The sequence below is a fragment of the Chelonia mydas genome, chromosome 6 (assembly GCF_015237465.2).
Source record: "Chelonia mydas isolate rCheMyd1 chromosome 6, rCheMyd1.pri.v2, whole genome shotgun sequence".
In the NCBI taxonomy this organism is placed as follows: domain Eukaryota; kingdom Metazoa; phylum Chordata; order Testudines; family Cheloniidae; genus Chelonia; species Chelonia mydas.
Window position 1 is genome coordinate 91095859 of NC_051246.2, and position 121896 is coordinate 91217754.

Consider the following 121896-nt stretch of genomic DNA (forward strand, 5'->3'; position numbering starts at 1 on the left):
CAAAATGTTCAGACTTGGAGCCTGAGGTTAGACACCTACATCAGGTTTAGGCACCTCAAATAAGATTTGACCTAATTTTTAGATGTATCGAGCGTTTCCATCTCCCATTGCAAGCAATGAGAGTTGTGTTCAGCACCTCTGAAAACTGAGCCAAAGCTCACCGAGGTGCCTCAATATGGGTGTAGGTGCCTACCATGGGACTGTAAGTGTGACCATTGGCCTCAGCTCTGTTTGAAGGGGTTCAGCCTCCACATACAGCATTTTCTGATTCTGTTTTTCTGCCACTTTCAAAGAAACATGTAATTTGTGTTCCCACAAAGTTGCAAGGATCTGGGGGGTGGAGGTGGGGTGTCACCACCAGCTCTGTGGGGCATCCCTCCAAGACACAACTACTGCAAGAATCACCTCTGCAACACAACTGCTCTACAGGTCACCCCGCTGAAGCACACCTGCTCTGAGGCTCATCTGCTCAAGGGATCACCCCTTGAGGCACACCGTCTGAGCTTCACCTGCTCCAAGGCTCACCAGGTGTCTCCGAAGCAGGCTTGCTGGAGTTCAGAGCAGTGGGTGATTAGCTGGGAAATGCCAGCTTGTGTGTGAATATGCAGGCTTCTTTTCCAAAAGGCAGGGGCTTGGTTTGGAACATTCTCTATGAGCATCTAACAACCGTGCTCCCAGCCCCCTCCCCTCACTCTCTTCTCCACCCCTGCCCCTCAGCTCACACACTATCCCTAGTGACAGATTCTGTTTGAAAGCTCTGGCAGCCTGTGCAGCTGATGGCAGAGCCCTGAGCCTGTCTCCCTCTGTCTCCCTGGAGTCCCTGTGTAGACGTAGGTGAACGTCACTGCCTGCTCTAATTTTATCCATGTTTGATGGAGGAGACTAACTGAGCAGCAGGGAGGCAGCTATTTTGGTTTTCTCTGTGGCTTTGGGTTATATAAAGCATTCTGCCATGACCTGCATTGCTTTGGAGCTCTCTCCCTCAGACACAGCATGTCATCAGCTCAGATTTTTACACCCTTAGCTCCTGGAGGCTAAGGTGTGTGTGCATTCATGGAGCCTGTGTCACGCAGGTGCGTTGTAACTATGTATGTGTATATGGGGCTTGGATGTCATCAGTGCGTTATGTAGAAAGCACGTGAGCATTTGCAGAGGGACTCTGAGTCCTGTCCGTTTCTTGCATGTGCATTTTGTTTGTGTGTGTAGCATGTGTTTGTGGAGCTTTCGATCTCTTAACACCACCATATGGGAGTGTGTGGCCATGTGCCAGGCATAAATGAGTGCATGTATAACAGCATCACCCACAGATTGTCAGCAGGGATTGAATCCAGGACCTGAAGCACCAAAGAACAGACCTCTACACTAACACTTAAGCTAAAGAAGTAACTCCATTAACTGGCAGCAGTAGCAAGCCATTATCCTCTATGTGGACTAGCTGCTATATGGAAATGAGACATATACTTTACAAGTGCATCTGTACGCATATGCTCACGAAGTTTGGATCCCGTTCATCAACTATATATGAACATGGGTGCTGCTCAGGTTCCACCCCTGGTACAGTCCAATCCTGTCCTAGCAAGGGTTCCAGTAAGTTCCCTGGAAGAACCATCTGTTCCTTCACAAGATATTTAAAGGTGCATGAGGCAACACAATATGGCCTGACTATTCTTAAAGGGACAGCACCCACAGCATCACCTTCCCCTCTCTCCTATAACTCAAAGGGAAATTCTGAAGAGAGAAGACACTTAGATTATCACCCCTTTATGAGAGACGAGGAAAGAGAAATATTGGAGACCGAAATTATATAAGAAAAAATGGCAGGTGGAGAGAGAAGAGATAAAATGAGGGGAGCAGGAAGGAGAGATGAAGGAAAAAGTGATGGCAGCAGACCAGGGAATGGGGAAAGGAAGATGGGGATCAGAGTAAAGAGAAGGGAGGAAGAGCAGAGACATGGGAGCAGGGCAGGGTGCTCTCAGGCTGGGTTGGAAGCCCCTAATACATCCCATTAGCACAGGTGTAGTTAAGGTTACCAATTTGAGTTGGATGTATTCCTGGAGATTTCATCACATGACATAATCTTTAATTAGATTAATCTTTAATTCCTGGAGACTCCAGGCCAATCCTGGAGGGTTGGCAACCCTAGATGTAGTTTGACCTATATTTGGAGGGGCAGAGGCAATGCATGTGGGGTAGGTGGGGGTCACATGCCCCCCAGAGGTGATGTAGGGGGGTTTGGGGGGTTGTGTGCCCCGAGGAGCAGCGGCAACACAGGGCAGGTCATTCAGGGTCACATTTCCTCCCAGATTTCTGCCTTCCATTTAGCACAGAGGTTTTCAAACTGTGCAGCATGCCGGGACATGCCATGTTGTTTGAAAACCATCGCCTCTTGCCAAGAGCCAGTGAATTGGATGGAACTGATGGGAGCCACCTGGCCTGCTCAGGCCCCTGGCTCTCCCCACTGTGGGAGCCGGGGTGCTGGCTGGCTGCCCAGCAGCCCTCCCTGCCCTGCTCCCTGAGCCGGACTGCGTCTGCACAGCCAGCTGCTCCCCAGCCAAGAGCTCCAGGGCAGTCGTGAGTGAGCGCCTCGGGGAGCACCTCATGGCAGCCGGGCTGTACGGTCAGGGGCCAGCTCCAGGGTATGGGGCTCCTTTGGGGAAGAGGCAAGACCGTGTTAGGGGCACAGCGCTGTGCCCCCCAGCCTGCCTGGAGAGTGCTCAGCCATGCAGAGGCAGTTCAGCTCAGGGAACAGGGCAAGGAGGGCTGCTGGGCAGCCAGCCAGTGCCCTGGCTCTAGGGTGACCAGACAGCAAATGTGAATAATCAGGATGAGCGTGGGGGGTAATAGGAGCCTATATAAGAAAAAGATCCAAAAATCGGGACTGTCCCCATAAAATCAGGACATCTGGTCACCCTACCTGGCTCCCATGACGCGGAGAGCCATGGGCCTGAGTGGGCCAGGTGGCTCCCACCAGCTTCTGATCTGCTGGCTCCTGGCAGGAGGCAACGGTTTTCAAACAGTGGGGCACAACCGACTAGGGAAGAACACCTCAACAGCCCAACACTGTGGCATTTAATTTCAGAAAGGGGAACTATGCAAAAATGAGGAGGTTAGTTAAACAGAAGTTAAAAGGTACAGTGATTAGAGTGAAATCCCTGCAAGCTGCATGGACACTTTTCAAAGACACCATAATAGAGGCCCAACTTAAATGTATACCGCAAATTAAAAAACACAGTAAAAGAACTAAAAAAGAGCCACCGTGGCTTAACAATCATGTGAAAGAAGCAGTGAGAGATAAAAAGGAATCTTTTAAAAAGTGTAAGTCAAATCCTAGTGAGGTAAATAGAAAGGAGCGTAAACACTGCCAAATAAAATGTAAAAATGTAATAAGAAAAGCCAAAAAGGAATCTGAAGAATAGCTAGCCAAAAACTCAAAAGGTAATAACAAAATGTTTTTTAAGTACATCAGAAGCAGGAAGCCTGCTAAACAACCAGTGGGGCCCCTGGACAATCGAGTACAAAAGGAACACTTAAAGACGATAAAGTAATCGCAGAGAAACTAAATGAATTCTTTGCTTCAGTCTTCACGGCTGAGGATGTTAGGGAGATTCCCAAACCTGAGCTGTCTTTTGTAGGTGACAAATCTGAGGAATTGTCACAGATTGAAATGTCACTAGAGGAGGTTTTGGAATGAATTGAGAAACTTAACAGTAACAAGTCACCGGGACCAGATGGCATTCACCCAAGAGTTCTGAAAGAACTCAAATGTGAAATTGCGGAACTATTAACTATGGTTTGTAACCTGTCCTTTAAATCAGCTACTGTACCCAATGACTGGAAGATAGCTAATGTAACGCCAATATTTAAGAAGGGCTCTAGAGGTGATCCTGGCAATTACAGACCGGTAAGTCTAACATCAGTACTGGGCAAATTAGTTGAAACAATAGTAAAGAATAAAATTGTCAGACACATAGAAGAACATAAATGGTTGCGCAAAAGTCAACATGGCTTCTGTAAAGGGAGATCATGTCTTACTAATCTATTAGAGTTCTTTGAGGGGGTCAACAAACATGCGGACAAAGGGCATCCAGTAGACACTGTACTTAGATTTCCAGAAAGCCTTTGACAAGGTCCCTCACCAAAGGCTCTTATGTAAATTAAGTTGTCATGGGATAAGAGGGAAGATCCTTTCATGGATTGAGAACTGGTTAAAAGACAGAGAACAAAGGGTAGGAATAAATGGTAAATTTTCAGAATGGAGAGGGGTAACTAGTGGTGTTCCCCAAGGGTCAGTCCTAGGACAAATCCTATTCAACTTATTCATAAATGATCTGTAGAAAGGGGTAAACAGTGAGGTGGCAAAGTTTGCAGATGATACTAAACTGCCCAAGATAGTTAAGACCAAAGCAGACTGTGAAGAGCTTCAAAAAGATCTCACAAAACTAAGTGATTGGGCAACAAAATGGCAAATGAAATTTAATGTGGATAAATGTAAAGTAATGCACATTAGAAAAAATAACCCCAACTATACATACAATATGATGGGGGCTAATTTAGCTACAACTAATCAGGAGAAAGATCTTGGAGTCATCATGGATAGTTCTCTGAAGACGTCCACGCAGTGTGCAGCGGCAGTCAAAAAAGCAAAAGGGATGTTAGGAATCATTAAAAAAGGGATAGAGAATAAGACAGAGAATATCTTGTTGCCCTTATATAAATCCACAGTACGCTCACATCTTGAATACTGAGTACAGATGTGGTCCCTTCATCTCAAAAAAGATATACTGGCATTAGAAAAGGTTCAGAAAAGGGCAATTAAAATGTTTAGGGGTTTGGAACTGGTCCCATATGAGGAGAGATTAAAGAGGCTAGGACTTTTCAGTTTGGAAAAGAGGAGACTAAGGGGGGATATGATAGAAGTATATAAAATCATGAGTGGTGTGGAGAAAGTGAATAAGGAAAAGTTATTTACTTGTTCCCATAATATAAGAACTAGGGGCCACCAAATGAAATTAATGAGTAGCAGGTTTAAAACAGAAGGAAGTTCTTCTTCACTCAGCGCGCAGTCAACCTGTGGAAATCCTTGCCTGAGGAGCTTGTGAAGGCTAGGACTATAACAGGGTTTAAAAGAGAACTGGATAAATTCATGGAGGTTAAGTCCATTAATGGCTATTAGCCAGGATGGGTAAGGAATGGTATCCCTAGCATCTGTTTGTCAGAGGGTGAAGATGGATGGCAGGAGAGAGATCACTAGATCATTACCTGTTAGGTTCACTCCCTCTGGGGCACCTGGCATTGGCCACTGTTCGTAGACAGGATACTGGACTGGATGGACCTTTGGTCTGACCCAGTATGGCCATTCTTATGTTCTTATGTACTCTCCCCTTTCCCTTCCCCACATTAAATCCAGCCCTGCACCCTACCCTGATGCCATCTCTCATCTCAAATGCTCCAGCACTTGCCTTCATCCCCAGGATGGGTAGCCGCCTCCTTGGCAGGAGCAAAGCTCTGAGTCGTGTGTCTCTCTTCTCTCATTTCTGAGCTCCCTTTCTCCTCGCCAAGTCTTCCTTGAGCCCTACGCCCTGAATCTGCTGCTTCACCACTGTAGCTTCCTACTGCGTAGCTCCCTAGGATGCTCACATCCCAATCCCAGTCTGCTCAGATCATCTTCTCCCCCCACCACACACAAACACAATCACATTTCCTCTCTCATACACCCATACACCCCAATTCCTGACAGGGCTCCCGCCTCCTGACCTTCAACAGCCACATATAGCACTTGGGTTCCTCGGTGTAGAAGAAGACACACCCCTTCTGAAAGAGCTGGCACACAGTCTGTGGTTCAGCTCCAAGAAAGGCACATGCATTCTCAGAGCCTCCCTCCCACTTCCTGCTTCTCCTCATGGTCTGAATGCCCAGTGTACCCTCTGTTCTCTAAACTCCATAACAATAATTCTTCCATCTGGAAACCGCACCTTGCCCCCACTGTCTCTTCTTACACCCCCGACTCACTCCTTCTGCTTGGCCAACTCCGACTGACCTCAGTTCACCCCTTCCTCCTCTGTCAGAAGCTGCCCCTTTGCACATAAAAAAACAATTACTTCTTGGGACTTTTCAAAGGTCCACAACCCTTGTGTGGGTTTGGACAAGCAACTTCATTTAGAAAAAAACTCATTAGCATCTTGAGGCTAAGCAGACATCACTCCTGAACCAACCAGTAGCATCTTGTGAGGACTGAGCCCCAGTCAGCTCATTGTGATCCACATTCCAATCTCAGCTAGACTTAGGGAAAAGTCTAGGGACAGACTGCCCAGGTGGGTTGCAAAGGAGGCACATAGCTGCATAGTGACGCCACTGCAGCCCTAATGATCTGTCAGCACTATGTCCAACAGCCTAATATACACATCAATTAGAAAGGGCAACACGACAGAGCCCTGTGGTATACTGAATAAGAAAACACTTGGGGCAGATAAGCAATTACTCAACATCACTCTCAGGGATCCCTGAGGGAGAAAAGTGTGGAGCCACACAAACTCAGCTCCATCCACCCTTGTCTGTGTCTGTCAACAGGAATATCACCTCACGGCCAGCAGTAGCAAACCTGAGGATTCAGACTATTGCCAGGATGGCCTTAACCTTCTCCACAGACTGCCTTGAAAAAAAGGAGGGGAGCCTGGGAATAAATGGCAAGATTCCCACCACCAAGATGGTTTGTTACTTCAGTGAGAAATGCTGAAAGGAGAGAACGGTCCCACCAGTGGACTCAGCTCCCTCATTAGGATATATGAGATGAGAGGGACAAGGTCCATCTCACAGGTTGTAACTCAATGCTCCCCCATTACTTGAGGGGTCAAAAATTGCCAAAATCTCCTCGGGCAGGGCCCATGCCAGAGAGACATAAGCCTCAGCTAGAGAAGACTGTGTTTATCTCCCCAACTCCAACATGGATCTGACACTCTGGAGGCAGCCAATCCCCAGCCCTCAAGAGAATCCCCCTTACACATGAGGTGAAATGTTCCCCCTTCTACTAAACATAAGAATGGCCATTACTGGGTCAGAACAAAGGTCCATCTAGCCCAGTATGCTGTCTTCCGACAGTGCCCAATGCCAGGTGCCCCAGAGGGTATGCACAGAACAGGTAATCATCAAGTGATCCATTCCCTGTTGCCCATTCCCAGCTTCTGGCAAACAGAGGCTAGGGACATCATCCCTGCCCATCCTGGCTAATAGCCATTGATGGACTTATCCTCCATGAACTTATATAACACTTCCTTATTTACTTTCTCCACACCAGTCATTATTTTATAGACCTCCTTAGCCATCTCTTTTCCAAGCTGAAAAGTCCCAGTCTTATTAATCTCTCCTCATATTGCAAACATTCCATACCCCTAATCATTTTTGTTGCCCTTTTCTGAACCTTTTCCAATTCCAATATATCTTTTTTGAGATGGGGCGACCACATCTGCACACAGTATTCAAGATGTAAGCGTACCATGGATTTGTATAGAGGCAATATGATATTTTCTGTTTTATTATCTATCCCTTTCTTAATGATTCCCACCATTCTGTTAGCTTTTTTGACTGCCGCTGCACATTGAATGAATGTTTTCAGAGAACTATCCACAATGATCCATGCTCTCTCTCTCGAGTGGTAACAGCTAATTTAGACCCCATCATATTATATGTATAGTTGGGATTATGTTTTCCAATGTGCATAAGGGGAAATATACTCCACAACCCATTCCTCATCCTCTTCTGACATAGATTTGATGCTGGAGATGCAGCCAAATGATTTTGAATCTGAGTGCAGACTTATCAGCAAAGTAACTGGAAAAGCCAGGACATTGGGGGCACTGTGGGGAGAAGAGGAAAATATCTTTGCCTTCATCACACTCCTGGCAGAGGACTTCAAACGTTCTCTGTAGTTCAACTGGTCAGAGTCAAGAGTGTGATTCCTGCTTCTGGCACTCTAGCCTCCTCTCAGCACCTTCCTCACTTGAAGGTAGTCATATGCCATGGTGACAGCAACACGTGGGAAGGTGTGCAATCCCTGAGACACACAGGGAGCTGCAGAATGCTTTCTGGTATACATTCATTTATTACCTATGACATGCAGACAGCTTGTGGCTTGTCCATGAAAAGTAAATGGTAATTCCCATCCCGCCCTTTGCCTGCCCAGGGCTCTGGGGTGAGGGTATCCCCAGACGTAAGTTCTGTTCATGGGTGTGGTGCAGAACCAGCCCTTAAAAACCAATGTGAACTGAACCTGCTGCCCTTTGCCTGCCAAGTCAAACAGTGCTGACGTAAAACAACTAATGATAATAACAGCCTGTCTGTTGGAGGGGGTGGGAAAGAAGCTGACTTCTAGTTTGCTGGCCTCAGCAGGATGAGGTGCTGGGTATTCTCACCCTGCAGGTGTCTGATGTAACGTATGTGCCTCTGGACAGAGTTTCCTAGGTTTTGTCCTTTCTCATCTATCAGCTGTACTTGCACAGCTTGTCATGCCGATACGCTATTTTCATTTTTAGGAAACCTCCTGGCCTGTGTGACCCACCCACCTGATGGCATCATATGGGGAACTACCTGTAGGTGGGTCTCCCCAGCCTTATCAGATGGGAAAATCTCCCTGCCCTGTATGTCACACACAAGGGATTTATCTATTGCATATTGCACAGCAGGAAGCTGATGTGAGAAGAAAAAATAAACACCCCCAGCACACAGAACCCTGCAAACAGGAAGCATGTTGTGGGTAGGGGTGGCTGATGGACAAAAGCTGTGCAGGAATAGGCTCAGGTACTTGAGGATCCAGCTAGCCAGCTCTGGCCCAACTTCAGTGCTGTCTCCCCAGTTGGGGGATAGGGGGCTATCAGGGGTTATCACAGGGGACAGGCCCTGCCCCAGACATTCTTCAAGGGTCAGGACCTTCTCAAGGGACTTAAAAGCCAGGAGAGAGATGGGCCTTTTGGCTTCTTCTCGGTGAAGAAAAAGCCCAGAAAGGTCTGGAATTTTCCAGTTACTTTTTCCAGTACTTGAGTCTTTTTAGACACCTCAGGATCAGGCATCCCCTGCTTTGGCATTGGCCTGGAGTGGGTCTCCCACGGTTTTGCGGGCACGCAGCCAGGAGCTCTCCCACCCCTGGGGAAGGGAGGTGGGGGGGGGGGCGGGGAGAGCAGATTTGACACTGTAGCAAGGGCCCGATTAGGGTGACCAGGTGTCCTGATTTTATAGGGACAGTCCTGATTTTGGGGTCTCTTTCTTATATAGGCGCCTATTACCCCCCCATCCCAATTTTTCACACTTGATGTCTGGTCACCCTACAGCCCACACCAGACAGAGTCCAGAGCTGTGGAACCGACACACCCGCGTCTCCCCGCCCATCTAATCACAGCTACAAACAAACAAACAACAGCCACTCCCGCTGCCATAGTGACTAGGCCCTACCCTCCTCACGCTGCTATGGAAACTAAGCTCCACCCACTCCTGTTCCCCCAGGGACTGGGCTTTATCTCCTCCCCTCGCCGCCACAGTTGACGCCGTGTCTGCGTCGCCCGCGAGCGCTGAAGGAGGAGGTAAAGGGCGATGACGTCGCCTGGCCAGTTGCCATGAGAACCACGCACCTACGTCAACATCTTTGTATGTTTTCAACGTTTCGTCGTCTCCAGGGCAACGTCAGGCGGCCGGCTGGCCCCAGCAACAGCGCGAGGATTGGCCGGGAGGGGCCGGGCCTGCGCGGGGTCCTCCCGCTGGAAGGTCGGGGTCCTAGCAGACCGGCCGGGTGCGGTGGGGTTTGCTCCGAGAACCCCAAGTGTCCGGGCCGTGTGTGCAGAGGGTGGCGGACTCCGGGGATGCCTTACCCGGACCTGACTGGGGTCCCGGAGGGAGAGGGCGCTGGGCCCCGCCCCGCATCGGTCTTTCCTCTTCTAGGAGCAAAGAACGAGACAGTCCCCCCCTTACTCCCCAGCCCTGGCGTCTGTCAGCTGTGGGCCTCAAGGGGTCCCCGGAGACTCCGCCGTCTCCTGTTCATACGCGCCTGTGTCCCAAACCCCTGGGGGTGGGCATGTATACAGGTGTGTGTGCCTGTGCACTGAGCGTTGCTGGCCATGCACCTGTCTGTGTGTGGATGTGGGCTCATGTGCTTTGATTGTGGTTGGCCATGCACCTGTGTGTGTGTGGGGGGGTGCTCATGCATGCCTGCCTCTCTGTGTGTGTGTGTGTTGAGTAGGGTTGGCCATGTACCTGTGTGTGTGCTTGTGCATTGAGTGTGGTTGGCCGTGCACCTGTGTGCTAAGTGGTTGTCAATGTACCTGTATGTGTGTGTGCATGAGTGTGCATCCATGCATGTGAATGTTCATGCTCCTGTACATGTGCCTTGTGTGTGTGCGTGACCAATGGGTTAATGTGTGGCCGTGCACATGCTCATTCCCTAGTGAGGAAGCAATAGCATTTTTCTCATGAATTGTAGGCACTGGAGCTGTCTAGTACAGCAAAGGCTTTTCTCTTTCTCCTAGTTGCCTACTCCTAACCTGGTTGCCATTCACTGCTCCTTTTTTTTTTCTGACTCAGTCCATACTTCCTCTCAGCAGCAGCCTTTCATTATTTCCTTTGCCCCTTGTGTAATAACAATAATCAGTATTGACTTCAGTGGGAGACATGTGCAGATAATACCCCAGTCTAGAGGGACTAATACCATTTATTGGGGCAGGTCAGGTTTTGGGGGGGGGGGGGGTTGTGTTTCCTGTGCCCTGCCCCGGTGTCTCCCACTCTGTAGAAAGGGGGAGTCTAATATTTGCAGCCAAGCCCAGGGATGGGCACTGACCTGTGTTTGATTCAGCTTGGAAGGCAGCCAGCAAAAGTGGGAAGGAGTAGGCTGGCATCTGCTCCACTGGGTGAGCTCTCAACTAGAGGGTGGAGTGGCAGAGCAGGTTTAATTTGGCATACCATGCATAAGACTTGGCCTTGATTTTTATATGCAAATGTCCTTCACCTGAAATTAAATCACTAGGAACACCCAGCACATGGGAGAGCTAGAGAACAACATGTGTGTGAATCCTAGTAGCTCCCACCTCAGAGTGCAGTCAGCCGGCAGGGGATGTATATTTAGACAATGAACACACACAGGAAGTTGGTTTTGCCACCCCGTTGGGTGAGGACCCCCTTCTTCCCTCTTGGCTTATTTTCCAGTTAGCTCCAGTCTCTTGATTCCAATCCCCAGTTCATATCCCTCTGCCTCCACTCTCAACCTGCATAGGACAGTCCACAGCACTGGCTGTAGGATATCTGGTAGAAGCAGGATTTTTCTACTGAAAAGAATTGCAGAATCTTTATTTACAAAAAATCACCACAGCAAACAGTTTAAGAGGGTAGGTGTGACACTTCTGGGGGTTACCTGAGGTGTCTGGGGTGAATCACTACCTTGCTGCAGGGGGGAGCCCTGTCTGAGCTCAGAAGGGGAAACGCTCACTGCTACTGGCAACCCAGGCTCTGTTCTGGGCTCTGTAAGCCCCGCTCATTCTTCCATCAGGCTAGCATTTTCGCCCTACTTTGTTAGACTTGAGTGCCCAGTCCCTTATCTTCTGGATACCTGCAATATACACCATTCTGCTATCTCCATGGAAGTAGTGTGCGCCAGTTCACTTCTTTCACTTCAGTTTAACACTCTCCTGAGCACAAGGCAGTTAGATGTCTATGGTAAAACCAAAGTGAAGTTTATTTAACAGAGTTTGAGACCAAGATTCAAACAAAAGCAAGTAACAGGATATGGAAACATAAGGTTACAGGTAAAAGAAAAACATAAAACATGATCTATAGTTTGTATTTATTAACCAATTACTTTCCCATCTAATAAGGTATTTCTCACAAAATGGCCAATTCTTACTACTTGTCCAGTTCAGAAGGCTGGGATCCACCTTTCATGAGATACCCTTGTTGTCAGAGTCTTGCCGAATAATGGATAACAACTCGTGCCATTTCTTCTGCTTTTATAGGTTCAGACTGTTGTCTCAGCCCAGTGGGCCCCACTCTTTGGAGAGCTCTCCTGGGGTTCATTTATCTTTGCAAATGCTCAAGCCTCCACCTGGCCAGACATAATAAAGTGCCATCTCCACAAATGTCCATTGTTTTCAGCGCTTATTGAGTTAGGCCTATGACCTCATCTCACTTCTGGTGACAAGTCTCACTTTAACAGTTTTGCAACATAATACTGTGTTCTACATTTTACAGCCCTCTTAAACTAGTTTCTATTCAAACATCTTGCAATAACCATGATGATCTTAGTTTTCAGTAGAAACTACATACAACACCCTTCGGTGAAATAGTAAGAAGATGCTCAAACACAAGGGTAACAAAAATGCCAGGGTATGTCTGCGTAACAGTAGGTAGCTGTGGGGAGCCCTCCAGTTTTCCTAGCTGCTCCTTGCCAGTGCCTGTTTAGTCACAAAATGCAGAAAGTTTAGGCTTTTGTCTCCCCACAGAAGTTAGCAGGATGATGGTGTACTTCATGCCGGTGTATTAGGTACCAGATTCACAACCCTGGAATCTGATGGGCTGTTTATCCCCAAACCAGGCAGCAGTATTGCCAACCTCAGGAGACCAAACATTTTGACTCGGATCCCAGAAATCCTGATTTTTTTTTTTTTTTTTAAAGATTATATTGTGGTTTTGGTCTATCTTTTGGTTTTTGAACTCCCCCTCCCCATCCCCAATGTAGGTTGAAAATTAGTGTCACCTATTCTCCAAATCATATTGGGTAAGGTGATTTTGGCACCTGCTGAAGGAGCTGTCACCCCTCACACCTCTCCCCCCATCTAGTAATTTATTCTGCCCCCCAACCTTCAAATAAATCCTGCCCTCCATGCCCCACATCAGTTCTGCCCCCTCAGCCCCTCCAGCCTGTCATGAGTTCTGACCCCACATTTGTTCTGCCCATCCCTGTTCTCACACTTGCCCAGTCTGCCATCAGTACAGCCCCCCAAACTCTCAGCTGTTCAGTCCCACCACAGTTCTGCTCCCCAGTCTCACCTCTGCTCCTCCTGGGGCTCTTCAGTCCCCTCTTCCAGGCCTAGGGGAAGGCTGCAGTGGGGGTCCCCTCACACCCTTCCAGGCTGAAGAGGAGGCAGCTTCAGGGGCTCTTCAGCTGCCCTCTGCCCCTTCCTAGGCCAGGTGCTGCAGGGAGGGGGAGGAGCAGAGGAATTGTCCTGTCCCCATTGCTCACAGAGGAGGAGCAAGCAGAGTCCCCCTGAGCTACTGGGCTCTTCAACTCTCTCCTCCCCTCCCATGAGAATGGCTTGGGGTTGCTGAGGAGAAGACAAAGAACTCTCCCTGCAGCAGTTCAGATTAGTTGTTCAGCCCTCAGGATGCGGGCAGACAACTCAAATTCACTTGGGCTCCCATTCACTAGGGAGTTGGATCTTCTGTCATTGCAAGAGTAGGGCCCTGCCCAGCCAAAAACCTGTTACTCGCAAAAGAATCTGGAGCGCTGGCAGCCCTGCAGCAGTGAAAAAGCAAGCTTTCCTACACATTGCCCTACCACTGTGCCTCACCTTGGCTGTGGAGGGGCCACCTCAAAAGTGAGAGAGGAGTTCAGTCTCTAGGGTCCATGCCCATTCAGTCCTTGGCCCTCTACTGAGACTTTCCAAAAAGGGGCCAGTTAGTGTCAGTAATGTGGGGTAAGTTTGTAGGTGAGATGAACAGCTGTCAGGTAGAAACAGGAGTCAGACCCCCAATCATTTCACATTCAGATGAGCTACAAAGTAGCCATGAAGCAGTAAAGAATTTAAATCGCTACCAACTAGTCCAGCCATTCTGTATACCCAACAGAAATTGGAAATGATGAAGTAGACGAGAAAGGCTCTGTTGTCCCTGTCCTGGTGTCTGGTGCCATCCAAGACTCTTATGATAGGATTTTCTTTCTTTTTTCATACATTTTTATTCTTTGCTATACTAACTGCAAAGGTGAATGGGTTCATAGAGACATTGCAGGCATGGGGCTGAACACAGACAGGACTGGATGCAGCTTGGGTATCAGGAACACAGAAGAAATTGGTCCTTTGTGTCAGAAAAGTCCTTAGAGTTGCATCTGTCCTTAGCTCTACAATGGTGGTGGGGTCTAGATCTGATGCAGTCTTGTAGAGGCTTGTACTTTGAGTGATTCCTTGCAGTGGAGAAGGCACACAGATCTGCTTGTTTTTATCATTGTATTGGTAGTTTGGTAGTTTGCAGATTTGAGGCCATATTTTACACCCCTGTTAATTCCCTCTCCTCCCCATCACGAAGGCTGTGGGATCACTGAAGACAGATTTTTGTATGGCCCATGATGTCAAATAAGTGTAATCCTTGGTTTACTGTCAGGAGATTAGCCTCTGTGTCTGGGTTGGGGGGCAGGTTGTGCAATATCTTGAGTTTCTAGGTCTGTGCTCTTTGGTTCTTTTATTGTGTGGATGGTCTTCTCTTTTAAGTTAACTGAGTAGGAAAAGACTATTCATCCTTGGGTGATCCTATGGGCCTCCTATCTAATTTGTGAGGCATGTGTTTCCTGCTTTGTTGTCATTGAAGAAGCTAAGGACCAATGGAGATAAGTAGCCTTTAGGGCAGTTTGAGACTCTGTTCTATATCTTGTTTACAGTGGGGAAGATGAGATGAACACCTGTCAGGGATGATCTAATACTTAGTCCTGCCTTGAATGGAGGGGACTGGATTATTAGACCTTTCAAAGTCCCTTCCCTTCTTACGATTCTATGAAGTAGTGTACCCAAGCCTGGCTGCTTTGAGCTTCCCCTGGTTTGGGGTTTGCAATCAGAGATGCTGTATTGGTATTCTGGGGTATTTCCTGTGTGAGCACATGCTTTGCACTGCAGAGTGATGGCAGACCTGGACTGGGAGCAGCTGGTTGGCCATTTGACTATCAAATTCTACATGTTTCATTGGGAGGATAAAAGCCTCAACTCCTCTGGAAAATTTAAGATTGGGGAGGATCAGTAGCCACAGTCTAGGGTTAGGTCAGTTGGGTTCCAGTTGCCACTTCGTATTAGTAAATGGCTTTTCTAGATTTTGATATAGCTGAAGAGCTAATTTTGGATGAGGCAAAACAAAAGATGCCCCCACCCCCAAACAAAACAAAAGTGCCAGGGTCAGCACCCTGCATTGTCCAGTGAATACCAAAGCCAAGGGGCTGAGATGGCTGCATCACACAGTCTCTTGCATAAGTATATTTCTTCACAATATAGTTAGCCATAAACTATTTAAAAAGTTTCATCCATATTTATTTCAGTTCATAAATACTTTTTAACAAATTTCAGTTTTCTCATGGTGATTTTCCACTGTTCATTCCTAGAGGAGGGATATTCACTCTAGCTGCAGCTCTGTCTCATCCTTTATTCTCTTGTTGCTTTGCTGAGGCTATTATTACTGCAGTGGCAGCATCTTTCCACACAGCTGATGACTGCCTTTGGGTCTGTAATATTCAGTCTTGCTGTCCAGTGTGATCTGCAGTTCATCTGGAACAAACAGCAAACACCAAATCTCCCCATTTCTTTTTAGCTCCAACAAATTTGTGTAATCCCCACTGAAGGTCCATACTGTAACCTGGAATGAATGAGACTGAATCTCTCCAAGTCCTTATGGCTTGGTCACTACCATGTGAGCTGAGTGATGGCAGAATTCAAAAAAGAGGTTTTTGTCTGGATTAAACACTAAATTCTTCCTCCTGTGCAGCCAGTTCAGTAACTTGGTATCTAAATAGAAAGGAGGTGCGAAAAGGGGTTGTGCCTTGTTCAAGTGTAGTAGGGTTGTTTCCCTAGTCAGGGCCAAAACCTTGGAATTTTTTTCCCCCCAGGAGATCTTCAGCTTTGTGGCCCTTTGTGCCTCCTGAAAGGACTGTGATTCTTCTCTGGAGCAGTTCTCCAGGGCACTTTGTAGTCTCAGCATTCAGGATTTCTTTTTTCATGTTTTATTGGAAGGATAAGAGCCTCAACCCTGCTGGGCAATTTAAGGCTGGGGAGGATCAGTAGCCATAGTCTAGGGTTAGGTCGATTGAGTTCCAGTTTCCCCTTTGTATCAGTAAATTGCTTTTCTAGATTTTGGTATTGCTGAAGAGCTAGTTTTGGATGAGGCAAAACAAAAGTCCTCCCCCCCCCCAAAAAAAACAAACAAACAAAAAAACAAAAAACACAACCCAACAAAATTGCCAAACAAGTGTCAAAAATCTTTTACATCCTGTCCCTTTCTTTGGCTTCTGCCACTTTGTTCCCCTCTTGCAGGAAGATCCCCTCAACCAAGCTGAGCTGCCTCAGTCTCTTCTTGACTTCCAGATTTCTTACCTTTATAGCTTAAGAACATTTTGCCATATTGTTGCTAGAGAGCCACACCTAATTGGCAACAAATAAAGCAGGGTGTTGCTTCTCTCACATCTAATATAAATGGATGGCTTTCTGAGAGTACAGAGTTCAGCATACAATGTAGCATTATTCTAGTAGCCTGGCCCTGCTGCACAAGTACCCTACTGCTGCCTAAAGATCACGGAAGCTATGGGACTTCATTATAGAAGTGCATAGGCTGTGCTTTGGCTGGTCTTGTAAGATCTCTTGATTGGGGGTTTAAATAAAAGCTCATGGTGTTGAAGATCTTCTGGCAAGCACATGCAGTGGGAACGTCCAGTCCCATCACCTCACAGCCAGTGCCATAAAGTGCTTTGAGACCCTTGAATGAAATAACGGCTAAGTCTTGCTATTTGAGTCCACAAGATTTTGTTGTATGTTTCTCATGTGGTTCCAGAGAAGAGGGTGCAGCTGTAGTTTCCCACCTTTGGATCACTACCTTGTTTGTTTAGCCAAAAAGAAAGTTATCTATGTATTTTAGGGTTTTATACTGCTGCCTGTCACTGGGCTACATGAGCACCTTCTTTCTCTCTCTGTCTAATCTCTCTGGTTCTGATTCTATAAGTTTTGGGAGCATTTTATTTTGGATATTTTAGACCTGTCTTACTGCTGGGTTGATTCTAATTCCTTAGGGCGTGATTATTATCTGCAGCACCATGAGAGTGCGTGTCACACTAGAGACAAATAAAAGATATGAGGCCAGATTGTCCATTCTGCTCCAGCTGCCTTGCATCACCACTGGTGGCATAAAAGGGCCAAAGATCTAGCAGAAAGAATGGAAGTCCGCTGCATAAGGAGCTAACCAGATGGCATAGAGCCATCAGAATGTCTCTACACTACCTCCCCATGCAGCTGCCATGGCAGGCGATGTGTCAGGGGAAGAAGGAGGTATGACTAAAGCACACTGTGTTCCAGCCACCATTGGCTGTAGAACAGCACCCAGGGGTCATGGTAGCTAAGTGTAGGTTAGAGGTCTAAGGCTAGCCCACAGCAGGATAGAGAATACAGGAAACTCTAGGGTAGGTTAAACAGCCCACCCACTTCCCAGCACCCAATAGGACTTGCTTCCTGACATTCCTCTGCCAAGCACAGCTTTACAAGAATGGAGAATTGGGTCCATGATGCTTGCCTCAGGAGCTTAAATTCTAAGTTAGTGAAGATACAGTATGGCACAGAGGAGGATGACAACAGCCAAAGGGGAGGGTGGGAATGGGAGGTAGGTTTACACAGTGTAATTGTGGGTAATTGACCAGTACCATTTAGATGTTTAATCAAAAGATGCCAGGCTGTGTCCACGTGCAGCATTTTACTCCCTAAAGAATCAATCATATGCAGCTGCTATTATTATTAATTATTATTTAGACAGTGCCATAGGTGTGCCCTGTATTTGAAAGAAAAATAAAAGACATGGAAGGTAGGTTACCACTGTTACAATCTGTAGCACCATAGGATCTTCCAATCAGATAGGGAGGGAGCTTGGTAATTCAGTAACTGGTTTCTCAGTCTGCACGTTTTAGTCCTGCAGAGTATTTTAAATCTGGCAGTCTTTTTTAGTTCCAGCAAGCAAAGTGTCCCCTTGTCACACAGTGACAGCCTGGAACACCCCCAAAATCAACAGCTCATGTTTAGCTACAGGCACATTAGTGTCACCATACTGATGTGGAAAGTGAAACATGGTTCCATTCTGTGTGGTTAGTTTTAGTTGACAGAGGAATAGCACCAGGGCTGTTCCTGTCAGGTGCCAGGAGAAACACTACATACTGGGGTGAACTTTCCCCCAGTGCGCAGCAAAAACTAGGCTTAACTGTCTCCAGCCCCAGAGGCTGACTTACACTGTGCATTACATTGTACTACATTCTTCATGTGCTTTTGTGCTGTGGCCTTTAAGGCCTTAACAAAGTCACATATGAATTAAAAATAAGAAAAGGACTGAAAACAGACCACACAATAAAAGTTCCAGTGCTAAATGCTGCACTTCGTAGTCTGAGGAGATGGGATTCAGCTGCAGCAGTTTAAATTAGGATCTGGTCTTATCCTCCCCTGCAGGCCCTTTGAACCACTACTCTCCTCACTCCTTCCGCCCTTCACTTTGGGTGTGCATGGTACAGGCTCCCATTGGGGGCTGCTTCCACCTTTTATAGCCCCTAGGTCTTTATCTTGTATAAATGTAGATGTAAATGATGGCCAAGCTAAAGATGGCTGGCCACATGGACAGACTGGTGCTGTGTTGTCCCATCCGCAGAGATGGCAAAAAAGTGTTTGTTGTTCCAGCTGTGTAAAGAGGCAGTTTGGTTCAGAGGACAGGGCACTGGACTGGCCCTCAGAATAGGTGTGTTGTACTCCTGGTTGGTTCTACCATCAATCGTCTGTGTGGCCATGTAAGCTCTTTAGGGCAGGGACTGTCTCCTGCTATATGTATGTACAGCACCTAGCACAGTTGTGGCCCCATCTCATTTGGGGAGCCTCTAGACACTGCTATGCTAATGCAGATTGTGCGGTGGTCAGCTGAGGCTGTCATAGCAGAAACAACAATCTTGGCCATGCAGGCAGGGAGCTCAGCCCCAGCCGTGTGGTTTTATGCTATGACTGTATTTTGTCTCCATGGTGGTGCTTGTTGACAGGAGTTGCCTTTCTCCTTTGTCTCTCACATGCTGCGGTATAAATGTACGTGCACCACACTAGGAGGAAACAACAAACCCACGTCATGTGTTTTCGGTTTCCCTGTTTCCTTGTCTTCACAGGCACATGCTAGATATGTGCGGCTTCTGAGTACTTTCCATTTGATACAAACAGAGTACACACGGTAGCTGTTAGAGATGGGAAGAACCAGCTTCCATCTGCAGGTACCAAACACGTCTTGTCAACAAATATTTTGTGATCTCAGCTAAGTGAGCCCTCCTCCCCTTCCAGGCCCTTCCTCGATGGTTTGTTTTGTCTAGTGAGCATCTCTTGATACTTTACAGCAAAGATACGTCTCAGAAAGTAGTAGGGCTGATAGAAAGACTCCTCTAAATACACAGAAGCTGAACTTGGATTTCAAAGTATCTACATTAGAGGCATTCAGATACCATGGGGATTGGTCTGATATAAACATCAGAATAGAATAGACTTCTCTTTGGCAATAGATGGGGAGTCAGGCTGGAAGCCCAATAGAGGAAGGACCCAGCAGCAAATATTTACATTGGCTGCTCAGTTTTGTGGTAATGAGACCAAGGTTTGGGTTTGATGATCTTTCACTGGCCTCAGAGTAACAGCCGTGTTAGTCTGTATTCGCAAAAAGAAAAGGAGTACTTGTGGCACCTTAGAGACTAACCAATTTATTTGAGCATGAGGTTTCGTGAGCTATAGCTCACTTCATCGGATGCATCTGATGAAGTGAGCTGTAGCTCACGAAAGCTCATGCTCAAATAAATTGGTTAGTCTCTAAGGTGCCACAAGTACTCCTTTTCTTTTCACTGGCTTGTTGGTGCTACAGCTGTTTTAGGGACAAGAATGAAGATCAAGCTCCTTGCACAGCAGAGACCAGTCTGCAACGATGTTCAGCCCACTTTGCTGGGCCCAGTTCTGCCCAGAGCCCCTGTCATACACTAGATGGGAGTGGGACTAAAACTAAAAGGCTTTTCCAGCTCTTCCCTCTGCCTGAAAGAAGCCAGGTCAGCTGCGAACACTGCCGGGGTAGTAATCCAGAGTTGCTGCAGGTCTCTGGCTACCCTATCGCTGGGGCACGATTGGAGGAGCCCAGCCCCCAGGGACAGAGCAAGATTATCCGGGGCAGGGGTTGCAGAAGAGGTCAGAGCAGCTCCCCTCCACCCTCGGGAAGAATCGATGTAATGGGGCCGCCAGTACTGCTGCTCTGACATCGCCGCTGGCCCGGTTCCCCCGCCTCCGTGGCCCAGATCTCTAAGAATGGAGGTGACCGCGCCGCCGCATCAGGCGCTGCTTTTAGCCCATGAGCTCAGGCAGCAGGAACTGCTGCCAGCAGGATCATCCCAGCCTGGCTCTGTGACGTTCCCTGCTTGGAGACTGCGCCCGAGGCTCTGTTTGTTGCTGTAAACAGACTCAGAGCTTCCCTGTTACTATGTATAGCCGCGATCTGTTGGCTCTTGTGCTCGGCGAGTCTGCGGTCTGGCTCCTGGCTTGGCCTGACCTGAGCCAGGGCTGCCTGATATCCCCGCCGTGGGTGGGTGTCTCTGAACTTCACTGCCACAAAGATTATATCAGACCCAAACTCTGGGAAAGGAGAAACCTCCCCTGCCTAACACCGCCGCTGTTTGGCAGTGCCCCAGGCCAGCAGCCCCCTGTCTGCACACCATGGCACATCTCAGCAACTCCCTCGCACTTCTGTTTGTATGCAGCTTTTCTGGGAAGTTCAATGTACAATAAATAACAATAACCTCCCGGATACCACTTTACTCCTTCACAGCACTGGACAGACTTTAACTAACTACTCCTCCCGGTGTCTATTATTAACCTAATACTCCGTTTTCATTCTGCATATTTAATAACAACATGAATAATAATTGCAGGAGTGTAACATTTTCCTCACTGCAGGAAGTGGAGGAGGTTATATTTTCCACATGTACATTCTGTAATATTCCAATCCCAAAGTATAGACAGAAATAATTCTGTGCCAAGGATCGGGATTTATTTACAATGAAATGTGGGTGTTCTTTCAGTGAGTAACTGCTCCATAACACCAATTGGGATACACATCATAGCTTTGATTTACTTTTTAGTTAAGTTTGTTGGGTTTTGTTGTATAATAAATACTGTTTTTAAGAAAGAATTCGATAGGGATATGATCTAAGTTATTCTATGTTCACATAGCAGGTATAACTTGCACCACTGTCTGCTTGGATACAAACTGATGTATAATTGCTATTCAAATCTTTGCAAGAGATATGATATTTTTGTGGATGGATTGGAAACCTGGACCATGCTATGAGTTGTATCCAAAGCCCATTAAAGTCAGTGGGAGTCTTACAGTTGACTTCAATGGGTTTTGGATAAGGCCCACTGCACAGATAATCACTAGATAACACAACTCTTTTTACAGTGCTCATAAAACTAAATGCAGAAAATGAGTGTGATATTTATTAAACATAATTCCTCCAGTTCCAAGTTTTGTTATATAAAAGCATTAAAGATTAACAAAAAATGTGGTAACTTTTTTCCAAATACTTTAAAATGTCATAAAAGTGAAAGGCACAGTATCAGGCTCCCTGCAATGGCAGTACCACACAACAAAGAAAACTGTTATACAGATGTGAAGAAATCTACTTAGTTTATGACACTTTGTATACCATTAACAGACTTATTATATGGAACGCACATATTAATTTAGAAAGTCAAACATGGACTCCAAAATGGAAATGTTAGATAAACTGTAACTAAAACAACATCAGATCCTTAAATATGCTGGATAAAAATACAACACAAAATATGGGCTTGTCACCTCAAAAACAAAACAACTCTCCCAACTCAACTATTCTTTTCTTTATGATCAACAACTCTTTAACCTCTAAACTATAATTTAAAAGGTCCCCTAACAAACAACAAAACACAACAAACCTTTTCCCCCAAATAATAGTAAAGACAATTGTTGTTTTCCATCCACCTTCAAAAAGCATCAGGAAAGCTACCTAGCTTACCTTTGAGAATAACAGCCGTGTTAGTCTGTATTCCCAAAAAGAAAAGGAGTACTTGTGGCACCTTAGAGACTAACCAATTTATTTGAGCATAAGCTTTCGTGAGCTACAGCTCACTTCATCGGGTGCAACTAGCTTACCTTGTGATATTAAAATAAAGACAATGGGACTAACAAGACTGGCCTTATATCCCTGCTCACTCACATTGCTTTCCTGCCGCATTTCCCCTTTCCCAGCCTTCCTTTGTATTTTGTCTATTAAGACAGCTGAGTCCCCCGGGGCAGGGGGATTTAATACCATGTGATCATAGCCACAGCCGAACTTGTTTAGAACTATTTGCATGGGGGTGGGAGGAAGCAGGTGCATATGGCAGGAGCTGAGCTGAAAAAGTCACCTCTGGAAAGGTGAATGAACTTTGCGGAGACTTCTGTAACTAACCTAACACGATTCTCCTTGTACTATCTGCCCTCTCTCTCTCTCTCTCTCTCTCTCACACACACACACAGAGGCGCGCGCGCGCCGCGCGCACACACACACACACACACACACACACAGAGGCGCGAGCGCGCCGCACTTGGCTGCAGCCTGGAGCGGTTCCCGTCAGTCACACCCCCTTGCACAGGATGTATCCCATATAAGGATATCTGCGTCAGTGGGTTCCCGAGCTGGGACTGTACCATTGTGGAAGGGGGGACAGCAGCAGCCTTCCCCGCCCCTCAACGACCCAGCCCCCCCAGAGACCCTCAGTGTAACCACCTTGACATGGTGTTGGGCCAGTGGAGTACGTAAAAGGCGGGGAAGGGAGGCGGAAGTTATGGGAAAAGCTTAGAGGCGGCGTATCACCGCCGCCCCCCCCCTCACAGGCTTTGGGTCTGCCAGTGACGACAAAGGATCCATTCAGGCAAGGAGCGGTTAAAAGGCTGGGGCGCCGCACTCTACTCCAGCAGCAGAGCTAGCATCTGAGTGACTGAGCTGGGAAAGAGACGAGCGATACGGCTGGGGACAGAGACAACCCGTCTGCACGGATAGACACACAGACAATCAACCGGGACAGCCTCACCGCCCAGACGGGGTTTGGACAACCCTAGCCTAGCCGATATGATGTACCAGGGCTTCACCACCGACTATGACGCGTCTTCCTCCCGCTGCAGCAGTGCGTCTCCGGCCGGGGACAGCCTCACCTACTACACTTCCCCGGCGGACTCCTTTTCCAGCATGGGCTCGCCTGTCAACCAGCAGGTGAGGGCCCGGGACACTGGCTGGTGATTGCTTACGGGCCCCTGAGGGGTGGGGGAGTCGCAGAGGGAAGTTGTCTGCGCTTCCAACCATCGCACAGGGGTAGACGGGGCAGCTCAGGTGCAGAGATAATCTTCCCCCACACCCACGTCAGGAAGGGTCTGTCCTGCACGGGGTGCACCTTTTCTCCCAGCTGTCTGTGCATGGGGCTGGGGGAGGAGACAGCAATCTAGGCCCCTGCCCTGGGGAGTTGGGGGGGGGGGGGAGAGGGAGCTACCCCTTGATGTGGGGGAGGCCGCAGTGGGGCGCCGGGCCCTGTCCAGGGAAGGGGATTGTGGCCCAGGCTCAGCTCTGCAGCGGGTGTGTAAAGCAGTTTCATTGATAAAACGAGAGTTCATTGAGGAGACTCCGGAGCGGCGCCTGCGTCAGTGCAGACGTCAGGGATATTTATAACAAACCCCCTTTTCATGTGGAGTCTGATGATGGTAGCGCAGCGCCTGAGCCAGCCTGGCTCCGGGGGCTGCAGGCCTGGCTTAAAATAACACAGAACTAAGCCTCTGGGGCACTATGTCGGATACAACCTGCTGAGGGGGTTCAGGGCAGGGGGTTCCCTCTCATCTAGTTCTATACTTCTCTCCCTAATATCAGTTCCCTTGTGTTTTCAGGATTTCTGCACGGACCTAGCTGTCTCTAGTGCCAACTTCGTACCGACAGTGACTGCCATCTCCACAAGTCCAGATCTGCAATGGCTGGTGCAGCCCACCTTAAGCTCTTCAGTGGCACCGTCCCAGAACCGGGCCCATCCCTATGGGGTCCCTACTCCTCCAGCCAGCGCCTATTCGAGGGCTGGAATTGTCAAAAATGCAGGAGGCAGAGGGCAAAGCATTGGCAGAAGGGGCAAAATCGAACAGGTGAATACACCGTCCTCTGCGATCACCCCAAAGGCGGGGGGGAGGGGGGGGAAGGGGAGGGGCGGGGCTAGTTCTGCATAGTGGCTCTCGGAGAGCTGTAAGGAGACACTGCCCCGGCAGTTGCATTGAATTGAGGGAGGAGAGTGACAGCCAGGGATAACCCGACTCAGCTCCAATAGGACTGTCCAAGGGACCGGAGTTCGCTTTGTTCTCCTGCCCAGGACCTAACTTGACATGCAAGTCACACGCAGTCTGTGAGCAAGTTCAATATGGCTCCGGCGGCGGAGACCGGAGAGGGAGCTCGGTCTGGGGCTGCCAGGGCTCACCGGCAAGGGGTGGCAGTAGATATTAACGGTGCTCGTTCTCTCTCCTCAGCTGTCCCCGGAGGAAGAGGAAAAAAGACGGATCAGAAGGGAAAGGAACAAGATGGCAGCAGCTAAGTGCCGCAACCGGAGGCGAGAACTGACAGACACGCTGCAAGCGGTAAGTTTTCCTCCACCTCTCTTACCCCGCCCCCCTCAGACCCCGACCCCATCCCTGTCTCAAGCCGGGCACGAAGTACCTGTCCGCCCCTGACACGGCTGATGCTCCGTGTCTCACTCCCCTCTCGCTGTGCCCGCAGGAAACAGATCAGCTGGAGGAAGAGAAGTCCACGCTGCAGACCGAGATCGCTAACCTGCTTAAGGAGAAGGAGAAGCTCGAGTTCATCCTGGCTGCGCACCGGCCAGCCTGCAAGATCCCCGAGGAGCTGCAGTTCTCCGAGGAGCTCGCTGTCTCCTCGCTGGACCTCAGCGGCCTGGGCGAGGCACCTGTGCCCAGCCCCCCGGAGTCCGAGGAGGCCGCCTTCGCCCTGCCCATGCTGCAGGAGGCAGCTCAGCCCGAGCCCCTCCCGGAGCCTTCCAAAGCGAGCAGCAGCCTGGAGCTGAAGCCCGAGCCCTTGGATGAATTCCTCTTCCCGCACTCGACCCGGGAGACTGCCCGCTCCGTGCCCGACATGGACCTGGCCGGCTCCTCATCCTTCTACGCGGCGGACTGGGAGCCCCTGGCGGCCGGGGCTTGCGGGGAGCTCGAGCCGCTCTGCACCCCGGTGGTGACCTGCACCCCCTGCCCCAGCACTTACACCTCTACTTTCGTCTTCACCTACCCTGAGGCCGACTCCTTCCCCAGCTGTGCAGCCGCGCACAGGAAGGGCAGTAGCAGCAACGAGCCCTCCTCCGACTCGCTCAGCTCCCCGACCCTGCTGGCCTTGTGAGGGGCCGCAGCCCCAGGGCACTGACTGCAGGGCGAGGGCGAACACGGCGGATCCTGAGCCTCCCATCTGCTGCTATGTGTGGGGGGCCTTTCACCGCAAAAGATCCACCTTCTTCCTGGGGGGGTTCCCGGAGCCCGACACCCCAGACCTGGGGAGGGCAAAGAGTCCTTCTCCCCCTGGGCGTGCGTAGGCCGGTCCGGCGCTAAAGGACCCTGCGGAGCGATCCGCAGCCAGGCCTGAGACCTCTTCCAGAGATGTAGCAAATCGCATGGAGTTTGTCTTGTCCCCCAGTGACCCATCCATGAGAGCTGGTAGTCTGTAGCATGTCCAACATGGCTGGGTTGGTGACGCCCCTTCCCTATTTAGTATTCACTAGCATTAATTAATCTCTTGGTTTAATGATTGGAATTTAACCTGGTGCTGGGTATCTCCAACTCGTATCTAGTGCAGCTGACTTAACAATAACTACTGTGTTCCTGGCAATATCGTGTTCTGATGACTTTAGCAATGACCCATCTTAATTGGGGAAAAGAGACTATATCTTATTTTCTAGTAGATAGAGATAAATAGCTATATCCATGTACTGTAGTTCTCCTACATCAATGTTCATTGTAACTGTACTGATCATGCGTCGTCGAGGTGGTCTGAATGTTCTGACATAAGTTTTCCATGAAAACGTTTTTATTGTGTCTTTTATTTATTAAGATGGATTCTCAGATATTTATATTTTTATTTTATTTTTTTCTACCTTGAGGTCTTTTTGACATGTGGAAAGTGAATTTGGATGACACTTAAGCATTGTTTGCTTATTATTGTTCAGAGACATTGTCAATAAAAGCATTTAAGTTGAATGCTATACCTGCTTTAGGATCTTTAATGGAACTTCTATAACAGCCAAGTGCTGTGAAATGTTACACTGGCTACTTAATAGGGAAGATACAAATTACCCTTGGCTCAAATGTGCTATTTCCTAACTTCCATATACAAACACTCTAATCTCCCTTTCATATGCTGCCTGTCCCCTCATTTTGCAGACAGGCATAAATTCTGCTGGCCTTCAACTGTGTACTAGGCATCTTAAATTTTCACTGACCTAGACGACACCTACCAATTTCAGACAGAAGCAAAGTCAAGGCTAGAGTGATTTAGGGGGTAACTGAACTTAAATTATACAAGGACTTTTTTTTGCACTGATTCTCATCTTGTCTGTCTGGAAGGACACTGTTCTTCCCTCTGCAGCATGTTTTATTCTCTACAGTAACTTCTTCTCCTTCCTGGTTTTCCTCATCTTTCTCCCTAAGTATAGCCTTTTCCCATTCCCTCATCAAAAATGATCAGCAATACCAGTATGTATTTAACAGTGGCCTCATCACTGCATCAGAGTAAATATTCCAAACAGATTGAGGAGGGAAGCTGACACTTGAGTCAGTATTATGAAACAACATGCTGTCAGAAACAACACACCCTGGCTTGTGTTCAGTAAACACTTGCCATATTTCCTTTAACCAGGAGTGCTGGAAACTCACTCTTACAAGGCAGTCTAGTTTCTGCAGAACCTAAATACTACAGGAAACCATTAACTCCTGTCTGATGCCCCTCTTCTGTAACAAATACTGGTGTAGCAAAATCTGAGCATCTCCCTATCATATGTTTTTAGAATGCATAAACATAAGTGCCTAAAGTGTCTCCTATACCACAGTTCTAATGGCAGTAAATGTTTGTATATTAAAGCAATTTCAACACTTCCCTTTTACTTTTTTCCCTCCCTCACTTTCCATTAGCCTTATTTATATACCTGCTAAGATGGATATGGTTATATATTTTCTATGAGGTGGAAGAGCCCAACTGCTGTGTGGATTCATTTCCCTCCCCTTGGGCCTGTTTTTAAAATAGACTTTCCCCTCTACTTAAGGTGTCTTTCTCTCTCTTCCCCCACCCCCCTCTATGCTTGGGCATAGAAACTCAGCTCTTCTGAGGGGGAATATCCAACCTATTAAAAGTAATTTGGAATTAAGCAGATTTCAGCACTGAGAGGGCTTAGATGTAGGAGGGCTGTTCTACTGTCTCCCTAAAATCCAGTGATGAGATAGTTAAAAACCTGATGGCAGTGGTGAATGAGCAAGGGCAACAAAGAAGGCTCAGAAGCCATGTCAATGTCTTAAGAGGCCCAGATTTAGCTAGAAGGGTCACCTGTTAAAGGTTTTTTCAAGGAATTAATTCCTCAGGCCAGCAGTTACTTTCACATAAGAAACGATTGCTATTTCTAACTGAGTGTAAAGCCCAATCGGGCCACCCATGTCCCTTAGGTAACTCTAGAAATTCTGCAGAGAAAGAAGCCTGACATGCTTCCCAGCTGCTGCATTTGTCCTGGGCAGTGATGCGTGAAACCAACTAAATCATCTGTAGCTTCCAACCCAAGGTGACTGGTGATTCTTCTAGAGAGCACCAGGAAAGCTCCTGAGGCAGGAATGTCTTGCTGGCCCCAGTAGCATTTGGTTACCTGTACTGAAAATGCTGGACTTCTTTCAGTATGCACTGAATGCAGCACCTGCAGGAATGCTTTAAACGTTGGAAGCTACTACAGCCATTCTGGGTTTAGTTAATTTAACTCTCATTTTTCTGGCTTCCACAGTATGCTCTGCCTCTTCCCCCAAACTGATATACAAGGGCAGGCATATACAGAGTGCACCATACTTTGTATCCATATTGCAGCTTCACAGCCTCTCAACAGGAAGGCCCCACACTGTGTGAAGATATTTATGTAACTTCCCGCTTTACAACATTAAACAGGAATCTACCATTATCAGAATATGACACAGATCTCAAGCATTGATCCTAGGTCCTACTCTCAGACATTAAACACTTAGAAACTGGTAGTTTCATATTGCCAAGCCATTTTACATGAAAAGTGCCCCCAACACTATGGTAATGGGCAGCAGTACCAAACCATGAGGTGACACATAGATATAGCTCTAATACTGTGCAAGGTGTTTGACATGCAAGTATCAAGGTGAGGTCCATGGATCCGAGTTTACAATCTAAACTCTTCTCAAAGGTGAGGTGCTGGATTTTGGTGAAGTACCTAACAAAGCATAGATCAAAGGTTCTCAAACTCTGCGGCAGGCCTCCCAAGGAAGGCAGGAGCTGTGTGGGTTGTTTTTTAAAAGAGCTCCGGCTGCTAGCTCTGGGTGGCTGGGGCTCGGGCAGCAGGGCCATGCACACCTAGCAGGAATAAAGGGGACAGCCAGACCCCTACCTGGGTTTGGGCTCTCCATCCCCCAATCCTTCACTGGAAGGAAGCCCAGGCTCAGGTTCCCCCCCACCCCTCACCTGGAGGCGGCGGGGCAATAGTGTCACATCCTGGGTCTGATTTATTTGCCATGTACTACCTGCAAAATGGGGAGAGGAGTTTGTCATTGACTTCAGTAGAGCCAGGATGAGTAGCTAATTCAGGTAAGCCAGACAGCAATCCCTAACAATCTGTTTGTCCAGATTCTCTGGTCTATAGTATAGACGTAGGTGCCTGTCTTGCAACTGGATCCTCAAGCAGATGCTTGAACTACAGTGGGGGTCTATGTGGGAACAAGATTACGCCCACAAAGATCCAACAGCAGGATCACAGCCATAGTCTGATCTTATTTACTGTTCCATTCCATGGGACTACATGGGCATATGTGATTAACTGCATGAGGAAGAACTATTTCTGTTTGAATATTTCCATGGGAGGGTGTTATGTAGCATGCAAATCTACACTTGGAATACATACATATTCCTCAATTATCAATCATATTTTGGTACTCACATTACACAGATATTGGTAAAAATAAAACAGAATATTATTGAAAAACTGAGTATTATTGGCCTATTGTGAATCTTTCTTTGCTCTTGAATTATTGATGCGATAGACTGCAATACTTCTAGTTAATTCTTAGGGGGAAACTGCATAGCAGTATAAGAAAAAGTCTAATCACTATATCTAATTACAAACAGTAAATCACAAAAAAACAGTTCAAAGAGTTTTAAATATATTTAAATCAGAATTAACAGTCAAATATGAATTAGTTATCCTAACAATCTGGCATCTAGATTAGGACTGCACAGATGCAGATTCTATTTGAATGTAGGAGAAATTACAATTTTGAGACTTGCATTTAAATGAGATCCATTCCTTAGCCCTATCCTACATCATCAGACTAGACCTACAGCTAGAGTATGGGTACAATGGCAGAGTCTGATGGTAGAGACATCAGCATCATTCACCATCAAAGAGGAGTGATAGATATTTCTAAATACAGTTTTGAAAATTCATTATCCATAAGTCTATTTTTATTTTGTGTAATCACTGAGCAGCTTGAGGTAATCACAGAGGTTTCCAGTATTAGTCAATTCCAAACTTTGGGAAAAGGTAGCAATCGTCTATTCATCAATAAATTCACGTGACTTTTGTGCTTGTGAAAAACAGAAGGATTTGACAGATTTAATCTTCCTCTGCGCCCGGCTTTACCTTACAGAAGAAACCAACAGGAGAAGGCACTTTTCAGTGTCAGCAGCTTTACGGCCATGACAAGAAGTTAGTACTGCCCAAAGGTAAACTCCCAAATAACAGCCTGAGACTGGGAGCTTTCCCAGTGGCAACCGGGTCATTGATCACACTAGATGGTTCATGGACACACAATAACTCTGCCGGAGGAGGGAAGGTTCGAGCCCGCCCCACTCCTTCTCCCAAGGAACCGCTCTTCACAGGGTAACCAGGCAGCGCCGCTGTCCCCGCCGGGAGAAGCACCCCTCTCTTTTCCAAGCAAACGCAGGGGGCGTGCGCGGCTGCAGCCCCCGGGGAGCTGCTCTGCCCACTCCGGCCTCTGGCTGCTGCGGCCTGCCCTTTATTCCGTGCGTGGCGGCCGGGCACAGGCAGCAGGGGATTAGCGGGGGCCCGCGGGTACAGACCCCAGGCACAGGGCGCTAGGCCCGGAGGGATCGCTCCCTGGCACTGGCCTCGGGTCACAGCGCGGAGGGGCGGCCCGCAAAGGGGTTTAAACCTGGGCGCTGCTCCCTGGGACGGAGGGTTGTTCGCAGAGGCCAGGCCTGCCCCGCGCTGCTGGGGACGCTGCTGACCGCAGCTCACCCAGCCCTGCCCCGCCTCACGTGCCGCGCCGGGCAGCTGGCTCCTGAACCCCTCCCAACTGGCACCCGACTCCTCACCAGAGGGCTTCGCAGCCCTCCCTCGGCGACAAGCTCCCCGTGCGCCTGCGTACTGAGCCCCCCCTCCCCCGCGAGCTGTTTACTGTTTGGTTTCCAGGGCGCTGTGCAGGGCACAACGCTGTCACGTTCCACTCGCGGCCCGCAGACACGCTACGACGCGACGCCATGACGTAAATGCTTCCGACGCAGCCCATATATGGGAGGTTCTGGCACCTTTCTTGTTCTTCCTCCCCTTCTTTAGCCGGGGGAAGGTTCCAGAACGGAGTGGCGCACGTACTGGGCGCGTGACGCGGCGCCACCACCAGGCCGCACCCCTGAGAATGGAACACCCGTTGTCCTACCCAGCAAGCCGCTCTGCCCCTCCCTGGCCGGAGGATGCCCTCCGCAACGGGGCTTGCCTGTTCCACTGGGAGAACCCCTGCTCCCCCTCCCGGCGGGGCGCCGGCGGGCTCGCCCCCTGCAGCTCGCGGCCCCGGCGGCCGGCCCCTGCGTGTCGGCAGGCGGCAGAGCTCCGAGCGGCGTGTGCTTGGGCTCGGGACGCCCGCGGCGCTGCGCTCCCCTGCGGCGCGAGCTCGGCGCGCGGAGACGTCCCCGAGCCTTTTTCCGCGGTCCTCGGCGTTGCTGCCCCACAGCCCGGCGTGCGCGTTGCGGAGCAGTGGCGGGCTTTGTGGGGGCGCCGCAGGGGGAGTGGGTGCAGTGAACACCCCCCCCCCCCCCACCGCGGGTGTGTCTGTGCGGCAGTTAAGCGCCTGCGGCTGGCCTGTGCCAGCAGGCTGGGGGTAAGGGGCTCTTTAATTGTGGTGTAGATGCTTAGGCTGGAGCCAGAGCTCCAGGGTCTACGCCCAAAATTAGACAGCGTCTTAGTCTGGGGCCCACTAGCCCATGTTAGCTGGCACAGGAATTTGTCTCATTAAATCAGACCTGTGATTTAATCACGCTGGTGTCTTGTTCCTTTTGAAACTTCCGGAGGCTTGGTTTTCTGTTTGTTTTAGTCATTATTGTGTGAAGGTGAATTGTGTACAGCAGAACCTCCGGGTCACAAACTGTCTGGTCAACCACACACCTTATTTGGAACCTGAAGTATGCAGACAGGCAGCAGCAGAGCCCCACCACCAAAAAGGGGGGGCAAATACAATACAGTGCTAAACATACTAAAAATATAAAGGGAAAGTTTAAAAATTTGACAAGGTAAGGGAATTGTTTCAGTGCTTGTTTCACATAAATTAAGATAGTTAAAAGCAGCATTTTCTTCTGCATAGTAGGACTGTCAATCGATTAAGAAAAGAATCACGATTAATTGCACTGTTAAACAATGATATACCATCTAGTTAAATATTTGTTGATGTTTTCTAATTTTTCAAATATATTGATTTCAGTTACAACACAGAATACAAAGTGTACAGTTCTCACTTTATATTTTTAATTAGAAGTATTTGCACTGTAAAAACAAAGTAAATAGTATTTTTCAATTCACCTAATACAAGTACTGTAGTGCAGTCTCTTTTTCATGAAAGTTGAACTTACAAATGTAGAATTATGTACAAAAACCCCTGCATTCAAAAATAAAACAATCTAAAGTTTTAGAGCCCGCAAGTCCACTGAGTCCTCCTACTTGTTCAGCTAATCGCTCAAACAAGTTTGTTTACATTTGCAGAAGATAATGCTACCTGCTTCTTGTTCACAGTATCACCTGAAAGTGAGAACAGGCTTTCTCATGGCACTGTTGTAGCTGGCATTGCAAGATATTTACATGCCAGATGCGCTAAAGATTCTTATGTCCCTTCATGCTTCAGCCACCATTTTAGGGGACATGCGTTCATGCTGATGACTGGTTCTGCTTGATAACAATCCAAAGCAATGTGAACCGACGCATGTTCATTTTCATTATCTGAGTCAGATGCTATCAGCAGATTTTCTTTTTTGGTGGTTTGGGTTCTGTAGTTTCTGCATCAGTGTTGCTCTTTTAAGACTTCTGAAGGCATGATCCACACCTCGTCCCTCTCAGATTTTGGAATGCACTTCAGATTCTTAAACCTTGGGTTGAGTGCTGTAGCTATCTTTAGAAATCTCATATTGGTACCTTCTTTGCATTTTGTGAAATCTGCAGTGAAAGTGTTCTTAAAACGAACAACATGCGCTGGGTCATTATCTGAGACTGCTATAATATGATATATATGGCAGAATGCAGGTAAAACAGCAGGGGACATACAATTTTCCCCCAAGGAGTTCAGTCACAAATTTAATTCATTATTTTTTTTTAACAAACATCCTCAGCATGGAAGCATGTCCTCTGGAATGGTGGCCGAAGCATGAAGGAGCAAACGAATGTTTAGCATATCTGGCATGTAAATACCTTGCAGTGCCATCTACAAAAGTGCTATGCAAATGCCTGTTACTTTCTGGTGACCTTGTAAATAACAAGAGGGCAGCATTATCTCCTGTAAATGTAGACAAACTTGTTTGTCTTAGCAATTGGCTGAACAAGAAGTAGGACTGAGTGGACTTGCAGGCTCTGAAGTTTTTTATATTGTTTTTGAGTGCAGTTATGTTACAAGAAACAAAACAACAAAAAACCCTATCACATTAGTAAGTTGCACTTTCACCACAGATTGTAGGACAGTACTTGTATGAGATGAATTGAAAAATACTATTTTTTTGTTTCATTTTTACAGTGAAAGTATTTGATTTCAGTTACAACACAGAATACAATATATATGAAAATGTAGAAGAACATCCAAAATATTTAATAAACTTCAGTTGGTATTCTGTTGTTTAACAGTGTGATTTAAAACTACAATTAAACGCGATTCATTTTTGCGTTAATTGCATGAGTTAACTGCAGTTAATCGACAGCCCTACTGGATAGTAAAGTTTCAAAGCTGTATTAAGTCAATGTTCAGTTGCAAACTTTCGAAAGAACAACCATAATGTTTTGTTCAGAGTTACGAACAACCTCTATTTCCAAGGTGTTCATAACTCTGAGATTCTACTGTATTTTATAAGAAAGTAGTTCCTTGTAGCTGAGAATCTCTGGCCAGGTTCTAACTCTCAGGGCACTAGAACCATATATGTTAAACTTTGCAGCAACTATTAAGTGCAGCCTGGGTATTCTGCAGCTGCAGAGTTTATGCCGCATCTATCCATAGAGGGTGTGATATGAACCTAGATTAATAAAGATGAATCCATTCCCCAGTCCAAAAATACTCAATTGTCTTGGGTGTAAAAACCCCAAACCATTTTCTGCTCCTTTGTGGCAGCCTAAAACCCCAAATGTCCTGCCCCAAACCTCCAGGTTCCCCCTAGAAACTTGTACAATGCAATTATTCATTTGAAGAACAAAATTTTGTGGCACAGTGAAAATTTGCACCAAAAATAAGGTGAATTTAATTAATTAAAAGAAAATCAGGGTACTGATTATATTAATTGTCATCTAAGAGAATGAAAACCATCAATTTTCTAATTTATCTCTGCAGCATCAGAGTGTATTAGAAAGCAGGGGTCCTTTTTTGCAGATTTTATTTCTAGCTTGCCACAAGAAACATGATTGTGAATCTAAACCTCTCTTACTCTGTTGCATGGTTCCACTCATTCCATCTGTGGCTGCCTCATTGGTAACCTGACATCTTTCCCTTTTTCTGCCACAATGAAGCTTTTGGCTAAAGTGTCTACCCTGTGCTTACTCTGCAGTTCTCTTTTTGGCTCTGACAAAGTATATATACTGATTTAAGATGTGATCTGCTGTTTCTACACTCATCTTCCCTTCAGGCCTCTCTTGCTTATAAGGCAGAACAATACAACTTCATGGTATTATCTGCTTTATATTGATTCTCAGAGAAGTGGAGTCGATAGGAAATGCCAAAGAATTATTGCCTTTGCCATATGGTGGTGTTCAGATTCTTCAGTTGCCCTGTGTGCCCGGTTGGATCTCTGTCAAATAGCATACCAGTCTGATTGACCAGTGAGTTGTGCAGGGGACATATCGATGCTTATGATGAGCTCCTGTCCTTAAACATGATGTGGTCTAGGGGAGGGTCTCATTCTTAAGAAGCTCCATTGACTTTTCATCTGCTGCCCCCATTTATTACTTGTGGTGTGTCTCAGCTTCCTCCTATGCTCTAAGTTTCTTCTCTCTTCTCTTTCTAGAGTGCCTGCCTTCTTTGGAATCTTTTTGTCTTGGTTAGCATGCATCAACTCCATCATACTCACTGCATATGGAGTTTGGGCCAACTTCATTAGTAGGCCACCAATAGCACTGTATTTGTTCTCCATCACTGCTATGATTGGCACCTTAAGATGGACTGCTAGCTCCTCATCCTTTTGGGCTTTCCCTCAGGTGGTCATCTTGTTCGTGAGCAATTGTTAAGGGGCAAATTTTCTAGAATTACCAGTTTTCTTCACCACCACTAGTGCTTCCAACCCAAGAGAACGATGAATGAGTGGCAAGTGTTGCCCAAAGGGATCTGGATATTATATTAACAGAATGTCATAGTAAAACAAAAGGATTAAACTAACTAATGTATATGGGACCTTTACTGTTTCCAATTCTGGAGATTTCAAGCTGTTTTTTCCTTTTTCATCCCTGGCCCTCAGAGACGTGGACATTTGGTCCTCTTTTTGCTAAGAGCTCCCTGCTTTCTCGTTGCCTGACCAGCTGAGAACTCTGCTTTTATACAAACCTTTTTGAGTGCAGCCTCTGGTAGCTGCCATTTACACTGGGCAGAGAGAAGCAACTGCAGCGCTAAGAGTCATTTTAATTCTCACTACAACTTATTTTCCAGTTATTAAGGACCGTTTTCCCTTTCCCTTATTTCAGGGGAAGTGTTACATTCTCACAACATAGTATTTACTTACAAAATATATACTTTATTTGCACTGATTATTTGTTTTAAATTAGCAACATACTCAGCACTTTACAGGACAAGTGCCTGTGCTGAATAGTATAATCTAAAATATACTGGGCTACAATGTGGGGAATTTTTAAATAAAAAGTTTGATCATAATCATTTTCATCGTGCCGCAAAATGTAGTGGGTACTTTGCTATACAAGCAGCCCTAGTCTTTGCTCCTAAGAATAGTGATACAGTCACTGGATGTATCAAATAGTAGGAAGACCTTGGGGTAAGGAAGGAGAAGCAAAAAGATCATGTAATTACACAGGTGAGGCATGTGCCTTGGTGGGTCAGTTAAGAAATGTAACCTGATGATCTTGTGCTCACGTGTATCACTGCAAAAGAATCTAATGAAGATGAGCTGATGTCACTCACCACTGACTCACAATGTAAGAATTGTGCACAAAACCTGAGAAACAGATTTGGAATGGAAGGGAATAGGGATACAACAGCCAATCCTGCATTGCTAGAGACAACACTTTCAGCCTTAGACTCTCACAAGGTTGCAGCCCAGCACAACCACTCAGTCAGTCAAAACCCAAGAAAACTGTTTGATCTGCCTTCCTCCCGTGTCACCAGATTCCATGTTCTGCTGTCATCCAGTCTACATTCTCACTTGTTGCTATAACGCCAGACATTCCCTGTTGCTAGAGGCCTGAACTGTAACATGCATGTGCAAACAATTAACAGCTAATTTTAGTCCCCTGTGGCGCACGTGGTTGCACAAGGAGAACCTTTGTAGCCTTCAGTCTTGTCATAAATATGGCATAATTACTGGTTAGTTTGATTACAAATGGTGCCCTTTAAGCAATCTTACATATCCTCAGGAATATGGTAATGATCAGCTCTGACTATTAACAGGTTTGTATTTGCTTTTTAAAACCATATCATAGATTGAAATCACATGAATTTAAAATAAATACTTTGCCCTCGTCTCATGCTTTCTGTTTGACGCTGAGTACTTCACAGACATTAATGAATTAAGCTTCTGTTCTATACAGGTTCTTACACTGTGTTCATCACCATTGCGTCTGAACACCCTGTAACAAGACATCTTGAGGGCATCTGTGCTCCAAGCTCTGGCATCTCATTGACTACACTGTCATTAGGAGAAGAGACATACAGGATGTTTGAATGACAAAGGCCATGAGAAGTGTAGAATGCTGGACTGATCCCAGGCATGTAGTTTCCGAGCATAATATCCAGCTACATCCTAGTAGGCAGCCACAAGGTAAAAAGGCATCCAAAAAGCTTAGTCTCCTCCACACTGAATCGGGTAATGTGAAACGGTTTTTTTGAACTGTGCAACTAACTTGTAACAATTGATGCAAACTCTAATAACATCAAGGAAAATTGGGCATCCTTTATATACTCTGTGTACTTGGCTGCATCCGATATCCACGGTTCCATCACATGTAAACTTCAAAATTGGTTTGATGAAAATGATACTGATGTAGAGAGACTGTTGAATGAGAAACATTTGGCTCCATAAGGCCTGTTTAGGAGACGGTACTTCAGCATCTAAGAAAGTAGCCTTCAACAACATCAAGAGGACTGTCCAACGTAAACTTAGAGAGATGCAAAACTAACGGCTGAGCAACAAGGTAGATGAGATTCAATCCTGCACAGACAGGAATGATATGAAGTGCTTGTATGATGTCTGAGGACAATCTACGGGCCACTGTCATCAGGAACATCTCCAATACTGAGTGTTGATGGCACCACACTGGCCACTGATGAAAGATACTGCAAAGGTGGGCAGAACACTTTAACCACATTCTCAATCAAGAATCCTCTATTAGTGAGGAGGCAATTGATCGACTGCCCCAGATCAAGATCAACATATCTCTTGCTGATCTCCCAGTGGTGACTGAAACTATGAAAGCAATTGACCTGATGTCAAATGGTAAAGCACCTGGAGCAGGTGCTGTATCAGCAGAGGTCTAAAAGGCCAGAGGCTCACACATGGCTCTGAAACCGACTGAAATTTTCCAATCAGTGTGGACTAAAGGAACTATATCCCAGGAGTACAAGGATGCAGCCATCATCCACTTGTATAAGCGGAGAGGCCACAGACAATCCTACAAAAACTATTGGGGCATCTCCCTGTTGTCAGTAGGCAGCAAAATTCTCATCAGAATTCTGCTGAATACATTGAACAAGTGCTCCTGCCTAAGAGTCAGCGTGGCTTCAGGAAAGGATGCAGGACTATAGATATGGTATTTGCAGCTCATCAACTTCAGGAGAAATGCCAGGAACAGAACTCCAATTTGTACTTTCAGTGACCTGACAAAAGCATTTGATACAGTCAGTGAGGAGGGCCTTTGGAAGATCATGGCAAAATTTGGTTGCCCAGAGAAATTCATCGCAATGGTTCAGCAATTCCATGACGGTATTCTCACTCGCATTGTGGACAACGGTGAGTCATCTGAACCATTCCCACTCACCAATGCAGTCAAGTAGGGCTGTGTGTTGGCCTCAGCTGTTCTCAGTTTGATGTTTTCTGCCATGCTTACAGATGCCTTTCATGAATGTGACACCGGGATTGGCATCAGATACCGGACTGATGGCAAGCAATTCAATTTGAGGAGTCTACAGGCAAAGACGAATGTACAGGAAGTGACTGTTTTGTGATCTTCTGTTGGCTGATGACTGTTCCCTGAATATCAGATCTGAGTCTGACCTGCAGTGGTGTATGACAACTTTGGTTTCACAATTATCAGGAAGCCAGAAGTGATGTATTAGCCTGCACCAGGAAAGCCTTACGTAGAGCCTGCTATCACGGTGAATGGCCAAACCCTCCAGGCAGTGGACAAGTTCATCTACCTCAGCAGTACGCTCACGTGCAGTTCACAATAATGATGAAACCAATGCCAGAATTGCCAAAACAAGTATGGCCTTTGGCAGACTATGTGCAATTGTGTGGGAGCATAGAGGCAACAGTCAACAAAGAAATCTGAAAGTCTACAGACATTGCGTTGCCAATTCTGATGTAAAACTTGGATGGTGTACAGACACCAGTCTGTGAAGCTGAATCACTTTCACATGGTCTGTTCGAAGAAACTGAGGATAAGATGGCAAGACAAGGCTCTAAATACTGAGGTTCTTATGCGGGCAGGCATTTCAAGCATCCATAGTCTGATGAAATCAACGATGAGATGGGCAGGTCATGTCACCAGAATGTCAGATGAGCGACTGCTAAAGAAGATCTTTTACAGCAAGCTAAAGGAGGGAAACCGCTTTCAGGGAGGCAAGAAGAAACATTTCAGGGACTCCTGCAAGTTATCCTTGGGGCATTTCAACATTGATCCAGAGCTCTGGGAAGATCTTGCTCATGATTGTTCTACCTGGCAAAGCCTCATCTATACTGGAGCTAGTATGTGAGTGGAGGAGACCTCCTGAGGCAGAGCAGAAGCGCAAGCAGTGTGAATCTCGCAACAGCAGCATGTCACTATTAATCAGGTGACCCTTAGAGGCATCTTTTGTTAAGTGTCCCACAGACCATTCAGAGCTCAAATTGGCCTGATCAGTCACTCACGTGTTCACAGAAACCAAACCAACCAGTGATGTTATAGTCATATTCAGATTGTTTGTCCTTAGAGTTTGAGCATCTTTCAGTAGTGCATTAATCAGTAGTTTTACTAAGGTGGTCTACCAACTGCATTTTGTCTTGCAACCCACCTCAGGTCCAAATTCATGGAATTCCTGAGAAGGGTAGCTGGGTCAAATTTGAGTGATTTGGCATTGTACCCTGGTATATGGGGCTGCAGGGCCACTCAAGTTTGGCCTAGCTGCCCTCTGATACTGCCAACAAGTGTGCCAGGTCACAACACCCAGTGGCGTATTAGCCAATGGGCCAACGGGGTCCATGCCCACGGGCCCCAGAAAAATGGGCACCCCAGCAGACCTCCGTCGTGGGCAGCGGAAGCCCAAAGCCCTGGCAGAAAAGCTGGGTGGCAGGGGAAAGTCCCAGCATCCAGACCCTAGCTGCAGCCCTGGGACTGGAGGAGTACTCGTTCCCTGCTGTGGCCTCAGGGCTGGGGGAGCTCTCAGTCCCAGCTGCGGCCCTGGTGAGGGGGACAGAGCTTCTCTGGTCTTGGGGCTGCAGGGGTGGGGAGAAAGGAGCAAACAGGTTGCGGGACTGTGGATGGAACGGGGTGGGGCCTTTGGTGGAAGGGGTGGAATGTGGGCAGGATCGCAGGCAGAAGGGGTGGAGCGGACCCCCGCACTTGCTCTGGCCCAGGCCCCCCGAAACCTTAATCCATCTCTGGCAATACTTGAAGCAGGGAACTGGCCTATCCCCATATGGCAGGAGTCACTGCTGCACCATGAGTGCAGGGAGGGCTTGCTCTCCCACCAGCCCCCTCCCTGCACTAGGTCCAGAGCCCACCATTTAGGAAACACTGCGTTAAGCAATCTGACTGACATCAATTATGTGGTTTGTTCTTTCATCCTCTGCCCCGGATGTGCAGTGGAGTGTTTTGTTTTCAGTAGGGTTGTTTTTGTTTTTTAGATAAATGTTGCAACGTGTTTGTTAGAGAAGGTAGGTCAAAGACGTGCTTTGCATGTGAAGTAGAAGGTGATGAGGTCTGTGATGGTCCTTACTTTCTGTGGGAGTTCATTCCACAATCTTGGCCTGGCCCCTGGGAAAGCTCTATCTCCTGCACAGACAAGCTTCACCCTTATTGCGGAGAGCTCCACTGTGTCAGAGGAGTGGAGTTGTTGGCCATGGTTTTATCTCAGAAATTTAGGGGCATCTTTTAGATATGCTGGTCCTAGGCCAGTAAGCACCTTAAAGATAAGCATCAACACCTTGTACTTGAGTTGATAGGCCTCCCTACAGCCCCGTGAAGTAGGTGAAGATTCTGATCACCTTTCAACAGAGGGGACACTAAGGTACAGAGAGGAGAAATGAGTTTTCTAAGGTCCTATTATAAGCATGTGGCAGAGCTGGGAATACACCTTAGAAAGTCTGACTCCAGTTTTGCATTCTAATGTTTAGGCAAGGCCATCCCTAGATATTTATGGTGCCCTGCAGAGCCCCCCTGCTGGGGTGGGGGAGAGCTGCACCCAAGATCTGTGGGGGGCAGGAGCAGGCTTGGGGGGCGGGGGGGAAGGGGAGAAACTGACCCCCAGCACAAGCCTGCGGAGCGGGTTGGGGCTGGGTCCCTCCACTTCCTGCCACCCGGTGATTGCAGCGCGGGCCCAACCTTGCACTTACGGGGAAGCGGGAAGTGGAGTGACCCGGCCCCAATCTGCTCCGCTCCCCTGGCTCCCAGACTTGGGGGCAGGGGACAACCGCCCCCCAGCACTCACCAGCGGCATGGCTGGGAGCCGCAGAGCGGGCTGGGGCCAGGTCGCTCCACTTCCTGCTGCCCACTGAGTGCAGGGCGTGCCCGACCCCTGCTGTGGTCCCTCAGGATGTAGCTCGGGAAGGGGTGGGGCTTGGGTAGGGGTGGGGCAAGAGCTATGGGGAAGGGGTGGTGTGGGAGCAGGGGCAGCTTTCCTGGCCAGCTCAGCTGGCCGAAGGATCTAGCTGGCTGTTGGAGCAGCACGCAGCTGTGTAGGACACCAGGAAATTTGGAGCAATTTGGCCTATGCAGCTGCATAGTTTGCATATGGGTAAGGACGGCCCTGTGTTTAGGACATGCTCCCTGAGATCAATGTGTGGTCATGTGGGTAAAAGTTGCAGAATAACGTGGGGAGGGGGGAGATAAACAAGACATTAGTAAAATATGTAGGTTGTGATAACTAAGGCCTTTCAGATATTTGTGCACTGTGGTGTATCCTGACTTTGAAAACAAGTGCTGTGGATGGTCCAAACACTAGGCCCTCTAGGCTGAAGTCCTAGTTGCGTTTCCAACATACACACATCTACTAATTGAGGAATCTTTCTCTTTTAAAGCAGGCACTTATCTCCGTGATGTATAAGTTCTGTATCTTTAGCTACTTCCTAATAATCTTTACTAGAACGGGCAGGGAGGAAAGTGTGGAAATACCCTAGGTACAAGTCTTAGTGGTTAGTTACAAAATAAAAGTACAGAATAAGCCCAAGCCCCTAGGAGAGCAGTCCAGCAAGAGGGCACAAGGGTATCTTGCTTCCCAGAGTTCATCAGATATAGTACCCAGTATGCCCCTTAAGTCTAAATCTCTTGGGCAAGGAGGCAGTCTTAGTCTCTCAGACTCACAGGGCTGGGCTTAGCAACCTCTAGGTGGCACCAACTCTTACGATTTTTATCACAAGTCTTATGATATTTGGTATTTTTCTTAAAACTCCAGTTTCTGGAATCATGTGACTACATGAGAATCTCAATTTTATTTTTTTGTAGAGTAAGTTTTTAGCCCTCATGATTATGGGGAAAAGCAGGGAAATATGACCAGAAGGTAAATAACACTACTTATTGCGTATTTTAATTTTGTGATTTTCTTTTTAAACTGGTCATGATTTGGGGGAGGGGTTGTCATGATTTTTTAATACATGGTGTTGGTAATACTGCCTCTGGTGTTGTGGGTGTCACTTGTTGGTCAGTGTAGGAGCCTTTGTGTGTTGTCTCCCTGCCTCCACAGCTGTGTGGGAGACAGGGCCAGCCCACAACATTTTAGCACCTGAGGCGGGGAGCTCAAATGACGCCCCCATGTCCTCTCGCTTGGGCCAAAAGTTTGAAAGGTCTCAATTCTTCCTTCCTTCCTGTTCTACTCCTGTCATGGTACTGCTCTGCTACTTACCCCAATAAAGGAGAGCTTTTAAGGAACACTTAACTTTCAAATGCCTGAACAGCAAATGTAACTTTTCTTGTCTGCATAGTAAACACTGGCATTTTTATCTGTTTGAATAATCAAAGTGGTGCTTTCTGTGCCTTCTTGGTTGCAAAGATTTGAACTGCTTCCTGCTGAAGGTCCACAGTCTGGGCCAGCTCATGCACTATTGAGATGGTTGCAAGGCTGACCAGCCTCTCCTGTGTCATTGTGGAGTATAGATGTGTTTTTATTAACTTCATCTTGGAGAAGCTGCATTCTGCACTGGCAGCTCTTACAGGAAGTGTTAGAAGTATGTGCAGAGCAACAAAAGCATTTGGAAAGAAGGTGGTCCTCTTATTTGTGCACATATATTCCAGAACAGCCTTTGGAGTTGATCCTGCTGAAATGTATCTTGAAAGGGCTTTCAGTTCATCACCTAAATCACTCACATCAATATTGCGCATGTCATCATGTGTCAACACTGTCTCTAGTGCCCTGCATTGCTGGTGTAGGTCGTCTTTAGGTATAGTGAGCAGTTTTGGAATATCCTACAACATCCCAAATATACTGCTATGTTCCTTGAGCTGCATGAAATGTTCAACTGACTGTATTGCACAATCTAGCACCTGGTTAAAGAATTCAACTTTGAATTGTTTGGGGTCTCTTATGGGATTATCCCATACCTCGTAATCAAAATGTCATCATCTTCGGTGACTCTTGTGTTCTTGAATGGGTGGGAAAATAGCTTCAGTGTGAAGTTCCTCTGCCAACTTCTGTGCACTCTTCAGAACATTTTGAAATCCCTCATCTGACCAGTAAGACTGTAGGTATGACTTTGCTTTGTCCAGTTGTTCCAATGCTCCAGATATATCAAGGTCAGCACCTTGGAGTCTCTTGCTTACAACGTTTATTTCAAACAGTGTCATACCACAACACTAAGCCACACAGACATTTGAAGTTATGTATATTTCTGGTGATTCCATTTCCCTCTGCCACTGTTCTCCCATGAACAGTTCCTGTCATAGCATTATTCTCCATAATGGGAACTATGGCATCATCTATCTTCCCAATTTGGTGTTTGATAGGCTTTATTGCCCCCACTCACCTTTCCCATCGTGTGGCACTCAGAGGTTTCAGTGTCAGAGAGGATGTTCACAGATGTTGCTTCAAAATTTGCTATCGATGAGTTGATGCAGAGAAAAATACATAGATGCTTTGAATTACATTAAGAAATTCAGCCTCACTAGAAGCTGATGCTGCATCACTGACCACCAAGCTCAATGAATGAGAACTGCATTGGACAAAAAAAGCTTGAGGGTTTAACTCTCGGATCCGTGTCTGCACTCCTCGACTCCTCTGTTCTTTCCTTTCATGTTGGCGCCATTATTGTAGCCCTGACCTCTCATGTCAGCTATTGCAATTGCCGTATCTTCTAGCTTTTTAGGAAGCACATTTGTCATACCAGCTCCTGTAGCATCAATGTCAATAAATTATAGAAAATGCTCTCTGACCGTCGCTATTGCAGGGACGTTTTCACTAGGTTCTGTTACAAAACTCACCATTAAAGTCATTTGTTCCATATGGCTGATGTCAGGTGTGCAGTCCAGAATAACAGAGTAATATCTTGCTGGCTTCAGATCTGCCACAATCTTCTGTTTGACTTTTGTTGCCAGTAATTGTATGATCTCATTTTGAATTGTTTTTCCAAGGTGGTGGTGTGTGTATATTTCTTGAGGGGTGACTCTTCTTAGATGCTCCTGGAGTACAGCATCAAACTCAGCTATCGGCTCCACAATTTTAAGGATGTTTCCATTGTTTGGCACGTACAGCTGATCTGAAGTGCCATGCAGCGCTAGGTTTTGGGTAGCAAGCATTCTCACAACGGCAGTGACGCTGTTCAGAACATTTTGCCAGTAAAGAGACTCTGATGCAATCTTGTCTTGATGCTGATTATCTATGGTAGCCTTTAACCTTAGTTTCATCTCAAGCTCTTTCCACCTATGGAATGCTCTCTAGTGATTTGCTGCCTTCTCATGGCATGCCAGATTTTCCCAGTCCTTTGTTCCTGTAGAACCCAATGTGGCTGGACCATTAGACTGGATGAGTTTGCAACAAGAACAATATGCAGCGTTCTGGGTTTTTGAGTACATAAGCCATGGCCTCTCCACTTTGTCACCCTTGGGGATTTCACGCTAGTAATGTGTTGGATGGAAACTTCTATTTTCATTGTCTTTGGGGAACATGAAGTTTTTCACTTGCTGTGGCCCATGCAGTACACAGAAGTCCCTCAGGTTACTGCTCAAATGGGTCCACAGTCCTGGAACATCTAGGCTTAAGGAACTAATTCAACAGCAGCTGTCTCTTGTGTCCTCCAGCACAGCACTCCGCCATCTCTGTGTACCTAGAGCAGAGAGAATATATATGCACCAGTAGCAGACACCATTTTCTACACTCTGGGTCTGGGGCTTGCCCCTCTCCAGTCTGGCACCTGCGTTTGCCTCATGGTAAGACCAGCCCTGGTTGGAGACATGGTCCATCATTGCTACTGTTGGTAGCAGACTCTATTTCTGTCTCCTTGCCCAGTGTGTTTGATTCTCCTTCTATCACTTTATTTGCTACTCACCCTCATTTGCTGATTGGTCAGCTCCCCACCCAACTGTTATAGCCAGTTTTTCCCCAGCACTAGCCCTACTAATCACAGTAAATCCTTCTTGAGTTTCAATCAGTATTATCTGACTGTTTATACTGCCTTTCTTCGGGTGTGCTTCCCTTTTCTCAGTCTTGCTCTGAGACAGCTATTGGCCACTTCCCACAGCTCTTTGGGGTTGCTTCTGACTCCAGTGCTTCTGTGCTCTCCTGTGGCCACACATCAGGCTCTGCTACCTCAAATATTTTTTGTGTGCCACATCCTGTCTGCTGCTCAGTGCCTTCTGTTAAGTACTGGGACTGATAACAGTGGATACCACAGTGCCCTTTATTGGCCAGCTGCTGATTTAGGGACTTACCCTGCTCTCCTGGTAGGGCAGCCAAGTATAACACACGTTTTCACAGCCTCATTGTGTCCCTGCTGCTCCCCAGGAATATCACTCACCAGACAGACAAGGGGGATGAGGGCGTGTCTTTTTCTGGACCAAGGTCAGTTAGTGAGATAAACAAGAGTCCGAGCTTCATAGCTCTTCTATAGCTCTCACCTGATCAGCAATTCCTCTTGTCCACCAGGGGCTCTGTAGCGCCTGCACTGCAGGTTGCCTTGCTGCCTCTGACTACTCCCTGCTTCCCTCGAGGGCTCCCAGAGTAAGGCACTAGGACAGTTGGGGGGAGCTTGGAGATAATGGAAGCAACAGGTGGGAAGAGAGCATTGGTACCTGGTCTTGATGGAGCCAAACTTACCTTGACCCTAGCTATCTGTCTTGGGCACCTCCATGCCGCTAGCCTACCATACCACCAAACAAGCCCCAGCCACCCTCTTCCTACCACACCACCAAACAACGTTTAGCCAGCTGTCGCAGGCACCTTCCTACCACACCACAAAATAACCCTCAGGCAGCTGCCGCAGACACCTTCCTACCACATCACCAAACAACCTCCAGGCAGTCTCTTCCTACCACACCACCCTCAGCCAGCTGTTCCAGGTAGCCTCTTCCTATCACCTCACCAAACAACTTTCAGCTGTTTCCCACAGACAGCCTCTTCCTGCCACCCTACCAGAGAATCCCCAGCCAGCTGCCCAAAGTAGCTCCTTTCCCCTCTGATAGTCCAAGCTACGGTGACCAGGCATCCAGTTTTCAACCAGAACACCCAGTTGAAAAGGGATCCTGGTAGCTATGGTCAGCATTGCTGACCAGGCCTTTGACTGTCCAGTTGGCGCCACACGGCGGGGCTGGCAGGCTCCCTGCTAACCTCTGTGCTGTGCAGCTCCTGGGAAGCAGCCAGCATGTCCCCCCTCTGGGTCCTATGTGTAGGGACAGCCAGGGGGCTCAGCACACTGGCTCCACCCCAAGTGCTGCCCCCACAGCTCCCATTGGCCAGGAACAGCAGCTAATGGGAGCTGTGGGAGCGCTGCTCAGAACCGCCTGGCCACGCCTCTGCATAGGAGCCGGAGGAAGGACAAGCCGCTGCTTGAAGTAAGCACTGCCCGGAGCCTGCACCCCTGACCCCCCTCCCAGCCCTGGCCTTTATCCTCCTGCCCTCCAACCCCATTGATTTCAGCCTGGAGCACCCTCCTGCACCCCCAGCTGGAGCCCTCACTTCCCAGCCCAGAGCCCCCAGCCCTCTTCTGCATTCTGAACCCCCCAGCCACGAGCCCCCTCCTGCACCTTTCATCCCTAGCCCTACCCTGGAGCCTGCACCCCCAGCTGGAGTCCTCATTCCCTCTTGCACCCCAGCTCCCTGGGCCAGCCCAATGAAAGTGAGTGAGTGAGCGTGATAACAGTCATCACAAACTTAGTTTGGGCCATGTTTAAGTTGACCACTGGATATCCCTGAGGCGATGTCAGAAAGACGGGCTGAGATGTGGTTTTGAATGTAAGAAGACAAAATCTTAATGAGACTCTGACCTAGACCTGAAGGATTCCAAATGCAATCCATCCAATCCTGGGGCTGGGGGCTGTGACGGTGGTGCACAGACCTTTACATGGGTGAGATTCACACCATTAGGGGTTGGTAAATTTGCAGGAGCTCTGTTTATTTTGGCCTTAGATGGACGGAGGGCCAGTCATGTACTGTAACTCCCCACTGTAGGTAGTGGACTTTAGGGTCATAAGACACGGAAAATGTGTTTGCCCCTCCTCTTTTATAGTTTCAGCCCCTCTTTGAAAAGCATTTCCAGCTGAGAACCAAGAGACAGAGGATCTGGTGGAGGAAGGAGACCTCAGGCTGTTTTTTTGCTAAGATATAGTTCTTTATCCCTACCCCCCTTTCTTGCCAAAGAATGGCCACGTGATAGGTGATACCCCAGCCAGGTGTCAGCAAAGCTGATAGGTCATCAGCTTTCCCTTTGTCTTTGAGAAACTGGTTTAACCACTCCCCAGGTTTATGTGGGAAACACACTTAAGTCATTATTTCAGCTTATGTTCAGACGTTTATATATAATGTTGCTATACACTCTCTTCCATGATATGACCGATCAGCAAGTTGAGTTTTCAAATTATACCTCAAGCTAAGCTCCCTGCAAGTTGCGTGGCTGCGCAGCAGCCTATTAAGTGCCATGCAGGTGCTCAGGGAACTCAGCCCTAGTAGACAGGTGCCCCTCCCCCGCCTAGCCTAGCCCCTGACCTGCCATGGCCAGGGACAGGTGTCCCTCCCCTGTCCCGAGTCCAGGCCCGGCCTGGACCTGTTGTGGCTAGGGGAACAGGTGCTCTGGCCCCAACCCAGCCTGGCCCCCGACCTGCCACATCCAGGGGAGAGGTGCCCCACCCCAGAGCTCGTGCCCCCACCCTAGAGTCCCCAGCTGAAGCCCTCACCTCCCACCCCAACCCTCTGCCGCAGCCCTGAGCCCCTCATCCCTGGCTCCACCTCAGAGCCCACACCCCAACCCTCTGCTCCAGCTCTGAGCCCCTCAGCTCCACCCCAGAGCCCACAACCCCAACTGGAGCTCTCACCCCAGCCTTGAGCCCCTCATCCCCGGCTCCACCCCAGAGCCTGCACTGCCAGCTGGAGCCCTCACACCCCTGCACCCCAACCCTCTGCCTCAGCCCAATCCCACACTCCAAACCCCTCGGCCCTACCCCCACCATATGAATTTTGTTATGTGCACCAATATGAAGGTGATGTGTTACACACCACCACCATATTGATGCACATAACAAAATTCATTCTGCACATGTGTGGAAAAAATTAGAGGGAACACTGCTCACAAGGCATACCTTGTACAAAGATTATTACAATAGTGTGTAGGGTGTGAACACGGATGTATTCTGTCCCACATTTTCTATGTCTTTGCCATGCCCTTCGGGGATTAAAGAATAATATTTCTTTTTACTACAGGTTACAATATTAATGGCTTTAGACATAGTTAAGATGTCATTTTCCAACAGCATTTCTGTTGGAATACAACCCTGCACCCCTACTTTTAAGGTACCTCTGAACCTTTCCACTCCAAATGCACTTCACCAAAGGCACAGGAATTTTATATCTTCCCAGTGCCAGGAGTTCTACTTCCTGGCCAGGTAACATCTCTGTTTCTTTGGCTATGCTTTCCCTGACCAGAGAAATTTGGGCATCAGAGTCCCTCCTTTCCATGCATTCTTTGCCATTCACTGTGGCAACTTTAATAAATTCCACATCCACTTCCTCTGGGTCAGATCTCACAAAATTAATCAGGGACGCTGCAGGCACTTCAAGGTTAATGAAAAGGTGTGTTAAACTGGGTTGGATGGGATGAGGATTTATATTGTTTTAGTTTAAGACAGTGTCTCTCAACCTTTACAGACTACTGCACCCCTTTCAGGAGTACTTTCTATTTTGTCTTGTGCACTGCAAGTGTACCTTCTGTACCCCAAGTTTCACCTCACTTAAAAACTACTTCCTTACAAAGTCAGACATAAGAATACAGAAGTGTCATAGCACATTATTACTGAAAAATCTCTGACTTTCTCATTTTTACAATATAATTATACAATAAATTGATTGGAATATAAATATTGTAGTGACATTTCAGTGTGTGTGTGTGTGTGTGTGTGGAGAGAGAGAGTGAGAGAGTGTATATAGAGCAGTATAAACAAGTCATTGTCTGTATGAAATTGTAGTTTGTACTGACTTAGCTAGTGCTTTTTATGTAACCTGTTGGAAAAGTAGGTAAATGTCTAGATGAGTTGATGTACCCCCTGGAAGACCTCTGAGTCCCACAAGGGTACCTGCTCCTGGTTGAGAACCACTGGTTTAGGGCAATTATTTCTTATGTGCTCAGTGGAGTCACACAGTTGCACTGTTGTCTTTTGGGGCGGGGAGGTTTGTGAATGTGATTCCTAGGAAGGGGTTGATTCTGGTTAGGTAAATGCCTGTGCTCCCAACTACCCTCCTTTTTCCCAGGGATGAAATGGCTTCTCCCTTTACCCTGTGCTTCTGCCTCTCTTTCTGTTTCTTGCACTCATTAGACACTGTGGCCTGCACAAAGGAATCAGCCAGATCTGCTACTTCCTGCACAGAACCCAAAGATTTATCCTGGATGGCATCTCTGATCTCCTCAGAGCATGTGCTCAGGAAATGTTCTTGAGCAAAGAGATCAAATAATTCGTCATAATTCTCAGCCTTTTCCCCCTTTACCCATTTCCTCTTCAGGTCACATGTTTTATAAACATATTCCCCATGACTCATATTAGCAGTTTTCATGAGGTTTCTGAATTTCAACATGTACATGTTAGGGGTAATTTGAAACCTTTGCAATACAATCTTTTCAAAATTCATATTGCATTCAATCTTTACCAGACAGCTTTGCAATCAGGGTGGGAAACTTTGTCTTCTTGGACTTTATGCAATTCACAAATCTTTTCAAAAGTGGTGAAATATTCTTTGATGAAGTCCAATTCTCTGTACATGGGACACAGATTGTCCCAGCTGGGTGGCCCTTGGGTAAGAGAGTAGCTGTGGGTTGTGAGATCTATGCATGTCCTTCCATTATGTCCAGGTTATACAGCCTCTCCATCTCTTTTTCTGGGGCTTCTTTGTCTTTCCACTCTATGACTCTTTGGTGGGCAGCTGCTTCTGCTTCCAGGGCCTGCCTGTCTGCTGCTTCTTGCTCCTTGGCTCTTCTGGCACTTCCCGTTTTTGGTATTCATGATCTCTCTCGCATTCTGCTTCCCATTTTTGCTCCTTTTCCAATTTAGCTAGCTCTAGCTTAGCCATTGTTTCACTGTCATTCATTTTAAACTTCCTTTGCTCTATTTCCCTTCCTCAAAATAAACGGAAAATAATAAAACAAGTCTTTCTTTGTCTGTGCCCAGCCTTATCACTTAAAACTATTTTACTAGTGCTTGAAATGTAAACCTCAGTCAAAGTAGGAACCCACTAAAGGGTTGTCACCTCCTGCCTTGCCGCTCTGTGTGCCTTAAATGCAATGCAGCCATAGCTTGTAGCCCTGAATCCCACAACCAGCTGACAAGTCATGACCTGGCTTTCATTGCCCAGTTACTGTTTGCAGAGTGATCCCAATACCCTCCCAGTCCTGATTTTCTCCAAAACTGTCTCTCTGAAATGTCCAGCCCTCTCTTCCATGCAGAAGTGAAGTTCACTGCTCCTTTAAAGAGACAAAAACAGCAGCTTGTTATCTTGACTGGAGATTATAACTTCAGTTCAATCAAAGCACTGGGTTGGTATAGATTAAAAATAAAACAAGTTTATTCAGTCAATAAGAGAGAGGTTTTAAGTGAGTTCAAGTATAAGGGCTAAAGATAGAAAGAGTTATCTTTGTTGTAAGAATATGCTTTCTGATAGATGAGGGCATGCACAGGAATTTAAATCTGACTACTTTTGGAGGGGCACGTTACAGACACGCATTGTACACTTTAAACCATATCAACATGTGCACCTACATCATATGTATGAAAATCCATGCACCATGGAGCCATCTGAATACATGTATCTAAAGCCTCTTTTGTGTTCATGCTGTTGGATAAGTTAGTCTCTACTGCAAGAATTAACAGTTGCTGAAGATGAGCTTCTGTCAGACTGCTGCAACGTCTACTAAGGACACGCTTTTTAGCACTAAAACATCTTTCTCAAGTTGCAACTGTAGCAGGTAATGTTGCCAAAAGTATCAATAGGTCAAATACATCAGGATACAAAAGTTCCAGGTCCTGTTCTTTACAGACCTTCATGAGTTCCGGAAAAGATATTGCACTCTCCGGTCCCTGAGCGTTTAAAATAGGCGCAAGGTGGTGCACAAATAAATCGTACTGCATTTCAGGAACTCTGCACTGAAATTCTTCATTTGGTTGCACATGTGCTTCATTTCCTTTTGGTATATTAACAGTTTTCAGGGTTGTTTTTTTTTTTTTTTTTGCAGTGAGATAGTATGGGGTTTTGAGTATTACTGTACTTTTCTGATTAAATCATCTGTCAATTTCACTTACTGCAGCATCAAGTGCAGGGAAAAATAAATCTATTTATATTTCTTTTCTAAAGATTAAAAATGGTAACATTCTGTGTGACTCCCATAGAAATGATCCAGAGTTTTTGCCGGTCGCCTTTTCCTGTAAGTTGGCATTTTCAGATTCAGTTCAGTAGCCCAATTTTCAGCTTTTATGAAGTATTCATGGAACTTTTCATCCATTCTCAGGTTGCACAAGACTTTTAAACAACTCTCGCTTACATTTACTGCACAGGCAAAGTCAATGTTTTTCTACTGCAAGAAAGTGATAGCATAATGCATGCAGTTTGACACATCCAAAAATACCAAAAGGCAGATTGTGAATTTGAAATCTATCTGTATCATAAGCCCCTTTGCTTCTGCTGACACACATGGTTTGGTGGCATTCTGCGGAATATTGACTAAAGTTTCTCTAAAAATAGAAAACTGTGCATTTATGACCTGCAAAGCTTGGCAGTGTGAATAACAGCATGCTTCATGAAGAGCCTGACGAGATCTCTCTCAACCACCACATTCATTGCAACTGACACTTGAAGTCCCTTCTGTCTGTGTCATGGTGTCCTTTAGTATTTTTTTCAAGGTGATGCTGCGATGACTGATATGTGGATGAATGTATATAGGTTCTGAACAAGTCCAATAAAATTATTTGAAAGGGTATTAGAGCTCACAGCATCAACCATGACTAAATGTAAACAATGTGCTTAGCAATGGATATAAACAGCACTTGGTTGTTTTTTCTGAACAAGAGTTTGTAACCCTGATGCATGACCGCTTATATTTTTTGCCCCATTGTAGCATTGTCTTCTAACTTGTTAAAAGACAGATTCATTTTAATAAGCGTATTCTTTAAAACATGAAAAAGTTCTTCAGCTGTTGTACTTGCTGTACCTTGCAGATTAATAATCCTCAATAATTTCATAGTCATTATCGCTTACATGTTGAATTGCAGCTGCTACTTGTTCTCTATATGCAAAATCAAGAGTTTTGTCCAGTTTCAAACTGAAATACCTGGCAGTGGCTAATTCATTTCTGATCTTATTCTGTATAATGTAGTTAAAGGAGATAACGTCATTTTGAGACCAGTTTGATAAGTAAGGGGCATTTTTCTGCACACAAGTCATTCTTGCTTGCATGAAGGGATCTTGGCGATTAAGATAATCAACAGTCTCTAAGAAAAGCCCCAATTCTCTGAAGTTGCATGTTCATCATGTAGCTGAAGTGGTAAGACAAGCTTCCCTTTTTTGGTACTGTGCTTGCATTGCTTTGCTTAACATCAAATCCACATGTAACTTTTCATGTTTAAAATGGCCAGTATGTTCAACTGCCCTTCAGTGCTGACTAGTTTTTGCATGCTTTTTAATTTTTTCAGGTCCTTTTTTCCAATTGCAACAGCCAGCTGCTATCCCAGCTGGCTCAGTTTTGCTTGTTAGATTGCATGAAAACAATCTACATGTGAAACAAAATATTCTGTCTTTTTTTTTTTCTTTTGAATATTCAAGCCAAGACGTTGCTGCTGGTATTTTATACCATGCTGCATTAAACGAGTGTAATTTATTTCCAGACATTTGTTGGGGATACCTATTAAGCACAGGTGGATGTGGCCCTTGCTTTACAGTGCATAAGAGTTTTATTCCCTTATATAGGGCAGCCTATGATGAGAATTACTAGAGTACTCACTTTTAGAGAAGCCCTCAGCTCCTGTAATTAATGTCATGGTTCTCTCGCTTACTCTACTAGTTGAAGCACCCATCCATATTCTTGTGTGATGTATGTATGAGAGGGTACATGTATGACCTAGCTGAGTTTGCATGCACTCATAGCTGCATGTTATGAAGAAATACATTTACTTCAGTTTGTGAGTGCCAGTGATAGAAAACACAAAAGTCAGTGAATTAATCTGCAGAAATATTTATTTTTTTAGATGAATTGGGTGGGGGGCGCTGGGTGCATGCCCCTGATGGTAGCTAAGATCTAATTTAACATGCTATGGTCATTGTTCAAGCTAGTTTCCTCACCAGTCTTCCTCCAGCAGGAATGGCTAACTAGCTCTTAGTCAGAAGCCCCACAGAATCCAAGATCCTGGTTTTCCTTGTCACCTCAAGTGAAGGATAACTAGGGGTTCTCTGTCCCTTCCTTTATAGTACAGTAAACCTTTGCAAAGTCTCTCTCCCAAAGTTCATGACCCCGCTTTAAGTGGCAGGAAGGCTTTCTGGGGCTGCAGTCTCCATCCACCCTTGAAATGAAGTGACCACTTTTTCCCCACTTGCTGTGCTGATAGCTTTGTTTGCTTGGCATGCAACTGTGTTGTTCTTTGTCTTTGGACACACCTTTCTCAATTTACATGGGAGATGCATTCAAGCAGGTGGAACCGCATCCCGGAAAAAAACCTGTTTGTCAACACCTGCTGACATGCTTGGTTTAAACACATTTTAGTTATAATTTCAGTACATCTGTGGGATCCTTCGTGGGTTGACCATATGTATGTCACACAAGAATATTAATCGAGTTATTAGTTTTCCAATTACATTGGAGAACTTTTAGGTACAGATTATAACAGCAAGTTGGGGCACACGGAGGTGGTCAGGCTTGTTGACGCTCACTGCTAGACACCAGGGAGCCCCTTGCTTTCTGGCATAAGGTTGCTCTTAAGGTCACAGTGACAGGGAGTCACTTATGAAGTGATGGTAGGCATAGTGATGAGTCATCTTTGGTGACCCTAGCCATGTAAATGGGATCACATCATGGAGGCTCTCCTGGGGCCTTGGCTACTGAGTTAGAACTGTGCTAGGGCTGATTTCCAGCAGCACTGGCTGTCCGGTTACACGTCAGAAAGAGGAGCGTAGCTCTGTGTAGTGATGATGGGATGCTCATAGGCAGTGATGAGGGGACAGTACAGCAGAGAGAGAGGAATGTGGCTCAGAGGCAGCGATGAGGGGGCACGTGGCACAGGAGAGATAAAGGGCTAGTTCATTATTGGGCACAATGTGCCCTTCAAGTGTTTTCAGTTTTAATAATTAAAAGCTGCTTAATTCCCACTGGGGCAATTTTTGCTGTGAATGGCTTGGGGAATGGGGACAGGAGCAGAGAGAATTAGAGGGGGATGGACACAGGCGAAAGGGAAGGAGACCTAGCACTTTCGGGGCAATCTCCTGGGAGCCCTCACTTGTCATTCCTCCCAAAGGCCCTCTGCGAGGAGCACTGTGTACAGCTGCCTTTGGAGTCCATCAAAGCTGCTCTGGCAGGTGAGCAGAGGTGGTGATGGGGCCTCTGGGATAGTGAGTCAAGGAGCCTCAAGGGTCTGTTTACTATTTCTGCAGCGCACACTGCCCCTAGCTGCTGGGGGAGCGAGCAACCAAGTCAGCCAGCTGGACTCGGGTCGCTGCCTGTCAGTGTGCTGCTCTGCTACTTGGTGGCCTAGCTGAGCACCCGCTAATGCCCTTGGCACCCTGGATTCTCATGCATTCACCCTATTTCCTTCTCCTGTCAGAGGTCCCTGAGGGACAGGGCACTTCCTGATTCTGCATGAGGGGGAGCGAGAAGATATGCATCTGGCTTCTCAACCCACTACCACAACCTCCCCTGCCCCCCAATAGCCTTTCCTGATCCCTGGGGTGGCTCTGGGAAGCTGGCGAAGCAGAGACTTATCTAGAGATCCAAGGCAAAGGTATTAGTAGCAATGGTATTTCAGTAGCACCTAGAGGCTCCCCCCAAGATGGGGGCCCCACCAAGCTAGGTGCTGTACATACATGTAGTAAGAGAGATTCCCTGCCCTGAAGAACTTATGCTCTAAACAGGCAAGACAGACAAAGGGTGGGAGGCAAAACAAAGGAAGTGATTTGCCTGCGGGTAGGCATCTGGTCAGTGGCAGAGCCAGGGATAGTTTGCTCTCCTGATTCCAGTCCTATGCCATCTCCAGTGGACCACAATGCCTTTCAGCTTCATGTGTTTCTCAAGTATTAGTGCCATGTAGGCCTTGATATTTACTAGCCACTTCCTAAGTACGTGCATAGGCTGAACTAGTTCCACTCGTTTGGTCACAGCTTAATGAGGAACTTGGATTTCCTTTGCTCTCCAGTACATTTAAGCCCCACTGTGGAAAGGGAATTGGTTAAAAATGGTTTAATATCCACCTATCAATTCCACTCCAGGGCATTTTCCATGGAGCAGGGAACACAGTTTCTCACAGTACTGAAGAGATGACTGCCCTGAGCCTCCTACAGCACAGACTCCAGCTAGAATCCTGCAAAGACCAGCTGCAGGATCCCAGGAGGTATTTTCTCCTGGCATCAGACTGAACTGGAGGCTGAAAGTAAAGGACAAGGGACAGAGACATCAGCTTCCCTGGTGTCTCTGGGATTGCAACTCCTGCCTCTCCAGCCTTCAGAAATGTACTCAGCAAAATGCCGCCTGCTTCCAGAAACAAACACAGCCTAAGCCAAAACAAATAGACTTGGGTGTTGGTAGTGAATAGGCCAAGGTTCCATGTGCTGGCGTCATCTCTGCTTGCTGCCAGTGTGTTGTCATAGGAACAGCTGGATTATTTTACAGTCCAGCTGTGCAGCCAGTTCTCCAAAGGAGTAACCTAAAGGGAGGGGAGAGGGGTGGGCAGAAAAGTAATGCTGCATTTCTTCCAGTAAGGGAGGGGAAGAGAGACAACTCCATCTGCCAAAATCCAGAAACCACAGTCCATCATTTCCAGGTACCTAGACTTTCTCCTTTTAGCTGAGATCTGCTGCCTTGGGGGGAGGGGCAAATCAAGACAGCGGTACATTATTATAGTAGTAGTTAAGCATTATTGTTCTATACTGCGCCCCAATGAGTCTGATTCTTCAGTCATTTGGCAGGCACAGCACAGTGTGTGTAGCTGTGCTGAGCCTCCATGAAAAGGCCAAGTTGATAAAATAGGTAATAGGCTTTATCTCACAAGAATTGAGTTTATATAATTAACTCCCTCCTCCTCTAAGTTCTCCTAGTCTCTGGGCTTCTTGGTGTGTTCTCTCTTCTCCATGATGGAAAACTCTCTGGGGGAAGGGACTGTCTTTATTTTGTGTCTATGCAGCACTGAGCACACTGTTGCACATAAATAGATAAGTAACTTCTACATTGTGGGAACCCTTGTATCTCAACTATAACACATGGCTGTTGGTCCACTAGCAGGTTTTGCCCTCCAAAGTGGCCCTGGCGTGAGTACGGTCTGAATGAGCTCTCCCCTGACATCTAGTGACAGCACTGGGGAAAAAGCCTTCAGGAACAGACAGCATTTGCATAGACACACCTACACTCCCTTAGGTGTTCAGCAGACAGACCTGCTTTGCCAAAGTGACCAATTTTGGTTGTTTTGTTTTACGTTTTCCTTTTAATGCAGGGATAATGAAATGTTATCCTTATTGTATGAGTAAAGGGCAGCAGAACTGCATTTAGTATGCCCTGATTGAGGGGGTTACCCACTGAAAACTCACTTGCTAACAGAGGCAGGGATGCCAAATCGCACAGAAGATGAGGGGAGGGGCAGGCATGGGTGTTTTTATTTGGTAGTGTGGATTCCTCTTAAAGAGGCATAGACACCATTTGGCCCTGCCCTACCCACTACAGAGTTTAAAGACAGAGCTGATTGATTGAACTCAATTCAGATTCCTTGTTTCTGTTCAGTGATTACTGGAGCTGAAATCAGAGATAAGCAGGTATAGATCCTAAACCTTAGTTCTAGTATGGGGACAATGTTGCTGTGAAAGACAATAAAAATACAGGTTTCAGAGTGGTAGCCGTGTTAGTCTGTATCAGCAAAAACAATGAGGAGTCCTTGTGGCACCTTAGAGACTAACAAATTTATTTGGGCATAAGCTTTCGTGGGCTAGAACCCACATCTGATGAAGTGGGCTCTAGCCCACGAAAGCTTATGCCCAAATTAATGTGTTAGTCTCTAAGGTGCCACAAGGACTCCTTGGTTTTTTATATAAAAATACAGTAGTACAGAGGTTCCTTGCTACCCAGTGAAATCACTAAGAGCTGGGTTAAATGGGTGCGGGGAACCTCAGAATGTGGCATCTCCGAAGCGGCTGTGATAACAGTGGCAGAGAGAGCAGCAGCATTGGTAGCAATAGTGAGCTAATTGCAGAGACAGTAGCGGAGGCATTGCTTGATGCCCCCCCCCCCCCTTTTCAGGAGTGCAAGGGGGACCCATGCAAATGCACCTCTGAACTCTGGTCTTCACTGACTAAGGACAACCACCTGTGAGTGGGGTGCATCAGAGGGAGTGGGGCGTGATGTGTTAAAGGGACAATTATTTGTCAGACTTTCACAGCACAAGGTGGTAAACTCAGGCAAAGGACACTGCCCAATGCACTGTGGGGTGGGTGTTTGCTTAAGGTTACATGCTTTTGAATGGTGGTTGTGGTGTTCTCCCAGATCAGTGCTGGGTTCCCTTTCCCTTTTAATGAAAGTTTTCTTTTGTTATACAGACTCAGTGCTTGTGAGTGGGGAAATACCGCCTCTTAAGGTATGTCTACACAGCAATTAAAAACCTGCTAAGGGCTCTGGCTAAGGGGACTGATGAATTGTGGTGTGGATAATTGGGCCCTCACAAAGTCCTAGAGACTGGGCTCCAGCCTGAGCATCTACACCACAATTAAACAGCCCCTTAGCCCAAGCCCACACCAGCTGCCAGGGAACAGCTGTGAGTTTTTAATTGCAGTGTGCAGCCATACCCTTAGAGGCAATCAAAGATGGTGCTTAGTTTCCCCAGATTACTTAGTGAGGGCTTGAGCCAGTTCTGTTTTGTATTGTTAAGAGGAACCCCTAGATATTGAACCTGACCCTTGTTGCTGCCAACTCCACCAGGCAGAAGGGTTATACTAGTTAAATAAGGCAATACATGAGACTGGCAAAATTAGCTGCCTTTGCAGCCTAGTCAAAGGGCCAATTTGTGTTACATCTTGACTGGATAACAGACTTTTTAAAATTAAACAAAAAAACCCCCCAGCTACACAAGGGGCTGGGGTATTATCCTATGTTTGTTTGGAAATGTTTTTAGTACAGCAGAGCTACAGCTCACTTCATCGGATGCATCCGATGAAGTGAGCTGTAGCTCACGAAAGCTTATGCTCAAATAAATTGGTTAGTCTCTAAGGTGCCACAAGTACTCCTTTTCTTTTTGCGAATACAGACTAACACGGCTGTTACTCTGAAACCTGTCTTTAGTACAGCAGTAGTCCACAGATGGTGCAGTGTCTGGAAATGGCCAGTAGAGGGCGCAATGGGTTGAATCTGAACTCGTGACAGCAGGGTTCAATATTGAGCACAGACACTGTGTTAGACTTTGTTTTTCAAATTTCCCACTGCTGCTCCCACCAATGCAGCTCCTCCTGTGATAATATTGTTGAGAGCCTAGTGTAGGCAGGGCTCAGGTATTTTTTAGTCATTATATTGTCTAATCTGATCATGCCAAATTTGGATGACGCAGCATTTAAAGTGCCCATGGTTGATCCACACAAGCATTTCCACCATTGCTAGCTGTAGTGGGGCTACATCGGAGTCACTGGCACCCTTGGAGCATTGCCCACAATTCCCAGTATGGACTAGCCAATGGCTTCAGATCAAATGTGCTCAGTTTACAGGTAACAATGTTTTCTCTGTTAGCTCTACAGTTATGCCCTGGGCTGTGAAGCCTGCTCTGCACTTGGAGAATTACCGGTTGTTGACAATGCATGTCAGCAAGAGGGGCATCAGAGCTGGTGCTGATCAGAGTTTAAGTTCAAGTGTAGACAAGCACATTTCAGAAACCAGTGTCTTGCTTTCTTCTTCATCAGGTGTTCTAGACTCCAGCCCTATCCATGTTAGAAAACAGGGTCTCCTGTCAGGTGGTACCATGCTGACATCTTGCCCTTTAGGCGTTCTGCTGCCATGAGCAAGAGTTGGCTTATGTACTTACACTTTTCATGGCTGTGAAGTGATCAACAATCTTCTGTAAAAGTCTGGGACGTAAGTTACAAATGAATAGACCCTCAGCTTCTATGATCCCTGGCTATTCAGATTCCATTAGCCCCTGGGGACTCCAGAGACCTCCCTTCAAGACAGCTGTCTTGAATACAACCTTGATAGACAATTTGCCCCAAGGTTCATTCTGTGTAATTGGGAAGACATGGCTGATTTAAACCTTACAGCCCTGATTTAAAAAAGTGAGTATGTGACAGCAGAAAACAATAGGCTGTCAGGGTCACTGATTAGCTTGAGAGAGGTTTCAGAGTAGCAGCCGTGTTAGTCTGTATTAGCAAAAAGAAAAGGAGTACTTGTGGCACCTTAGAGACTAATCAATTTATTTGAGCATAAGCTTTCATGAGCTACATCTCACTTCATCGGAGCTGTAGCTCACGAAAGCTTATGCTCAAATAAATTGGTTAGTCTCTAAGGTGCCACAAGTACTCCTTTTCTTTTAGCTTGAGAGACACAACCATCATGAGTTTTAACCTTTTGTTGTGTGAGTAGCAAGATCTCTCAGCATCTCACTTTGGTTTTTATTGGTTATCTAACATATGCATTTGTTCTGTGTTTTGGGTTGGGTGGGTGAATAGTGGTGGATGTGACAGGGAGGATGGTATCTGTTGCATGTAATTTTTGTTCTTGCTTGTGAATAAATCCATATGCCGCCCAATTTTCAAACATGGGTTTCTTAACAGATCATCTTCTAATCTGCATTGGGAGGTGTCGCAGAGTCACCAGGGCAATGCTCTGGAGCTACTCCATACGAAGCCAGCCAGGACTCTGGGGGAGCTTCCTCTCCCTGAACATAGTGTCTCCAGGGCAAGAAGCTTACACAGCTTTGACCTGCCTGGGTCTGACCTCAGAGCATTCAGAATCCCCTTCCACACCATGCACTTCCTGCAGTGAGTCCGCCCGGGCAAGGCTCCTGGGGAAGCCAGAGGGCCCTGAACCCCAACTCCACAGTCAGAGGTGACTCTCAGCCAGTCGGTATAACAGAAGGTTTATTAGTCGACAGGAACACAGCGTAGGACAGAACTTGTTAGCACAGAAATCAGTGACTTTCAGCCAAGTCCACCTTGGGGGAAGTGGAGCCCAGAGCCAGGGCTCTGGCCCTCCCCCTGTGCCCCAAGCCAGCTGAGAATGACTAGCTTCCAGCTGCCTGGCCCCTTCGCCGCCCGTTGCTCCTCCTCCGGCCTTTGTCTCATTTCCTGGGCCAAGAGTAACCTGGTCGTAGCTCCATCCTGGGTCTCAGGTTATGAAGGGGTGGCCATGGCATCTGTGCAGGCAGCTGCAGCAGCCCCCACAAAAGTCACACACCCTTATTCCCACCACCTAGACATTGGTGCAATACACAGGGAAACTGAGGCACACACAACATTCATGCAAAACAGTAAGATTCACATAACAACATAACAAGGGAAAATCCCCACTTGTCGCAGGAGGCTCCAATGCCAAACTGATCTGAGTTCCCAAATGTGTGATTTAGACATCCTATTGAGAAAGCAAGGTCTTAATATAGTTTAGAAATTATTTTAGGACCAGCCCACATTTCTGCAGTTGATTGTAGTTGGCTACAGCTGGCAGCGTGCACACACATCAGTGGGTAGAATTTGGCCCTTAGTGAATAAATGGATTCTCTTTGCCAGATGCTCAAAGAGCTTCTGATGTTAACTTCCATGGCGGTTGCAAGGAGATGCTGAGATTCCTCTTCTTTTGATATTTTCTGTCGCTGGCACATTGGGGACATCTTTGAGGACACTTAGTTGCAGCCCATGACTAATTATGTGTCTGAGGCATCGTTCCCTGATGACACAGCTATCAGGATGGAAAACGCTACTCCTTCTCCAGGGGGATTTTGCCTCTTGCTGTCTGGAGTTAGCCACAGGAAACCCACTTTCCTGTTCCTCTTATTTTAACCCTTAAAATACTGGCTGGTTCTATGGATATGCAAACAAGTCAAGCAGGGGACCCTAGTCTGGGACTTTGGGCAGGTTTCCAGCAGTGAGAGAATAAATTGGGTTAGAATTTGTTCCAGGTAAAAGTCCCAACCTACCCTCTTAGTTGCCACAAACTCCCACTGATCCTTTAGCATGTATTCCTTACACAGCCCATCTCCCTGATATGAGTCCTTAGGTCAGTAACTGGCATGGTGGAGGTGGGGCAGCTGGGAAGTCACCCGAGAAAGAACAGCTGGGAGACAGCAGGGCCGCAGGAAGTGAGAGTAAGAGAATGAAAAGCAGGGTATTTGTGGGAGAGTAAGAGAGGTGGGATGGTGGGATTGGCATTGCTGGAGAACACTGGAGTGCTTTCAAGGGGATAGTGAGGGACAAGATGCTGAGGACTCGTATCTTCTGTTGGAGTTACTGAGGATAAACCTAATCCTGTTCAGCACTAACGATTCAAGACAAACAACAAAAGTCAGTAATCCTGTGTAACAGAACTAGATAATGTCTGCCCTGGTGTGCTCTACTGGCTAGAATCCACACTGCTCAATGGTAACATAGGCACTACACTAACAGATCCTCCTTCAGCTCATTTTGTTGTTGTTGTTATTTGTGTACTGGGCTAACACCTAGCGGGCCCCAGTCAGGGATCAGGGCCCCACTGTGCTAGGTGTTGTACTCATACATAATGACAAGACAGACCCTGTCCCAAAGAGCTTACATCTAAGTAAATGGTAGACCCTGGAGTTTTTAGAGCAGGAGGCTCTGAGTTCTGTCCCTGCTGCCGTGTGGCCAGATTGTAGCGCTGGGACAGTTATGAAGTCCTGGGGGCCATATGTTAGTTATGAGGATGATATTTAGCCTGTTACGGGGGGTTTTGTCCTCAAAGTACTTCACAAATGTTAGCCCTGCTGCCTTAAATAAAGGGGAAAGCCTGGAAGTGTTTCCCACTGGACATAGATGAGGGAATGCATTGAAAAATCCAGGGTCTCTTTTTATTTTAAATATCACCATAGGTGTTTCTGTGTATCTGACATTGATTTTTTCCCCAATGATATCTATGTTATCTGTGACTCTGACAACCAGAATGTGGAGACTGCGAACCAGTTATGATCTGAGATTAATAGAAATTAGTACTTGAAAAGCCCAGTTAGATCACTGGTCTGTCTCCCTGGGCCAGTACAAACTTGCTCCCTATTGTACTAAAGCTCCTCATTCAAAGTACTCTGTCACCTCTAAGCATTAACATTTTCCTTGGGATATTCAAGGGGTGGTGATTATGTGCAGTAGTGTGGTGACTTCTCTACACACTTTGATATGGGGCTGCTCACTCCCTTCTCATGAGGACCAAATTTTCACACACACACCCCTAAATTGTACCACAAAGCCTACACCTGGATGCACCAACAGGAGACTGCAAATCCAAATGGGAGTTACATGGACAAGTGTCTCTACCCCTCTTGTGCACAAATGCATTGCTCGCACCTGTACACATGTGCAGCCCAGGCTCCAGTGTTTGAAAACTTGTCCTTCAGTGTCAGAAATGCTTTTACGCTTTCCGCAATAGGGTCGTTAGTAGCAAGAGGTTCAGAGACACCAGTTGTACCAATTAATTAGATTGGGGCAGGGCCCTGGCCTTCAGCACTCTTGGCTATGTAGGAATAATACATATAATAATAGTAATTAAAAATGTTAATTTTGAAACATGTCAGTTTATTCCTGCTGAGAAGAACTTCCCTACTTATGAACTTTCAGTCTTCCAGGCTGATCACACGGTTGTAGCTTTTCTAATAGAGATACTATCAGGTCAGATTTGAGGCCAAATGCATGTATTTTAAAAAAATCAAATAGACAGTTTTTTAAAAGTAAGAACACCTTCCCCTGCTGCATATGTAACCCCAACATTCCAGCATTGTGCCAGCACATGAGACCAGAAAGGGAAATTGACTAGAAATTGACTAAAGACAAATGTGAAACTAATTAGTGTGCTGTCATTGTCCAAGCTGAATGAAGTGCTGAAAGAAAATAAACATTAAGGGTGAAAAGCAGATTGGATTTAAACAAATTCCTTCAGCTTTAGTAATCTAAAGAGCTCTTAGTAACATAAGGAGGAAGGGGGAATAGTTTGTTTTTAATATATATGACTTTGTCCTGACACCATCCCCTTAAGTCTGCACATCTATTCCATGAAGACCTGGTTTTCCAAAGGACAGAAGCCTAAGGCCACACACATGCAGTTATCTAATTGGCCCTTTGTATGCACAAATACCTGTTTTGTGCAAGTAGTCATGATAATTGTGTGTGCTAAATAGGCATGCAGTTGCGTGCATGTTTTATCATGCAGCTCTGGACTCCTGCCTTTTGAAAATCAGGCCCTGGATAATTAAGGTTTTTTGATTCACTTTCAAGTTCCCTGTTAGTGTGATCACTGAGACCTACCTTCCTCCATTTTCAGATGCAGCTGGTCAATGGATTTGTCTGTAGATTATGCATTTTATACTCTTGCTTCTACAAAGCTCTCCGGCTGCAGAGAGAATTCTAGCTGCAGTTATGTCTGTTGTGGAATTCTCAAGATTCTCACCACCACTCTCGTTTAAACATCCACCAACCCTGCTATAAACAACTGAAAGAAGCTCGCCTTGCATCTTGGCTGACAGCCCAGGATAGAAGCGGCTCTGGTGTGAGACAGAAAGTGAGCAAAAAAATAGTGTCAAACCATGAATAATCTCAACGAGGACTGACAGTAACCAAGCCAGACAATCATGGTGCTAGGTTCTTAATATATCATTTCTTTCACTGGGAAGATACAAAATGCACTGCAGTCACAGCCAAACTGAAAATGGGGAAACACGACCATGCCAGGCAACTCCCTTTGCAGAGCCCATACGAGTATGTCCCCGTCTTTTGTCCTTCTGGAACAAGGGGCATGCAACTCTTGAATGCTGTATAAATGTGGAATCTGCCCATCAGACGTTTCTCTGGTCTAGGATTCTCGTGGATACCAGAGTTAAAACAGGAAGCAATGATTGTATCTTGTTCGTGCTGGAAAGAAAGCGGGACAGTTTCTGCTTGTGAACTGGGACCTAGGCCCCAGACTAAAGGACTGGATCAAACTAACCCGACAATAAGCACTAATGCAGCAAGTGACATACTGTCTGAGACAGGATCCTGATGGCTTTGAGGAGCAGTGGGCTCCATTCTTGGCTACATGGACAAACACTGCTTACATCGCCACCCAGCCCCATGATCAGATCTGACCCCAACACATCCTAGGAAAGTGGTAGACATGATGGTGCTCCCCTATGTCCCACTGCCCTGTCTCCACTGGCTGGTGTTATCAAACTCCACCTTTGTTATTCTGGTCAATAGTAAAATAGAGCTTTTAAAAAACACCAACATCCCCAGCCTAATACATTCTTCCAGCACCCAACTGGATTAAGGGCTGTCACCTTGCAGAGCCCTCCACACTGCAACATACAGTAGCTGTTAGCACCAGGCATATCTGATCAATCACATGGATGTTATCCCAGCTAACGGGCCCTACAGTGCAGGGAAGACCGATTGCAGCTGCAGGGCCCTCCTGGCTGCAACAGCCGCACAGTTGCCAAACTGAGGGCCACATTGGCAACAGGTGAGGAGCCCAAGGGCTGCACCTAACGTCATTAAGGTCAAACAGAATGAAGCCGTCTTTTGTAGTTCTCCAGAGCTGGCGCATGCAGAGCTGTGGCACACACAGCTGAAGTATGCAGTCTGCACCCAGGGAGCCTGCGGGGGCAGCCCGTTCTCAGGGCAATTCACCTGTGGGGGAGTGCAGTAGGTGATACCATTTTGCTCTCTGCCAGGTAGCTTTAAGTTCCAACCAGGGCTAACAGTGACTGCTTGGGAGATGCACTGAGTCAATGCATCTTCACATACCCTGGCGGTGTCCTCTCTGATGATCCTGGTGCACTTGGGAAGCTGAACTGCTCAGCTCTGGGACCCTGCAGAACAGGGGTTTGCAAGTGGTTTGCACCTCTGTGCTGCTCTGAAAGCAGACTATCTACTGCTGGTTGAGCTCAAGCAGTGAATTTGACCTTCACAGTCCCAACGTGCAATGTGTCAGCTTGATCTGAGTGGCCTGGAGGCTCTGTAGGGGCCACATTTCCGTATTAAAGGTAAGGATGGATGTGGGCTTCAATGTTGAAATACCTGGGTCACATGCTGGGCCATCCCTAAGTCTCTCATGGGAATAATACAGAAATGATGGAGATGCTGTGGGATCAAAGGACCATGTGGGGCTGTGCAATGGGTGAGCAGAAAGGTGCTGGCCCAGTGCCAGACCTTTGCAGTGCATCCCCCCCCCTCCCCTGGAATGAAAGATTTCCTTAGAATTTATCGACACAGGGACATGGCTTGTGAGCACCTTTAGGTTTTTCAGGATAAACAGCTTCCAGTCACACACACATTCTTTTTTCTTTATGTTGCATCTTTATCTCACTGTAATGAATCCACCTAGGAAGTGCCATAGCTCTATTTCGGACTGACTCACTCTGCTACAATGTTTGTGTGGACACATCCCCACGATGAAATAACTATACCTCTTCAGCTAGTCCTGTGACTTCTATCCCACTCCATTGTTTCACATCTGAATTAGCCTGTCGGGTTACCTGCACACTCTCTGCTGCTCCAGGGTCATCTTCACAGCATGTCCCACTCTCTTTTTAAAATACGTCAAGTGCATCTATTTGTGGCTCCAGCTGATGTCAAGTTCATAGACCTCTAGTCCATTACAGCCACCGTGCCCCAGGTTTCCCTGTGGTTGTGACAGGAGATCCTAGGTTTCCTTGCCAGGGGGAGGCAAGTTCAGTCTTACCTTTCTACTAGACCCTGGAATGCAAAGTCCTACAAACAGCTAGCAGAGCAGAAGCAGAAGAAGAGGTTCTCCTGGGACACGTGTCAGGCCAAAGCCAAGGAGCTGTGGCAGAAGTATGAAAATGCCAAAGACAAAAACAAGAGTTCCAGGAATGCTCCCAGTATCTCGAGTAAGGCTCCCAGTCCACAGGTACGCTATGAGGACCCCAACCAGATTTTTGCCCCATGTTATACACTGATTTTGGAAAAGTCCAGTGCTGTGTGAGTGCTGTGATTCCCAAGGGAAATAGCTTGAGACATTATAGATAAAGATGTATGAACGCATGATTTAGGAAAATTATAGAAAACCAACTGCCCCCCACCCCCCCCAAACCCCCAAACAAACAAACCCCTCCAATGCCAAAACAGCTTTCCCTTTTAGATCAGGCCTTTAAAGAAAGGAGTCAACAAGGAGTCAGTCCCCGCAGGAGAACAGGGTCTGTGGCCAAGACAGAGAGAGAGAGGCCCTCAAAGTATCCCTTGGTGAGTGTCTCTCTAAGCACTCCTCTGAGTCACTCATGAAAAAGAAGGAATCAGGAGCAGCAAAAAGCTGTCAGAACAATGGCAAAGCAGAGCCATCTAGGAGGAAGTCTCCGCAGGACAAAAGGCTGCCAGCCATGGAGTTTTGTGGTTAATCTGCTTTGGTGGAATCAGCAACCACTGGCATGTACTTTGTCTTTCTCATTAATGTTCTGTCCACTGAATGGGACCATCAGCCCCAGGGAGCAGGCAGAGAGGTGGTGCTTAGACCAATATCCTAGCAGGAACGTGACTGAGCTGTTCATTGAAATGCTGGACTCAAACCAAAACCAGTCCTGTTTTGGAACAGCTACAATATCCTCTGGATGGAAAACAACACTGGGGGCACCTTGACCAAGGTTTCTAGAGAGCAAATACCAGGGAGTTTCCATCCAAGAAAGATCCAGGCAACATCTCCTTACAGTAAACAGAACAAAAGTGTTACAGTTCTCTGATTCTTAAGCACTGGAGGGTGTTGAAAAGACTGTTGGGTGGGAGTGCAGAGAACCTTGTGGGGTTTTATGCTGACTGAGGGCGTTCCAAGTGCATCTGTAGGCTGAGCTGCCAGTCTGTGTCACAATCCCCAGCTCTGAGCCCCCCTCTGCTCCTGCTCTCTAACGATCTCCAGAGGTTCGTAGCATCTTCCTGGACACCCCTGGAGGCAGGGAAGCAGACCAAAACATCAGCAGTATTAGCAACAAATCTGCCGCCTGGCCCTAGGCAGCAGAGCAACTCAGGAGTTTGGCTTTATTTTACTTCTGCTTTTGGAGCCTTCACTCTTCATAGAAGAGTGACTGAGTCTGTCACTAACACACATTGTGGGCTGAGTCTGTCACTAACACACATTGTGGGCTAAAAGACTCATAAAACCCTGACTATTGTAAGGAACCCAGCTCAGGCATGTTTAAAAATAATTGTCTCTCATCATTCTTTGACAAACTGAAGCTAAAATCTCATTCTTCATGACCTTGTTTTGTCCGTTGTGCAAGGGTGCTGCTTTGTGGTTGCAGACCTTTGCTATATCTAAACACCCTGAGTCTGGTCTTGCTCACCCTGGCTTTATACCCATATGAAACCTGATTGATACCAGTGGAGCTGTTCCTTGTTTACCCTGGTATAAAATAGGGGCCCGATTCCAATCCTACAGTACATATATAACATAGCTTTTTCTTTCCTCCTGCGCCAAATAACAAGATCCAGGCAATAGAGATGAGCTTGGTGGAGCGCAGAAACTGAGCATGTAGCAGGCAGATAGTTGTGCAAACAGTGGTCCTTGCTCAGGCCTGTAAGCAGCTTCACTGAAAGGCAGGTTTCCATAGGGGCATGTGACTCCCGCAGCGACTGCTCTGCAGGCCCAGGAAAATGGTCTTTGGTTTGAGCATTATCCTTCAGGAGAATTTCTTCAGAGCCATGCAACCTTCCTTCCCCCCCAATACGTTCCGGTGCCTGGGTCCTGAGTCTCTGCTCCCTTGAGCTGAAAGACAATGGAACGCTCAGAGCTTTAAAACCTTCGGAACAGCTCGTCTCTATTTTTAGCAGAGCTGCTTTTGAAGGCGGTTGAGCTGGCGCAGGTACTGCATCCAGGGATTAAGTCACTGTGGGTTCATGGCTTCCTAGATATTAAGCAGCACTTTGGTGAGTTCAGCAGTGGGAGTTTCACTAATCCTGGGGGGTGTTTCTGGGAGAGGGAGAAGGGAGGAGAGGGTGTAACTGGTAAAATCTGCAGGCAGCCAAAACCCAGTGTTGTAATGTCTGAGTCCGTCTGAGTTTGGAAAGAGCCCCGCTGATATCACCCTGTGGAACTGTTAAGAGGCAAAATGCAAGAAAGGAAATGAAGTCCTTTCCAAACATTGCAAATGAGGGAAATTAACACCCACTCCTCCCAGCCCACAACTGAGCTTGAAAACTTCTTTCACAGCAAGCCATCCATCCAATAGAGCAATCTTTCATCTTTCCCCCTATCCCTACCACTTCTCTCTATATATCCTTACTTGTACTTGTGACAGAGGCCATGGCACAGTATCTGAGCTCTTCCCAAGTAATTAAAAATAGACTTTTTAATTGCAAGACCTTTCACACTCATGGTGCATCAAACCAGGACAACACATGGTTCTGTTGCTTAATGAAGAGCCTTTATGGAAATGAAGTCAGGCTAAACACTGATTGTTAATCTTCACTGTGCATTTGCTGACATGGTCCATATTCTGTCACAGGATCCTAGGGAAGAGATGAACATGTTCAAAATAGGAACCAGTTAATCTGGAATAAATGTTCAATACTTCATGGCACTAGCAGTGTAAACAGTGACATCACCAGTGAACATTTGAACCAAGTGATTATTGCCTTGATTTTTCTCAGCTAGAATGTGGAGAACATGAGCATAAAATATTTTTCCCTTAGCTCTTTCTGCTGCTGTAGCCGAGGGCTGGTGTGCCTTGCTGAGAACAAGTAAAAACAATGCACCTTAGTTTGCTTTGGAGAGGTGCGCATTCTCTTTTAACAGGTTGCCGGCTGTGCCTAGAATTCCTATTCGCTCCCCAGACTGTGCTTGGGAATGCTGGCTGATCCTCTTCCCCCCGCCCCCTGCCAACATCTGTGATGGGGTGGGATATTATTCTGAGTTTGGCGTGGTTCCTGTAACAGCGCGGCCTGCTCCTTTAAAAGCCAAGAGGCCTTGGGCCAGTCAGTCCTGTTCAATCAGCTGTGCCCTGCTACACCTGTGCAGGGTTGGATTTAAGAGGAAGGAACTTGGAAGGCCAGCAGTGGAGGGCTGGCTGGAGAGCGAAGTAGAAGGCTATGAAGAGCTAGAGGAGAGCACAAGGGACACAGAGGCCAGTGGAAGACTCCAGGCAGGAAGGCCTGGGAATGAGGCTGAGGGGAGATGTGGAAAGGAGCCCAGGAAGGACAAAAGATAAGTGCAAAGGGTAAGAAGAGAAGTGCTTGAGTTAGAGGAATGAAGACCGACCCCTGAGGAAGGAGTAGTGTTACCACCTGGCTGGTATTTGACCAGCCTGGCTGGTTTTTTTGTGGATTTGCCAGTTGCCAGAAAAATAATTAAATTTGCCATTTTTTTATGTGGATCTAAAGGTTCCATTAGAAACCATTAGTGGTTTCTCATATCCATTAGAAATAAAGTGTGCATTATTATCACAACACACTGGGATATCTCATGTTAAATGTTTCTGTGTCCAGCTAAAGATGCTACGATGTGGCTGTTAAAAATAAGAAATTGCTGGAATTGGCAAAATCAAATGGCAAATACAAATTCAAGAAATAGACTCAATGGATTTCCTTTATGTATAAAGTTCCAAAACATTCACATTCAATTATTTAGTTTAAATTATAGAATCAATGCTGTTTGGGAAAAACTAATCTCAGTGAAGATGGACACAAACAAAGCAGTTTGGAGAAACATGACCACAATAAGAAAATGATGTTATCAATCTTATCAGTATGTGTTCTCTCTCTCGATCTGATAAGTGGCTGTTGAAGGGGGGTGGGCTGCCTTGTGGTTGAGTGTTGGGGTTGCCTCGTGCGTGCTAATTTTTTTGCATTTCAAAGGTGGTAACTCTAGGAAGGAGGAGCTGGGCCCACTTTAAGGCTTGGTCAAAGACTCTGTTTTGTGTTTGGTTTTGGATTTGTATAACCTGGAAGGGGTGGGTTTTTGCTAACAACTTAGCCAGGAGGGCCAAGTTGAGGGAAAACTGCAGGCCCACCCACTGCCACCAGAGGGTGCTCTGGAGGCAGCAACCCTGTTAGCCCCCACCTGTTAGCCCCTCCCATTCTCATGCCTGTTAGATGGGGAATGTCCCATAGCCTCACTAAGGCAATCTGGGAACCAATGGATATGATGACTACCAGGGAACAATTTGTATAGTGGGGGTGCTGAGAGCCATTGAACCAAACTGTAAACATGGTCTATGATCGAAACCACTTCAAGCCAGGGGGTGTGGCAGCACCCCTAGTTCCAGCACCTATGATGACTACAAGCCACTTTCCTGGATGTTCCATGGCATGCTGTCCTCCAGGCCTCACAGACGTCAGCAAGACAGACCACAGAGCTTCACATACAGTCTTCAGCCCTCCGTAGATCCTGGGCTCAGCTTGTCTGATGTAGACACATGGATGTAGATACCAGCTGGAGGTGGGAGAGGAGAGAAGATGTGATGTTTATACTCCAGCCTATTAGCAGCACTGTGCTAGTTAGCATAACACTGTCTCTGAGGAGATCAAAAAGTAGCCAGTTGAAATTAACCTTCCAAAATCCTTCACTACTTTCTTTAAACATCTAAGGATGGTGGACAGCAAACTAGACAGGAGTCTGCACTGTGTTGCAGCTTCAGAAAAGGCCACTAGGATTTTGAAGAGTAGTCCAGAGAAGGGAAGTGATAATCCCTGTCTATACAGCTCTGGTACAGTCTCACATAGAATATTGTGTTCTGTAATGGAGAGAGATTAGATCTCAGTCTTGGCTAAATGATAACCAAGGTGGAAACCTGCAAATAACTGCAAGGGGGGCTCAGGGGTTATTTAGGGTGGAGCATGAGGTGTGAGTATGAGTAATGGAATGACATAAATAAAAAAGAGAATTTAAAGTGAAGAAGAACAAGCTTTCTGCAAATAAAAGGTATGGGACTGTGTGGGATTATCAAGTAGGGGATGGGAGCCCAATATCTGTCAAGATGTTAATAGCAATAATTAATAATTATAATTAATAATAACCAACCATGTAAAACTAGACTTGACAAAGTGCCAGGGCTATATAATAGAGAGAACAAGTAAAAACGAGAGCAATGGACCAGATGGGAGCTAATGGTTTTTTCTGACTCTGAGGATTGGACCTCAGGGGGTTGGACTGGAGAAGCTGCAACACGCAAGTGAGGTCTCATTACCTCCCTGCTGTAATGAAATCTAGGCTGAGTCAGTTAAGCCCTTTGGACCGGGAGATGAATTTGCCTCCCAGGCCTCTTGGCTGAGGCTGCTCAGTTGCAGGAGGTGAGTGTCTTATGGTGTCAGTTTTGACTGTATTTGATGGGAGCGGATCTCCAAGATCCTTGAGCTGATTTATTTCACAATCATACCAGAGTTGCCATCCTCTCTCTTCCTGTTGTAGCAACCAGGCAAGGTACTAACAAACTTCAACCTGACTTTATTTTCCTCAGCCCTTTGGTACCACTGTGATAGGGGCTGTGTAAAAATGCATGAGAGAGCATTAAGAATAAATAGATCTCTCACTAATGCAGAGCATGTGAGCGGCAGCTCCTCCAGGTCCCAGAAGAGGCCTCCCTCCCGGGCAGGGCTCAAATCCACTGAAGCCCAGGACTGAATTAGCACTTCTTGTGGAATGGTCCCTGACTAATCTGGACTGGAGAGTGAGCTCTGTGAGCAGGAGTGTGTCAATGATATGCCAGACTGTGGGAAGTAAAACCTGGCTCTCCTTGCTTCCTGTCCCCACAGGCTCCAGCCCCGTGGTGGCATCACATCAGCCGGCAGGGGTTGCTCAGAGTAAAACAGGAACTGTCTGCTTTATGTTTGAGTCCCAAGCCCATCTGAGATCTCAGCCTGCAGCGGGTTAGACTTCTAGGCCATGAGGCAGGCAGGGGAGGATATAAAGGACACAAACAATTGGAGTCTGTGACCCAGGGGAACAGCTTGACACCAGCCTTCTCCAACCAACCTTCACATCTCATAGTGTTGATGTGAATCATCACTGTCTCTTAGAATCATAGAAGATTAGGATTGGAAGAGACCTCAGGAGGCCATCCAGTCCAACCCCCTGCTCAAAGCAGGACCAACCCCAACTAAATCATCCCAGCAAGGGCTTTGTCAAGCTGGGCCTTAAAAACCTCTAAGGATGGAGATTCCACCGCCTCCCTAGGTAACCCATTCCAGTGCTTCACCACCCTCCTAGTGAAATAGTGTTTCCTAATGTCCAACCTAGACATCCCCCACTGCAACTTCAGATCGTTGCTCCTTGTTCTGTCATCTGCTACCACTGAGAACAGTCTAGATCCATTCTCTTTGGAACCCCTCTTCAGGTAGTTGAAGGCTGCTAACAAATCCCCCCTCACTCTTCTCTTCTGCAGACTAAACAAGCCCAGTTCCCTCAGCCTTGCCTCTTAAGTTATGTACCCCAGCCCTGTGATCGTTTTCGTTGCCCTCTGCTAGACTTTCTCCAATTTGTCCAATTCTGTAGTGGGGGGCCCAAAACTGGACGCAATACTCCTGATGTGGCCTCACCAGTGCTCAACAAAGGGGAATAATCACTTCACCCGATGTGCTCCTACTAATGCTGCCCAATATTCTGTTAGCCTTCTTGGCAACAAGGGCACAGTGCTGGCTCATATCCAGCTTCTCATCCACTGTAATCCCCAGGTCCTTTTCTGCAGAACTGCTGCTTAGCCAATCAGTCCCCAGCCTGTAGCAGTGCATGGGATTCTTCCGTCCTAAGTGCAGTGATCATGTATGTTTAATTCCTGTCCTGTCTCTGTGTGGTTCTTAAAAAGAAGTCAGAGAGCTTCACAAAAGTCCCCATCCCCAGCACCAGAGTTAGGTTCTGAGTGAGAATCCCTACCTGAGCACTGATCAACAGCTATCCCAGCATGACACACCCTGGGAATGTCCTGGCCTGGCCCACTAGTTCAGCTGATGATGATCTCATTCTAATGGGAAGTCATAAGATCAGAGGGAAAATGTGAATGAGAGGGTGACGGAGGACTGAGTGTGCCCTGAATGCAACTTGTCTGATCAGGGAAAGAGGGAACTGATGATTTAGGATCTGGGGAGAGCAGCACAGAGAGAACAACTGCAGCTGTTTTGCAGGTCCCCGACCCAGAGCCTCTGAGCTCCACTCATGGGCAATTGGCCACGGCACAAGGGAAACCCTGTGGAGATTGTAAGGATGAGGGTAGGATTTTCAGCAGCATATGTGGAATCCCCTTCTGTTGTTTGGTCTCTGCCCCACAGAACCTTCATTCTAAATTCTATTTGACACAGAGCGGGACAAAGATCGGGAAACATAGGGGGAAGGGAGAGGAAGGACTGGAGGGAATGAGAGAGGTCCCCTTGTGACCCAGCTCAAGGCAGCATGTGCACATCTTGGTAGATTCACTAACTATTTTTGGCTTTTTGTTACCTTTTTCTCCCTCTTCATGTTTCTTTGGTTTCATAGCAGGAGGGAGCTTGAGGAAGGGTTTTAATAAGGTGAAGGAAGTATCTTGGTGAACATGTCTGAAGAATGTTACAAGTATAAGGGGTAGCATGGAAGGAGGCATGTAGAAACCTGTGAGATAAGTATGGAGGCTGGCATCATTGGTGGAGCAGAGAGGGCACGGGGAACACAAATGGAGCCTTGGTCTAAGATATAGGGGTTGCATGATATTGGGCCTTGAAATCAATGGGGAAGTGATAATACAGCAAGATGAGATCTGTGATGTCAGCCAGAACAAGTTAATGGAGGACCTAATCCGCTCCTACAGGTGTCTGCTGCTCCACTTCGCCGCTTGCGTTCTCCTGACTTTGGCTTCCTCTGGTTACAAGCCCTCCTTGGGCTTTTTCACCAGGGGGCAGTAGCAGCCTGTGCCCATCAGCTTTCTCTAGATATGTGCAGCTTCTATCGTGCTGTGATGGGATCAGTTCCTGGGACGTTTTTGTCAAGAATCTCTGGAACTTGAATGAACAGATGACACTTCAAATGCAATTTGGCACAGTGCACACCTTTTTAGGTTACTGAAATCCTGCTCTGCAACATTCAGAGGCTCATTGGGCACTTGAGAGCCAGTCTGAGTATCCCACTGCAGGATATGGACCTCCTTTTAATGTGCCCACACTGGAAAATGGCGTCATCCTTCATGTTCCTCCCCCATTTCTTTACCGTCATTGCAGTTTAGTAAAGCAGCTTCCCCTCCTGGTGTCTTTATATAATAATAAAATGACTGTTGAATGAATGGGGAGTCCGATGAGGCCAGGGCTGGAGTGCAGATTTTCCCCAGAGAAGACTGGCCCTGGGAAGAACGCTGGCGAAAGAGAATCTCACACCGCAACTGTGGAGATGTCCGTGATTTGGTGGGTTTAGGTTCTTTCCACAGAGGCTGCTATTTCTGCACTCTCTGCTCTGGGTGCAATGATTCCTTGCGCTGTGAATCACCAGGCATTGCATCCCTTGTTTTCTGTGGGCAGTCCATTGTGCTTTGTGATGACATCTTGCTCAGCAGAGAGTGACCGATTTTGATGACTTTGTGGTGGTTAATACATTTCCACTTACTCTTAATAAAGAGCCTGTAAAATATGTGATCTGTGAAATGGTACTTGTCATGGTAAAACATTCTCAGGGTTGGTAGCAGTGACTGTAATCCAGGGCGCCCACATGTTGCCCAGCCAAGAGCCACACAGGCAGTATGCCAGGTTGACTAATTCCCCTAAAGCAGAGCCAGTTGCCACCACCTTCATCTCTAATCTGGCAGTGAAGGCTGCATGATGCTGCAGCCACTGGGGTGTGATCGATCACCTCAACATTAAACACTGCTGGCTGGGAAATAAAGACTGTACAGGCTTCATGTCTGTATTAACGATGAAGACAGATGCAGAATGCCTCTCAGGAATCTATATTTTGTTGTCTTCTAAAAGGCTCTTGGAGGTCCGCAAGGCTCATAGGGAGCCCCTCTTCTGCCAGCCAGAGGGAAAAATCTTTGTCTAAAAATAAATCAAAGGCTGGTCACCCATGACCATGCAGTTGCTGCCTTCCTTGTGAGTGTGGGCAGCACCCCAGGCAAAAATCATGTGTGATCGTTTTGCCTCGCCCCTGGCTCTGGAGCTGGTGTTCTTAATCCCCACAGCATCTCATCTGACGGCTAAAACCTGAGAAGCTGCAGATTCCTGAGCTGAAGGCACTGGGCCCTGGTACCAGATTAGCATTTTTTATTTCCTTTCATTTAGCTGGATCCTGCAGAGCTGGGCAACTGCCAGTCCGTCTGTCAAAAAGGGAACTATTTGGGGAATTTTTATGATGGAACAATATTTTTTCGGTAAACAAACGGAAAGCTGGTAAACAGGGACCTTCACCTCTCAGCTCCTCGTTCACCTCCCTCACTGCTGAGATGCCACAGTGACTGCACTGTCCAGCGCGAAGAGCTCCCTTCACGGCTCTGGCAGGGGCAATACAAATAGCAGGGTTCCTCCCGGCCCCCCCTTTCATTAGCTGCTCAACAATAAATGTGGGGAAGAAGAAGAGGTGTTTTGGTTCATGTGATAGAAGCATTTCCTTGAGGGTGTTAACTCCTCAGGTGCCTGAGGGCACACTGGGTATATATCCAAAGATCGGGGGCTCTGTGGACTTGCCCACACTGTGCATCAGTGAGAACATCTGACCCCTTAATTGAAAGCACGAGAGTTGATGCAGTTTGGGACATATTACAGCTGCTTTATGTATCAGTCTTGGAATTAGTAGAGTTCTGCTTCTCTGCTACACTGTTTAGTAAGCTCATCCTCCCAGCACATCCCTGCCCCATTTATCTGTTTCGCCCTCCTGTCTGACATGTTCTCTGAGCCTTTAACAGACTCTGAGAACTAGTAGGTAAGGTCAGAAAATCTAAGGAGAAAAGAGGTTCTGGAGAGCTGGCAGTTTCTCAACGAGACCATATTAAAGGCACAACTGCAAACTATCTGATGCTAAGGAAAGATGGAAAGAATAGTAAAGATGGCTGCGTCAGGAGCTCTTTAACTCTGTGAAAATCAAAAAGGAATCCTACAAAAAGTGAAAACATGCATGAATTGCTTAGGAGTTTAAAAGAAGGACACAAGCATGTAGAGACAAAATCAGAAAGGCTAAGGAATAAAATAAGTTACATCTAGCAAGAGACATAAAAGAAAATAAGAGATTCTATAAATACAGTAGGAGCAAAGAGAAAGACAAAGGAATGTGTTGATCCCCTGTTTAGTGGGGAAGAAGAACTAATAACTGATGACATCAAGATGGCTGAGGTGTTTAATGCCTATTTTGCTTCAGTCTTCACTAAAAAGGTTAATGGTGACCAGGTACTTAACACAATTAATATCAACAACAAGGGGAAAGTAACAGAAGCCAAAATAGGGAAAGAACAGGTTAAAGAATATTTAGATAAATTAGAAGTATTCGAGTTGGCAGGGCTTTATGAATTTCATCCTACGGTACTTAAGGAACTAGCTGAAGAAATCTCAGAACGGTTAGACTCTTTGAGAACTCATGGAGAATGGGGGCGGCCTTAGACGACTGGCGAAAGGCAAACATAGTACATGTCTTTAAAAAGGGGAACAAAGAGGACCCAGATAATTATAGACCTATCAGCCTCACTTTGATACCTGGAAAGATATTGGAACAAATTATTAAACAATCAGTGTATAAGCACCTGGTGGTTAATAGGGTTATAAGGACTAACCAGCAGGAATTTAAAAAGTCAAATCATGCCACACCAATCCAATTTCCTTCTTCGACAGGGTTACTGCCTAGAGGATAGGGGAGAAGCAGTAGATGTGATATATCTTGATTATAGTAAGGCTTTTGGTACAGTCCCACATGACAGTCTCTTAATCAAATTAGGGAAACGTGGTCTAGATTAATTTACTATAAGGTGGGTGCACAACTAGTTGAAAGACCATACTCAAAGACTAGTTTTCAATGGTTTGTCAAACTGGGAGGAGATATCTATTGGGGGTCCCACAGGGATCAGTCCTGAGTCCAGTACTAGTCAATATTTTCATTAATGACTTGGATGATGGAATGGAGAGTATGCTTAAAAAATTTGCAGATGACACCAAGTTGGGAGGGGTTGCAAGCACTTTGGAGGACAGAATTAAAATTCAAAATGCTGACAAATTGGAGAATTGGTCCAAAATCAAAAGATGAAATTCAACATAAGTGCAAAGTAAGTGTAATTCAATTCAATGTAAGTGCAAAGTACTTCACTTAAGTACTCCACAGCTACAAAATGGGCAAGAACTGGCTAGCTGGTAGTACTGCTGAAAAGGATCTGGGGGCTATGGTGTATCACAAATTGAATATGAGACAACAATGTGATGCAGTTTCAAAAAAGGCTAATATCATTCTGGAGTGTCATGTAAGACATGAGAGGTAATTGTCCCACTCTATTTGGCACTGGTGAGGCCTCAGCTGGAGTACTGTGTCCAGTTCTGGGTGCCACACTTTAAGAAAGATGTGGACAAATTGGAGGAGTCCAGAGGAGAGCAACAGAAATGATAAAAGGTTTAGAAAACCTGACCTATGAGGAAAGGTTTAAAAAAACTGGGCAAGTTTAGTCTTGAGAAAAGAAGACTGATGGGGGAGCTGATAACAGTCTGTGCAAATATGTTAAGGGGTGTTATAAAGAAGACAGTGATCAATTGTTCTCCATTTCCACAGAATGTAGGACAAGAAGTAATGGTCTTAATCTGCAGCAAGGGAGAGTTAGGCTAAACATTAGGAAAAACGTTCTAACTACAAGGGTAGTTATTCTCTGGAATAGGCTTCCAAAGGAGGTTGTAGAATCCACCATTGGAGGTTTTTAAGAACAGGTTGGACCAACACCTGTCAGGGATGGTCTAGGTTGACTTGCTCATTTAGGTTGACTCAGAACAGAGGGCTGGACTTGGGTGATATCTGGAGGTCCCTTCCAGCCCTACATTTCTATGATTCAATGATCCTATGTAGACTGTGAGCTGTCTGCGGCAGGGACTGTCATCTTTGTTACTTGTCTGTACAGCATTTAGCACAATAAGCCCCTGATCCTTGATTGGGTTTATTAGTCACTATTGTAATACAAATAAAAAATGAGACAGCTGACTTGCCACCCAAAAGAAAGCCTTCCATCTTTGAAGTGTTCATTAGTAGGAAGTTTTGGTGTAGTCAGGAGCTGGCAAGGTCAGGCCAGGCAGCACATGTGGACAATTGAGGAGTTAGAGGGTGCGTTGAGGGAGATATAGGATTGGGTGTTGTTTGCCTAAAAGACTGAAGCTAGCAATGAGAAGGGCAGAATCTTGCAGCATTTCATGGTGGTGGGACCATAAAATTTGTCTTTGAAGGAACCTTTAGTGGGTCAACTAGTCCATCTCCCTGTACTGAGCTAGCTTTGATTTAATGGAGCATCCAGTCTCACTTTGGATATGTGTGCACTTGTGTCTTTTAACTGGAATTTGTTGCCAATTAAATAGAGTGAGCCAACACATTTGTACATGCTAGTCTGGATACTCCACAAACATCTGTTCCAGGGCACAAATGTTTGGACTGTCCAGACTAACTTGTACAGACGTGTTGGCTAACTCAGTTTAACTGGCAGTCAGTTAACTGGCGTTAATACACTCTAGACAGACCTTTCAATTCTCTTTAGTGATGGTGATTCTCTTCCTTACCTACCACCTGGTTTCATTGTCAAACTGTTCTGACAGTGATAAAGTCTTCCCTACCATTTAACTTAGGCTTGCTTTGCTGCAGGCTCATCCTGTGCTCTCCTCATTGACTAGCAAGAATTGCTGGTGTGAACACACATTATGGGATCTTTCACCTCTCCCGTCTTGTTTCTGCCTTGGGATCGCTCCCTGACCTCATTAACTATTCTTGCATTGAAACTTTTGTTACTAAAGTTTTTTTTTTTTTTTTTTAATGAAGCATGAAGCAAAATAGCCAATGAGCAATTCCACTTTCTCTCTGTCCTACTGCCTTCTCCCCTCCCTGGGCAGTAGCAGCCCCTCACTTTCCTTTGTCATCCTGTGGCTTCTTCTCCTGTTTCTTTTGTTCCCTTCCTGCAGCAGACTCAGCAGGATGGTTGGAGCCTTTGCCTGTTAGTTTGCACCATCCTCCTGTACGTGGCTCCTGGTGTGTCTCCTTTGCCTATTTTTTAATTTGATCCCCATTTCACTTTCAGGTCTTTAAAAATCTCCTGGTGCCGCCTCTTTATCCCTTTGTTACTTCTACTTACCCTTTGCATTGGGATGGTTTTCTGCCCTGCTGTGCTATTCTGCCCCTTGGCATGCAGGGTAGTATCTAGGCACCTCACATATATTAATGTAGTGAGGTAAGATGAAGAGGAAGGATGGCCCAATGGTTAGGACACTAACGTAGGATGTGGGAGACCTGGGTACAAGTCACTTCTCTGCCACAGATTTCATGTGTGATGCTGGGCAAGTCACTTAGCCTCCCTGTGCCTGAGGAATAATTATGCGGCTAATAATACTACCCTACTTCACTGGGGGGTTGGGAGGATAAACACATTAAAGATTGTGAGGTGCTCAGCTGCTATAATAACAGTGACCATATAAGACAGGTTTCAGAGTGGTTGATGTGTTAGTCTGTATCAGCAAAAACAATGAGGAGTCCTTTACCTTAGAGACTAACACATTTATTTGGGCATAAGCTTTCGTGGGCTTATGAAAAGCTTATGCCCAAATACCTTTGTTAGTCTCTAAGGTGCCACAAGGACTCCTCATTGTTTTTTCATGTAAGACAGACCTATCCTCACACTGCTCCTGGGAGGATGACAGTATGATTACCCTATTTTACACATGGGGAACTGAGGCACAGAGAGAGACTTGCCCAAGATCACACAGCAAATCTTGTGATCCTAGATCTTCTGAGTCCCAGTGCTACACCCTTAAACAGATACCTGGGTAGTAACAGTCCATGTGACTCCCATTTCCTGTGGTTGCAACACTTACCAACGGTTTAGGAACCTCTCTTCTATCTCCTCTTCCTGCTTTGGGGTCTATAGTATCCACTGTCCCCTGCTGCTGACTTCCCCTCTCTTCTTTTCTCCTTTGGTTTTAACCCAGAGATATTCCGCATGTGTATCTCTCATGCCCATCTGCCCCTCTGAGCATGTGTTATAGCCCTGATAACTAACCCAGCTCCATTCCCCTTTATCTCTCACTCCTGACCTGCTCATGCCCTTCTGTAGTTTATCCTCATCTCACTAGGTCTCTGTGATGCACCCAAATCAGTGTTGTTCATGCATGAAACCCTCAGTTCCTCTTGTCAACTCCTATTCATGCCATAAAGATGGCTACAGTTTTGTTTTACATTATGTGCTTCTGCAATTTTGTTCTTTCTCCTTTGTCCACCTCCATATCCCCCATTTCAATCTGGAATTTGACCCTTATGTGTCAGTTTGGAGCCTTGTATTCCAGATGTGCAACCACATTAAAAAAAAAACAACAACAATGGGTGGGAGCTGGAGTCCCACAGCTATCCCGAAAAGGACATGGCTAAGATGCTAAATAGTTGTAGAGGACATGAACACTCCCACCCCACCGTTCTCCCCTGCAGTGGTTGTGCCTATGCTGCGTCAATCCTCCCATTAATAATGACTTCCCTGATACTCAGTTCATATCTTTCTGGTTGCTGTCCTTCTACTGTGTCCCAGCTCGGTTTCCCTAGTTTAAAGCCCTCCTAGCCTGGTACCTACAAAATTGATTCTAATCTGCACAGGCCTTTCTCCCCCATGCACCCCCAAATGAATGTGAAGGCTCTGTTAACCCAAACCCACTGTCTCCTCTAGCGGAACGCTTCCTGAAGGATCTTTCTCTAGTAAGTCACCTTTAAACTGCAAGGCCTCTGAATAAATCACCAACAAAGGAAGGCTAAGACCAGGAAAATAGATGGTGCCTTGCTAAGAAGTGTCTGAGTGGAGTTCTCTGGCTGGCTGCAGGGGTTTGCTATGCTGTGTTAGGTTTCTGGTAAGGCCAAGTCTTGCTGATTTTTATGTACAAAATGGCAAAGAGTCCTGTGGCACCTTATAGACTAACAGACGTATTGGAGCATGAGCTTTCATGGGTGAATGCCCACTTCGTCGGATGCAGATCCAGACGAACAGGGCTACCCCTCTGAAGCTATGTTTGTTTACTGGATAATGGCCTCATCTGGTTTTTATCTCCCACTTATCTCATGTGGGACGGATCTGTGTGGATGAAACCTCAGCTCCCTGGCTGGTCTCTTCTATCATTTCACCTAGTGGTTCAAGGTGCTCAGTGCTTCAGGGAACATAATTCTTCACGTGGCTCACACACAGGGGTCTTCATACAATGGATTATGTGCGGTAAGTTACATTTGCCTTTGTCCTTTTAAAAATACAGTCAAAGCATTAGTTATCCCTGAATCTCGAGTGGAGTCTCTGGAAGGTCTGGGTGGAAGGATAGTGAATGGCTGGCAATTGTTATCTTTGATATTCAAGATGATTAAATAGGGAGGTTTAAAAACCGAAACATGCTCATTTTCTAGCTCAAGACCTAGCCCTAGTGGCCCCCGTGCTGCCATCGTGAAACCCTTCTGGCTGAGCCTTCTCAGCGCCATAGGTCCTCAGACTCCATATAGATCCCACAACAGGAAGTGAGCTGGCCCTTTTGTTGCTGAGGCATGAGGCAGAATGGAATCCAGGATGGGTTTTCTGCAGTTAGAAGGGCTCTGCAGGGTAGAAAAGCCTTGCTGGGTCTGAGTTGAGGGGGTTGTAGGGATCACGTGTAGGTGGTAGCAAGGGCCCATTTTTACAGTGTCCCTTTCCTTATCTTAAAACCCCCGTTGCTATGGCTGGCGTAACCTGACCCCTTCACCTTGAGCCTGAATAAATACATCCATTAGGTTGGAAGAGAGTGTGGTACCTACTGCTGCCTCCCTTCCCACTGTTACCATGGCTACCCACACAACTGGGAATGACATCACTCTGGCCAGCACATCCAATGGCTGCAGCATCCTCAGGAAGCAGCTTTCAAGCGGGCTCTCCCATGGAGGGAGGTGTGAGGGAAAGCCTTAGGATGGTGGCATAGGAAAGCAGTCCCCTCCACCAGGTGTCTTTGGGATCCTCTTCGTTGTTACTGTAGCTGATTGTGTGCTTGACTTTCTCCTTCCCAGCCTCCAGCCCACGGGCATCTCCTTGTCCTGTGTTGTTTATGACATTGTGATCTGTTGTCTTGGAAATAGTGGATGTTATATCCCAAGTGTAGCCTATGACTTCACTGCAGGATGAGGCAGGAGGAGCAGATGGTTCTATCCATCTATTATATTGCATTTCCCTTATCCTACTATCTCGTTGGAGAACAGGGATCCATGATTCAGCACAAATATCTCTGGCCTGTATCTTTCTAATGATTTAAGATACATGTCTGTTGGGTTAGGATATGGCTGGTGTCATGACTTTGGTGGCTTATACATTGAAATCGATCAAAACTAGAAGAATCACAGGTTACCAAATTACATGGCCCCACTCCCTCTCCCCCCTACCAGTACCATTTTTTGCTGTCCTCATTGGTGTATTTGAGTGCTGAGGGGATGGGGAGGCTTTACTCCTCAATCCCTGTTGCCTGTGTCTCCCCCGCCTTATAGTGTCTCTTCAAAAACCCTCAGGCTTCTGCTGGGTTATTTTATTGTTTCACACGTTGAACCTGTGGCAATATGTTTCCCCTGCTCCATGCAGCCACCATGTGGTCCCTGGCCTACAAATCTCATAGACTGGAACCCTGCTAGTTGGGGCCAGTTTGGCTGCAGTTATGCCATGTACACGCTAGGCCGTTAGGGAACCAGATGGAATCTGCCCCTTCCTGCAGATGATCTTTCCCTAGAATTTGTGTTCAGAAGGACTGGTGGTGGAGAGGGCTTGGTAAGCACACAGGGACTAGTAGGCTCTTGGGAGAATAAAGATCTGATTTGCCTACAGATTTCAGTTTTTGGTTTCTACAGGCTGCTCTGCTCTATGCTAGTCTATTCTGTTCCATAAAGGTTTGTATACTGTACCCATCACTGGGGCATCTGAGTGCCTTAACTAGCCGGAAACCTACATTTAAAAATTAGTTTTGAAATTTGCTTTTCCTGGGGGATTGCCACTTTGTAGCTTGTTTAGGCTGAGCTCCCTGCATACAGCAGGGACCCCTCACCTCATATCCCTCCATTCCCCACACAAGCTCCCTGTGGGCTACCCTCCGATCCCCTGCCAGGGTTTCTGTGTGCCTTCTATTCTCCCCTTGTCCCACAGTAGGTTCCCCCAACCAGCCTCCCACTAGGGCTCCCCCCATGGTAGGGACTCTGTCTGACCCCCATTCCCACCTTCCCCCCCATGCTAGAGGCTGTATGTGCCTCCCTTTTCACCTCCCCCCCACACCAGGGTCCCACATTCTCCCTCCATGTCAGGGCCTGTGTGGACACCCATCCCCTACTACTATTCTTTCTGAGTGATAAGTCATTCACGGTGTCAACATGCTAATGTATTGGGAGGATAACAGAGATGAAATGGGGTTGGTTATGCTGGAAGGCATTAATGGGTGCCATCCATAAGTCTATAGACAATGGCAGAGGTGCTTGTGGCTGTGGTTTTGCTTAAGAGCTGGCAGAGGCTGCACGTGTCCCCCGTTTCCCACCATTCGGTTTTCCCATTTTCCCCCAAATCAATAGAGTTCTACCCACTGAAATTTCCTGAAATTTTGGAATTGATTGTATGAAGCATTCAAAGGTTTTTGCGTTACATGCAGCCAGACAAACCGAGAAATGCCGTTGAACAGAGCGTGAGAGGCCTTCACAAGCACGGCCAGTAAACTGGTCAATTCTTCTTTATGATTAAAATCCGGAAATGGAAAAATGGATTAAAAGTGGGTTCCCTTTAGTTCATCTATGGCAATAGTTTGCTGTGAGGAAAATGGTAACATTGGATTATGGAAAGGGGTAAAACTCCTGTAAATTGGGATTGAGGTGAAAGAATGGAGCTGGGTGAGGGGAGGTTGGGATTGAGGTACATGGGTGGATCTGTAGTTGGGGACAGAGGTGGGCTTGAGGTGCCTGAGCTGAACTGTGGCAGGGAGGATGCACTGTGCTGCTCACACTATGGCCTAGTTCAGGGCTGCTCAGCCTTTGTCTTTCTGAGGCCCCCCCCAACATGATATAAAAAATTCCACGTTCTACCTGTGTCACTACAACGGGATTTCTGCATATCCAGTAGATTAAAAGCCAGGGCTGGTGTTAGGGGGTAGCCAGCAGGGCAATTGCCCTAGGGCCCCATGCCACAGGGGGCCCTGCGAAGCTGAGCTGTTCAGGCTTCGGCTTCAGCCCCGGGCGATGGGGCTCAGGGTTCGGCTTTCTGCCCTGGACCCCAGTGAGTCTAATGCTAGCCCTGTTCTCTGGTTTATTTTGGCAGATCCCCTGAATCCTGCTCATGGCCCGCACAGGGACCTCGGGACTCATGGTTGAGAACTGCTGTTTACATCTAAAACTTGATCTACCTACATTGTTCAAGCCTGTGAAAAATGTCATGCCTTGTGCAATGTAGTTAGGTTGATCTAATCAGGGCTTTGGAGCAGAGCCCACGGAGCAGCTCCGGAGCGGTGGAGCTGCAGCTTTTTGCCTGGAGCTGAAGAGGAGCCGGAGCACAGCTCCAAAGCCCTGGATCTAACTCCCGCCGTAGATGCAGCTAGGTCAAGTGAGGAAATTCTTCCATCAACCTAGCTACCACCTCTTGGAGAGGTGGATTAACTACCCTGATAAAAAAACCCCTTCTGCTGATGTAGGAACCATCTACACTACAGCAGCACGGCTACAGTCCCAGTGCTGTAACTGTGTGGCTATACTGCAGACACACCCTATATCTAGCTCTGGTGTTGTACTCCCTCATTTTCAAGCATACTGAAGTTACCCTTTTTGTAATGGGTAACTTGCTAAGTTGTTTCCTGCTGCCCCGTTAACCTGTGGCTTTACATTAACAGGGACCTACATACTGGCACTCCAGGAACCCCCATGCTGAGCAGGAGGGATTCCTGACACCAGGCTCTATGAAGTTAAGTGATCGGGGCTGGAGAGTTCACATACAAAACCTGTACTAACAACCCCCCTTTGTGTCAATGGGAAGTGCAGGCTCCAGCTTCTTTCGATTTCTCACCTGTCCAGACTGGTTCAGAGAGAAAATATCTTTACTTACAAGAGTTGAAAAGAAAACCACATCTATTTACAGTGGGATTCCCCAGTGCCCTCCCCTGGGATATTAACCCTTCACCCTCAGGCAGGGAGATTCCTTTGTGTGCTCCCCTGGGCCATTGACCCTTCCTCCCCGTTCTAATATAGCAATTGCCCTGTGTATTTCCCTGAGATCTCAGCTTTTTCTCACTATCTATACAGAGATCCCCTCTCTTTACATCGTCCTGTATTAGGGTGACCATATTTCCCAAAGGGAAAATGGGGCACAGTGTGGGGCTGACCCAAGCCTTCACCCTCCCCTGCCCCCACAGAGCTGGCCCGAGCCACTCACCAGAGCCCCCTCCTTGCATGGGGGGCAGGCAGGGCTTGGGCGAGTAGGGACTCACATACTAGATAGGGTGACCATATTTCCCAAAGGCTGGGACTGGCATCGCTGCTCACTCAAGCCCTGCCTGCCCCCTACCCAAGCCCTGTCTCCCCCCTGCGCGGGGCTGGTATCACTGCTCCCCCTCCCCCCGTACTCCACTTTTTTGACAAAAGTGGGCTTTTGTTCCATTTGCTCTTGCCAACTGATCGAGTTGGTAAGAGCAAACTGGACAAATGTCCACTTTTGCCAAAAAAGCCAGGATGGCCGGGACAGGGCTTAAAAAAGTGACTGTCCCTGCCAAAATGGGACATATGGTCACCCTATCATGTATAAAAGTTTTGGGTGCTGTTAGGCTTACTCGTTGGAAAAGTCTTTTTCTAAGGGAGCAGAATACTCACTGATATGTTTGGGTGGGAGCCTCCATCACTTCTCTTTGTTTTGTCTCTGACCCTAGCAGGTTTCCTCGAGATATTAACTCACTTCCCCCCTTGAAACATCCTTGCTTTCTTCCCGCCTCCCTTTTTGCTTTGTCCCTTTCCCCTGACTTTTGAGTTTTCTCGGAAGGAATCCCAAGCTCTGGCCTCCTTCAGGCTGGAGTGTTGTGTTGCTGTTTTTTCCTTTCATGCTATGGGCAGGGATTTCAAATACCAAGCCAAGGAGGAGGGGGAGTAAAGGGGAGGGACAAAGTTTTCTCACTTTTTTTACTCTAAGAGTAGTGGGGGTAAGGGTGTGACAGTGAGGTGTTGTGGGTGGGAAGAGCTTTATGTGGGAAGAGGTTTTGAACAAGAAATGAAAACTTTTTTTCTTACGCTTTCATTAATAGCATTCTACTAAAGAGCACAAAGGAAGGCAAAAAACCCAGTCTGGATAAACGCAAGTGCAAGAGGTTATTCAAACCAAAGAGGTATCATTAGAAAATGAAAATCCAACCCTAGTGAAGCTACTAGGAGAATAAACTACAGCGGGTAAAACATAAGAGGGGATGCAGGAAGCCTGAGAGGGAATTTTAAGAGCAAACAGACACAAATAACAAGACATTCTTTAGAGAGACAAGGTGGTGAGGTAATATATTTTATTGGACCATCTTGTGTTGGTGAGAGAGAAGAGCTTACCCCAAGAAGAGCTCTGTGTAAGATCGAAAGCTTGTCTTTCTCACCAACAGAAGCTGGTCCAATAAAAGACATTACCTCACCCACCTTCTATCTCTAATATGCTGGGACCAACCCAGCTCCAACAACACTGCATACAAGACATTCTTTAAGTATAGTGGAAGCAGGAACCCTGCAAGAGATTTAGTGGATCTGCCAGGCTACCAGGCTAAAGGGGAACATTAAGGAGGATAAGGACAGTGCAGAGACGCTAAATGATTTTGTTAGCAGAGGATGTTGGGGAGATACATGCCCCAGAATTACTCTTTTCAGGTAACAGAGATGAAGCACTGTCGGACAGTGAGGTGTCACAAGAGGAGGCGCTGAATGAACTGATTTATTATAGAACAAGAAATCCCCAGGACCAGACAATATTCATGCTAGCATACTGCAAGAGATTAAGAAAGAAGTGTTTGAGCTACTAATGAAAATACACAATCTCATTAAAATCAGTTACTATACTAGTGAAAGGCAGGTAGCAAACGTTATATTTCTTTGGGAAAAAAAAGTGCTAGGAGTGATCCAAGAAATCACAGGCCAGTGAGTCTTACTTCAGTCCCAGTTAGATTGATTGAAAGTATAATTAAACCCAGGATTATAAAACAGCTACATGACCATACTATCATAGAAACATAGGGATGAAAGGGACCTTAAGAGGTCATCTAATCCAGCCCCTTGCGCTAAGGCAGAACCAAGTATACTTTGACCATCCCTGACAGATGTAAAGGAAAATTGCACTTTTCTAATCCGTTAGAATTATTTGAGTGTGTCAGTAGAACAGTGAATGAAGAGAGATATGGAAACCAAATTGATTTGGGGTTTCAAAAAGCCTTGGACAGAGTCCATCACAAGTGTCTATTAAGGAAACTAAGTAGCCATGAGGTGAGCAGTAAAGTACTGTCATTGATTAAATACTGGCTAAGAGACAGAAAACATAGGTCCCAAACATTCAGAGCAATTCACGTGTGTGTTTGTGCATATGAAGGTCCAAGCAAAGTTAGTTTTGTGCTTCCTCAATCCAGCCACTCAATGCTGGATCACTGTCTCAATGCAAGGTGGAGCAGCCCAGAATGTGTTCTGTATGCAGAAGCAGCCAAAAAGCAAACACATGGTTAGGATGCATAAGAAGTAGGATGGAAAATAATACAAAAAATATAATGCCACTGTATAAATCAGTGGTTTGCCCTCACCCGGAACACTGTGTTCAGTGCAGGTCACCCCATCCGAAAAAATAGGAGATACAGACACAATGAAAATGATTAAAAGTATGAATGCAGTGGTGTTGTAGCCATGTCAGTCCCAGTATATTAGAGAGACAAGATGGGTGAGGACCCATTACTGGAGCAAGTTCCGTTGGTGAGGGCGAGCTCGCTCTGTGTTCCAAAACTGACTGTCAATTATACGGTTTCTTGCACTTTCCTCTAAAGCATCTCATTCTGTGTGCTCTCAGAGACAGGATACCAGACTAGGTGAACTAGTGGTCTGGTCTATCATCTTATTATTCCTATGTTCATAAATAAGTGGTCTGGGCTTCAGTCACTCCCTCTCTTGTGTGTAAGTCATTGAAAGCTATGGGTGTTCAGTACCTTGCAAAATCAATTTGAAATTTTTGACCTAAATGACTTGACCAAGGTCACATAGCAAGTCAGTGGCAGAGGAGGGAATAGACTTTGGAAATCCTGAGTCCCATTCCTGTGCCTTAGCTCATGGAATAGGCTTAATGTTAAGAGGCTAGGATACTGAATAGAAAATTGGCTTAAGTGAGAAGCAAAGGGAAGTGACAGAAACATTTCTGTTGGAAAGGGGTAACTATTGGCAAACCTTAGGGGTCAGTGTTAGTGACAGTGTTGCTCATAATAAACATAAGTTATTTGGATGAGGGTTTTGGAAATAAGATCTCCAGGTTTTCAAATGCTGGAGGCAAAGCAAATGAGGAGGAGCATTTGAACTGGATTCCAGAGGATTTGGGTGGTTTAGTGATTGGGCAACAGATGGCAAATACCATTTAATGTAGAAAGATATTAGATAATTAGTCTGGAAGCTAGGAGACAATCTGGGGAATCTGAGCTAAATGGAGCAATCACACTGCCTGCTGATCCCAAGTGGGCAGAGAGAAAATCATTAACCCCATCAGCTCTGTGCAGAGCAGCAATGAAAAGCCACATACAGGATGTGTGTGCATGCATGTCTGTCTAGGCATTTCTACATACATATCACTGTGCTACCCAGCTGTAATAAAGAAGAGGGGTGACATAGTGCACAAGACCCTTGTTGTACTACTAATAATTAACTACTCAGAATTGTGCTAGATGTTGCAAATAGACCTATGTCTAGTCTACACTCGACTTTTGCCAAATGTTTTCCACTGGTGCCCACACCCCCAGTTCACCTCCATCAGTTCATCTCCCTAGGGTATGCAAAGTGCTGGCATAGGCAGCATTTTAAGCACTGTGGATCTGCTCTGAGCAGGATTAGATGAGATGGTGCTTAAAATGCTAGTGGCCATTAGGAGCACGGTCTATGTTGTCCCACCGTTGCTACCATTTGTGGAGCTGGAACAGCAGGAGCAATGTTGAGAATTTTTTGGCAAAAAAGGCTAGTGTAAACACCCCCACTAGAAGAGCACAGGCCCTGCCCCAGGGAGCTGACAATCTAAATATGAGATGTGACACAAGTAAAGGTGACAGTCAAAAGGAACCGGGTGAGAAAGGACAAAGTTTACAGCAATTCAATCGTACCATCGCTTGTTCTTGGCACATGCTCAGCTTCATGGTTCTGTAAATGTACTTATAAGGAAGATGAAAAATGTGAAAATAATTGATTCCCTTATTGAAGGCCTTGCAGACAAGGTGAATTAACTCCCACTTAGCTGCTTTACTTTTCTACAGTACTGGGATCAAATCAACTTTAGTTAAAACTGCTTTGTTGATTGTAGGTTCTCTCTGTTTATAGAGCTTTCCATATGTACTTCATATCTTTTTCCCACCTGTGTCTATTGTATTGCCTCATTTTCATACCCACTTCCTTTATCCTTCCATATACTCTGCATTGCACAAAAATACATGAACTTATGTTTACACAAATAATGTACAGTGTTGAGGTATCATCTGTTTATTATATTGTGTGTTACAGTATTTTTGGTTGTTCCCATGCAGCTATCACACACTTTGGCAAATGTTCCGTTTTCTTCATCCATGTAAGTGTTCCCCTTGCAATTGCATAGAAAAATATGGTTGTATGCATAGGAAGAAGTTACAGCTTATTTTTTAGGCTCTCTGCTTCGGAGACTAGTAGACTAAAGGACTGAGATGAGGAGGAAGGTAGGGATGAAGGTAAGAGTGATGCGGCTGGAGATGGTTACAAAAGTCCAATGATATAATCAAACCAAGATATCCCCAAACAAATACTGCTTCTGCTCTTGGGTTAATCTGACCATTCCCTACAGTTTCTTCACAGGGTGCCCTTACATTCTCTGCACAGGGACCCCAGAAACTGCTCCTAGCCATCTCCTTGTTTTCTCTAAGCCCCATCCCAGGATATCCTCTGACAAGAATCTGCTTTACTTCCTCTCTAAAGGAGAGACCTGCCTTCATCATAGATTACCCCTCTAGTGAGTGTCCTGAGCCTACTTATAAGGCTCAGGTGACTAATGGATTCATCATTCTCCACTAACTCCATCACCTCTGTCCAGAAGACAGACATTCAGTTACCCCACAGGTGTGAAACTTGTCTCTAATTGGGTTTCCCTCCCCTGTCTTCTCTAATAGGTGATGGGAGAAAACCTTATCACAGAGTCAGATTCTGCCATCAGTTTCAACAGGATGATTTGCAGAGACTGGAAGAATGAAGCCCATAATGAATACACGAGTTCCTGAGGATTGAATTGTGGTAAATGTCCCAGCCACTGTTGTCTCTCATGGAGCTCTAGATGAAGAAGAGGAGGATGGGAATGAAGATGCTTGTGAAGAAGAAGAAGTTTAGACTTTCTCTTCTGCTTCCCATTTATGGATGATGAAAAGAAGTGAATGATATGGAATCAAAAGGAAAAGAAGAATGAGGATGAAAGTAACTATCTAGCTATCTAATTAGTATTTATTACTGTAGTATCTGGTCTCTGGACATGGATTATTAGTTACAGTGAGCTCTGTCCATATGGGGCTACTAATTCTCCGTCCTACTCTTTGAGTTAGGTTGGAGCAAATATCCAGGTTTCAAATATCAGGAATTAGGTTCCTGAGCAAATATCAAGGTTTTCTTCTGCTCTGAGTATCTGGCAAATAATTTGGTGAAGAAGTGAGTTTAGCAGCACACTATGAGTGGGGCAAGAGTTGGACACATGTCAATCTTCTTTGGAAAGGAGTCTAGAGACTTGTACCTGCTGTTCAGAAGGCTCTGCCTCTGGTTCCCTCCCCAGACTCAGTGAGTTACGGTGTGCCAAAGGATTGCAGCTGCTATGACAGATTTAAGGAGTGTTGATTCTTGAGATAGCATAGACCTTCCTCAGCAGTTCTGAAAATGTGATCCATGGACCACATGCTGGAAGTCTAAGGAGAACTTGCATAGTGCTGGCTCCTTATTACAGTTTCCTGCTGTTAAAACACATTAAAGAGAACTAAACATACTTAATGTGACTTTTGCAAGAGAGCAATTGCTGTAGTTGTCCCAAAGCTGTTGTGTGATCAAGGACAGGAAATCATCTGTGTGATTGTGAATGAGAGGGGATGTGGGCTGGAGGATAGTTAATGTGGGAGTGTGTGCATGAGACAATCTTTCACCTGAGACAGTGTACCCACTTATGAAAAATTCTGAGAATCCTAATGTGTCTCAATAAAAGCTTTGAGATCAGTACCAGAAAGTGGAAGTGAATGCTCATCCAGTCCAGTTTGTAGAGCACTGGTGTAATATGATCTCTGCAGTTTGTCCTGCTTAGAGGACAGGTGTGATGTATTACCTGCACCTTCCTGATGATCTCTATCTTTAGTCTCAGGTGGGGGGGAATTACATACTGCAGTCTGAAGGGATGAACTCATTAACCACTGGAGCCAGGAGGTCCTCATCAGAGAAAAAGGTGCAGAGTATTCTTACCACTCTAAGGTGGAAAATGGTACTTTTGGCAAGTAGAATTGTTTGAGTATCTAGAATCAGTGACAAGTCCACCATGCTCCCGGAGGCTGGGCATTGTGGTCTTGAAAACCCTGTATGATCTGGCAAATGTGGGTGAGATAGGTGACAAATGTCTTAGGGAAAGAAGAAAGTGAGTCAAACCATTGCGTATAAATTGTCTGGAAGGCCTCCATCTTCTTTTCTGCCTGCTCCCGATATTGTGGTGTAAGAGGAGTAGGAGAAGTATAAGCATAGATATGTACATAGGGAGGATTTGAAGACAGCCTAGTCTCCCATTAGATCCAGATGATAGAAAAGGGGAGGTGACCTGCTGATGTCCCTTCCTGTCCTACATTTCTGTGATTCTATGATAACTGCAGTTGTATGGAGGTTGCCTTAAAAGTCCTGCTTTCTGTTTACCTCTCTGCACCCTTCTCAGAGTTCTGGGTGAAGGAGAGAAGGACACAAAACTGAGAGCACAAGAAGGTTGATGACCCTTTGTATGTGTTTGGCGAAGGAGCCAGCCCGGGCTGCACCTCCTAGATGTGCGTGACGGTGAAGATAGAGAGCAAGATGAAGCTCAGTGGGTGCCTAGATGTGTGTGAGGACTCATTGCAGCCTCCTTTCTCTGCTCATTGTCTGGCTCTCACACGTAGGTGCGATATAGTCTCCTCAGCAGTTCCATGTGTTTCTCAACTCTTCCCTCCCCCTCCTTCCCCGTTTTCAACCAGTAGGAATGAGAAGTGGGAGATCTGGAACAGCCACCCTCAAGGTCTCGCCTCCAAGTCCCGCCGCCCCCCAAAACGGAGCGCTGATGTGGTGGAGAGGCTGGAACACGATGCAACTCCTTCCTGCCCTGGCGGAGATGTGGATAATGCAGAAGAGGGGGTGAGGCAGACACTAAAGGCCAGGGAGCCTGGCAATTCCACCCTCTTCGCCTTCCGTTCTCCCAAAATGTGGGCGGAGAAGAGGGCGATGCACGGGGACAGCCGTGGGCGCGTGTCTCACGCTGTGTAGCTGACTCCCCAGACCCCCTCTGATCTACAGCGCGCGGCGGCGTGTATGCAGGATGCAGCCGGCTCCTCCATTCCCCCCAGCTGCCTCGCTGGGATGCACGGAGTGAGGAGGAGGAGGAGGTATGTGTCATGCCATGTAGCCACTGCCCCCCACCTCCCGGATGTAGGGAGCGGAGAAGAGGAGTTCATGTGTAGCTGATCCGCCCTTCCCGGGTGTGCAGGGCGAAGGAGGGCCGCAGGGGGGGTGCAGCACGCGCTCGCTCCCGGGGGCGCGGGGGGAAGGTCACTGTCTCTGTAGAGCTGCTCCCACCCCCGGCCTGCGCTCTCCTCTTCTCCACCCTCCCTGACGTCTGGAGCTGGCAGCCCGGCCGGTTCCGCATTCCCGACCCCTCCCCGCAGCCCAGGGGCCGCTATATAACCGGGGCTGATGCAACCCACCCAGCCGCCCGCCACAGCTTGTGGGAGGGACGCACCGGGGCAGCGACGGGGGGCGGCGGCGGCTGTGGTGGCGGTGGCTGCTGGCCAGGCGCCCCGGGGGCGGCAGCTGCTCCGGCTCCTCCCGGGACCAGACTCGGCAGGACGGGCCTGGGGACAGGGGCAGAGCACCGGAGCCAGGCGGCAGCGGAGGGGCTGAGCGTGCAGCCTGTCTCCGGCTCCTGCAGCCGGGCCCCGAGGGCACCTCGGCCGCCTTCTCCCTCTGCACGGTGGGTCTGGGTGGAGCGGGGAGAGGGGGGGAAAGCTCGGTGCTGGGGGGGGGGGGGGGGGCAGCTCGGTGCGGGGCCGGGAGCGGGATCTGGGGAGTTTTAGCACCGGGCAGAACAGGGATCGAGACGTGGGGGGTCGGGAAGCCCTGGGCTCCCTCCCGGGGGTAGCCGCTAGGACTGGCCCGGCCGGGACCCGGGAGAGGAACAGGCTAGCTGCAGAGCCCGGCCCGGAACCTGCACCGGCCGGGGTCATGGGGAAGCGTCGTGGGCTCTGGGCCTCCCCCCCGCCATCCTTAGAGAGGGGGGCCATGCTGCCTGTTGCCCCAGGGCTGCGCTGTGCTCTGGGGTCTGCCGTGCTGCCCCGGTCCCGCACGCGCACGAGGACGCTCAGGAGTCCATGGTCCGCGTCCCTCCCCGTGGCCAGAGCAGGGCGGCTGCGTGTCCCCCTATTGACCCCAGGGACCGCCTGCCCCCTGCCCGCCATGCCCCCGGAATGTGCGCTGGCCCTGGGAGCTGCTGAGCCGGGTCCGGCCTCTTCTCACCCCCCTGCTCCCGCCCACGAGCGCGCCCAGGGGGCTGCTGGCAGGGAGCGCAGACTTTCTCTTTTGGAAGGGAAGCTCAGCCTAGAGTTTAGGCAAAGCCTGGCCCCTATCCCTGTCCTGCGCTGGTTGGTGTGAAGAGACCCTGGAGTGCATAGGGCCTGGTGCCAGGTACCAACCGCTTTTATTTCTGTGAAGCCAGCGGTGTGTTCGGGGCTTTACAAGGCCTTGCCCTCAGCAGTTTGCAGTCCAGCTAGACAAGGGAAGGGAAACAACAAAAGGGAGGTGAAGCTTGGGTCACCCACGGGTGCTGGACCGATTTGTATATGGGGGTGCTGAGAGCCATTGAACCACACTTTAAACCCCGTATATAATGGAAACCACTTCAAGCCAGGGGCTGCAGCAACACCCGTAGTGCCAGCACCTATCACCTGGGGCTTTGGGTGCTAGGACTTTATGCATGTCTGGGTGTCCTCACTGCTTCTGGTAGGTTAAGGAGGATGGGCTGATAGGGTAGGGCTGATAAGATAGGGCTAAGGCTAACAGACCTTCTTAAAATGCAAAGACAGAAGCCTCCTGTAGGGCTAGCTCCAGAGCCTGTTGTCTACTGTGTCTACGAGCAAAATTTTCCTCTTAAGTGCACCTGGACATTCTGTTCTCCTTCTGTGCAAGGAACAGTCACTGATGTCCTGGCATCTAGATACTGCACAGATGGGCACATCAAAAGGCAAAAGGGTATGCCTACACTAGACCCATGACATTGCTGTAGCTTGGGCTCATGGGGCTACAAATTGCAGTGGAGATGTTCAGGCTTGGGCTGGAGCTCAGGCTCTGAAACCCTGCACCGGGGGTGGGTTTCAGGGCCCGGGCCACAGGCTGAACCTAAATAGCTCTATGCTGCAATTTTTAGGCCTGTAGCCAGAGTCAGTTGACCCAAGCTCTGAGACTCAGTTCTGTAGGGTTCTTTAATGCAGTGTAGACGTACCCAAATGAGACCTGCACACGCATGGAGAGCAGAGTGAAGGTTCACAGATGCAGTATTTTGCCCTAACTCTAGCCATCTGTTTTGGTTAATGCCTGGTTTTGATGGGTTCTGGTAATGCAACTCATTTCAGTTTGGTGCCACAGTGGGGAGTGGGTTTTAGCATCTCTGCAGATTTTTGTTTTCTAATTCACCTGTCCACACAGTGAATGTATGGGTTAAGAATAAGAGAATCTGAATTCCAGGAGGCCCACTTTAGTTTTGTTACAAGAAAAGTTTCAATGTGTTCTGCTACCCCATGAGTGTACTTCCTCCTACTTGCTCTCTATGCCCTGGAAAGGGAGGCAGCCCCTAGAGATTTCCTCTGCTCGCTCAGTCCCAAGTCCACTTTAGTAGCCAGGCATAGAATTGAATGGAAGTCACATTCTTTTGTGCTTTCTGCTCCAGAAGGCATTCTTCTATTTCAGTGGTAGCGAAATAGCTTTGAGAGCAAATTGGGGGAAAGGGAGAAATATTGAGACAGAGAAAGACAGACAGACACACACACATTATGTTTCCATTTTCCTTTAATGAAGGCCCTGTGGAGGTGTATTTGAAAACACAGGGTCTCCTATGCCTTCAAGGAGGGTGAGAACACTCTCTTGGCTGATTCCAGGGCCATATGCAGTGTTTGGTGGGCCAATGAAATGGGGCCTGGCTCATTCTTTTGCTTGTCTTGGCAGCCTGCTTCATGGCTTGTATTACCAGCTCTGGAACGCAACCACTGCCAAACTCTGTGTGTGTGTTTGTGCGCGCGCGCATGTGCACGATCACTGAGAGCACAGAAGAGACAAATGCTTCAGCAACTCAGACTTGGAATTTTTAGCATGTTTCTTGAAACTTGCATGAAAATTTCTATCTGGAGGCCTTTGCCAGAAGCCTGCCTCGGGAATTTGCTAGTTATTCTTACATGGGGATTTCTGGGAATGCCACTTGTTTGAGAGCAAATTCTTAGTCTAACTCCCACTAACTAAAAGAGAAATCCCCATTTATAGGGTGGGTAGGTGTGGTGCAGGGCCTGCAGTCCAAATCAGCCCTGTTCAGAGCAGCAATTGGCTGTCCCAGGTTTACTTGCAGTGTAATAGCCATGTCGGTCCCAGGATGTTAGACAAGGTGGGTGAGGTAATATCTTTTGAAAGTTGGTCCAATAAAATATATCACCTTACTCACCTTGTTTATTTGGCTATTTGGGGATTTAACAGAATCCCAAGAAATGAAGTGCAAACTGCTGTCTCTTTCTGTGGCTTGTCAGCCTTGTGCCCTTAAAGCCCCTATGGATGTATCTGCACCTTTCTCACAATCTAGTATTCCCCTTCTCACAGTGCTTTGAGGTCCTGTGTTATGGCGCCTGCTAAAGAGGAGTAAATAGGACCTCCCCATCCCTCAGTTTTGCTAACTAGCCAATGTCAGAATGGGCAGCTTTTGAGCACCGTACAATTGTTCCTCTCACCTCCTTACTCCCCCATACTCTGGGCTGAGTTCGCTGCTCCTGCTGCACTCCAGTGGCTGGATATCCAGAAGAGTTCAGTTTGGTGCTAAGCTCTTTTGAGATTCTGGCCATTAGTGTAACCATGGGAGGTGTGCAGTGTGTTGAGTACTTTTGGAAAATCTGGCCTCAGATCTGCTGTCCTGGAGAGTGAGACCTGCAGTGCACAGCACTGGCCACTGTGTTTGGCTACATGATTCCTCCTTTGGCACTAGAGCAGCTCGCAGAGGAAGAAGGGGGTGTGGAGTACTATCTATCACTGACTGGTCTAATGGATTTCCCAGTTGCCTTTAGTGTTCAGAATATTGATCCAAACATCGAAGGACAGTTAAGCTGTGGCCAGACAACCGAAGGGTATGAATGGGCTTGTCTGCTGAGCAGGGTTAGTATAAACTGACTAGTCCTGGTCATTATTTGGATGGGAGACTTTTAAGGAGCACCCCAGGGTTGCAGGAAGTGTTTTGAAGAATATGTACAGGGCATTCTCCCCTCTGAGTCAGTGCTGACCCTAGGTCCCCAGTGCAGTGCTAAATGGTGCTGTGCTGCTGGAAGTGCCAGCCTCTCTGATGAAATGTCTTTTTAAAAATAAACTCCAGTTCTGACCACTTGTGGTCGTTGAATGTTCCAGGGGATTTTTCACAAGAGTCAGGTTGTTAGCCTCAGTGTCCAGACCTAATTCCAGCTGAGATCATTACACTTTCCCTCCCTAAATTCCTGCAGCTGTTTCAGTTGCAAATAGGATCGTTCTTATCTTCATGTCCTAAACTACTTGTAGCTCTGCATTGTGGTGTTAAACATCTGTCCTGTTCCACTCCAGAGATGATGATGATTTGTATGTGGTAGAGCCTAGGAGCCCTAGTCACTGACCAGAACCCTGTAGTGCTAGACACTGTACAAAGACAAAACAGAAAGACAGCCCCTGCCCCAAAGAGCTCACAAGCTAACTAGATGGCTGCGTAACAATGGGGGAAGAGTGTGATCTTGATGTATAGCTTGTTTAGTAGTTTAAAGCTTGGGATGGAAGGTGCTAGAGAAATAGGAGGAACAAGAGCAGATTGTTTGTCTAATGGCAGTTAAGGTTTTACTTTCAGATTAGTACAAGTGATGGACATGGTAGGGAAAGATCCTTGGGGTGGGGGCAGGGAGGCAGGCAAAGAGGAGCCCTATGATATGATCTGTATCCAGAGCAAGGGATGCCACATGAAGGGGACTGATAACTACCAAGTTAGAAAGCAGTAGGGATGGTTACTCTGGGAGGGATTGTGCATTTGGAGGGCTCTAATGCAGCTGTCCTGAGCTGTAGTTGAGGGGTTTAGTGTTGGACTGGGCATGTCTGACAGGTGGAAGGCTGAGGGGTCACTCCCAGGGGATGGCTGCTCCAGTGGGCTCTGCTGATGGCTGAGCTTTACTTCTGTGGATTTGTAACAAATGTTCTCTTTTAAAAGGTCCTGTTTGCAGCAGCATTAGAGATAATATTCCCAAGTGCAGCTCAGGGGTACTGGAACAATTTGTATAGTGTGGGTGCTGAGAGCCATTGAACCAAACTGTAAACCCTGTTTATAATGGAAACCACTTCAAGTCAGAGGGTGCTGCAGCACCCCCCACACCTCTAGTTCCAGCACCTACTGCAGCCCAAGAGGCTGAGCTGGGCAGCATGGCCAAGTGGTGGCGCTTTCTGCTGAGGGGTGGAACTGGGAAATAGCACTCTCTCTGCTGGGGAGTCTGTCTCTGATAGGGAAGAGGGCAGCTGGGCTGTCTCTCTCATATGGTTTGAGGGCAGCCAGTGGATCTCTCTCACTCACACATCCGGGATGGGAGGTAGACAGCTAGGCTGTTTGGGCTTTTTATGAAGGCTTTACTAGAGCACAAATCCAACCAAAGGCAGAGCTGTCTCTCTGTGAGACTCTTGTGGTATTTCTGCCATCTGTGTGAAAATAAACAGAAGTTCAAGGGAGAGCCAGACCCTTCCCACACCGGAAACGGGCTCTGGCTTCTATCTCCTGGGGAGCATTCCCTGCCACAGTCATCAGGGCCTTGGGGGTCTATTCCTTGGGGCCAAAGGATTTTGGAACAAGGCATTGCAGGGATGGGTGTTTATAAAGTATGCTGCATATGACTATTCACATCATATCCTCTTGCAAAGGCATCTGGGTGGGTGTCTCTGGGAAGGGCATTGATGTTGCTTCTTAAGCCAGCGCAGATCCAGTGTCTGACTCAAGGAGTTGCTTTCCTGACTCCAGCTGGAAAGTCTATTGCGCTTATAGGTAACTCGTGCAATATTAGGCATACAGAGGCTGCCATATTGCAGCAGGGTCCTGGTTCAGCTAACCTGGCAATCTGTCTCTGACAGTGACTTATATAGCTCTTATACTATATCCTTGGTAGAGAGAAGGGGGTTATTTCCTGAGCTGTCCCAGCTGGTGACTACCCTGAGAGCCCAGAGCGCCTTTTCAGTTTTGTCTTAGCTGATCTCACTGCAGCTGATTTCTTTGATGCACTAAACATACTGGATCGACTGATTTAATACAGAGCACACAAAAGTTGAGTGGCTTCCATTAAAGTTAGCATTTGCCAGTACCTAGCACGCTGTTATCTGAGAGGATAGGATACAACTGCAGGTCTTGGAGACTGCTGTGGTCTGGTTACTGGCAAATAATTTAATAATGATCACTGTCTGTCCTTTTTACCAATTTAGACTTTAGCCCTTTCAATGGCATTCTTCTGAGCATTCATTACCCTGCAGTCTGGAAGAGATCTAAGAGTTAAAATTATTGCTTTTTAAAGTAATATGCCTTCTTGTGCTTGTCTTGCAGGAATGGGTAAATAATAGCGGGCCTTCTATAAACCATTTATTTGAAATATAGAATATACTGCATTCATGATGAATAAAGTGAGGAACAGTTGCATGGGAATATCAGATAACCGAAGGAAAACTCTATTGCGTGCTAAGGCACTCGGCATATTGAAAGCTTAGTTTTTGCTTAATTTCTACAAATTAATAACATTTAACATAGCAATTCCCTGCGGCCTGTCCTTGATGGGGTGGGAAGGCTTGTGTGCTCCTGTGACCCTAAAAGCTATGCCATTGGGAGTTTTCACTCCCTGGCAGGGTCACCCAAGCAGATTGGTCAAAGAGTAGGGACCAGATGAAAAGGAATCCACTGGTACTCCAGATTGGGGGTTGAGTGATAAGCCAACAATTTATCATTGTAAAAAAAGAAAGGGGGGGAGGAGTTGAGTTATGGAAACACAACAAAGTAGCCATTCAGACAAACAATGTGCCAAAATAATGGACTCTGTATCGGCAGAAATGATAAGGGAAGCCTTCAGGAACCCAAAGATTCTGACAGGTTCCTTACTGAAGGTAAAACAAATTAGAAAAGTAGGTTTCTGCAACATTTGAACAACATTCAACAACCAAAGTTGTTCAACAACAACCAAAGTAACGCAAACAACCAAACAGACAGACAAATATAATCTCAAAATCTGTGGTTTAAGCAATGGTCTGGAGCTGACAAAAAAAACACTTAAAAATTAAAATATAGCCCTTATATGTTCAGGGAGGCAAGATCGGTGCCACTCAGAGGGTACAACGTTAATTTTGACTTCCAAAGCAGAAAAATTGCTTATAGACAGGGTGCCCATTAGCAGCTGATTGCTCTGAGCAAGGCTTCAAACATGATACGTGAAAATGTCAGTTACTCAGTGTTACCAACAGACAACTATGATGACAAGATCAAAGATCAGTTCTCTAATTGCCTACAAACTCCAGTTGACAACATTCCCAAGCATGACATGTGCTTGTTAATGGGGACTTCAAGGCCAAGGTTGGAGATGACAGCAACAGAGTTGTGAGAGTGATGGGCAGACATGGGTTGCCAGAATCTAAACGGTGAAAGATTGGTAAAACCGTGCCTGGTAGCAGGGATCATAATTGGTGGAACACTGTTCCTCCACAAATATATCCACAAGGTAATATGGAATTCCCCAGCTGGAGTTACCAGGAACAAGATTGACTATCTGTGGATTGGAAGGAAATTTAGATCTACTCATTAGGATGTGTGAGCATACAGAGGAGCAAGTATCTGAAGTCACTACAATTTGTGTGGCAACACTGAAGATCTAATTTTTCTATACTTTCATCTGTCTCTTGCTCTTAATATATTTATAGAACCTCTTCTTACTGTCTTTTATGTCCCTTGCTAGGTATAACTCATTTTGTGCCCTAGCTTTTTTATTTTGTTCCTAGACAATATTTTTTAGTATTCATCCATAGCAATTTGTCCATGTTTCCACTTTTTGTAGAATTCCTTTTTGATATTCACATTAATGAGCTCCTCATGGAACCATTTTGACCTCTTACTACCTTTCTATCTTTCTTTTGCATCGGGATAGTTTGCTGTTGTGTCTTTAATATTGTCTCTTAAACTGCCCTGCACTCTCCTGAACTCCTTTTTCCCTTAGATTTTCTTCCCAGGAGAGGTTGCCTACTAGTTTTCTTTAGAAACCGTGTCTAGGAAATGTCTAACTTGTAGGTACATATAGAAATCCCCAAAAGGGTCGTGTGCCCTGGAAAAAGTCTCCAAAGGTCAACTGTCCTTTGGCAGCCCACATTTTTGAAATTAGTGTCTTTCTAACCTGGAGGGACAGTATTCAGGAAGTCATTGAGAATTTTGGGATGGTACCAGAGTACCTGACTGCACTTTTCAAAGTGGTGCCTAGGACAGGACATTGTCTGATCTCTTGAGGGAACAAAGTGTTGCAGCCGTAAATCAGGCTAGAAAGAATAAAAGGAGAGTGATACGCTGCTTCACTGGTCTGCTGTGTGTGGGGTATTGTTTTGAATTTCTGTACAATGTAGCCAGTTCCAAACGTGGAATTTAGAGCTGTCCAGTGATAAAATTTCCCAGTGTGGAGGTTACTATCTTATTTTGTTTTCTGTCTTTGGAGCCTCAACCAAGCCAGCTGATAATCTGTCTCTTCTCAGGCCATGTAAAATTACTACATATTTTCTCTCTAGTTCTCTCTCTCTTTTTTTTTTTTTATCAAGTAGGTAAGAGTACTGGAAAAACATCCATTTTTATCAAGTAGCATCAGCCCAACAAGACTATTCAATAGTTGAGATTCTGCATCTTTTATTTCTTCATTTTCTCCTTTCCAAACTAAAATGTCCTAGTCTCTGAGGTCATTTTGTATTGAACACTCCCTTCCCCAGTGCCTTACCTTTTTCTTTCTGCTCTCTGTTCCTGTGGAGTTGATGGCCAAAGCTGAGTGCTGGATTCCTGGTGAGGACACACCCTGATTTACAATAATGTCCTTATCAGGTTTCCCATACTACTTTCTGTTCCTAGACATTGTAGCTTTTGTTACTGTTGCTGTGTGGTGAGCAGATGCCCTTCTGTGAACTGCTCACTGTGACCTCTCTCATTAGAGGTTGCCACTAGTTCAGAGCCCATTAGAGAGCAGAAAGATTTAAAATTGTTCTTTCCAATGTGAGCTACGTTATCACCTGCCACCATGCTGCCCATTTCCCTAGTGGTGTTGGTATTGCACTCCGCCAACTGCCTAGGCTGGCTTCATATAATTAGCTTTAAAACTATTGCTAGGCTGTGCAGAATGGGACCCTCTAACTCTCCTTGTTTAGCTGGTCCTCCTTCCTCCCAGCTCTCTGGATAACAGGACAACTCAAAGTGCATTGCCCCACATTCTCCTGCACAGTATACATGGTTCTGGGTACACTCTCCCTTGCTGAGGCAGTGTGGGATGAAAGCCCAGACTTTCCCAGAGTACATTGATGGAAACCCAGGTAGGCAGAGTCATGAGTGCATGGACGAACTTGGTGACATGGTTGTGTTGTGAAAAAAGCTGCTGCATGGACACAACTGAACCATGTATGTTGTAACTGGGTCATTTGCGAGTGTCAGCCTTGTTACACCAACACAGATGTAGTTACGGTGAGGGCACTCAGCTGTTCTCTGTGCACTCAGTTGGTCTCACAGCCCCATTCACTCTTCCATGGGCTTCCTGCTTCTCATCTAATTAAATAACTTTTTATTCTTTTTCATAGCTTGGCTACTTCTTATTCTCCAGCTTGTAACTGACCTGCCAGAGTTTGCCCCAGGCTATTTGCCTCACTTGGCCTGGATTTCTTCCTTCCCCTCTCTTTTTGTATTTGTTTTTGGCCAAAATAAACTCTTGTACCTGTGGATTTTTCCTTCCCTTTTTCCTTCCTTTTATTTGTTCTGGAGGATGGATCCCATCTGTGATTCTAAGTTAATCTTATGCAGCCTCCATGCTGATTCTGTGGTCTCTAAGTTCCTATCATTTTCCTTTATCTTCACTCATGCAAAGTTCCCCTGCTTGAATTTCAGTTTCAGACCTGGCTGTAAGTCTGATCGTCTGGAGAGGATGTTGGAGCCAATGCACATTATGGTAATTGTTGATGGCTCCACCGTACTTCCTGCACCAACGCCTGAAAATTATTCAGAACTATGTTTAGAGTAGTCTCTGATCTTGTCAGATCCAGAACAAGATGTTTCAAGAAGCAGTCACTCATAGTATCAAGAAATTGTTTCTCTAGACCACATCCTGAGGGGACCATTGATCAGTTGACATCTAAGTAGCTGAAGTTGCCCCTTATCACTCTTGTAGTACTTTGTTGCCCCTGTCTGATTTCTCTCCCCCATCCTGATCTGCAGGTATGTCCTTCCTACTAGAGGTAATTTCTTTTGACCTAGGGATTTTATCCACATGGGCTCTGCCTGATGCTCCCCCTCTTGTAGGCATTCTCTCTCAAGGAGACTGTGGAATCCTGTGTGGGCAACGCTGTGGTGGCTCCCCAGCCTCTGTGACCAAACCTAACTTTCCTCTGTCATTCATAGTCAGGATCTGCAATATCCCACTGCGTCTTACTTGTGAGCTTCATGCACTGGTACGTATAGTTGTTCTTGTGCCTCCTTTCCTTCACTGCCTTCTTCCCCTGCAGCCTTTCCTGGGAGCAACGGTAGTTACCAACTGATACTGGTGTCTCCAGAGCTCTTTATTTGAAGCTCTTTCTTTTCTACTCTAGGCTCCCTGGAATATGCACGATTACTGTTCAGTCAGTGTGTTTAATCCATTAGATGCGGCCACAGAGCTGGGGAGTGGGAGGTCCCATGGCATAGCTGGGCCTGCTCCCCTACTTGATAGTGTCACCCTCTGCAGACATCTGTCAGATGTGGTCATGACTGAGCTCTTATGGGAGGACTCTCAAACATTGGGAGATTTTGTGTCCTTGCTGCTCTCCTGCTGGGACTTGTGTCTATCACCAATTACAATGTGCAAGGAGTGTTAAAGCTGGGGAATGGTTCCTCTTCCTCAAATAACTTTGCCTGTTGTAGAGAACAGGGGAGTACGATGGCCCCATTGGAGTTTGTGTGCTGGGAGGGTGGGATGAGATGCAGTACTTCTGCCACAGGCTCAAATTGCAGTGTCGGAGCAGAGGCCTGGGGGAATTGGCTCCTCATTGCTCTGAGACTGTACATGTCTCTTCACGCCCTCAGTGGCACCAGAAAGATATGGGTAGGGATCCCTCATAACAGATTAGGTGAGTGGCCCTGGCACATGGTATTCCAGAGGTTTGGGAGTGAGGGCAGAAAGGGAGAGAGCAGCTGCTTCACTTGGTTAATACCCTGTTGGGTTTTGGAGTAAGCTGTGCTTGCTCCCACTTGTGGGACTCTCTGGCTAAATCCCTATAATGGCCTGTGTCTCGCTCTCTCCCTAGAGCAAGAAGCTGCTTGCCCTGCTATGATGCCAGGGCAGATTCCGGATCCATCCCTGACAGCTGGCGCTCTGCCTGGGCTTGGCCCCTTGTCAGGACTCCCGGGCACCACCCTGACGGTGGAAGAGCTGAAGTACGCTGACATCCGCAACATTGGGGCTATGATCTCTCCACTGCATTTCTTGGAGGTGAAACTTGGGAAGAGGCCCCAGCCTGTGAAAAGTGAGGTGAGTTCTGGGGGAATTCCCCAAGCCCTGCCTCCCTCTGGGGGGCTGCTCTGAAGGCACTGTAGACTGATGTCTTCTCTATCCATGGATGTTAGCAGGACAAGCTTTCCCCTCTCATGCTACCTCCACCTCGCCTCTCCTCCCTACCCCCCGGACAATTCCATTTTGATAGGCTGTTCAGTCACTGGTCTATCTGCCAGGATGGCCCCAAAAGTTTTTAATGAGTTAAGCATGCTGAAAACTGGACTGAGACAACCCCCTTCACCTTCTGTCACTCTGGCCTGGGGTGGGTGCGAACCACTGACCCAGCAGTGAAAGGCTCCGTATCCCAGTCCAGCCCTCCAGATCTCATGATACTCTGGTTCAGAGGAGAGAGGCCTCGGTCACCCACCCACTTTGCAACTTGAGGAGCCAGTCAGGAACTGAAGCCATGTGGCCCTTTGTCCATCGAGCTGTTATGGAAATCTCTTCATCTGCTGAGAGAATGAGCCTTTGGTCACATGGGGGTTGGCACTAGGGCTCCTTGCTCCCTGGATGGCAAGAGCATAGAGTGGTGGTTAGAGAGAGGCGACACATAACTTTTCTCTACAGTGTGTCCCCCCCCGCCCCCTCCAGGCTTGTGGTTGGAGCTGCGCCTCTAGCTTGCTGACTAGGGAGGGGGCATGCTGCAACATAGAGCTATTGGGAAGAGAAGGCTATTTGAATAATACATATTCATAGATTCCAAGGGCAGAAGATACCACTGTGATTATCTTGTCAGACCTCCTGTAATACACAGGCCATAGAGCTTCCCAAAGTAATTACTAGAGCAGGCCTTTTAGAAAAACATCCAGTCTTGACTAAAAAATGGCCAGTGGAGAATCCACCATGACCCTTGGTAAGTTGTTCCAATGGTTAATTAGTCTGTTAAAAATTTACTCTTGATATCAAAATTTGTCTGGCTTCAGTTTCCAGTTAGTGGATAATGTTATACCTTTTCTCTACTAGACTGAAGAGCCCATTATTCGATATTTGTTCCTCGTGTAGATACTTATGGACTGTAACCAAGTCACCCCCTTAACCTTCTCTTTATTAAGCTAAATAGAGTAAGCATCTTGAGACCATCACTAAAAGGCATGTTTTCTAATTCTTTAATCATTCTCATGATGCTTCTCTGAACTCTCTCCAATTTATCAATGTCCTTCTTGAATTGTGAACAGCACAACTGGACACAATATTCCAGTTGCACCAGTGCCAAATACAGCAATAAAATAACCTCTCCTACTCCTACTCGATATTCCCCCTGTTTATACATCCAAGGATTGTATTCGCCATTTGGGCCACAGCATCACACTGAGAGCTGATATTCAGCTGAGTATCCACCATGACCCCCAAGTCTTTTTCAGAGTCATGGCTTCCCAGGATAGTCCCCCACTTAGTAAGTATGGCCTACGTTCTTTGTCCCTAGATGTATACGTTTCCATTTAGCTATATTAAAATGTATATTATTTGCTTGAGCCCAGCTTACCAAGCAATTCAGATAGCTCTGTATCAGTGACCTGTTCTATTCATTATTTACCACTCCTCCAATTTTTGTTTCATCTGCACACTTTATCAGTGACTATTTTATGTTTAACATTTTCATCAATGACCTGGAAGTAATTTAATGTAGGGCCAAAACCAAATCTCCGCGGTACCCTACCGGAAACACTCCCATTCTATGATAATTTAATTGCGTTTTACGATTACATTTTGAGACCTATCTGTTAGCGAGATGTTCATCCATGTAAGGTATGCTATATTAATTTTATGCCTCTCATTTTTAATTAAAATGTCATGTGGTACCAAGTGAAATGCCTTACATATGCTTAAAGGTAGTAGTATTGATGTAACATACTTATCAGCCAAACTTGTAAACTCATTTAAAAAAAATCAAGTTAGTTTGACAGGAACTATCTTCCATTAACCTATGTTGATTGGAATTAATTATGTTACTGTCCTTTAATTCTTTATTAATTGAGTCCTGTATCTGCCACTTTGTTTTGTCCAGAATTGATATCAGACTGATAGGCCTGTAATTACCTGGGTCATCTTGTTTATGCTTTTTAAATATTGGCATAACATTAGCTTTCTTCCAGTCTTCTGGAACATCCCCAGTGTTCCAAGACTTATTGATAGTTAACATTAATGGTCCAGAAAGTTCTTCATCCAGCTCTTTTTAAAACTCTTGGATGCAAGTTTAATTGAACCTACTGGTTTTAAAATATCTAACTTTAGTAGCAGCTGTTTAACAGCCTTCTGAGATAACACTTTTTCTACTCCACTGCTATCATATGATATGACTACATACTCTGTTTCTTTTTCAAATACAGAACAAAAATATTTATTGAGCACCGCTGCCTCTTCTGCATTATTATTAATGCTACCATTTCCATCTAGTAATGGACCAATACCATTGTTAGATTTCTTTTTGTTCCTAATGTACTTTAAAAACTCCTTCTTATTGCCCTTAACTCTGCTACCCATAGATGTCTCCTTGGGTCCCTTTGTTTCCCTTATCAATGTTCTATAATTCTTAGCTTCTGATTTACATTCATTACTATCAACTTCCCCTTTCCTCCATTTGTTATATATTATGCTTTTTTATACCTTGTACCGTGGTGTACAACGTTGAAATTACACTGTGAGCAGTTGAAGTCACTTGCACCAAGATTTCCATATATGGCTACTGATTGTGTTAACCTACTTGACATACCTTAGAGATGATTTTTTTTTTTCACAGGTTCTGAGCAATTGCAGCTCCCAGTGACTTCAAATTGGAGCTCCAAGTGCTCAGGGACTGTGAATATCAGGCCCAAGATACAACAAGCTGGGAAATCAGTGAAATCAGTGAAAGTGTTGGTCTCTTTCAGAAGCACCAAAAGATCAAATAACAACCCCCCTTGCCATGTTCAGTTGATACTGTATGGAAAGGTTCCAGGCTCACCCAAGGTTTGTGCATTTATTCAAAATTCCACAGGCTGCCAAGCCAGGGGTAGGAGGCGGGGGACAGAGGGAGCTTGGACCAACCACTTTCAAGCAGTGGTCCTGTACTAAATCAGTATGGGTGCTGCCAAAGCATCACTCCAGCTGCATGTTTGCAATGCCACTGAAATTTGATTCAGCTATACAGAGGGGCGGCTGGGCCAATTCTGAGTAAATAGGGTTGCGGTCCAGTGCACTGGGTTGCAACCGCATTGAAATTTGGTCGAGACGTCCCTTGGTCCAGACACAGAGGGCGGTCAGGCCAAATGATGTCAGAGCCTGGTGCACAGAGATTCTGTTGCTGTACATCAGACTGCAGGGGAATCTGCTGTGATATTTGTCTCCTGGCAGCACCAGCTCATGCACTATGTGGGTAAGAGGGGGAAACTCCCTGGCTGAGGGAGACCTGGGCTCCCTGTTGAAGGAGGGAGGATGAGCAAGAACAGAGCCCCTGTTTTGGGGCGGGAGGGGGGCGATAACCAGAATTTGCCCCCCTCTCAAGGAATATGTGAATTTGTACCACTGGTTTCAGGCACTCCTGCACTGTGATTGGCTGGTGAAAGTTCTGTGCTGCGTGGAGGTGTCAGTATGTAGGGAAGGAGGAGCAGCAACACTGTAGGGCAGGGAGCCTATGTCTTCAGGCCAGTGGGATTAAACATCTCCCCTATTATATCGCGTCAGGGTTCAGAACCCCTAACTTGTCACCTACAGATGTCTCTGAGATGGTTAGCAGGTGAAGCTCACTGGACATGGAATTCTCCCTGGAGTGGTGTTGGTGTTTGGGATGTGATCTCTAATCCCTCCAGCATGAGTATCACACAAGCAGTACTTAAGTATGCACAGCAAAGAGGCTTTTTCTCTTCTTTGCCCTCCCAAATATAGATTACTGTTCATGGCTGGACTCCTGATTTTTCAATTACTCTGAGGGCTTTTCCTGCTAAAGGATTCCAAATTAATTGTATACACTACATAGAAGGACCAATTCACTCACCATTGCAGCATTGTCCCCCTGTGCAGTGTAACACAGCAGCTGATTAACAGCTACACAGCAATATTGTGCGCCAGGCCAGGAAGTCAGGAAACTTGCAGATCTCCCTGAAATTGCAGGAGGCTTTTAGAGATGCAGGTTGCAGTTAGTTTGAAATTTGTCCAGTGTGCTATGGCTAACTCTTGAGAGGTGCCATGGATGTGTTCTGAAGACTTTATTTCCTCTATCAGCTGAGCAGCAGTGAGCTCCAGCATAAACCTAACACACGCACAAAATGTAACTTGTCCCATGGTTAGCTGCATCAAGCTGCAGCACTCCTTAGAGGCCGGGCAGACCACAATGAGTTGCCCTTGCCCCCCAGCACTCTATACATTCTGCCAGTGAAATTCAAGGTCCTGGCCCTTCTCTTTCATGCCTTGCCATCAGCTGTCCTGTCTCTCTGTGTGCCCTGATATATCAGCTGTATCTGACAGTCCCTAGGGGAGATCTCACCAGGTGATCTCAGTGGAGGACCCTGGCCTTGGAATCTGCTGTTGCTGGAGATAAGAGTAAGTCCTTGCCAGGGTCTCCTGGCTGGCAGGCACTGAACACAAATGATACCTGCTGTGGAAAGGAACTAGCTGCCCCTGGGCTTCTGCTCCCCTTTCCCCCAGCTGCTTCTAGTGCCATCGTCCAGTTGGAAAAGCAAGTCCATAGCTTTCCCCATCCCTGGTCATCTGGCTGTTCCTGCTACCGCTGGCTCCCTCCATGGCCTTAGGCACCTCTCTTAACCTCTTTGTGGCTCTGCTTTCTCATCTGTACAATGGGGGTCATGCTGTACTCCTCTCCCTGGGCCAGTGGGGTTCTGTGAGACTACTCCATTAATGTGACTCACTCAACAGCAGAGAGTCCTCTAGCCAGCTTTTGGATGCTCTTTGCATGTCTTGTTCACCGTGTCTGTGGTGGGAGGGGGCAGAGGAGATGCATTCCTCCCTGCTCTGCTCTAACATAGAGCAAGTACTGAAAGAGTTTCCTTAGAGCTGTAAGTCAGCAAACACCATGCAACAAACAAGGGGAAATCCAAATGGCACATGTCAGAACCCAGGTGCACTGCTGTAACATGTTCCTCAGCCGCACTAGTCCTAAAGGCAGCAAGCTGAGGATAGTAAATGAAGCTGTTCAAAGTGGAGGTTTTGCAGCTGCAGCCTGGCTAAGCCAAAACTGCATATCCCAGGAGTGGCCAAAGAGCAGCCTACGCACTTGTTACAATGCAGCCCACAGCTGCCTTCAGCTCTATGGGAGGTGCAGCTCAGACAGTACAGATATCTGCATGCCTGGCTGGAAGGGCAGGGTCTTCCCTGGCACTGCGATGAACAGACTACTTCCTAAACCTTACTCAAAGGAGCAGCCCTACCTGAGGTGTGTTGGTACTTCCTAGGAGTCTGGAAAGCTCAGCATGGAGGTGGGAAGGCACTTGGATTGGCTGCACGGGGGTGTTAGAAACAGTCACTGCTGGGCTCTGGAAATTTTCCCCTCCAAACCAGAGCAGGGATCTCCCTAGACCAAAGCCCTTCTCCTGAGGCCGCTGTCCGTGGGGAAATTCATGTTGGTCGTAGTCTGCACTGTGAGGAAGGCAACTCCAGCCTCTTCCTGAATTAGAGAGAATGGGAGGACCTTTAAATATGAAATAAAACCCTTCAGCCCCTCTCCCCACAGGGAATCTCTTCTCCTCTTCACCCCCCCCCCCCCCGCCCACTGTGTTTGGTTTAACCCTTGAGCTACTTTAAATTCTTTCCTGTATGATAACCCAGTGCCCCCTCTAGAGCCTCCTATGTATAGATTTCACTGAGCTTTAGAAACATGAATGAAGTCTCGACCCCTGGCCGAGGAGGACAGTGTAGGTGTCCCCATTTTATTAATGGGAAAACACGGGGCATCCTCCTGTGTCAAGCCGTGGCACAAGAAGTGGGCCTGCTTCAGTGTCCCCTTGGAATCCACCTGTGCAAAGGAATAGTGTGTCTGCAGCACACTGAAATCCTTTTAGTTATGTAAAATGCCACTGTCTGCAGATCCCTCATAATAAAAACAGCTCCTCTCAAACCCCTCAAGGGTTACTCACAGCACCTCTTCAGTCCCATTCCCACATCACTCACCATGACGTGAGTCATTAACTGCTCTGACCCAGCTCCTGTGGCCCCTGTTGGAGGCCTGGAGAGTGGGGGCCTCATACCTTAGCATTCCAAGACCCACATTTATCCCACAAGCCTTCTCCTGGAGTCCCAAGTCAGGCGACAGAACTGCTGGTGGCATTCCACATAGCTACCCCTGCACTGGGATCAACCTCTCCCTTGTTTTGGGCTCAGCTTCTCCTAACCAGGGTAGTTCTTCCTCCTTCTTCACAGAGGCCTCTGCAAGTGCTGTTCTCTAACTCAGCTGGGGTTCCCCAGCTCTGGCCAGTCCTCACAATCAACCTCTTGCTCTTGCCAGTGGCTCTCTGTACTAACTTTGCTTTGCTCTCCTCTCCTCTCCTGTTGCTGCTCTCTGGATCTCCTTTTCCTCTTCAGGAGTCCCACCTGCCCTTCTCAGTCAGTGCACTCAGACCTCTCTCCCTTCTAGGGCCCTGGTGCCACCTTTTAAGTCCAATTTGAGTCAGCTGACTAGACATAGGTGCACTTTTTCCCCTCTTAAAAGGGCTAGTGTCACCCTATAACAGGCAGAAAGAGGGAAAGTGACTTGCCTGGGGCCACAGTATCTGAAGAAATCACAACGAGACCCCAGGAGTCCCAATTCCCACTCTCTTACTGTCCCTGCTAAGCCACATGCCCAGAGCTTCTGTAACCTTTCTAGGAGACATGACCCTTCTCTGTACTATGTTATCTGAATTGTTAGGATACATGGGATAGTTTGACTGATCAGTGAGATGAGGACAGGGGAGGGATCATTCACTCCCTTTTCTGTGCCTGAACTGGCCAAAGCAGACCACAAAAATGTGTCAATCAGCTGAGAATCATGGACAGCAAGTGTTGTCCCACCAATGGTATTGCTCCCTATTGCAGCCACAACTAACCATCTGTTTTGCAGCAAACATGGGGGAATGTTTTTGCATGTTAAAAAGCAAGTGGGCTGAGATGAGTGGGGAGCTGAGAGCACATGTCTCCTCTTCTCTGTGCTCTTTCTTGCACTCAGCAGGCTGCTTTTAATAGCTCCTCTTGGCTCAAAGACTAACTCAGAGACAAATCAGTAGCTGGTGGAAGCTATGCTAATGAGAGTGGAATGGTGATTACACTGACCTCCAAAACGCTGCTTAATTTTTGCACAGATTTGTTAAGAGTTGCTTTTGCCCTTAACTCTGAAATTCTTACTCTTTCAAGAATCCAAAAGGAAGAATCTTTAGGCTACTGGAACTATTGGCAAAGTGAGAGGTCAAAAGCCTCTTTCCATTCACCACCTTGCAAATGTTAGAAACACAAGATTTTAACTGTGTATAGAAAGACTTGGCAACCTTAATTACATTAAAGTGTACTGTGAGATTTAAATCTATTTCTGGGCTGTTCTCCCCTGGCCTGACACCTTACACTGTCACTTGCACTTCTGCAAAGCGAGTGTAAAACATTTCTCAGTCTGATTTGATGCCCTCTTTGCACAGGGGTGAATGACATGCAGAACAGGGGAGAGTTGGCTCCTCTGTGGATATTTTAATGGAAAATCCTATTATTGAAACTGGCCTTGTTCAATATTTTTATTCCTAGACAAAATACTTCCCTAAACTGGAAGTAGGAATGTAAGTGTATTAGCTATTTTGGGGGTGGAGGACCTTGAAGAGAACTCTGTAACTGTCTCAAATGTTGGGAAGTCAATGTCTTGGTTACCCTTAAAACCCAAACATTAGAGATGCCCAATGAATGTCATCCAGTCACCTTAACTCTGACCCATCCCTGTGTCCATCCCGTCTCACTTGTGTGTCACGTGGAGACATTTTGGTTAAAGGGGTGTGGAGTTTATAAAGTTGGCAACTTGTACAGTTTCCCTAGGTAGGAGACCAGGAGCCTTGGAGCATGTGGGTTTGGTTTCATAGATATGTCTGTGGTACTCAGTTGGTTAACCCAACATTGCACTGCTGGTGGATAAAACTACCAAACGTTCCCTCTAGCTCATAAGAGGTTCCTAACCTTAGGCACAGTAGCTACATGTCACTGCTGAGCTTCATAGAACAACAACGTTTAAAACACCCTGTACTTGGCGGGAATTGTCCTTAGTGTGGTCCATTTTGACTTACAGATGTACAAATCTGTCTTGTCAATGGCTGCAGTTGGCCATAGAGAAGGCAGGAGTAGTTTGCTGAAGTGATGACAAGACGTGCCATTGCAGCATTTAAACAGAAGTGCGTGGTCAAGTCATGCAGTAAATGAGAGGCAGTTTAGTTCGATAACTTCTCAGAGTCCCTGATGTGATGGAGATGGGGAGTATATGTGGCTAAGGGCATGTCTACTCTGCAGTCATGGGGATGATTGCAGCACGTGTAGACATACCTGAGCTAGGTTTGATCTACCTAGCTCAGGTACCAACAGCAGTAAAGCCATGGCAGCATGGGCTTCAGCTTGGGCTGTACAAGCCTGCCAAGGAACGTGGGTACTTACTTGGGCAGCTAGTCCCTGGTGCAGCGGCTTCACTGCTATTGGTACCCAAGCTAGGTAGATTAAAGCATAGCTTGCGTATTTTTACATGTGCTGCATTCACCCCTCCAGCTGGAGTGTAGACGGATCGTAAGACTGGTTCCTGGTTTTCGTTGTTGTCATAAATATAAAGGGAAGGGTAAACCCCTTTAAAATCCCTCCTGGCCAGAGGAAAAATCCTCTTACCTGTAAAGGGTTAAGAAGCTAAAGGTAACCTCGGTGGCACCTGACCAAAATGACCAATGAGGAGACAAGATACTTTCAAAAGCTGGGAGGAGGGAGAAAAACAAAGGGTCTGTGTCTGTCTGTATGATGCTTTGGCCGGGGACAGAACAGGAATGGAGTCTTAGAACTTAGTAAGTAATCTAGCTAGGTATGTGTTAGGTTATGATTTCTTTAAATGGCTGAGAAAATAGCTGTGCTGAATAGAATGAATATTCCTGTCTGTGTGTCTTTTTTGTAACTTAAGGTTTTGCCTAGAGGGATTCTCTATGTTTTGAATCTAATTACCCTGTAAGGTATCTACCATCCTGATTTTACAGAGGTGATTCCTTTACTTCTATTAAAAGTCTTCTTGTAAGAAAACTGAATGCTTTTTCATTGTTCTAAGATCCAAGGGTTTGGGTCTGTGGTCACCTATGCAAATTGGTGAGGATTTTTATCAAACCTTCCCCAGGAAGTGGGGTGCAAGGGTTGGGAGGATTTTGGGGGGAAAGACGTGTCCAAACTATGTTTCCCAGTAAACCCAGTTAGAGTTTGGTGGTGGCAGTAGAAATCCAAGGGTAAAATAATTTTGTACCTTGGGGAAGTTTTAACCTAAGCTGGTAAAAGTAAGCTTAGGAGGTTTTCATGCAGGTCCCCACATCTGTACCCTAGAGTTCAGAGTGGGGAAGGAACCTTGACAGTTGTGCTGCAGGCATTGACACAGAGGCAGAGTTAAGGCTGTTTGGGTGACTTTCTCTTGCAGTTCCAGATTCCCTGATATATATATTTTTAAGTGTAACCTGAATGTTGAATTTCCAGGCGTTATAACTCTTGTATCTTTTGAGAAAATTACAATGTTTGCTTAAGGGTAAAAGGCCCACTTCCTCCAAAGGTATTTAGGCACCTGCTTCCATTGATTTCAATGGGAGGTAGGCAGCTAAATACCTTTGAGGATTTGGGTCAGCATCCTTAAGTAATAGATGAATATTTATGAACTGAACTGTACCATAACAAAGGGCTTAGGGTGGGTTTTTTGATGGGTTACTGCCCTAGGTTTTTGAAGTAATGCCCCTGATACTTTGATAGTGGCTTTCTGACTGTGTGATGTAGGGTTAACACAGCAAATTTGAGTCCATTAGCATAGAACAATGGAGTCATGAAGTAAAATGCAGAAACCTCTGTCTTTGCTCAATGCTACAATGGTATCTAGGTATCTTGCTGCACCCTCCCTGTACACCATACTCTGCACTAGGGCCTTTCATTACTCACTACAGTTCAAGGAAACAGGCCTGAGGACTCTGAGCCCAGAATGCTGAACATGTTGCATGAGCAGGAAATGAATGGAACCAATCAGGGAATGGCTCGTTCAGGTCTTCATGGCTCTTGGGCCTGGCTAGTTTGATGCTCCTGGAATGACACCACTCCCTTCAGCTGCCCCCAGCCCTTACCAGCTGTCAGTGTAGACTTCACACATCTACAGCTGTAGACTGAACTGTCTCTTGCACTGAGATCCCTGCTTAGAAGCAGTCTGATCTGATCAAGCCACCCATGTGCTTTGAATAGCCATTAAAGAAAATACTTTCCTTGCAATCCTGTATCTGCCTGTTACAGTATCAGCCCAGGGTTAGTCAACCTAATATAGGGAAGAGAGTAGAAGTCTCTCCTATTGCCCCCCCAACACACACACACACACACACACACACACACACAGGGCCACAACATTGCACCAGGGCTGCACTGGACTAATGCACAGAGCTCAGCTCTGCAGTATGGCTGGCTTAGTGTAGCAGGGGAACTTTGTAGCATGAGGAGAGGCCCCTCTCTGTGGGGCTGTTCTTGCTTTCAGCCCTGGGAGGGTCAGTGTTGCTCCTGACACATGAGACCACTATGAGTATCTTTACAGGCTCTCTGCTTATACTCCCACACATCTGTGTTGGGGCAGGGGAATCTCGGCTGTTGCACAAGACCCTTCACAGCGGTTTCTTACATGGATTACACAGTTCTCTGGTGAAATTAGTTTGCCTCATTCTAGAGTCCACATTACAGAAACGGAGTAATTGGTCACAAATGGAAGTGATCAGCAGTCTCTGCTCCAAAGAGCCCAGAACAAGACTAGCAGGTAGAGTTGCAGGGCAGGACTGAGGTGCACTGGTAGCAGTGGGCCAGGAGGGGGAGGGGAGGACAGACCAAAATAGCCAGGGATGCTGCAGGTCAGGACTGAGGAGCATCAGCTGAGCTGTGGGGGGAGGCTTGCACAGCCACTTCTGCCAGTGAGACCTGGTGAGGGGGCTATTGCCAGCTGCATCACTCCCCAGTTACTTGTCTGGCTGTTCTAACGCGGGGCCTGTGTCCTGTTCCAGCTGGACGAGGAAGAGGAGAGGAGGAAAAGACGCCGTGAGAAAAACAAAGTAGCAGCAGCTCGATGTCGCAACAAGAAGAAGGAAAGGACAGAGTTCCTGCAGCGGGTGAGTACCCCATTCCCTTTCCCCAGCAGGCTTGGTACAGCCTCCTTCTCCAGCTATGCTTCACTGCAGTATGCACCCCTCAGTCCTCCCCACCTGGAGAGGAAAAGGTGAAATGTACGCCCACTCCCAAGGCTATTAAAGGCTCTTCAGCAGTCAACCAGCAGGGGCTGTTCATTCTGCTGACTCTCATTTCTCGCCCAACTGCAAGGTTCAAAGAGTTCCCTCTTCCAGTCACCACCTCTCCCTGCATCTGGGAGCCCAGCAGCTGCCCACAGATCCTGAGGCCTGATGCCTGGCAGATATAGTCTCTCATTTGGTAGTTGTATGGGAGGACATAGGGCCACTCTCCCATTTTTTCCCAGCTGGTCCTGCAGGGTAAATGGACCATGGCCTCATGTGTCTGTTACCAGCTAGAGCAGGTAGCTAGCTAAACCCACTCCTCTAGTATGGGGTGTGCTGGGGCAGGAAGGCATCTGACGCACTTAGCTCTGGTGTGTGAGCTGAATTCTGTGTCCTAGCACTGTGTGCAGCCCTTCACATAGTGCACATCTCACCCAAATAACCACAAGGGGCCACAAGCCCAAACAGTGCAACACAAACAGGTGCCAAGAAGATGCATGGTGAGCACCAGGATAGACTCTAGAGACTTGTCAGCCCCTGACATGTGGTAGTGGAATGCCCACGGTCTGGCCACTTCTCCCAAAGCCTGGAGATTCCTAGTGTGTACACTAAAGGCCCATGAAACTCTCTCCCAGATGATTCCCGTACAGTACACACGTGTACTCTTCCTCCTACAGTGCCTGGTGCCACCCCAAAGATCTCACACACACGCTATTGCACTCCTGCCCCCTCAGCAGGGATGCACCCCACATTCCCACACAGTCATGTGCAGTGAGGGGCACCTCTTGGACGTGGGGCTCCTTGCACGGAACACTAGGATCTTTTTAAAGCAAATTCTCTCAATAAGACAAGCCGGTAAAGTCTGAACCATAAAAAGATCAGAAATCCTGGTTGCTTCTCTTCTCCCTGAGAAGCTGAGTCTCCCTTAGGTACTGGTTCCTCTTTTCTTCAGGGCAGAAAAATACTTCTAGCGCAAAACATCTTTTCTGTAGTATTCAGTTCAGTTTTATTAGATTGCATAGGACGTGTCTTTTGTGAACACGAGAAAAACATACACAATCTAAAACAGCAACATCCATATAATACATTCAGATGTCATTCAGAACTCTCTTCTTCGGCATAGTGATAAAAGGGCAAAAATTGACACTGATTTAATTACTACTGGGGATTGAGAAAATACCAAAAACCATTGTCCTTTGAGGTCGTGATAAAGAATTATTTTTTAATGCAAAAAAGGTATATCCCAGCGTGTTCTCAGAAGCTGGGATATTCTACAGGCCAAAAGAAAATGAGGTAGATCTTCCAACACTCTAGATTTACAAGGGCAAATCTGAAGATGTGAAGGAACTTTTCTATGTCTATCTTTCAGGTCAGCAGTTTCTGTGGTTTGGAATCTTCGCCGAGTATATACCTTACGTAAATGCAGATTTCACAACACTTTCAAATATGGTTCAAAACCATGGGCCGTCTTCAGAGTAGAAAAATCAAAGGGCCAATATAGAATCATGAATCATAGCCAGATCTTCTTGTTGAGGAATATCTATCACGCTGTTTGAGTAGTTGATTGAAAGGTACTGACAATAAGCAAGTAGTAAAAAAACTCAATTTAGCTATACTCAGTTGGAGGGTATCACAGCAGGGAAATAAGGAGTACACAGGTTGTTCCTCCATCTCCTGAAGGCAAAGACAGAGCAATCTATAATCTGGAAGAGTACAATTCTTAGACCAAAATTTAAGAAAGCAGTACAAGCTCTGCTGCTTACAGAAAACACCCATCTCAGCATGTAAAAATGAGACAGGGAGGATTAAGTCTCCTCAAAAAAGTTATTTTTAACTATCTCTAAGGCCAGAGTTTTCTGTAGTGACTGATGGGGACACGACTTCTGAGTAACTCAGCTGCACAAACTAAGACCTGATATGATTTACACCTGTTAACTATCTCAAAAGCATTGTTGTAGATTTAAGCCATTCCCCCAAGACGGGTGTGTATACCCAATAAAGGTGTGTGCACCTTGGACATGTGAACAGTGCCGATTAATCTTCATCCTACTGGAAACACCAGTCCACTTCGCTTCGCTCATTGGACACTAACCAGGACAAAACATTTAGTAAATGTGTGGTAGGGAACAGTCTTGCTCTGGGTCTCAGGGGATGGCCAGGAGGGAAAGTCCTATTTGATCCCAGCACTAGATTCTACTCACCAATAGGAATAAAATCTGGTCAGAAGACTTTCATGTGGCTCCCTGTGCTGCATGGCCATCAGTTTCACACTGGGCTGCTGAGCAATATCAAGCAGGGGTAGTTTGCAAACAGACCTTCGATTGGTCGAGGGCAGTTTCTCTCTGTGTATTGTGCATGCAGGAGAGGGAGATTCAATGCTGGGCACTGGGTACCGTAGAGCAAGTTGTTCTTTCCCCACACCTATGAGCAGACAGATTAAAGCTGTGTCTGTGTTTTTGGCCCTGCCAGGAGTCAGAGCGTCTGGAGCTCATGAATGCTGAGCTGAAAGCCCAGATAGAGGAGCTGAAGCAGGAGAGGCAGCAGCTGATTCTAATGCTAAACAGACACCGTCCCACTTGCATTGTGCGGACAGACAGCATCAAGACACCGGAGAGTGAAGCCAACCCACTGCTTGAACAACTAGAGAAAAAGTGAAGGTAGCACTGGCCAGGACAAGGAGGAGACAACAAATTGGGGTCTCCAAAAATGTCGCCTATGTACTGTATGAAGAACTGTGCACCAAGGCCTTGTCCAGCCAGAATCCAGTGGGCTTTCTTGGGGATTACAGGCCAACCAAATAAGGGAAAGGAGAAGATCAAGAACCTGCCATTCACCCCACTCTGAGGCTGAACCTGGGATGGGTCTAGCAGCTGTGGTGAGGGCAACCACTTGCAATACCTCTTCGTGGCCCTTCAGCCAGCTCACCAGCCCCAGGGATCAAGCAAGCAGCCTGCTGCAGGGCGTCCTGAAGCTGGATCACATTGAGATATGGGGAGGGGAAGCTGCAACTTCCTCTCTTCCCACACCTACTGGTATGCACCTGGCTGGGAGTGAAGGCTTGATCCAGGAGAAATGAACATGTGTGGGAGATGGATGGCAGGCAGAGACATGCTGGCTGTATCTCCCAGGTCTGTCCTATCTCCGTCCCTCTGGATCCTGCCACTGCTCCTTGCGCACACTCCGGAATGGAATCCGAAACAAAGAATTGCAAACACTTGACACAAGCCCTGCCTTGCGGCTGGGCCTGTCCATGGCACTGTGGCGCAGGCGCCCCACAAGCACACTCAGTATAATGTTTACAGCCCAGCTGTCCCTGTTGGCCGTGCTTTTGAATGCACATTTTTACACTTTTTTATATTTTTTACAAAGTTTTTATACAGCTGTCTCTATATGGATTTATATAATCACTAGATGTGATCCCATAGAAATGTATGTTATAATGGTCCGTTTGTTACAAATGCATATGCCACAGTTATCTCATTGTGTTACTTGTTAGGTAGCGTCTGGCTCCTTTTCCCTCGGCATGCTGGGAAAGGGGCCCATACAGCCCTCCACAATGGCTCCACTACCATCTCCATCCATGTACGTTCTTCGTAATATGCAGTCCTGTATCTCGCAGTAAATGTTACTTTGACTTATTCCCCCGCCTCCTTTGCTTTGTCTGGATTGTGTCCTGGTGTCACTGGGCTGGGGACCGACTCTGGTCAGCCCTTTGCACCAGCTTTCCCCCATACAGTTCTGGCTGGCGGATACTGGCTGAGGGGGGCTAGTTCCTGCACCATGATAATGGGTGTATGCATTAGTAGTGGTGGCATAAGCCCAAAAGTGGCTTACTCCTTGGATGAGCAGGAGGCAAATGCCTAGATATAAGGTGGTGTAACTCAGGCTCACATACACGTGGGGTGTAACTTACCCAAGGCAAGCAGGTGTGAGTTACAGAGGCCATCTCATTCTGAGCCCTCCTCTGAGTTTCTCCACTCCTGTCCCCGGGCTGTGAGGTGCACAGAAGCATAGGTGACCATCTTTGGGGAGGTGAAGTGGGCAGGCATCATGTGCACATGGAAGAAGGTGATGTGAGACTTCTCTGAGCCTGTTCCAGGGTCGTTAGCATGCCTTTCTACCATTCTACCTTTCGTCCCTGCCAGCCATAGGATGAGCTCAAGCCCCTCTCCAGCCTCTGTACATGCTGCTGTGGAGGGTGAAGGGATAAAGGTCAAACCATGACTCCCCTATTTCCAGTGGGCAGGTGGGTCCCCCAGCTCAGGTCTTACTGGTATAAAAATCACTCTAACAACAAGGCTAGTAACTCTGTCCACATGTGTTTGGGTCAGAGACTCCAATACAAGTGTCCTTCACAGCGCACCATTGAGAAACGGGGCCCAAACCCAACACATTGTCCCTGCTCCAAGCAGCCATAGATAACAGTGGGGAAAATATCTGCCCTTAGTCTATGCCAGATCCATGAGGAGAAAATTGCTAGGAGTTCAGTGCAGATGCACTATTAGGGCTACCCTGGTTCCTAGCATCCATTCACCCTCCATTCTGGAGAGCTGAAGTGGGCAGAGGGGAAACAAGGCTGACTTAAACTCAATCATTAAAGGGGGAAAGCTTTGAATGAATGTGGCTGTGCAAGAAGTCAGTCCTGCCAGGGAGCACCCTCCAGCAGCAGGCCGCCGCATGATAGGCACATCTGTCTCAGTTTCCCCTCTTAGGTAACCCTAGGGCTCTAGGTCAGCCTCTCTTGCTTCAACAACACCCCTCCTAGGAGCGTTTGTTACAAAATATAGTGCAAGTGAACCCATAACAAAAATCCCACACCAGCCTCTCTGCTGGGAGTGCATCCTTACCATTATCTGGTGTTTCCTGCCACATCTAGACTCCTTGCTGGTCCTCTTCCATCCTTCTGCCAGGACAGTCACCCCAGCCCTTGCAGCTGGAGTGCAACACTTCTTCCCAGCAGGAACCTGCACAGACTTTCTGCTAGGAGGTCATCTTTACCAGGGAGCATCCTTCACCCCATGTGGTCCTCTCATATTCCCTTGGGTCCAGCTCTCCTGTATGGAGACATCAGTGGGTAAACCCATCCGCTGCTCCCCTGCCTTCAGCCCTCACCAGGGCCTTTGGCTCCAGCTCTGTGGCTTAGACCCAGCTAGTATCTCCCCCTACTACTCCTCCTGCCATCAGCTCCCTGACCCTGGCTTGGGGAAGTCACACAGTAAAGCCCTCTGGCTGCTCTCCTGCCACCAGTCTCCCCCCCGAGAACCAGCTTCTGTTTCCTTGCAGGATTTCTCCAGTTCCTGGTAGCTCTCCTCAGCTGCCCTTCTCCTGATTGAACCAGTCTGCTGTGACTCACTGGGACTCTTCTGCTCACTGGGTCTTTCTTCCATTGGGTCTCTCCCAGCAGGTTCCCTCTCCCTGCTGCCTCCCCCCCCCAGTGACTTCTGCCAGTCACTCCAGGGAACTTCCTGCTTAGGGTTGCCAGACATCCGGTTTTCGACTGGAATGCCTGGTCAAAAAGGGACTCTGGCAGCTC

The 121896-nt window shown here is 46.8% G+C and overlaps 3 protein-coding genes and 1 long non-coding RNA gene across 8 annotated transcripts; 2 read left to right on the plus strand and 2 right to left on the minus strand.

Moving 5' to 3' along the window:
- The first annotated feature begins 22943 nt into the window (after positions 1-22943).
- On the plus strand, positions 22944-26270 carry FOS (Fos proto-oncogene, AP-1 transcription factor subunit). The gene is made up of 4 exons (XM_037900706.2): positions 22944-23254; positions 23917-24162; positions 24538-24645; positions 24785-26270. Exons 1-4 carry the CDS (start codon positions 23114-23116, stop codon positions 25412-25414), a joined length of 1125 nt encoding a protein of 374 aa, XP_037756634.1. The 5' UTR covers positions 22944-23113; the 3' UTR covers positions 25415-26270.
- A 3152-nt stretch (positions 26271-29422) lies between these two features.
- LOC119566497 lies at positions 29423-38012 on the minus strand. The gene is made up of 4 exons (XM_037901446.2): positions 37950-38012; positions 37182-37248; positions 30697-31373; positions 29423-29918 (listed from the first exon to the last, which is right to left on the minus strand). The coding sequence occupies exons 1-4, from the start codon at positions 38010-38012 to the stop codon at positions 29892-29894; spliced, it is 834 nt and encodes a 277-aa protein (XP_037757374.1). The 3' UTR covers positions 29423-29891.
- A 31413-nt stretch (positions 38013-69425) lies between these two features.
- JDP2 (Jun dimerization protein 2) lies at positions 69426-120001 on the plus strand. Of its 5 annotated transcripts, XM_043549800.1 has the most exons (5): positions 69448-69578; positions 90844-91141; positions 104708-104931; positions 116139-116243; positions 118833-120001. In XM_043549800.1, exons 2-5 carry the CDS (start codon positions 91102-91104, stop codon positions 119016-119018), a joined length of 555 nt encoding a protein of 184 aa, XP_043405735.1. In that variant the 5' UTR covers positions 69448-69578; positions 90844-91101; the 3' UTR covers positions 119019-120001. The 5 variants fall into 5 exon arrangements, with proteins under 5 accessions (XP_043405734.1, XP_043405735.1, XP_007065276.1 ...); XM_043549799.1 differs by lacking the exon at positions 90844-91141 and having other exon boundaries at positions 69426-69578; XM_007065214.4 differs by lacking the exons at positions 69448-69578; positions 90844-91141 and adding an exon at positions 93041-93315.
- LOC119566214 lies at positions 69929-80448 on the minus strand. The gene is made up of 2 exons (XR_005225294.1): positions 80335-80448; positions 69929-70792 (listed from the first exon to the last, which is right to left on the minus strand). It is a non-coding gene; the product is annotated as an uncharacterized LOC119566214 (long non-coding RNA).
- Positions 120002-121896: the final 1895 nt, after the last annotated feature.

Coding starts and splice junctions, on each gene's coding strand:
- JDP2 (XM_043549799.1), top strand. CDS start 69,536: ATGTGGAAAGGAGCCCAGGAAGGACAAAAGATAAGTGCAAAGG. Junction 69,579..104,707: donor ACAAAAGATAAGTGCAAAGG/GTAAGAAGAGAA, acceptor CTCTCTCCCTAG/AGCAAGAAGCTGCTTGCCCT. Junction 116,244..118,832: donor GGACAGAGTTCCTGCAGCGG/GTGAGTACCCCA, acceptor TGGCCCTGCCAG/GAGTCAGAGCGTCTGGAGCT.
- FOS (XM_037900706.2), top strand. CDS start 23,114: ATGATGTACCAGGGCTTCACCACCGACTATGACGCGTCTTCCTCCCGC. Junction 23,255..23,916: donor GCTCGCCTGTCAACCAGCAG/GTGAGGGCCCGG, acceptor TTGTGTTTTCAG/GATTTCTGCACGGACCTAGC. Junction 24,646..24,784: donor TGACAGACACGCTGCAAGCG/GTAAGTTTTCCT, acceptor CTGTGCCCGCAG/GAAACAGATCAGCTGGAGGA.
- LOC119566497 (XM_037901446.2), bottom strand. CDS start 38,012: ATGGCAGAAAACATCAAACTGAGAACAGCTGAGGCCAACACACAGCCC. Junction 37,249..37,949: donor AGCCCTACTTGACTGCATTG/GTGAGTGGGAAT, acceptor CCACCTTTGCAG/TATCTTTCATCAGTGGCCAG. Junction 31,374..37,181: donor AGATGTTCCTGATGACAGTG/GCCCGTAGATTG, acceptor CTGCTGGCACAG/GCCAGCCGCAGGCGCTTAAC.